This window comes from Balaenoptera acutorostrata, chromosome 3, assembly GCF_949987535.1.
Source record: "Balaenoptera acutorostrata chromosome 3, mBalAcu1.1, whole genome shotgun sequence".
Classification (NCBI taxonomy): domain Eukaryota; kingdom Metazoa; phylum Chordata; class Mammalia; order Artiodactyla; family Balaenopteridae; genus Balaenoptera; species Balaenoptera acutorostrata.
This window is the reverse complement of record NC_080066.1, coordinates 83,821,816-83,965,994: the sequence shown is the minus strand read 5'-3', so window position 1 is coordinate 83,965,994 and position 144,179 is coordinate 83,821,816. Positions and strand designations below refer to the sequence as shown.

Sequence of the window (144,179 nt, the reverse complement as noted above, 5' to 3'; positions counted from 1 at the left end):
TATGAGACAACATGGATGATCCTTGAGGACGTTATGCTAAGTTAAATAAGCCAGTCACAAAAAGATAAATACCATATGATTCCACTGAGAGTATTTACGAAATCATAAAGACGAAATCATAGAGTCAGAGAATATTAGTGGTGGTTGCCAAGTGCTCAGGGGAGGGGAGAAGGGTGTTATTGTTTAATGGGTATAGCGTTTCAGTTTTATAAGATGAAAGAGTTATGGAGACAGATGGTGGTGATGGTTGCACAACACTGTGAATGTATTTAATACTGCTGAACTATAACTTAAAAATGGTTAAGATGGTACATTTTATATTATGTATATTTTACCATAATTTTAAAAAAGAAGAAAACCCACTGAATCATATACTTCAAAGGGGTGAATTGTATCACTAAAGCTGTAAACAAACAAAGAGTGTCATAGAAGGGAAAGCTCTTTCTTACCACAAATGTCATTTAATAAATGTAGAGTCAGTGGTGGTATAACTGGGAAATTACTATTTTGCAACCATCATGGAAAAGAGTGGATGTTAAATCTAGGGGGAAAATTTGATGAGGAGCAGGTTATTTGTATGGTCTTACTGTCTCCAAAGATTATTGATTGGCTGCAAGGGTACAAGCAATGAATATATAGTGAAGAAATAAACAATGACTGGTTGGTTGAAATTAACATCACCCAATAGATGCTGACAGACATCATGGGTCTCCAGATGTGATAGTCTGGGGAGACCACAAAATCACCAAGTAATGATCTAGCTGGGGATACATAATTTGAATTTTAGTGAGGAAACACTAGATAAACCAATTGAAGAACATGTAACATAATTGGCCTACATTCTTCAAAAAGGTCAGTGTCATGAAAGACAAAGACAGACTGAAGAACTATTCCAGATTAAAGGAGACTACAGACATGGTATGATCTTATATGGTGAGGGAAATATTATTTGGATAACTGACAAAACTGGAATATAGACTATAGATTAGATTAAATTATTTTATCAATATTAACTTTCTGGAATTTGTTAATTATATTGTAGTTATGTAAAAGAATATCCTTGTTCTTAGGAAATATACACTGAAGGCCCATGATATTTGTCACTTGCTCTCCAATGGGTAAAAAAAAAATTGCAAGATAGTGGTGGGGCTTTGTGAGGGAGGGAGAGAAGAGAGAGAGAGAGAGAGAATGATAAAACAAATGTTGAAACACTGGTAACTTTGGGTACAGAGTACACAGAAGTTCTCTGTACTATTCTTACAATGTTTCAGTAAAAAAAAAAAAGTTTAATAAAAGTCTGTTTAATATTGTTAAATTCATTTGCCTTTCATATGTGAGCCCCTGAGAGCAGTTTTTTTTTAGATTCATTTTTATTGGAGTATAGTTGATTTACAATGCTGTGTTAGTTTCTTCTGTATAGCAAAGTGAATCAGTTATACATATACATATGTCCACTCTTTTTTAGATTCTATTCCCATGTAGGTCATTACAGAGTATTGAGTAGAGTTTCCTGTGCTATACAGTAGGTTCTTATTAGTTATCTATTTTAAATACAGTAGTGTGTATATGAGATTGGAATTGACATATACTCCTGAGAGCAGTTTTGCTTTGGATAGCCAGGAAAATCCTAGTCCCATCTCTACACTAGCTCTATGTCATAGACACCTTGTCAACAGAGGGTGGGACCACAGGAGGCCTAGGGATGTTTTCTGGGACTTCAAGAAAGGGGTCAGAAAGAGAAAGACAAATACCGTAGATAGCACGGATATGTGGAATCTAATATATGATACAAATGAACATAACTATGAAACTGAAACAGACTCACGGACATAGAGAACAGACTTGTGGTTGCCAAGGGGAAAGGGGTTGAGGGAGGGATAGAGTGGGAGGCTGGGGTCAGCAGATGTAAGCTATTACATATAGAATGGATAAACAACAAGGTCCTACTGTATAGCACAGAGAACTGTATTCAATATCCTATGATAAACCATAACGGAAAAGAATATTAAAAAAGAAAGCATATGTATATATATATCTGAATCACTTTGCTGTACAGCAGAAATTAACTCAACACTGTAAATCAACTATACTTCAAAAAAATTTTTTTAAAAAAAGGAGTGTAATTACCCTGGGGAAATTCTAGTGAATGTTAATTTAGGAGAAATGTTAAATAGGAGAAAGTGAAAAATGAACAAAATGAAGGAAAGGATAATGCCTCTCAGTCCTGTTCAGCAGTTTGGGGTACTATGACTCTTCAACCAGAGCAGCGTACCCCTTCTGGAAACTTCTCCTCTCACTTACATACCCTAACCGGCCTCTTCTCAACAGAAAAGGGAGGGAAGGGAGGAAGGGGACTTTCTTTCAGGTTCCAAAAAGTGAATCAAGTACATTTTCAGATAGACTTGAGAGTAAAGGCCGCTTCCTGATTCCTACTCCTCACCCAAAGTAAACTTCTCACCTGAGTCTTAACCCTTTAAATAGAGAACAAATCTTCTCTTTGAAATAAAGTGTTCAAATGCAAATAATTGGCCAGAGTAACACAAACGTGGAAATGCATTCATGTTACTGTATAATCAACGAATGAATCAGTACAATCCACAACTGTAAAGGACTAAGAAAAAACTAGGAATAGATTTTCTTGTTTTGGAAAAGAGAGGCATTGAGAAAAAGAAAAAGAAAGAAAGAAATTCCTGAGATGTAAAGAGAGGGAAGAAACAGGAGAGGAGAGATCTTTACTACCTTTGTAATTTGCTGGAAAGTTAATCCTGGGAGTCCCAGAACCAAAACACTTGACGGGGTCATTGCTATTAAACTGCAGGACACTAACTTTCCTGCTTGCATGATTTACGAAGCTTGCTTATCAGACTGACTTTATAACAGATCTCAGGTTTTGGAGGATTTTCTGAATCAAGATATGGGTATTAAATTAAGGCACTTAGCCTCCATTTTTTAATCTGTAAAGTGGCTATAGTTATATTTGTAAAATCTACCTCACAAAATAGTTGGGACTGAAGAGAGAGTTTCTGTTAAACTGCTTTAGGAAAGAAAGACTAGCACCAATTTAAAACTGTATAATTTTTTACTATTCCAATTGGTCTGAACAAATTCTCCTCAAGCCTCTTACCTTAAAATTAACCCTTAGGTCATTCACCCCCATATTATCCATTGTTCACAGATAGCTAATTGTTTCACTGACATATTACGGGAGACTTCTCCCTTCCTCCCTGGTAAAATGAATTTTCTTAGTTGACCAGTGTCACAACCTCAAATCCTCCAGGGCCCAACCAAGTACCACAATTCCTGAAGCTGGCTCATGTGAGGTGAGTGTTAGGGAGCGGTGAGGACTGGGCCAATGGAAACAGTGTGCCTGCCTGAACCCCTTCACATGCAAAACATGTTCAGGCAAAGTGGGTCAGTTTTGTTCCCTCTAGATTAAAGGATGTCTAAATTCCCTTTTAACCCCCAAATCTCACGATTGATTATTTTGAAATCTCACATTTGGCATGGTAACTGGCTTGGAACCCCTTTCCCAGTATGTATTAACCTGCATGGCTCTTGCTGGTCATCTATCATTGCAAAATCATTGGCCTTTGCACAGTAGCGTGGTTACTATCAAATAAAAAGTTCACATAAAATGTTTCACGAATTTGTGAAACTTTGCCCCAAAGCTCGAATTTGGCTGTCTCTCTTAAGGGACCAAGCTATTGGTTATAACACGACAAGTTACGGATTATTTTTCACATTGACCTTTTAACATAAAATGTATACAGGTCCCTTTCACCCTTCCAAAGGTTGTACCCAATTTCTACTTTATCCCCCTTGAATATTCCAGATAACTCTAACCTCATCTGATTACAAATCCCTTCACCTTGCCTAGCCTCTTCAACCACATTGCCGCAACCACAACCTCCCGTCTCTTATCTTTTTACACCCATTCCCCCCGTCCTGCTCCCCCCTTTCTCCAGACACATACCCACTAGGTCTTGTTCACAGAGGCCAGAGTGTTCCCTGCCACAGAAGATAAGATGAGGATCTGGGAGTCTGGAGACAGGAGCAGCCGCCTAGGTTGCTGCTTCAGCTGTGAATAGGCAGAGGGCGGAGCGTGTGGGAGGGGGAGACCCGTTCGTTGGAGAGGCTGGGAGCTCTGGCTTGAGGGAGAGGGGGCTCTTGGACTGTCACAGCCTGCTAACCCCAAGTAGTTTTGTTATTAATGCCTAGTTCCTGATATTTCAGCCTGATTCGTTCAACCTACAATAAATCAGCTCAGGATGCTTTTTATTGTTGTAATGATAATTACAATTATGCCCCCACAAGAACTCAGACCTCTAAATTTCTAGAGCTAGTGAGTTGTATTGCTGGCAGCTGATCCCAAAGAAAGGCAGCAGCGAGGTCAGGTGTCTTCAAGTTCAGAGGCCTGGTGTGAGAGGTTGCAGCCTCGGAGATTGCAGCTGTAACTAGTGAAGTTTCTGTTCCTGTTGTATGTGTATCTATGTGTTATTTTAGGTCCACGAGGGACAAGCCTGGGCCGACCAGCTCCTTTGACTCTTGTTAACAGCTTGCTGTTCTGCAGCCCCTGGAGCCAAACTCTATCAGGGCCTCCAAGGTCCTTCCTGCTCTGCCTCTGCCAACATCTCAACTTGATGCCCTACCATGTGAGCTTCTTCCACTGTGCTCTGGCTACACTGTGTTCCCAATGAACCATATCCCATAAATAAACCAAGTGAGTTCTGCCTCAGGACCTTTGCACTGGCTATTTCTGTCCCTGGAACATTCATCCCACTGCTACTGTTCATCCCTTTGCATAAACACCTGGCTCCCCCTCATTCATTAGTCAGCTCATTGAGTAACAGTCTTTCTAAGGGTTTCCCTTGACTTTCCTCTCAGCCACAGGACACTGTTTGATTTTCTTCATAGTTATTAGCGCTACCTGAAAGTATCAAATTTCTTTGTTTACTTGGGTATTTCTCCAGTCCCCTCCCCTCACTAGATGGTTAAGTGCCATGAGGGCAGAGCTGGGCCTGTATTGCTCATAATATTATCCCCACCTCCAAGCTTAATACCTGACACAGTAGGTGTTTAATGTATGTTCACTGGCTAAATGAATGGGACACTGTTCATTCATTGACTGAGTATTAGCGTGTACTTGGTGTGTGCCAGGTGCTGTGCTGAGCGCAGGAGATATAACAGCAAACAAGACCAGTAAAGGTTCCCCCAAAGAGGCTTCAGGTCTAGAAGGAAAGACAACTATTAAAATAATAATCAATTAATTGAAACTGTATCTTTTTTTAGATTTTATTGAAGTATAGTTGATTTACAATATTATGTTAATTTCTCTGTACAGCAAAGAGACTCAGTTATACATATATATATTCTTTTTCATAGTCTCATATGCTTTTCCATTATGGTTTGTCACAGGATATTGAATATAGTTCCCTGTGTGATACAGTAGGACCTTGTTGCTTATCCATCCTATATATAATAGTTTGCCTCTGCTAATCCCAAACTCCCATTCCTTCCCTCCCCTCCCTCTTTCCCCCTCGGCAACCACAAGTCTGTTCTCTATGTGTGTGAGTCTGTTTTTGTTTCAAAGATATGTTGATTTGTATCAAATTTTAGATTCCACATATAAGTGATATCATATGGTATTTGTCTTTCTGTTTCTGACTTACTTCATTTAGTATGATAATTTCTAGGTCCATCTGTGTTGCTGCAAAGGTATTATTTCATTCTTTTTGATAGCTGAGTAATATTCCATTGTATATATATATATACCATATTGTCCTTATTCATTTATCTGTCATGGACATTTAGGGTGTTTCCATGTCTTGACCATTGTAAGTAGTGCTGAAACTGTATCTTTTTTTTTTTTAACATCTTTATTGGAGTATAATTGCTTTACAGTGGTGTGTTAGTTTCTGCTTTATGACAAAGTGAATCAGCTACACATATACATATATCCCCGTATCTCCTCCCTCTTGTGTCTCCCTCCCTCCCACCCTCCCTAACCCACCCCTCTAGGTGGTCACAAAGCACCGAGCTGATCACCCTGTGCTATGCAGCTGCTTCCCACTAGCTATCTATTTTACATTTGGTAGTGTATAAACGTCCATACCACTCTCTCACTTCGTCCCAGCTTACCCTTCCCCCTCCCCGTGTCCTCAAGTCCATTCTCTACGTCTGCGTCTTTATACCTGTCCTGCCCCTAGGCTCTTCAGAACTTTTTTTTTTTTGATTCCATATATATGTTTTAGCATACAGTATTTGTTTTTCTCTTTCTGACTTATTTCACTCTGTATGACAGTCAGAATGGCCATCATCAAAAAATCTACAAACAATAAATGCTGGAGAGGGTGTGGAGAAAAGGGAACCCTCTTGCACTGTTGGTGGGAATGTAAATGGATACAGCCACTATGGAGAACAGTATGGAGGTTCCTTAAAAAACTAAAAATAGAACTACCATATGATCCAGCAATCCCACTACTGGGCATATACCCTGAGAAAACCATAATTCAAAAAGAGTCATGTACCACAATGTTCACTGCAGCTCTATTTACAATAGCCAGGGCATGGAAGCAACCTAAGTGTCCATCGACAGAGGAATGGATAAAGAAGATGTGGCACATATATACAATGGAATATTACTCAGCCATAAAAAGAAACAAAATTGAGTTATTTGTAGTGAGGTGGATGGACCTAGAGACTGTCATACAGAGTGAAGTAAGTCAGAAAGAGTGAAACTGTATCTTAAAACAATAAACAAGAAATTGCTTGTTTGTTCACAGATTGCTGTAAATGTACATACCAGACTTGTTGATAGAGGAGGTAAGCTGTCAGTCACAGAGCCCAGAATTCTCAGGAACCTGAGCCACATTTATGAATTGATAAAAGGATTTTATTCCTGGAAACTTGATGAAATTCCATGGAGCAAACAATCCATTTCTAGTTCTCAGACTAATATTCTGCTGAGGTGTCTGATCAAGACTGCCCTGTGGCAGCAGCATATTTATCAGTCTCAGGGAGTTTAATTTGACAATAACCTCTGAATCCATGTTTCAGCATCCAAAGAATTCAGATTCTGGGGATGACCCGGGGCTCTGAGTGTCCTTTGGAGATTGTAAAAGAGATCTGGCATAAGGCAGGCATTGCAATAGGTAAACTTTAAAGTTTTAGAAGGGAAGTTGGGAACAGGTCACTTTCCTCTAGGAGAAGTTACAACCAATAATATTGTTGGAACTCTCTAGTTTCCCCCAGTCTCCTGAATCTCTACTGGACTCATTTCTTTTAGCTGTCAGGCCCCTGAAGGCATTTGATTTTATGAGCCCTGCTTCTAGACATTGAATCGGACGCGCTACGAGTTTTAGTATTCTGAAATCCCTGGAAAATTTCTGTTAGACAAATAAACTATGATTTGGGGAAATTCAAATGCTAAAATGCTGGTGATTTGAGCACCAATCCAAAAATCTTCAATAAAAAGGGGTCTAAGATACTAGGATTATAAATCTCAAATCCTAAAGATTCATAAAGTAAAGCTTTTTTAGCACATTCTTTTGAATTTCCTTGGCAGGAACAAATTTTATCCTTTGGGAGTTGTTTAGTTACTGTTACTGTCAAACAAACCACCCTGAACCTCAGGGACCTAAAATATAGTTGTTCCTTGTTATCCAAGGGGGTATTGATCCCAGGACCCCCCAGGGTACCAGAATTCGTGGATGCTCAAGTCCCTTACATAAAATGGCATAGTATTTGGCATAATGGCATTACTTACACACATCCTCTGTATATTTTAAATTATCTCTATATTACTTACTATACCTAATACAATGTAAATGCTATGCTAATAGTTAACCAGCATGGGGCAAATTCAAGTTTTGCTTTTTGGAACTTTCTGGAAACTTTTTTTCCAAATATTTCGACCTGTGGTTGGTTGCATCTGCAGAAGCAGATTTTATTATGCTCGTGGATTCTGTGGGTTAGGGCTTCTGACAGGGCAGAGCGGGGACAACTTGTCTTTGTTCTGTGATTCTGGGTCCTCAGCTGGGAAGAAGGCCCAGGTGACTCAATGGCTGAAGGTTGGAATCAGATGGAGACATCATCACTCATATGTCTGGCAGCTGATGTGGGCCACTGGCTAGGCACACCTACACGTGGTCTCTCAGTGTGGTCTCTCTGCAGGGCTTGTTTGTCCCCAGAGAGCAAGGCAGAAGTGTATGACATTTTTATGATCTGGCTCAAGGTCTCATGGCAAGAAAAGCATGTGGGATGGGATTATTGCAGGCATCTTTGGAAAATACAATCTGCCACAGTGGTAGATTTGACTTCAAAAATAGCTAAGAGTCATAAGGGGTTAAGTTTGATGAAAAATGTCCATGAGTGAAGTTGTTTTTGGATTCAGAAAATGAGGAGTATGACCATCAAATAATAATAAATAAATAATTTCCTTCTGTGGCTCACATCCCGTCCAGATTTCATTTTCAAAAGACCACTCCTAGAACTTTTAAAACAACCAGCATCATTCTACCACTTACCATGGTGAATTTGATTGGATGTTGCATAAGGATATCATCTCCTAGGGGAGTACTTGAAGAACTGCTGTGTAGACAGGTAAAATCTTGCATTTAGGTTTATCAGAAAACAAATGGCCTGGTCATCTTCTATCACGTTTAGTACATACAGCCATCACCAAAAGCTACACTTTGCTTTGGGGGTAAATTCTGAGGTGCTGAAAACAATCAGTAGATCCCAAATGCTTTAGAAAGATGTTTTCCAAAACTGCATTCTGAGCACTAGTTCCTGGAGATGAGAAATCTTCCTGGATATTAATAGCTAATAACCTACGTAAGAATTAAAAGATTTCCACAAAAGAAACCTGTTTGACATTTTTTAACACAGTGACCAAAAAACTCCCTTTTCAAGGAGATCCTATTAATATCCCTTGGAACTAGTATACTGTGGTAATACTACGCTGTTGTCTTGTCCTTAAAAGTGTTTGGGAACAGCAACAAAAAAAGTACTGTTGGTTTGTCATTTTGTCCTCAATGTTCATTTTTAACTTGTGATTAAACTGGTGACAGCTGATCTGATTAATTTGGGGGGATGGAGGACAACTGGGGCCATTTGATAAAGATTCATTAATATAACACAACCATGTTGCCTGGGTTTCAGGGCCACTTTCACAAATGTGAAAAGCAATCTGGGGTATAGATTGTAAAAGAACCACAGAGCTGGAAGAAACCTTAGCGATTATCTACTTTAACTCCTTTATCTCAAAGATGGAAACTGAGGCCTACCTCTGTTGGACGACTTTCCCAAGAAACATTTGTCCGTGCCAAACCAGAACTGGAAGCCAAGTGTACTTTCCTAGAGTAGTTTCTCCAAATATAAAAAGTGCAACTGTATGTCTTAGAGCAAGTCTGGATCCTGTACCCCTTAGAAGCAAGAGTTTGGAATCAGGCCTTAGGAGACTCTGCCATTTATTAGCTGTATGATTTTAGGCAACTTACTAACTCACCTTCTCCAAGCCTGTTTTCTCATCCACAAATGGGACTGATATAGTACCCTAGCTGCGTTACGTGGGTTAAATGAGGTAAGGTACTGTACCTTTTCTGAGGCTTATGCAAATGTGGTTGGTTGATTGGTTTACTTGCCCTCTGCTCACATGTAGCTTTCTGGACTCCTTAGTAATTGGATTGGTTTGAGATGTTGATGGACTCAACGATGCAGTTAGTCATTTAAAGTAGCTGCTTTCTTTCTACCTCTTTGTAAATGACACAAAATGAATAATTGAGAGCAAAACCTCAAAGCACGTTTCCAAAGATTCTTAGAGGTAAAACCTAACACATCACTGATGCCTCACCATTGTGCTTAGGAGTTGGAAGATCTAATGTTTGTCTTGAAAAATTCTGGGTGTCATTGCAGCACTATTTACAACAGCTAAGACGTGGAAGCAACCTAAATGTGCATAGAAACATGAATGGATAAAGAAGACGTGGAACATGTATATAATGGAATATTACTCAGCCATCTAAAAGAATGAAATAATGCCATTTGCAGCAACATGGATGGACCTAGAGATTATCATACTAAGTGAAGTATGTCAGACAAAGACAAATATCATATGATATCACATATATGTGGAATCTAAAAAAGTGACGCAAATGAACTTACTTACAAAACAGAAACAGACTCACAGACATAGAAAACAAAATTACGGTTACCAAAGGGGAAAGGTGGGGGAGGTGGAGGGATAAATTAGGAGGTTGGGATTAACAGATACACAAGTATATATAAAATAGATAATCAACAAGGACCCACTATATAGCACAAGGAACTCTACTCAATACTCTGTAATAACGTGTGTGGGGAAAGAATCTGAAAAAGAATAGATATATGTATATATATTTATATAAATAAAATCACTTTGCTGTACACCTGAAACTTACACAACATTATAAATCAACTATACTGCAATATAAATAAAAATTTTAAATTCTAAAAAAAACCAAGACAAAAACAAAAACCAAAAAAAGAAAAAGAAGTCTGGGTGTAGGGAGACCAGTTAGGCCTGTTGCTAATACTGGTAGAACTGGGGCAAGAGTCCAGAGGCCCATACACCATATGTCAAAATATTTAAAAGTTGCAGATAAAACTGATCGATTGTTAAATAAATTATGTTTTATCTTCCGATCTTGACAAATACACATTCACAACCATCTGAAGAGCCAGGTTTGAATTTTAACTTCTCAGAAACTCATATCAAAATATGACATCGCAGAGAGAGCTGGCCCTGGCTCCCAGCCCTGCCCCAGCACCCATCCCCTTTTCTTCATCTGAGATGCTCCAGCTCTGCGACTGCCACTCTCACATCCAAACTGCACGTCCACACCCCCCTCAAACAGCTACCCCCAGGCCACCCTTTAGATCCAGGGCTGTGCATACTGGTTACAACATTCACGGCCGGGAGGATGGATGCCAGGAGAAAGCCTGCACAGGCTCCGGAAGTAGGCTTAGGACTATTTGGACAAGAAATTCTAGGACAATAGCATTCCAACAGTGGCCTGGAAGTGGGGGCTTGGACTTGAAGTGGTGTATCCCTCAGCTCTGCAGTATCCTCTTTGTGCAGGAGGGCACAGCCAGAGGAGGGCCAGGGCAAGGGCCCCTTTTGCCTGGGTCCAAGAAGGGCACTGCAGTTAGAAGGCTCTTGCAAAAGTCGCAGTGAAGGGTGACAAGGCTGTGACCAAAGGAACGAAAAAGAGACAGCAGTTGAGAAGATCACACAGGGAAGATTTCCAGCTTCTTAGAAACTACCAAGATGTGGGAGAACAAAAAAGAAAGAAGATAACAGAAGATGCCAGATTTTCAGTCCTGGGTTGTTGGTGGAGCTGGGGCGAACCCCCTGACCTAGGAAATCTCAGATTTTTGTGAGCATGTATGATTTTTTAAAAAATATTTGTTAAAATTAATTAATGTATTTATTTCTGGCTGCGTTGGGTCTTCGTTACTGCACGCAGGCTTTCTCTAGTTGCGACGAGCAGGGGCTACTCTTTGTTGCGGTGCACGGGCTTCTCATTGTGGTGGCTTCACTTGTTGCAGAGCACGGGCTCTAGGCGTGTGGGCTTCAGTAGTTGTGGCACGCAGACTCAGTATTTGTGGCTTGTGGGCTCAGTAGTTGTGGCTCGCAGGCTCTAGAGCGCAGGCTCAGTAGTTGTGGCGCATGGGTTTAGTTGCTCCGCGGCACGTGGGATCTTCCTGGACCAGGGCTTGAACCTGTGTCCCCTGCATTGGCAGGTGGATTCTTAACCACTGCGCCACCAGGGAAGTCCAGCATGTATGATTATTTGTGTGACTGAGCAAAACCCTTCCTCAAAGATTTTCAACCAGAATTTTCACCCATTCATATGTATTCATAATAGTGCAGACATTTAAGCATTTGCTCCAAGAATCAGATATAAGAATACTTTTGCTTAGAAATGTTTATTAACAGCAATATCTTAGAGCAATAGACTTTAGGAAAATGTGTGCTTTCTATTTAAATATTATGTTACCTCAAGTTATACAAATTGACTTCATTTGATAGTTTTTGTGGCTTAGAATTTGATCAGCTACAAAATAGGCCTATTAAAATTGCTTTATTATTAATTTTTAAAGTCCACTGCCAGAGTAGAATGGGGTGGTATTTTACTCAGCCTGAGTCCTCAGAAGTCTGAGACATGACTTTTCCTATTACAGGTCAATCCAAGCTGAATTATAGGTGGAAAATATGTAGATGGAATATAATTATTCTAATTGGAAAATGGTCATGACAGCTCACTAGCCAACCTTCCAGTCATAAAAACAATGGTTATTTTTTTTTCGTTTCATTGCTTTTTGTGAGCCATTGCAATAATAGTTCGTGTCAGACAACTCTGACAATGTAATTGAATTCTGGAATTATTGTTCTAAACCCACTTTGTAATATGAGAAACAAAAAGTGTCTTTCTTTAAAAGTAATCCATCAAATGTTTGCTTGAAAGATAAAAATATTTAGGGTTATGAAAGGTCCCATTGATAAATAATAATGGTATTCCCACAGTGGTTTTTCCTAAAGGATAGTAAGGATTTTTAAAATGGTCCACTCTTTCTCTTAATATTGATAACTATGCAAGGAAACCACATAGACTTAAGTGTATCTTGGGGTATGGGCTCTTAGATCATTTGAAATATCCTGGTGATCCACGGTGTGCCCCAAATCAAAGCCTGTAGGACACTGGAGGGGAGTGGAACAGGATATAACTTGTGAATGACTAGGTCCTCATCTCCAGCTGTAGGTGTTCTCTGGCCCACAGAATACATTTGACAAACCCCAGGTCCAAATGGGGACGGGGGAAGGTGAAGGTTAGGGGTGGAGGTGAGGGGGGCGGGCAAGATTGCTACGAAAATGTATCAGAATAGATGCTTGTTCTTCAGGGGGCACTGAGAAGCAAGGGGGTGGAATTCTTTGCCAAGCACGTCTCCTCAAGTTGTCATTGACATCTTAGGGATGCCAGTCAAACCCATGCTTCCTCCCTTCAGGCTCTGAATCAGTTGAGAGATAGGCACACAAATCTAGTGGGAATAACACCACACCTTTACTAATGCTGAAGCTGGATTAGAGAGAACAGCTTGAGCCTGTGGCCTAGGTAGGGCCTTCAGCTCTACCTGTGGGTAGAGGGAACTGCTCTGCAGGAAAGGGAGTTTCTGCCCTCACTCCCTATCAGACTCAGAGAGGAGGTCCGGGAGACATTGGCCTCCAGAAGACAGGCCCCTGCCCAGCTCTGCTTGCCTCATGGGAATAAAGGCAGAGAGGAGAATGTGCAGGCAGGTTTCAGCCAGAGAGAGCAAGTGGTGTGACCTTTATCCCCATCTGCCAGGTCATATCAGTCACTCCTCCCCAAAGGGCAGAGCTGGGAGCAGCTTTCTCGCTTCCCTGAGAGGACAAAGTGTGGGCAGAAGTCACTATTTTAGGGGTCAACAATGGAGCATGAGAAGAAGGAGAGAAGTGTTCCCTCGGTTGTCATGTGACTCAGTCTTAACCTCTCCGAAGAACATTCCAGAACAGTTGGGTCCTGAAAGTTATATTTTTAAATGAGCCCAAGTTTGAATCAGGAGCCGGGTGACATTCACTCGCTGTTGCTCATGGGTGAGTGAGTCGGGGGCGGCAGATGGAATTTGTAGTTGGAGCATTTGCAGCTGAAACTCTGAGATCAATCTTGAAAAGGTGCCAAGGAGTCCCTCCTGAGAACCCCACAGGACTTGTTTGAGGGAAGAAAGTCATTTATATTTCTTTTTATTGGAAGCTGCCTCTCCCTTCTGAGGCTGTCGGGGGAGAAAAGCCTGGAGTGGGTGTGAGGGGCTGGAAGGGGGAACCTGGATATATGTGCACCGGCAAGGCTGAGGTTTGAAAAATTTTGAAAATTACGTTCATCTTTGTTATTCTCAATCTGTTCTTCAGTCTGCTGCCCTGATTCCTTCATCTTCCAGACATCCTTTCCTTCCTTCTAAACTTGTCAAAACAAGCATTCCTTCATTCCTTCAAGTGCAGCTCATAGGTAGACGGTAGGAGAAAAATAAGTTAATTAAAATAATTAACAATGAAGTGTGAATCTTAGCCGTCCTTAGCCACCTTGGATGCATTTGAATTTTAAAGGAAAACACTGGTTTACAGGTATAGATGTCTCACTGGTTTAAATTTCAGGCAGAATTCTGAAGCTGTTTGCCTGGGAATCGGGGATGGAATTGTTCCCAGTGCCGAGCAGACAATGCAGTCTTCTGTGAACACGTGGCGTGAGTAAGGACCAGGCGCAGATTCGGCAGAGGTCAAGGATGAAGACAAAGAAATGACCCTTGGTTGGCATCGAATGAGGTCATTGGTAACTTAAAGGAGCCAGGCAGCAACAGTGGCAGTGATGATGAAAGATAATACAGGTGGCATGGGTTCAATTCAGCCAGTTAGATTCAGGATACTAATTATCTGCTAAGCCCTGGGCTGGATACAACTAAAGCCACAGGAAAAGGATACACTCACTTGGAAGAACAGGACAGTGCTTGGGAAGGGTAGTAGAATGAGCATTTTAATTCTCTGGACATCTGAACTGCTAAATATTCTTTGCTTTTTCTAAGCAAACCCCTAGTCTTGAACAATGGAAACGCTGACTTCTCCCCTTCTAGCTGTAGGACTCATGCTCTACCGTGATGGTAAGGCCTGCCCTGGGTCAGTCTCCTTATCCATCCAAATATGTGTTCTGTTCCTCTCCACGGCAATCCCTCTGTGCAGCCAAGTGGGCACCTGATTGATGCCTCACACCCTTCACATTCTCGCTTTGCCTCTGCTCTGGCTATTCTTTCAGCCACCCCGAGGTGTTCGTGCCCCTTCTGAATCCTGCACATCCTTCCAGGCTGGCTCAGGTTTCCAGACACTTCCTTCTCTGAGCAGGCTTCGCTGAGTACCAGGACCCCTCCTTTCTCTGAGCTCCAAGTATTGCAATCATAATCATAATGACAATGATCACAGCAATAATAATAAAGCCCTACATTAGAATAGTACTAAGAATTTTTCAAAGTGCTGACACATACTGTGTTATATTTGTGCATCCCAGGATCATTCAAAAGATGCTAAGGTATTAATATTATGTTTACCTAAAAACAAAACAAAACAAAAATCAACAAGGAAACTGAGGTCCAAAAAGAGTAAATGCTTCTCCCCAGACCATATACCCCAGGATGCATTATAGTTTCTGCCATTTTGGTCTCTCTGATTTAAGTTATGATTTCTGACTAAATGTTATCTCTCACTGTTTTCAAATAGTTTCCTGTTGCTAGTCTTGGCTCTCTAATAGGATTATACTTTTCTTCAGGGCAGGAAAAATCTCATGCATTATCGTATTTTCTCAACACCCAGAACACAATTTTGAGTACACAATTTTGGCTTAGAAAATGCTGCATTGATGATGCGGAGGGTCACATGTTTATATTCCTGCACATTGTGTGAGTGTGGACATGGCCCTGTGATTCCATTTGACCTTACTTTGGGTGTTGGAGATCATGGGGCACACATAGACCACACATAGGAGGAACTCTCTGAGATGGTAGCTACCATAAGTAATCTAAAAGGCCTTCAGTATTGGTATAAAGTTGGGAAGGAATGAAATATCTCTGTTTAATGTGTCACCTCCATAGTTCCTACATTATTAAGTTTAATTTGGAAACATGCATCCTGCCCTCATCTGATCTGAAATTCCTTGCCTCCCTCTCTCCCATCAATAGTGGTATCTGATGAAAACACTAATTCGAAAAGATACATGTACCCCAATGTTCATTGCACCACTCTTTACAAGAGCCAAGACATGAAAGCAGCCTAAATGTCCATCGACAGATGAATGGATAAAGAAGATGTGGTACATATATACAATGGAATACTATTCAGCCATAAAAAAGAATGAAATAATACCATTTGCAGCAACATGGATGGACTAGAGATTATCATACTAAGTGAAGTCAAAGAAAGACAAATATCATATGATATCACTTATATGTGGAATCTAAGAAAATGATACAAATGAACTTATTCAATATTTACAACACAGAAATAAACTCATAGGGCTTCCCTGGTGGCGCAGTGGTTGAGAATCTGCCTGCCAATGCAGGGGACATGGATTCGAGCCCTGGTCTGGGAAGATCCCACATGCCGCGGAGCGGCTGGGCCCGTGAGCCGCAACTACTGAGCCTGCGCATCTGGAGCCTGCGCTCCGCAACAAGAGAGGCCACGATAGTGAGAGGCCTGCGCACCGCGATGAAGAGTGGCCCCCGCTTGCCACAACTAGAGAAAGCCCTCGCACAGAAACGAAGACCCAACACAGCCATAATTAATTAATTAATTAATTAATTAATTAAAAAAAAAAGAAATAGACTCGTAGACATAGAAAACAAACTTATGGTTACCAAAGGGGATAGTGGGGGTGTTGGGAGGGATAACTTAGGAGTTTGGGATTAACAGATACACACTACTATATGTAAAATAGATAACAAGGACCTACTGTACACCACAGGGATACAAGGTATAGTCAATATCTTGTAGTAACCTATAATGAAAAAGAATCTTAAAAAGAATATATATATATATATATATATATATATATATAAAAATCACTTTGCTGTACACCTGAAACTAACACAACATTGTAAATCAACTATACTTCAGTAAAAAAAATAGTGGTATCTGACCTGTACCAGGTTCAGTGGGGAAGACGAAAATCTCTGACTTCATGACTGACAGTGATAATGCTGGTGAAGAGAATGAGCTGGGAAGGTTAGTGACTGTGCTGGCAGCTTTGGCTTTCTTAGAGGTAAACTGGGGAGGCACAGGCTGGCTCTCTCTCTCTCCCAGGAGGAAAGATGGTCTATGGGTTACTGCTCTGGCTCAGTGTTTGACCCCTGAGGGAGAGGAAAGAGAGGCGATCTGCACAAGCTCCAAACCAGATTTCTAGAAGTTGAAGCTACTGAAGATGGTTGCAGGGATACGGTCAGGGCAATTTGGGTTTCAGTTCAGGGATGGGCCAACCCCACGTCCCAGGAGTGATGGCTCCACTGGTTGATGTATCTACTGGCTTGTTGCCACATAGATTTATGTCCCACACTTAGGGTGTGCGATCTCAAAATATAATGATATCGGAAGATTTGCTTAAATTTACATCTGAAAAAAATATAGTGGGACATTGTAGTTTCAATACTTGGAGCAAATCCTACCAATTATTGATTACTGTATAAACTGTTAATTTAAAACAGCATTCAAATTCAAGTATGGAAGCATGCCAGTAAGATTTTTGAGGCAAAAAATATCAATGTACGACTTTTGGTTTCTGAGTCAATCTTGTGGATAACTTTTAATAAACACGTAATACCTACTTCATCTCTAAGTAATGACATCAAATGTTCCAGGGGATTTGACCTTCTCCAGAGGGAAATCAATCAAACTATGATAATATAACAAACATCCTGAAACAAACATAAGAGCAAAGGAAATAAAAAGAATATTTATTATAACAATTATTTCCTTTTCCAGAATTATGACCCTCTGATTTATCAGACTAAGAAGCCCTAGAATAGGCTGTAAAATAAAAACAAAGAATAGTTTTTAAATTCTGAGTGAGAAAATATTCATTTTATTCATATTAAAGTATAAAATCTTATTAGAGAACCAAGACTAGCAACAGGAAATAATTTGAAAATAGTGGAAGATAACATTTAGTCAGAGACTAAACTTAGAGAGACCAAAATGGCAGATATAATGCACAGATGCTGGTACATAGTTAGAGTTTAACTCATAACTGAAAGTAAAATAGCAAATACTCATGTAGCGTTAATTATATCCCAGGCACTGCTCTAAGTGATTTAAATATATTAATGAATTCAATTCTCGTAACAACCCAACGAGATAGGCTTTATTATACTCATTTTACAGATGAGGAAACTGTGGCACAGATCTGTTAAGTAATTTGCCCAAGGTCACACAGCCAGTCAGTGACAGTGCTGAGGATCTGACCTCAGGCAGCGTAGTCCCCAAGTCTGTGATCTTAAGCACATGGCTTCTCACACTTCTTCTGCTGTTAGTGGTAATAATCATAGTAATTTAAAATTGTTTTTTCTTATGTTAATACCTTCAGTAAAGCTTCGGGTGTTAAGTCAAATACATGCCTGCATGTCACTGGCCTTTGCTTTATAAGAAGCCACATCCAGAATATCCCATCCCCCAGACTGTAATGGACAGACTGTATGAGTCGCTGGCTCACTGCCCAGCTCACTTACACAAAACCTCAAGTTGTTTGTAGGCCCACAGCCCGAGGAGTTCCTTTGGTTGCTCCCCAGGAATCTTGATCGCATAGGTTGCTCTCATTTGTGCCTCGGAGACATGACCTACCACCCCAGGCGTGAATACCTGCTCCAAAGGCAACCATCGAAAGACTGGCCAGTGACCTACGGATCGGCCTCCCCTGAGACCTTCAGCCAACACTGTGGTGACTGGCCTAGTCAGACTCTCTCCCTTCAAGACATTCAATGTGAGGCAGAGAGGGGATGCTGAAGGAGTGAACTGGTGTTGGGTCAGAGAGAGACACAGAGAAACCAGCAGAAGGCAGGAGGCACAGAAACTGACTCTGCAGGAGCCATGAGGTGGGTAGGGAAAGTAGGGGAGTCGGTCGGCTGTGCGGGAGGAGTGAAGAAACAAGAGAGCAGCAGGCTTTGCTTGGAGGAACTGAGTCACAAACTTGGCCACTGATAAGGATTGCTGTTGAGCCCTGAATTGATACTGGATCACCAGGGCCACGTGGTGTCTTGAGATGACATGAGTGACATTTTCATGAAGCCAGAGATGCAGTTATGGAGATGGTTTCTTGTCCCCTTTAGGGTTCCACGTATCCTTATGATCCACCCCCGTTCGCAGGGGTGTTTCGATTATATTTTTTCATCTTGCAACCTGAAAGGACCTGACTAGCCCAGGGATTCCTGTCCTAGCTTCTCCTCCTTGTTCCCCCTCCTCCCAAATGCCATTACCAACTCCTGCCACATTTGTCCCCAGACCCCTCCTCTCCACACCTTCCTGCTGACGAGAGGGCTGTAATCTTCCTACCCACACAGCTGCAGTGACCTCCTGGCAGAGGTGGCTTTAAAAACTCAGAAATATAATTTTCTAATTTGCTTAAAATTTGTTCTGATAAAGATTTTCAATGGAGTTAAAAGGAAAAAGATTTTCATTTGTTAAAAGAAAAAATAAAAAGCAAAAACAAACCTGTAAATCAGCCCCTTCTGATTAGTATGCTATTACCACTGATTGAAATCAGAGAACATGGAAATTTTCTAGCTGAATTTCAACAAAAATGCTTGCATCGTGGGTATGTGGGATTGAAAAAAAAATAATTATCATGATTTATAGGCACCCTTCTTCCTTTGGGTCTGCTTTACTTTGGTGAGGTGTCTTTTATCAGCCATGACAACCACTAAAACCCAATGTCAGAATATACCCACCTTCTGTAAGTCATGATTTCCAAAATAATGAATCATAGCCCATCTTATTGCTCAACCTAAATTATTAATTTTGTTTTTAGGAAAAACAAATATTAAAACTGATTTTTAAAATGCTTATTTAACTAATCTCCTTCATTACAATTTTTTTGAGTGTATGTTTTATAATGTACATATTAGTAGAGAGTACAAATGTTATACATAGGGGTACAAGCTTAAAACATTTTATTGTGATTAAAAAAATACCCTGGCCTAAAGAATAAAGTGCTAGGTCTTCAAGGCTTTTCTCCAGCCACCCTCCCTCCAGCCAGCCTCACCTCTGCAGCTGTATCGTACCACAGTCCCTCCACTCCGGTCAAGACTGCCATATCTGGAAGCTTGCACTCCTCCAAGCTTCCCTCCAAGCTTTTCCATTAGGCAACCTCAGCTGACATAACTTTATCCGCCTTCCACCTGAGCTGACTGATAGAGGCCCCACAGCGCCTTCATTAGGATTTGCCCTTGGGGTAGCTGCAGTTTTCCTCCCGTGTGCTTATTATTCACCCCTCTGGTTTCAGCCAGCATTTTCAACTCTGCTCCAGGGAAATTTCCCTTACTTCCTAAAAGCTCACAGATGCAAAGGAGAGTATATTTCATTGCAGGTCTAGTTGTTTTGTTGGAGGATCTATTCAGAGCATCTAGTCTTCCATACTGCCAGCAGTGCCTCAAATTCTATTGTTTGCTTAAGTACCAACTTCCATGTTCTTTCTTCTACATCTTCTTGAGTCATCTCCCACAGTAATCGCTCCCCTCCTTAAACTCTTAGCGTGTATACATACTTTATTCTTTGCCATTTATGCTACCTTAGAATTAGTTGCCAACTACTTCCTTGAAATCAGAGGTCAAATCCTATAGCTTCTTCTCTCCCACAGCTCGTAAGGCAATCCCAGATACCACAGGCAATGATTTCATGTTTATGAAATGAGTGAACATAAAATGAGAAACAAAGGACCAAAAAGCTGTCAATACTACATTGAACAGACTATATGAGCCATAGAAATGATTATGGCTATTAAGTGGTCCAAATGTTTTAACAACAAAAAGATCACATTTGAGGCCTGATTCACAGAGTCTTTGAGGAGTTGATGAACAGACCTTCCATTATTCCTTAGAAACAACCCTGAAGGAAAGGAAAATGAAGTAAATCAGATCTGTAAACCTAAGCTGTTTTGCAAGTCTTGCTCTTCCTGAGAAACAATAAAAATAATAGAAACTAGATTTATCTTGCACTGCCTCACACCAGAAAGGAAAAATACAGTCACCTGTTGTAACTCATGCAGCCTATTTGGCAATGACTTCCAGATTCCTCTTCCAATTAAGAAGCAAGACAGAAGAACCAAGATTGTTAAGTCTGTGTGGCAATAGATATTAGACTGTCACCACATGAAGTGCCTTGCAATCTGGGGACTTAGACTATAAATGAATTCTGAGTTTTAAAGTTACTGAGATTTCAGGTTTCTTTCATCAATTCTGTCATTTCATATTGCTGAAGGAACAAAAAAGAGTTAGGGGGAATATAAAAATTTAATAGTTATATAGCCACATGGTCAACATTATTTTATGATCCTAGAGTTTGATTTTTAAAAAGCTAAGAGATAAGACCCAACATGAAGGAGAGGGATGAGCAGTTGGGAAGCAGGAATGGAGCTGAGAGATGGAGAGGGGCCGCAGCTGAGAACGGTTGGGTACCAATGCTACCTCTCTGAGGTGACTCAGAAGACTGGAAGTGACCTTCCTCCCTTCCAGCCCTGAGGACTCCTTGAGGGGTTCCAAAGAGGCATTTGGAATCTGGAACAAGACAGAGAGCTAGACAGTATATATTACCCTGCCCTGGCTCGTAACGGGGAGCATTGCATGTCAGTGACACGAGCACAGCCAGTGCTTAGTTTACCACGATCTGAAAGACTGCTAGAAACAAGCTTATCCTTAGACCAGTGTGAACCACAAAATCCTGCACTGAATTTGATTTAGATTCTTCAAGGGGTGCCATTGTCTGAAAGGCTGTGGAATTAAAGGATCACATAGCCTTGTAATCAGAATTTTGGTGGTCTCTATAGGTTTATAACTTCCTATTGTTTCTTTTTCGAAACAAACCCACTACCTGCTTAAGTTTACCTTCCTTTCTCCTGAGGCAAGGAGTGATTATCTACAAATGGGCCCAGACAAGAGCCTTTCTAGCCCAGCACCTGTGTCACTAGTGGCTTACAGGGATATATATTTACCTAAGTGATATGTCTGTATCCCTCTTTTGTTAATAAATCTGTAACTCAGTATCCCTTCGCACTCTCATTTGGTGAGAAAAAAATTCACGATCCTTCAATTCCCTAAGACTCTTTCTGTGTAACACACATACTTCAACTTTTGTCTTCATCTCATAGACACCACGATCAATTTCCTGTTGACTTGATATTTCTCATGCATGTGCCATTAGATCTTATGACTAATGCACACCACCTTCGGAAGAGGATCTAAGTAGCCTACTGTGATTCTAGTTCTTCTGTAACAGACCCACATCTGGTTTGTCTTCCTGGTGTAGCTAAGATGATATGGAGGTAATTTTTCCGTCCCTTTTCCCACAGGGGTGGGGGTCTGGTGAGCTGCCCATCCCTGCACTCTCTTTTGTCAGAAAAAAAAGAAAGACAATATCCAAAGTGTTTGAGGGGGAAGCATAATAAATAGTTTTTACTTATTACAGCTTTTACAGTCCAGTTCTCCAAGGAGCATAAAACCAGTGCACTGAGGTAGGGCAAACGAGTCTGAGTCGTATCTCAGCTTTCTTGTCTCACAGTACACCCTGAAGAATACCTGAACCTCTGTGTAAGCCAACACCAAGGTTAAAAATACCTCTCTCTGCTCTGGCTGGGGGAGAGCAGGGCTTTACCCTGCAGAGGGGCAGTAAAGGCCCAGCCACCCCTGGCTGACCAGGGCATCCTCCTGGAAAGCTGCCCAAATACAAGCATAGCTCTCTCAGAAGTGTGGTGAGGCCTGTCCTGAGCTGTCATCGTAATTTCAGAAGAGCTGGGACAGATTTTCTTCTGGGTAAAATACCTTCCCTTCCCTGATAACCAGCCACCTGAAACGCTATCGCTGACAGATGCCTTTAGTTGAAGACATGGGAAAAAGCAAATCCTCCTGAGAACGGTTACCCTATGGATCAATGCGTTAAACAAACAACCAACAAAACTGTGGTTGGTGAAAAAGTCATACGTGCACATGGTAAAAAATATCCAAATAGTGCAAAAGGTTATTCAGTAAAATTAGTCTTCTGCCCCATACCCTCAGTCTCCCTGAAGTTATACTCATCAGACCCTTACACATCCTTCCAGAAATAGCCCATATATATTCAGGCATACGTAACATAGGTGTCCCCTTACAGCACCCCACCACCAGTTTTTCACCTGCTTATGAGCACACAGGTGTGGCTCTTTGCTCCACACCCACCTTTGTTTCACAGACTGATTTACTCTGAGAGTAACTTAGCACTTGAAGATGGAGCGTATCCTTCCCAGCAGCCGCCCAGTGTTCCATGATCACCATCACAGAGGGCACAGCTGACCCGTCTTAAGGAAGGTCCAGAGGCTCGCATTTCCTAGAACAGAAGAAATGGCTGAGATCACTTTAAGGTGGCTTGTTTCCGGAAGACACAAGCTCGTAGAACAAATTATTTATTCCACAAAACATGGGAAATTATTTAGAATTGGGGGTAAATAAAGTTTTGAAAGGAGGAGCCCTTGTAAACTGTGAGAACAAGGTAGAATTTCAACCTGGATTTGTTGTCGCTGCTGTTGATCTGTCACCTGTGGGGTTAGGGCTGAGGCAGGGACTGGGCAGAGCAGGCGTGAAGTGGATGGGTGGGACAGGGGCCAGAACCAGAAGCAGGGTCAGGGTAGGGCTGTGGGTCAAAAACTGGAAACAGATCTATTTCCCAAGACAAAACAGGGGTGTTTCCTGATTTCTTTCATGTTGATATCTTCTAAGTCATATTTGCCCACATGTTTGTGACTTACAAGATTTTAAAGGTAGAATTATAAGTAGATTCCCATCCATACAATGGATAAGTAAGTAGGTTTTGTGTTTCATGAGATTAAGATAAAGGTGGCCTAACTGAGCGTTACCACTTCATACACGTGTGATACTTTACGTAATATATGATTATCATTTATGCCATTCAGCTTTTCTGTGGGACACTTTCTCCATTTTATAAAATACATTTAGATTCAGGTTTCACCTGAATCTCTAACTTTTAGATATAACTTCCAGGTTACAGGAAAGTCGAGGGATAGAGAAACAAGCAAACCACATCTAGAAGAAGTTATCAGACACACCCAGGAGGCAGGCATTCTGCAGGTCAGCTGACCGCAGTCTCCAAACGGTCAGTCAGTAGCATGAGAAAAAGGAATGTTGTAGATTAAGAGACAATAGGCACATAAGAGCAGGTGCAATGTAGGATCCTGTTATATTGGATCCTAGTTTAGACAAACGAGCTTTAAACGACATTTTTAAGGACAATTTGAGAAATTTGAATTTTAACTGGGAATTATATATTAAGGAATATAATTATATAATTTAATTTGGCTAAATGTGAAAATGTTCTTTTGACTATAAAAAAATATTATTTTAAAAAGATGTCAGGACTTCCCTGGTGGCACAGTGGTTAAGAATCTGCCTGCCAATGCAGGGGACACAGGTTCGAGCCCTGGTCCAGGAAGATACCACATGCCATGGAACAACTAAGCCTGTGCACCACAACTACTGAGCCTGCACTCTAGAGCTCACAAGCCACAACTACTGAGGCTGCGTGCCACAACTACTGAAGCCTGCGCGCCTAGAGCCTGTGCTCCGCAACAAGAGAAGCCACCGCAATGAGTAGCCCTCTCTTGCTGCAACTAGAGAAAGACCGCACGCAGCAACGAAGACCCAACGCAGCCAATAAATAAATAAATAAATAAATAAATAAATAAAATAATTAAAAAAATAAAAAGATGTGTACTGAAGTTAACAAACTGTTTTTGTTTGTTAGTTTGTGTTTTTTGCTTCCCTCAGACCTTGAAGCTCTTAAAATGAAGGTTACCAGAGCAGGGTAGGGTAATAGGGCTGGGCTACATTTTCACTTTTGTTCTGGTTAAAACAAGTGTCACCACTGGTAACGAGGTCACCGTGGGCTGTGTTTGCAGCCAAGCACGGCTGTCTTTCTTGAGCTGCCTCTTTGCGGGGTTGAGTTCTTGTATTAAGTTTTGCACATTCAGCAGAGCGGGCATGTGTTATGTAAAGCCAGGGACTGTTGCCTCACAGTCGTCAAGCCCTCTTACCCACATCCTGTCACATTCAGCTGCAGATGTGGCAAGAGGCTCCTCCGAGGCAGCACAAAAGCCTTGGGACTGCAACCTGTGTGCTGGGCCTCAGTCTGCTGTAGGTCAAAGTGAACTGCGGGGACTGAGTCGTGTGGGACTTCAGTGTCCCCCAAGCAGACAGGCCTCAGAATTGTCTGCGCCTTGACATTCTAAGTAAGGAGTCCTTTCTCAGGCGGAGCCAATGAGCAGGACTACCTGTGATCTGGGCCCTCCAGCTCTGTGACGGCTGGTTTGGACTAGACCTTGAGACTTCCGCAGAGACAGCTGCCCTCAGGGGCCTCCACCTGGACTGGACCAGAAACTCAAGAACAGCTCCTACGGGAACTGATTCCTGAAGCTCATCCTTGTCAGTCCTAATATCTCTCAAGCTGAGGTCCCAGCTGGTTCTGGCTGATTCTGAAGGCCATGTCCTTTCACACATCCTTCTAACCTGCTGCTTTGCTGAAGAGGCTGGGGGTGGGGGGGCAGTTGCAGGAGGCCAGGTGGTGAGTGCTCACCGAGCAGGCAGCACGATGTCCATCTGTCCATTAGCAGTAGGCTATGGATTAGGTGTGGTATAAAGGGTATCTTTAAATAGATTTCTCTTTTGTTTGTTTGGTTTCAGGCCTAGTGATTGAGGTCACTCTGGGTGAAACTTCAGAAGTAGCAGGAAGCCCTGGTCAGAATTTTTGGGTTTTATGTTTCACAACCATTATCCATCTTCCCACTTCATTGGGGAAAGAAAAGGTTAGTCAGGTTGGATAGTGGAATAAGGAAGAAAAGCTCTCAGTCTAGAAAAATCAGAATATAAAGTATTCTTTATAAAATATAAATATATTTATTTAAATATATAAAATATATTTTATATATAAAATATAAAATATGTATTTTAGGGACTTCCCTGGCGGTCCAGTGGTTAAGACTCCACGCTTCCACTGCAGGGCACGCGGGTTCGAACCCTGGTCGGGGAACTAAGATCCCGCGTGCCGTGCAGCCAAAAAAAACAAGACAAAACAACAACAACAAAATATATATATATTTATATGTTTTAACAATTACAGGTAGAGTTCATCTTAGCACAGCTCAGCTTCATCGGGGACTCCTTGGTGCCCAGTACCGGAAATCATCCCATCCCTGTCACCTGGGAGCCCACGCCTTCACACATGAAAGGCAGGGGCTTAGGATAGGTTTCCACCCCATGGAAGGAGGACTGGACTCATCAAAGTCTTGGCTTGAAGTCCTAGTTCTGGCACTTGCTGGCTGTGGTCTCTCCTGACCGCCTGGGGTTTGGAGACTACCAAAATATGGCTGAGACACTGAGGTCAGGTGTTAGACTCTGATGGGAGCAGTTCTGGGGTTTGGGAGAGAAGACAGCAGAGAGAAGAAAGAGAATGAGTGGAGTTCCTTCCAGGCCCACCATTCTCAGAAAAACCAAAAAGAAATTTGGTAAACAGTCTTATTTTTAAATTATTAAACTTTTATACTATTAATGACTTATAGTTTCTCTGTAATTCATTCTTTAAAAGTCTCACAAAGTCACCCGTTGTCATCCTTTTAATAGTGTGGCATTAGCACCTGGTGGAGGCAGCGTGGAGGGCTTCTTCCTGATGCTCCAGGCTGGGGTGGGGGTGGGGTGGGGTGGATGATTTTGCCTCCAAGCCTTACATCACTGTTTACAAGTTCTTTCCTCCATGCCTCATCACTTCAGTGCCCATAAAAATGGATCACCCTAGAGTGACTGTACATCAAATAACGACAATGTCACCTTTACCTCCTGTGTCCTGTGTCCTGTGTTTTACCTCCCTCTCTTCAATCTCATCGCTCGTTCTTCCTGGGTTTGGCCGATGAGAAACTGGTCAAGTGCTGCCACCTACTGGCCAAAGTGTATATAACTAAGGAGCTGTGGCCCGGAAAACGTTAAAACCTAGGGTTTCCAAGACAAGGTGCTTTGCTGTAAGTGACTGGACTGCTGCTATTCACGTTATTCTGTTAGCAACCTATAAAGCAAGGAAGGGGTCCACAACTGCACTTTCAGAGAAAAATGAATTTGGACAAAGTTGTTTAAAGCAAAGTTTTTAAACTTTTTATGTTGAAATAATTTTAGACTTACAGAAAAGTTGCACAAATAGTACAGGGAGTTCTGTTTACCCTTTATTCAGCTATGCCTAATAGTCACATTTTACATAACCATAGTGCAGTTATTGAAACCAGGAAACTATAACATCGACACAATACTTTTAGCTACTCTAAAGACCTAATTTGAATTTTGACTGTTTTCCTACTAATACCCTTTTTCTTGTCCAGAATCCAGTCCAGGAGCTCACATTGTCAAGTCTCCTGAGTCTTCTCCAATAGTGACAATTCCTCAGTCTTTCTTGACCTTAACACTTAAAAAAAAAAAAAAGTTTATTTATTTATTTATTTTTGGCTGCGTTGGGTCTTCGTTGCTGTGTGCGGGCTTCCTCTAGTTGCGGCGAGCGGGGGCTACTCTTCGTAGCGGAGCGCGGGCTTCTCATTGCAGTGGCTTCTCTTGGTGCAGAGCACGGGCTCTAGGCACACGGGCTTCAGTAGTTGTGGCTCACAGGCTCTAGAGCACAGGCTCAGCAGTTGTGGTGCACGAGCTTAGCTGCTCCACGGCCTGTGGGATCTTCCACGACCAGGGTTCGAACCTGGGGTCTTCGTTGCTGCGCGCGGGCTTTCTCTAAGTTGCAGAGAGCAGGGGCTACTCTTTGTTGCGGGGCGCGGGCTTCTCATTGCCGTGGCTTTTCTTGTTGCGGAGCATGGGCTCTAGGCACGCAGGCTTCAGTAGTTGTGGCACGCAGGCTCAGTAGTTGTGGCTCCCGGGCTCTAGAGCGCAGGCTCAGTAGTTGTGGCGCATGGACTTAGCTGCTCTGCGGCATGTGGGATCTTCCTGGACCAGGGCTTGAACCCGTGCCCCCTGCACTGGCAGGCAGATTCTTAACCACTGCGCCACCAGGGAAGTCCCGACCTTAACACTTTTGAAGAGTACTGGCCAGTTAATTTTGTATAATGTTCCTCCGTTTGTCTGATACTTTCTCAGGATTAGATTGAAGAAATATATTTTGGGTGGGGTACTGATGTTGATATGTCTTATTTATAAATAATGATGCTAACTTTGATGTCTTGGTTAAGGAGCTGTCTGTCAGGTTTCTCTGCTGTAAAGTTACTATTTTCCCCTTTGTAATTAGTAAGCATCTTCTGGGAAGATACTTCGAGATTTTGCACATATCCAATTTCTCATAATACTTTTACCTACTGATTTTAGCATTCATCAATGGTTGTTGCCTGCAGCACTTATTACGGTGGGGTGGTGTTTGCCTAGTGGTGATTATCTATTTCAGTCTCTCCTTCTACATTTTTTTAATTGGAATTCTACTGTAGAGAAAGGCTGTCCCTTCCTCCCTTTAATTTATTTATTCAGTTATGTATTTATATTAGTATAAACTCATGGATATTTACTTTATTGTATGGGTTATAATCCAATACTCTCATTATTTATTTTGTAGTTCAAATTGTTCAGACTGAAGCCTTTGGGAGCTCTTTTGAAGTCTGCTCCTGTGCCCTTCGACATGCCTCATTATTTTAGAAATAACAGAATTATTAAGATATAATTCACATAAAATTTACCCTTTTATAGTGTACAATTCAGTGGTTTTTCGTATATTCACAAGATTGTGCAACCATCACCACTGTCTAATTCTAGAACATTCTAATCACCCCCCAAAGAAACCCCACACCCATTAGCAGTCACTCCCCATTTCCCCTTTTTCTCAGGCCCTGGCAACCACTAATCCACTTTCTTTTTCTATGGACTTGCCTATTCTGGACATTTCATATAAATGGAATCATACAATATTTGGCCTTTTGTGTCTGACTTCTTTCACTTAGCATAACATTTTTGAAGTCCATCCATGTTGTAGCATGTATCAGTTCTTTTTATAGCTGAATAACAGTTCAATACATGGACATACCACATATTATTTATCCATCTATCCAGTTAATGAACATTTGGGTTGTTCCCACTTTTTAGCTGTTATGATTAATGCTGCTATGAGCATTTGTGTACAGGTTTTTGTGTGAACATATGTTTTCAGTTGTTCTGGTTATATACCTACTAGTAGAATTGCTAGATCAAATGGTAACTCTTAAGACTCACAGTTCGAGGAACTGACAATTTGTTTTCTGAAGTGGCTGTACCTTACATCCCCACTGGTAATGCAGGAGGGTTCCAATTTCTCTCATCTTTTGCCAACACTTATTATCTTTTTTAATATAGCCAGTCTAGTACGCATGAAGTAATATTTCCTTGTGGGTTGGATTTGCATTTTCCTTATGACTAATGATGCTGAGCATCTTTTCCTGTGCTCATCTTCCCTGCCATTTATCATATTTTAATTTACTTAGATCATATTTTTCTTTCAATGATGTGTTGCAGTTTTCAGTGTACAAGTCTTGTGCTTTCATCAAATTTATTGCTAAGTATTTTATTCTTTTTGTTGTTAATGTAAATAGAACTCTTTTCTTAACTTCATTTATAGATTGTTCATTGCCAGTGTATACAAATACAATTGATTTTTGTATAATGATCTTGTATCCTGCAAGCTTGCTGAATTTACTTATTAGTTCTATTAATTTTTTGTAGATCCCTTAGGATTTTCTAAATACAAGACCATGTCATCTGTGAACAGAGATAGTTTTACCTCTTCCTTTCCAGTCTAGCTGCCTTTTTCTTTTTCTTGCCTAATTGCCCTAGCTAGAAACTCCAGTACAATTTTGAATAGAAGTGATGATCCTATACATTCTTGTTTTGTTCCTGATCTTAGGAGGAAAGCATTCAGTCTTTTCCCATTAAGTACGATGTTAGCCGTGAGTTTTTCATAGATGTGTTTTACCAGGTTGAGGAAGTTCCCTTCTACTTCTACTTTGTTGAGAGTTTTCATCATGAGAAGGTGTTGAATTTTGTCAAATGCCTTTTCTGCATTCCATTAAGATGATCATGTGGATATTGTTCCTTACTGTATTAATATGGTATATTACATTAATTGATACGCAGATGTTAAATTAATCTTGCATTTTCAGGATAAATCCCCCTCAATCATGGTGTATCATCCTTTTTATAGGTTGCTGAATTTGGCTTGCTGGTGTTGCCGTGGAGAGCAAAATCATGCCTGGTTGAAAATCACTGCTGGAGAAAGGACTAAATTATCTTTCTATTCTTTTTATAGTGAACATCTATGTAAGGAGGAAATCTAAGAGTATGTAGCCAATGCCTTGGCCTGATGGAAGTAGACTTTATATGAAGAAAAAGACTTCCCAGACCATCCTTCTGGTGGGCACAGCTGTATATGGCAGCCATTGCTGCTATGGAACTGAGGACAGATGGGGCAATCCTTGAGTCAGGCATAGGCCAAGGAGGCAATCAAATGTGTGTATCACCCGGGAGCTGGAAATGTTAAATCTCAGATCCCACTTCAGAGGTTGAATCAGAATATGCATTTTAACAAGAACCCCAGGTGATGTGTGTGCACGTTAGTCTGAGAAGCACCAAGCTGAGAAACTTGTTGAAGATCGTAGAGACAAAAAAGCCAAAAGTGGGACCCATATCTCCTGACTCCTGCCTATTGTGTATTTATGTGTGTGTATTTGTGTGTGTGTGTTGTTTGTGAGTAGCCATCGTGGATTTAATTAAATCCACAAAAGTGTATTAACAGCCTCCCATGTACCAGTTAGTGTGCTGATGAAAACTCCATTTACAGGGCTTTTTTTTTTTTTTTTTAAAATTTCACCTGACTCAGAGCTCACTCAATTTCAATAACCTTTTCCCTGGGGCACTTGTCAAAAACAGTCAAATACAATTGTTTAACATTGCAGCTGCTTGAGGTAGTGACAGCAGGTGGGGCAAACAAGAAGCTGACCAAAAAAACTTAAAAGGAATAGCTGGGGAATGAGATATCCATAAAGGGTTCTGAAAAGCTCTGAAGGATTCCTGAGAATCTGGACATCTATGCACATCGGTGTGGGATAATCTCTTTTACTTAGAGTCAGATTATGAACTGTAATCGCATCCACAAAATACCTTCATAGCAATACCTAGATTAGTGTTTGATTGACTAACTGGAGACCAGAAACATAAAACTGACCGTTATAGAAGAGAATAGAGCTATAGAGAAGCAAAGTTTTACATACTATTGAACTAAAGTTGGAGGTTTCTTAGAAAATTCCCAACAGGTCAAATAATGATAATTCTTCGAGAAGGGTGTTTGAGGACAGCTCCAACCCCTTCTGCCCTCTCCAGTGACTGCTAGGCTGTTGGTTTTCACTGTTCTTACCGAGATTCAGCTGATTTTCTTAAGTAAACGTTCTTCAGATTGTTTCAATCTGTGAGTTAATTCTAGGGTTCTGAGAAAGCTGATTTTGACAGTTTTTGCCAGTGTTGTCATTGCTTTTATGAAAGAGTGGCTTTTTGGAGATCCTCACTCTAACATCCCCCTGTCCTAGGGACACAAGCACAGAGGTGTGTCCAGGTGCCCTCTTAGCAAAGAAACCAGCCAATGCAGGCCAGTGATAACAATCTTCAGAACTCATAGTGTTTTTGAAACCCATGTAACTTCTCCATGGTTGTTACTTTTGTCATGTCAAGTCTGTTTCTCCTCAGGGTAAAATGCTAAGGTCCTGAGGGCCTGGATTGGGCACAGTGATGTGTCATGTGAGGTTCCTGAGACAGTTAAGAGACATTTCAACGCTGAAATCGTCTTTTGGTCAGTTCACTGTAGAGGGGGCCATGAAATAAATGATTGCAAATGTAAAATCTAAGCAACAGGAAAGCATGGTGATGGTCAGATATTTTGTGAGGAATGATTTCACAGGGTATATGCCCAAGTGAGCAAGCCAGATGTGGTGTCCACCCACCTGGAGAGCGAGTGTGTGTGTGTGTGTGTGTGTGTGTGTGTGTGTGTGTGTGTGTGCTGGAAGAGGGAGCAGACAAAAGCAGGCAAATAGATACATGAATAAAAATTAAGAGTCATGGAGATAAGGGGCAAGAGGCTGTGCTAGAGAATGAGAGGGAGGGAACCAACTATTTCAGCTAGTTGGTCATGAGGAAAAGATGTTCAAGAGACTTAAAGGATGATGATCCAGCCTGTGAAGATCACTGAGCAATTCTGCATGATAAAGGGAGGGACAGCACTGCAGACAAAAGGAATTACCTTCAAAGTCTAAGCAGGCTGGGGCTGGGAGGGAAAGCCTGGGGAAGGTGGCATGATGTTTAGTAGGTCAGTAAGGGGCCAGCTCACACAGGATCTTAAGTGACTGTGTGTCCTGGTTTGCCTGGCATATGGTTTAGATGATAAATTTTATGGTTACCTTACTTATAGGCTATGGTAAACAACATGAATGTTAAGAATATGAATTTTATCCTAAGTACAATGGAGAGCCATGTATTTTGGGGAGAAGATAAACCTTGATTAGGACAATTGGTTGGGCCACAAAATAACAGAAGGTTATACATAACCAGCCAGACTGTTTCACAGAGTTTATCAAATTGTTGACAGTGAGGTACTGAAGTTCCCAGCAATTATTATATTGATCTCTAATTCTCCCTTCAGATGTGTTAGTATTGGATTAATATATTTAGGTGCTCTGATGTTGAGTGCATATATATTTATGTGTTATATCCTCTTAATGAGTTGACCCTTTATCATACAATGACCTCCTTTGTCTCTTGTTACAGCTTTTGAGTTAAAGTCTGTTTTCTCTGATATAAGTGTAGCTACCCCTGCTCTCTTTTGGTTTCCACTTGCATGGAATATCTTTTTCCATTTCTTCAATTTGAGCCTATGTGTTTCCTTAAAGCTGGAGTGAATCTTTTGTAGGCAGCATATAGTTAGGTCTTTTTTTTTTTTTTTAAACCATTCAGCCACTCTGTGCCTTATGATTTGAGAATTTAATCCATTTACATTCAGATTAATTATTGAAAGTAAGGACTTACAAATGGCATCTAATTTTTTCTGGCTATTTTGTAGTTCCCTGTTCCTTTCCTCCTCTTTTTCTACCTTCCTTTGTTTTTTTAAAATTTATTTATTTAACTTTTTTAAAAAATTTTTATTTTTGGCTGCGTTGGGTCTTCATTGCTGCGCACGGACTTTCTCTAGTTGTGGCGAGCAGGAGCTACTCTTCATTGCAGTGCGTGGGCTTCTCATTGCAGTGGCTTCTCTTGTTGCGGAACACGGGCTCTAGGCATGTGGGCTTCAGTAGTTGTGGCATGTGGGCTCAGTAGTTGTGGCTCGCGGGCTCTAGAGTGCAGCCTCAGTAGTTGTGGTGCATGGGCTTAGTTGCTCCGTAGCATGTGGGATCTTCCCAGACCAGGGCTTGAACCCGTGTCCCCTGCACTGGCAGGTGGATTCTTAACCACTGTGCCACCAGGGAAGTCCCTCCTTTCCTTTGTGAATTGATGATTTTCTATAGTGGTATGCTTTGATTCCCTTCTCTTTATCTTTTGTGTATCTACTGTTGGTTTTTGCTTTGTGGTTACCATGAGGCTTACATAAAACATTTTATCAACATAATGGTCTACTTTAAGCTGATAACAACTTAACTTTGAGTGCATACAAAAACTCTGTCTTTTTACTTCCCCTCTTTTATGTTTCTGATGTCACAATTTACCTCTTTTTATATTGTGTATTCATTAATAAATTATTATAGCTATAGTTATTTCTAATACTTTTGTCCTTTAACCTTTATACTAGAGGTAATTGGTTAACCCACTACCATATTATATATTATAGTATTCTGAATTTGAACATATACTTACCTTTATTGGTGTGTTGTATATTTTCATATGTTTTCACATTACTAATTAGCATCCTTTCATTTCTGCTTGAAGAATGCCTTTCAGCATTTCTTATAAGGCAGGTCTAGTGGTAATGAACTCCCTTAGTTTTTGTTTGTCTGGAAAAGTCTTTATCGCTGCTTCATTTATGAAGGATGACTTTGCTGGATAGTGTATTCTTGATTGATGTATTTTTTTCTTTCAGCACTTTGAATATATCATTCTATTCTCTCCTGACCTGTAAGGTTTCTGTGGAGAAATCCGCTGATAGCCTTCTGGTGGTTCCGTTGTAAGTTACAAGCTTTTCTCTTGATATTTTAAGATGCTCTATTTGTCTTTGATTTTTGACAGTTTTATTATAATGTGTCCTAGAGAAGATCTCTTTGAGTTTGTTTGGGGACTTATGAGCTCCATGAACTTGGGATGTCTAAATCTCTCCCCAGGTTTGGTAAGTTTTTAGCCATTTTTTCCTTAATAAGCTGGGGGTGCCCATGGCCAGTTGGAGGGGATCTGTAAGCAAGACGTCCCCAGTAGATCATGGGTGATCTTCTTGATGGAGTCTGTGATGTAGTTAGTAGCATCTGCATCATTTTAATGCCCACTGAGAATCTTATCTGCCACTCTTCCTGCCACTTCCTACTCCAGTTGTGAGCTCACAATTCTGTACTCTGGATGGAGTGAGAGAGAAATGGACCTCTTTGGCAGCATCCTGCACAGCTGGGGAAAATGGGTGCTCACTCACATACTCTCATTTTCCCCTGTGGGAGAAATCACAGGCCAAGAAGGTATCTCTTGGCCCTGAGCTTTGCTGCCTTGGGTGATGCACTAAAGTTAAACTGTTCCTCTTACCTTCCCCAGTGCATCCAATCTCATTTATTTTTGCTCTAATGTTGTGCTGGAACTTCTCTGCTGGACTCCTGGACTTCAACAGAAGCTCTCTTGTCCATGGGTAACTGTCTAAGACAGTGTTCTCCAGGGGCTCCTAGACCACAGCCAAGAGGCGGTGGAGTCAGCTCACACTCCATTGCAGGGTCAACGGCTACAATTGAAGTCTGTATGTCTATTACCCAATGCACAAGTGGGCGAGACTCCGCCCAGGTTCCTTGGTGTATGGTACTGGATCCCACAGCTCCCACAAAGGCACTTTTTTCCATGGATGGATGCCAAGTTGTTATTGTTGAAGAGGGGATATGAGTGAGGAACTTCTTATTTGGGCATCTTGCTGATGTCACTCCCCAGGTGTTGGTTTCAATAGCTGTTTTCTTAGGCTGCTGGTTAAAAAAAGATGCCATATCCTATGACCAAAATTCTTGTTGTCTTGGAAAGATGGCTTTCTTTTGCTTTTTTTTTGAGAGGTGGCTTTTGAGACTTAATCCCTTCCCCCGACTCCAAATCAAAAAACATTAAAGAAGACGCCAAAGGCAAAAAATACTCCTGCTTAACATTTTCTAAGGACTGGCTGATGTAATAACCACTGTGGTCCTGACCACAGCAACTTGACTAAAATTCAAGTGGGGAAAAGTGAATGACCTGGTAGTGGAAACTTCTTGTGGTTCTGTTGCTGAACCAAGTTTGGTTTGCCTGATGGGCTGAGATGCCAAAGTTTGCAGCAAAGAGAGGGTTTTATTCACAAGACAGCCAAGCTAGGAGACTGGAAAGCAAATTTCAGACCCACTTCCCTGAAAGCAGGGGGCTTGTGGTATTTATGGGATAAAGAATAAAGAAGCAGGGCGGTCTGAGGCTTGGGGAGCATGGGGAGAGGTGATTGGAAAAAGGTGTGGGAATTGTGGTTCTGCACATGCATTAACTAAACCACAGGGCTCCGCACCTTCATGAGTGGAGGTGCTTGGCATGATCTGAAGGTGGAGTTTTCGGCCCTCTGATGTCAAAAGGTCACTGAGTGGACGCCCTTGCATACCCAGTTGGAGGGTCAGTGGTCCTATCCAGTCTTCACCAGCTCAGCTTGAACTAGACACAGCTGGAAAACAACTCAGGAAAACATCTTACTGTTTAGGCTACTGTGCCTCTAGAGGACACGAAAGTCTTTTGTAGCAACAATTGAAATGACCTTGATTAGTGAAGGCAGGTGAAATGGATTTGACTAAAGATTACCCACGGTTTCAGTAACACATCAGAGGGCTGGAGATTGGGTAAAGTTTAAACACCTGAGAAAAGAACAAGGCGCGTTCTCTCCCATCACCTCCTTCATGCCCGTGAACACATATACTGAGTGCATCATACTCTTCACAAGTGTAATCACTGGAAGTGAGGACCCTGCCCAGGAGGGGAGAAATAGGAAAAACTGCTTTGGAAGGAATTGAAATCAATGAAAATTTATAAATATTTGTTTGCCATGTGCAAGCAGTATGTACACACACTATTTTCAGCACTTCAGTGAAATAGAAGAGAAATACTGACCCCATCTGGAGACTTCCATGTTTCTTCTGGCTTCCCTCCCCTGGGCTTTATTTATAACCCTTCCTCAGGGACTTTTAATCCCCCTAGGTCCTCCCTGTGGAGCTTTCTAAATCTACCCAAATTAACTCCACTCTCTTATGGACTCTATAGCTGAAGCCTTTAGGGGATGGTGTTTGGGATGCCTCCAGAAGTCTCCCCCTCCTTTGTAAGGCTCAAGGTCACCCGCCCTTCAAAAACTTCCAGCCAACAGATAATTCTTTTTTCCTTTCTAGTGTCCTGGTACATAGACATTAAGATGGAGACCTCTTCAGGGTCAACCCTCTGGACCACTTGAGAGGGCCACATTCACATTTTATTCTACAGCTTTCCCCACGTACCTTTGGAGAATATGATGTAATTACTGGGATTATGTCAATAAAGTAGCCCTGCTCTTATATTTAAAAAATGAAAAAACCTGACTTAGAAAGTAGTGTTTTTCTTAAATTGGAAAAAATCTGCATTTTAAGATATTTACCAATAATAATACAAATAGCTAAGATTTATTGAAGATTTGCCATATGCCCGACACTGTGCTAAGCTTAACTCACTTCAAATTTCTAATCCTCACAGCGACCCTGTAATATAGATATTTATCCCCATTTTACAGATGAGGAAACTGAGATGTAGGGATGTTAAATAATTAAATTATTTGCCCAAAGTCACATAACTAGTAATCAGTACAGCAGGAATTCCAAACCCAGTTTCTCTTTTCCCTGAACCAGGCCTCTTACTCAGTCAGTATACCCTATTAAAATACAAGAGGATCCTAATTTCTCAGCCCTCTCCTAGCTCCACACACACACAACACACACATACACACACACACATGCACGAGTTATTTTACTGGAGAGGATTTTAAAGGCCATCCTCTCTAATAATAATTTTCATTTCTTCTGAGGGTCAATCAGGTTAATATAAATGGCTAACATCTAAAAACAGAACGTCCCACTTCCATTTAAAAATGTCCTAGTGCTCCACTAGAGAACACTTCTTTCTTTTTTTCCCCCTTAATTAATCTTTCTTTAAATCATGGCACTGGCTTGAGTTCTCAAGCCTGTTGTCCTCTTAACTTCACCCTTCCTCCAAAGAAAACCCACAAGCCACTCACTGAGGATTGCAGAGAGAATAAAAACAAAAGAAGGCAAGAATTGTCTAAATTTAAAGTGCTGGAAAATCCAACATTTTATTTACTACATTTTGGTGACTACATAAATGCTGAAACATTTTAACACTGAAAAGCATGATGGCATCATCACTTGCTTTTTTTTCTTTTTTTCTTTTTTGCTTAGCAAACACAGCTGATGATATTGCACGGCATAAAGTGAGAACAGTAGCGAAGCTTAAAACAAATGAAAGAAACCTTAATGCAGTACAGGAGATACTCATAAACCAGAATAACGCCTAATGCATTACACTTTTTGTTGCTACACACAAAAATACAGAAGAAGCATTGGACAGAGAGAAAGAGAGACAAAATATCAGCGAACAACCATAACTGGGTACAATAATCATTTAGTCTGAAATGTAGATGCAACGTAGAAACTACCACTGCTTTCTAATTGACAAAGAAAATGACAGCAACATTTGTCTTTTATCAAAAATCTTCTAAGCCCCTCATGGTTAGGTTTTAAAATTATTATTTAATTATGTATTTACCTTTTTTTTTTTCTTTTTTTCATTGCTAAGGAAGAACTCCCTCTGCTCTTGGAAGATTTTCTACTCTACTGATCTTTTTTTTAATTTAATTTTTTTTTTTTTTTTTTTACCTGATGATTGTCTTAGGCACCCTCCTTACATAATAAACCATCAAGCTAACTTGAACAGGGAAACTGAGTCACACTCAAACAATAGCTAAGGTCAAAGGTACTGAAAATAGAAGAAGGGGAAAGGACAGGTCTAAGTGAGTGACAGATGGGCTGACTTCAGAAGGGACAGGAAACAGGGAGATATGAAGACAACTACCGAAGCAAGTGGAAGACAATGTTTTAAAGTTTATTTTGTTAAAAAATTCTTGTCACTTGGTTCAGACGGCAAATGTAAAATGAACCCACAATGATTATGTAATAAATGCAGAACATACCACACAAAAAAATCGAGACTCACACAGAGACAGAAAATACGACCTTGTGAATATAACTGTTCAGCGTTTCATTGCTGATGGTAAAAGTCTACTCCCTCAACCATTTTCCTGGGCTTTCTATAATTCACTGCACAGCATTTGTATTAAAAACAAGTAATTGATCAATGCTTACCAACAGAGCACTGAATGATCCTGCAACTCAGAGCAGATTTATTGCCCTATTAAAATACATAATGAGTATAAAAATGTTTCTAAGAAAATGTAACATTTGACCCAAAGTCTAAACCCTCCCTTTCCTTCCCCACCCCAAACACCCCTGCAAAAGAAAATAAGGTAAAATTCTTGTATTGGGAGAAAAAGTATTTACATCTATGGATTTATGCCATGTAGTTGAAGCAACTTATTTTAGCAAAATAAAACAAAACAGTGGGAACCGGGTGTTCTGAGGATGCCCTAGTCAGCTGAGAATTCTTCGTGTGTGCTGATCTGAAGCAGGGCCAAGTACCTGAACAGCCTCAATTAAGGGGGCCCGGGGCAGGGACCATCTTTAGTGTGGACAAAAAAACTAGTGGGAAGAGGAAGAGTGAGAAGACATAAACTGAAATAAGTCTGAAGTTCATTCACCCCCGGGGACTCTGACATTTGAGAATTCTTCTAGTTCTGGTTGGGGGGAGGTGGTTTGGGGGGAGAAGGGAGCAATTGTGGGTAGTAGATTCCAAGAAAAAAACGTGGGGAGGAATACATAGCTTTGAAACATCTTTCTTAAATTTGATTGCTAATTGGGGCTCAGCAATTGTGTTTTGCTTCTTCTGTGGGTTGGTTAGACCGGCAGGGGCCAGGTGAGCTGCCCCTCACCCTTGACTTTCTCTGTATGGTATGGAACTGTGATACTCTCTTAGCTCTGTGAAAGGAACTGTGTGTCCATGCCCTGTCCCCTGCCTTGAAGCAGTTCAGAAACTTGGTGAAACTTAAGAGGATTTCCAAATTCAAGTTAGCTTGTCTTTTTGGGTTTTTACACTTTTTACTTCTCACACCCGGGGGAATGGTTAAAAAAAAAAAAAAAAAAAGTAGCAAAGTTTCTCACAAATGCCGGTGCTTTGAAACATTAAACAAGTCTTAAATTCTTTGGAATTTCAGGTCTAACCTGCAAAGTAATCTTTTCTTAAAAAAAAAAAAACTTAATAAATTAAAGGAAGAACAAGAATAATGCCTTTCTTCTCTCTAAGTGACAAAAAAAAAGACTACCTCGAAACACCCATTTTGGCATGTACAGATCTTTTGAGGGGGGAGCCTGGAGGTGTTCACAACACACATTGAAGTGCCTGCTAAGAAAAGCTAAAGATACACCCTGCAGTTAAGAGAAGCTCTTGCCTTCAGCTTATCTTAGCATCGAGAACAAAAAGATTGTAACGTAAAGCTTTGGCCATTTCCATTCTACTATATACATTTTAAAAACAACACAGTCATAAATTAATGCAGTGATTAAATAAGCTCATATAAAGTGTAATTTAAATTAAAAAAAATCACAGCACATTATAGAGAAAAATAGGAACCAGTTTCACAAAAAAGAGATTATACATACTTTTTTTACCCTGTGGAAACAAATTTACTACGAAACACAAAAACTTCATAAGTAACCATCAAAATGAAAATCAATTTCTTGTTCCATTCTTGCATTTTTACACAACCCTTAACCCACCTGGGGAACATTTCCAGAAATTAAGTCTTCCTTGAGCAACAGAGCAGTTCTTCTGAGAAAATAAACCCCAAACCGAAGTGGGGGGGTGGGGGACATCCCCAACATACAAACTACAAAATAAATAAGAATTATAAAGTTTTTTAAAAAGTAACCTTAACAGTTATCAAACTAGTAAGTTCTGCCTTATCACATAGACTCTCTATACAACATAACCCTAAAACTTTCTTACTATGAGGTATTTGGAGGAATTGGTAAAAGTGACGCACGGCCTGCCTGGTGAAGGGACTCGGTATAGTGGGGGGAACTTTGAGAGGGAGCGAGGAGGAGGAGCTTTGGTTTATAAGCAAGAAATTGGGGGGAAAAAAAGTCATCCTTTGGTATCAAAGAAAGTTTCATTGCATGGTTGCACGGAAAAAGCACCACGGTGAATAATTATTCCTTTTTTTTTTTTTTTTTTCATTAGTGGCCTTTCTAAGAGGCTGAGGTATTCAAAGAGTATAAGGTGAGAGAGGTCAACAGCGGTTTAACACTTTGGTTCAAGCAAGGCACTCATCCTAGGAGTTTACAAAGGTTGCAACATGTTTGCCTAGAGATTTACAAGTAGAGCTACCAGTAATAAGAGTAGTATTTCCTAACGTTGTTATCATTATCGTATTATTATTATTAAGAATGAAGACAAGATTACACACTGAGTGAAGAGTGAGGTGGGGAGAAGAGGTGGGGGAAGGGAAGGGGCGGAGTTCCCTCTGCAGACCAAGGCCGTGCATGAAAATATCTTTGGTATTCTTTGGTATCATCAATGTGATTAAAATCACCAATGGAAATCGAGTGAGGTAGCGTCTTTGGTTCACACTATAAATAGTAGATCTTTACACTTTTTTTTTTTTTTTTTAAATACATGTGGAAGTAGCTATTTCTTACCTTCTGCTTCTTTGTCCTTACTATTTAGGAAATAGTTACCAAATGTACTGTAAAGCTAACCACACCACAAGAATAATCCAGAAGGCCAATCGCATCTCAAAACGGCCTCTGGTGTTTGAACGCACCCTAAACAACTAGATAGGAAAGGAAGAAGTGCTTTCTCTTTGTTTGCTAAATGCATAGTTTTCATCCTTTATGTACAAAGAAGGGAGGACCTTTTTTAGGGAAAATGCCTTTATAGCTCATGTGAAAATGTCCTAGGACTCTTTGGTATAGCAAAGTTTCCATTTAACCTGCAAAGACCGGTTGTTCACCTGGGGTAGCAATGGGAGTGGCATGAATCCAAAAACAGCACAGAGCTTTTACTTTTTTTCCTGGAAAATTATGCTTTCGAGGGGCAGAGTGAGTGACATGTTCAGTTAGAACTTCTAAATTTCCCCACACATTTTCTTTGGTTTTGGGGGCCTGTTCCAGCTGCACACAGGAACTGGAATACCCAGTGTCTGACATGCAGAATTCTTTTACCTGAACATTTACTGATGTCTGGGCTTTTGGGGTGTCCAGACATCACACCTCCCACTCTTTCTCTTGGCCCCCTTTCAGGGAAGCTTCCGGTCATGAGAGGACCTGAATGATTTATGGCCCAAACCAGTCTAACTTCCATTCTACCAAAAAAACCCAAAATGTGTTATTTGGAGTGCAGTTTTGGAATAAACAGGCATACAAAGAAAAGAGTGAGATATCTTTTTACGTGAATTTTGCTAAAGGATTGAGAAATGATGCGTGAACAAATGGCACGGGATCTGCTCTGTAGAGTGTGGTAGGTGAAGAAACCTGAGTCATAAATTAACGCTAGACTAAACAAGAATAGAAGCATTTTCTACGTGCCAAGTCAGAAGCAATAAAGAATCAGTCATACATGATGTAATACATGTATTGCTTGTGAGAAGCTGAGTTTGTCCACTAGGATTTCTAAAAAGCAAAGGTTGTGGGTATGCTTAAACAGTCAAGTAAAAAAAACTGCTTTTCAGGCTCTGATTTGTGCATCTGTTTATGAGAAAATATATCTCTAGGCCCTGAAATTGCATAATGGGTGCAAATTCGATGCTGGTATGAAAATTATCTTTGGTGTTAGCAAATAGGATCACTGGTTATTTTTCAAAAAGAAAAAAAAAAACCATTATGGGGACTTCCCTGGTGGTCCAGTGGTTAGGACTCCATGCTTCCACTGCAGGGGGCACGGGTTTGATCCCTGGTTGGGGAACTAAGATCCCGAATGCTGGGAGGTGCAGTCAAAAAAAAAAAAAAAAAAAATTATGGTGGGAATATTAAAAATGTAGCAATATTCTTTGAGACTGTGTCTACACAGTACCAAAATAATTGGTTGAAAATGTAAATCACAGTCAGATTAATCTGAGGGGTTATATAGGAAAATCAGAGCAAAAGACATGGTTGTCTGAATTCAACTTTTGTTTTTCCTGGGGTATTGAATTTGGTAAGATTGTGTGTAGACACAACTTGAATTTCCCTGCATTTAAAATGCTCATGTTTTAAATAAATAAGGCTTTCCTCCCTCCTAAATGATAAATACATTATACAGCTGTACCCTGGCCCCTTCCTTTCCTGGAGAGAGAGAAAAAGTTCATCAGTTTTTTTCTTTTTCGTTTATGTCACTGACAAGATTACATTTTTAGCAAATCTCGAAGGGTGGCCATTTAAATGATCTCTTTTAATAGCTGAACTATAATTGTGCCATATTTAGAAGGGAAAATTTAAAGATGGAATTTGGAGCGAGATTAAAAAAAATACTAAGACAAAATGTGTCAAGGCAAATGCACTATTTCATCAAAGGAGAAGTATGTCTTGGTTTCCTTTTCTCATCCCACAGCAGACATAAAGGAGACACAGATGGCTTGTGGGTTTAGCCTCATCTCTCCAGGTGCCTGCTGCTTTTAGACCTGGACAAGATGCTGAGATTTGATCCTAAGGAGTTAGGTTTTGTGTCAAAATAGTTTAATTTTTTCTTTAGCATTTTAACAAATCTCCATAAACAGCTTATTGTTGAGATAATATTTAATTTTATATTTCTAGTTAGGTGTGGTGATTAAGAGTATCCAATTCTTTACCTACTAGTACAAAAGGCATCTACTTAACATGAGTTACGGTTCAACTGAATCCAGAGAGAATTTTCCTGGGAATCAAGCAATTCACTTGGGTACTACCAGAACAACTGTACTACTACTACTATTATTATTATTATTATTTTGCCTTGATTTCTATAGCCCTGGTTAAGTGATTTGGAAAAATAGAAATTTAAAATTTCGTATTTGTAAGTTCAGGTCTAGTTTTTAATCTGTCGCTGTTAGACAGTGGAATCTATGTTATAAAATTTCCAGCTTAATGCAGTAGCAAGAAAGAATGTAGTATTCTTTAGAGGCTATGCTTAGTGAAATGAATAGCTTAATACCTGTGGAACCCAAGGTCTTGTCTTCCACTAGAACTCTTGCTTTTTCTATGCAGTTCCACCATTTCTCCGTTGCACTTGCTATTTTTATTGGTGTCCAAGTCACAAAGTGTCTGGGGTTGGCAATAAAATCAGTTGATTATATTTTCAGGATATAATGAACTGCATAGTTCATTTTAATAATAATGTTGGTCTGCCTATTTTGTGTGTTTGTAACGTATTTTAAATAGGTATTTGGTGTCAAATGCATAAAGCAAATTTAAGTCGAATTAACCTAAGTATGGGGTCCTTTATTCAGTGGCCTTTTACTAAAAAGCATTACTTTGAACCAATTTTCTAATTTAGTTACCTGTCCTGTTAAACTTAGTTTTCTAAGTTTACAAATCGGTCCTACTTCAGAAGAATCCCCAGGTTTTCTCAGCTATGAACAGATCATGGAATCATGTCTATATGTTTACTTAAGTGACATTTATAGATCCCGAAAGGGAGGGTACCATCTGGATGTCCGTGTATGCTGCATCGACCTCTCTGTTATGATATTGCTTCCCTGAAGCTACATTCTTTCTTGCCAGTTCTGAAAACTAATATTTCAAATGCTTCAAGAGTCATAAATAATAGTCATGATTCTACGTGGTATGTGTATTACAGCTAGATCAGTTCACACGTATAACTTTACATAGTATCTTGTGTAAAAATAGCTTTGGTTATTAAAATCATTGCAATAAAATACCTGCACTATAATATTGTGTTCTTTGGTACCTAGGTGATTTTCTTTTTTAATGGATGGACTCTTGTTTCATTTCTTAAAAAATATCTGAACAGTCCTTAACAAACAAAGAGAATGCACTGGTTTAGGTGTCATTCAAATTTCTTTGCTGGGTTTGAATCTGCATTTAGGTCGCGGGCCTGCAGGTTCAAACGCTAGGCTAGACGAGCAAAAATCACACTCCTAAGCCAATGAACTCAGACAACCCCACACTATGTCGGTTGCACTCCTACAGCACAACCCTTCCTGAAGACCAGCCCTGCCTAAGTCCCTAACCACTGGTGGTGGTGGAGGTGGTGGTGGTGATGGTGGTGGTGGTGGAGGTGGTGGTGTGTGTGTGTGTGTGTATGTGTGTATATTCATGCACATACCCACACACAGTACTGAGACACCATACACCTTCGTGGCGCAGTGGAGTGGATGAGAAAGTCTGATCTTAAAGATGTCCACTCAATGGCTCAAAATCACTACGCTCCAAACCACGAAACAGCCAAGCACAGCGAGGATGATCATGGACTGAAGCTGTAAGATCCAGTGGTGTCTTCCCGCTAGTAATTTTTCTTGCCAAGTCATCACCTGGCTGAAGTGTGTGTCTCCGAAGAAAGTCCGAAAGCAGGTGAGCTAAGTCTTTGGTTTCTTTGGACTATAAATAACACTTTTTTTTTTCCTTCAAATATTTCTAAGTATAAACCTGCTATCTTGAGGTCCTGGTCTTTAAAAAAATTTTTTTTTTTTTTTTTTTTCATTTAAAGCTTTTCCACCGAGGTTTGAGTTCGTGGTTATTCCTTCATGCTTTGGTACAAGTGCTTGATGAAGAAGATGAGTTGCCCGAATTGGAGCTGCCCTCGTCCTGCCACTTGTCCAGACTCCTCCTCCTCGCGTTCATGAAGAAGTTGCTGACGGTGCTGAGCTCCAACCCCAGCTGCTGGGAAATGGTGATTTGCAATTCTTTGGAAGGACGCTTATTTTCCTTGAATATCGCGTGTAGAGTTCGACGCTGGACATCTGTGAAGACCAACCTGGGCTTTTTGGGTGTGTTGCCTCTATCTTTCCCATGTTCTTGCTCTTTCCTTTTGCAGGCTGCAAAGAAGCACAGAGGGTGTTAGAAGAGACTGCCCGGGAGAATCGAGAGTAGAAAGGCACAGCCCATAAAATCTGTTAGGCATTCCTCATGGCCACGTTCTGCCTGCTGACCTCTGATTTTAGCACCATCGTGGGCTGCGAGGGAAGTGTAACAAAAGCATGGAGAATGAGGAGGAGGTGGAGTTCTGTGAGTCCTGGGCATGGGACCTGGCTTTGATGAGTATCTGTATTTTGTTGGTGGTAAATCAATTAACCGACACCTGGGCCTCGATTTCTCATCTGCAGAATGTTGGGTTTTAGACAAATGAACTTACTGTTCGAGTTTTTATATCACTATCTGTAACGTGGATATAAGAACATCTACCTTGCTGGGTGTGGTAAGCATATATGAAATAATACGTAAAAGATAATGTTAACTAAAGTGCTTTACAAATGCAAAGTTTTATCACCTAGATGTGGTTGTAGCCCTCAAAGGATTTACGGTCTGCTGCTAGTGGAATACTAAGAGCCTCTGTGAGGGTCTAAAAACCAAATAAAAAGGAATTGCATTTGCTTCTGATCTTTTTTGTTTCCTAGGAAACTGTATGTAAGAAAACTCTGTATAGAGTGTCCTACCATGCCCATCAAACAGTTTTCCACTGATTCTTCAGTGGAACCAGGACTTGGGGAGCTGTGGTGAAACCCACTTCCTCAACACTGGGGCTAAACCTGTGACATTAGCCATGTTCACCTTTGGGGTCTCCCTGTGCCTCTCTTTTGTTCTTCACGAGAGTCTTACTCTTGGAGTCCCCTCTCTTCCCTTACCTCATCTCCACTGAGAAGGCCCATTCCCTGCGCATGCCTTTTGGTCCTGTATCATGAAGCTGCCTCTAGGCTGCTACAGCTATTCTGGTACATCATCCCAATGTGGTCCTCAGGTCCGCAGGGTTTGGTGCTGGATCAGGGTCTCCTCACCTCAGATGCTGTACTCCTCCTTCTCGCCTAATGTAGCTCACTAGCTTCCACCTGCCAAAGGGGCACTGAATTGCTAATGACTGCCTCCCCCTCCCCGCCCCCAACCTCCACCATCAATGAATCCCTGCAAGCCATCCCCAAATAACCACGCAACTCAAGTAAAAACAGTGCTCTGGTTAGCTCCTATGCCCTAACTCCTGTCCCTCAGCTCCCCTGTGTAGGGGTTCTGGAGCAGCCATGGCTATCTTCACACCTGGCTGGCTACGCTCTGATGTGCGCTCCAACCACAGCGAAAGGCAGACAGGGCAGGGCGTCTTCCTGGTGGAGGTAGGGACTGTCGCTCTTTCATGTCACCTCCAGCTGGTTGTCCTGCCTACTGCTCTCTCCTGCTCCCCCCCCACCCCACCGTCCTTTTGTATTCCAGGTTCTCAATTCCTTCTTAGATGGTTCACCAGCTCTGGCTAGATGCAGCCTCTGTACTCTCCCCAGGTAGCCCTGCTCTTCAGCCTGCCCCTACCTTTCATTCCCAGCTGCTCCACATCCTGGATTCCCCTAAGGCCTTAGGTGTCCATTAGCACAAATTAGCTAGGCAATCAGAGCAGCTAAAAAGCTAATGGGTAAAGGTTGAAGAAGCCTCCAGTCTTTGGAATCCAATCTAGGAGTCTCCAAGTTTTTTTTAATCATGTGCTATTTAGTAAAAAATGTTTTGAGTATTACATTCCCTTACATTATTTCTTTATAAATGATATGCATGTGTTACTATACTACTGTATTATTATACAGTAGTATAATTAAAACGCATACACAAAATATAGAAAATTTTAAAGGGGTAAAATAACATAAATAGACATAGAAATTCTCTTCTACAGGTGCATCAGCTTGCCCAGGCCCCAGAGTGCATTTGCCTCACTCCAGGGACCACAGGTCCAATATATTAGGAAATATAAGAATAAGAATTTCAGAATGGACATGAGGGGAGACCTCAGTCATAAAAGAGAGATTTTTAGGCTAGTCAGGTCTTCTGGTACCTTTTATAACACATTGCATAGATCACTGGCTATGCCCTTTGCCCACCGTGACGGAAAGCATCAACATAATGGGAAAGATTTATTAAACGCCCAGCTCCCTCAGAGCATTGAGCTATATATACTAAACTAGGTGAGAGTCCCCAAATACAGTGCCTCCCCCCAGGAACCCACAGCCTTCACTGGGCAACTAGATTAAGTCCCTGAAAAAAAAGCTGACTAGGCTGAAGTCAAGCCTAGTTAGTTAGAGTCAGCCCATGTAGACACAGCTTTATATAATACTGATACACATGGCTGGTTGATTCATTCACTTACATTCAAAGATGAATATAACACAAGCCTTTCTCTTAATGAGGTCAGTCTAGTGGTTATGTAAGCAAATAACTGCAAGAACATGAAAAGAGTCTACAGGATATTATCTCTGCTTGAGGATATTAAGGAAGGCATCACACAAGAGGGGCACTTACGCTAGGCCCTAAAGGATGAATAGGAGCTTGCTAGTGAGAAAAGTGGGAAAAACTCATTCTCAGCAGGGGGAACAGCATTTGTGAAGGACTGATGAGTAGTAGTAGATTGGTAGTGGGGCAAGAGTACATGCAAGTACATACATACTTCACAGGTAGACAGAGATCAAATTTGAACTATCTTGTAGGTAAGGTTTTGAGTAAGAGTGTCGTGTGATTAAATTTGGGTTTAGAAAAACCCCTCTGGTGGTGGTATGGGGGATGAATTGGAAAGCATCAAGATTCAGGACCAGTCCTTAAAAAACTACAAATAGAACTACCATACGACCCAGCAATCCCACTACTGGGCATATACCCTGAGAAAACCATAGGTCAAAAAGAGTCATGTACCAAAATGTTCATTGCAGCTCTATTTACAATAGCCAGGACATGGAAGCAACCTAAATGTCCATCGACAGATGAATGGATAAAGAAGATGTGGCACATATATACAATGGAATATTACTCAGCCATAAAAAGAAATGAAATGGAGGTATTTGTAATGAGGTGGATGGAGTTAGAGTCTGTCATACAGAGTGAAGTAAGTCAGAAAGAGAAAAACAAATACAGTATGCTAACACATATATATGGAATCTAAGGGAAAAAAAAGAAAAAAAAAAAAAGGCCATGAAGAACCTAGTGGCAAGACGGGAATAAAGACACAGACCTACTAGAGAATGGACTTGAGGATATGGGGAGGGGGTGGGGTGAGATGTGACAGGGTAAGAGAGTGTCATGGACATATATACACTACCAAATGTAAAATAGATAGCTAGTGGGAAGCAGCCGCATAGCACAGGGAGATCAGCTCGGTGCTTTGTGACCACCTAGAGGGGTGGGATGGGGAGGGTGGGAGGGAGGGAGATGCAAGAGGGAAGAGAAATGGGAACATATTGTATATGTATAACTGATTCACTTTGTTATAAAGCAGATGCTAACACACTATTGTAAGGCGATTATACTTCAATAAAGATGTTTGAAAAAAAAAAAAAAAGATTCAGGACCAGTACGCTGTGTATGCCACTCTGACCCCCTTCAGGATTAAGGCACTCACTCATTCTTGCACCTGCTGGAAGAGGCTGGTGGCTCTCAGCTGAGGTCCATACTGGGAATTGCCCTTGACCAAAGGTTATGCCACCCTGGGGTGCAGTTGGGGAACTAGCCACACCCAGTGGGGGACAGGGGGAGTAGGGGATGGGAGTATGGATGGTGGAGGTTGAAGAGAGTAGGAATGTATTGGTTTAAGGCTCCCCCACCCCAAACTCTTGCATCAAGTAGGGACAACTCTGAAGGGTTATCTAGTTCCAGAGCACCCTGTAGGACTGGTTGAGGCTATTTTTGCAGCTACATCAAAGTTCAACTCCATCTGCCTGGTCTTACTTCCTCCACTCCCCCGACAGGGGAGAATCTCCATAGCCCTCTTTGATAACCTTCCTGCATGCAAGTCTCAGAGTCTGTTTCTCAGAAAACCTGACCTAAGACAGAAGCCAATTAGAAAATCAGTGTAATGAGGACCCCAAGATAGACAATGGCAGTTGAAGATGGAAAATAGGAAGCAAATTTAAGAGCTTCTTGGAAGGTAGAATCAAGAGGAATTAGTAATAACAACCTGGCTGGGAGGCTGGAGTTCGGAACATCTCCCAGGTTTCTGATTGGATGGTAGTAATAAGGCCATTAGGGAATGCAGATGGAGAAATGAGTTTTATGAGAGCAGTAAGCACTTCTATGTGGGACAAATCCATTTGAAATGCGTGTTGGACATCCTGTTAAAGATCTCCAATAGGTGGTTGTCCAGCAGACGGCAGGATATATGGGGCCTGGAGCTCAGGGAAGAGATCTGGGTTAGGAATACAGACTGGGAAGTCATTAGGGACCTAGTTGGTAAATTGCACAGAACACATACCTATGGAAAAATAAATAACTGAGCATCGGGTGCAGACTCAACTTATTTATCATTCAAAAGGCAGAACAGGGACTTCCCTGGTGGTCCAGTGGTTAAGACTTTGCTTTCCAATGCAAGGGGTGAGGGTTCGATCCCTGGTTGGGGGGCTAAGATCCCACATGCCTCGCAGCCAAAAAACCAAAACATAAAACAGAAGCAATATTGTAACAAATTCAACAAAGACTTTAAAAATGGTCCACATCAAAATAAATCTTAAAAAAAAGGCAGAACTAAGGGAAATCACAAAGAGATATCTATTTTCTACATAACTAGGGTATCTGAATGACTTCAGTGTGGTCCTTAGCATTTGGCAGGACTGAGTGGGCTGAAGTTACTCCAGAGCCACCCTTTCCCAAATGGCATCAGAGGCATGATATTGCCTCAAATAGGAGTTACTTGAAAAGATGGTTTGCAGGCCAAGTACATTTAGAAAAACCTACTATATAGCCTCTTCCTCAAAATGCATAACAAAATGCGTAATACGCGTTTAGCAAATATAATTATATTTCCCAAATTTATTTAATTCCAGAACCTTGTTTGGTAGAGACTGTCTATCAGTGTCTCATACAATACTAATGTTGGGGAAATGCAGTTTGGAAGTTCCTGACCCGAGCTCTCAATGTTAGAACCTGGGAAGTGGGATTCTCCTGGAGCAAGGAGCCTGGCAGACTCATTATGTCTCTCCAGGGCAGGCTGGCATAGTGCCTGGCTATAAGGGGAGGTCAGTGCCCATATGGGTACTGGATGGGGTGTCTGTGACTAAATGTGTGTGCTTTTACCTGGAAAGAACTTTGTGCAGAAGTTGGAGTGGCTGAATAAGAAAGCAGAGATATCTGTAGAATGGACAGTGGACTAAAGCTTGTTGACAGTCAGTGGGTAACCTCAACAAGGTGCCCAGGAGAAGCAACCCACAGAAATAAAATCATGCTTCTAGAAGCTTGTACAGAATTATAGTTGTGAGACCTGTTAAGAGAATATAAATGAGAGCAATGCTTTGGCATTCCCATGGAATTCATTTCAAGGTAGAGATTACCCATTATAAGGTAGGAAATCAGCAACTGGTCCACACAAGTGTGCAGTGGAGAGAGCGAGAGAGAGTGGGAGCAAAGTCTGACAACAGGAACTGCTGCTTAGGGAACAGCATTTCATGTGTTTTATGGGAAAGTTATACTTTTTTGTGTGGGTGTACAGTTTTCATTAAAGATAGAATAGTTATTATAGAACTGGATTAAAGGGAAGAAGATTCCTATTGCATGTGTAAGGTAGTACTGAAGAGGAAAAAGACCCATCATGAGTCACCTCCATGAAGGTGGGCAAGCAGATATGTTTGCAGGATGCAGTGGCAAAGTGTAGTGGGGCTGTCTCAGGTGACTTTGATCTTCTCTGGGAATGAGGTCACCTACAGTCAGTATTATATGGGAGACAGAAGCAGACGTGGAAGACGGTAAAAGGCAGAGAATGATTTTGTGCACCACAAGAATAAAAGATTATAAAGAATTTTTTTTTTAAAGAAAGCAATGCATGAGGCTGCGGGCAAAGGACAAGCTTTCATCTCAGGCATGACTGGGGCCTATGCTTTGCCCATAGTTGGCAGGACAGAGCCAAGGGTATTTCAAGAAATATGAATTCTGCAGGATGTTGAAAGGCATTCCATGAATATTGAGTTTCGAGGTCAGGCAGTTTGGGAAATGCTGAGTTAATTAATGATTAAGCAAGCTTCTTTAATGCAGGACTTCTCAGAGCCTTTAATATGCTAATGTGCACTGATACTTTCTAGCTTATGGGGTCTCCCAAACTTATTTGATTAAGCAACTCTTTATTCAGGGAATTTCTCTCAGGAATGGTGTTGCTTAGAACAGTGTCTCTCAAAATGTGGTTGCCAGACCTATGCTGGTCTGTAAACTGTTACTGACCTGCAGCAAGATCAGAAAATTGAGAATAAGCAATTAGAAAGTTTTGTGGCCGTTTGACATTGCTCCAACATTCTGTGATTATTGTTCTAGTAATACATTTTTTATCATATTATCAAAACTATTGGTCCAGAACAGATGGAAATTAGAAACAAACAGCTAGTCCTTCACTGTTTAAGAAGCCCTGTCTTAGAATACACTTTATAAAACATGATATACAGTAACATCCTAGAATCGGCTGTCAGCCAAGCATTTGTATATCAACTTATATCCATTTTCCTGATTTAACGTCACAAAGGACATTACAACATCTAAACTGCTGATTGAACTATGCAAAAGTCTGCCAAGAATTTGTCTGGGAATAAGCAGGCACATTGCTGTACTCCTGAAAATAACACAACGTTGTACATCAACTATAGTTCAATAACAATTACAAAAAAAAGATCTGTTGTACCAAATTAAAAAAAATAAGTAGGCACAGCCATGTGGGCCTGGGAGACATTTATAAAGCCAGATGGACTTACAATACAACTTCTTAGATGAACCTGGGCTCACAGGACACAAGCTCAAGGCCCAGCTCTGTGGCCACTGATAGATGTGTGCTCTTGGGCAAGTCCCTCGCGTTCTGGAGCCTTAGTTTACCCAGCTGCAAAATAGAGGACAATGGCCTTCTTTCCTCACAGGATTATAATAAGTATTAAATAAGATAAGCTATGCTGAAGTGATTGTTAAAACTATAAACGCTTAAGAAGTGTTCTAGATGTTTGCAAATTAATTTTCAGATCCTTCCTTTTTTCTTTGATCAAGATGCAAGTATAAACATTGAATTTACACAGCAGGCTCAGGTCTTTGCTCTGTCTCTAGCCTGTGGTATAAACTTGGACTCATGACTTGATCTCTTTTTCTGCATCCTTTCAATGAGCAGGCAGTATTCTAAGGCCCCTGCAGGCTTGAAAGCCCTGTGAGTCAAGGAATACACCCCTGCAGTGTCTTTCCTGGTTTCCAAAGTCTAATATTATCTCAGTTAAAAAATTTCCAAGGTAACCTTACTCTGTCTTTTAGAATATATAGCCACTATGTTGACTATTCCATTTCACCTTCTCCATCCTTATGGCTTCTCAAAAAGAGCAGGTAATGGCTCTGCAGGGACACCAGCCAGTACTGCAAATAATCCAGATCCACGTTCACCTGAATGAAGGCGATCAAACACAAACTCACATTCCTCACAGTTGCCTCGACCTCATAAGCTTTAGAGATTAAAGCAATAACAACAGCAACTACCACAGACCCTGCGAACAGTTATGCATTTGCCCTCCTAGGACTCTGAGCCATTAAACAATAGGTACTCTATATTTTTACTAGTTTCTACTTTTTCATTAAAAATGTAGGAAAATTTGCTTAACTTGCTTCCTGAGGTTCTTGGTATATTTGTCCCAGAGTTGGCTGCTTCACATAGGATGGAACTGTGGATTAGAAGAGGCTGTCTTCTTGGGGGCAGTAGTATATGTTTCAATGTGCCCTTATGGAAGGAATGCCAAGGGTCCAGGTAGAACGAGGGTGTACGTTATATTCACAGTCTATGAGGGAGGAAGGTTCTGTAAAAGCACTGCTCTAGTTGTCAAAAGTTTTGGGTTCTGGTTCTGGCTCTGTCATTAATTAGTTGAATGGCTGGGTTAAACCCCTTAACCAGGCTGGGTCCAGCTTCCTTAACTGCATAATGAAGGGACTTGACTAAATAACTTACAACCCCTTCTAGGTGCAGCTCTATGACTTGACGTGTGTAAAGTCAACATCACTCCAGAGGGAAGATGTACAGTTCAGATTTCTACGTCATAAATGGGCACTCGGAGAAGTGTGAGGGTTGAACAGTTCACTCTAGCTGGCCCCCTCCCCGGCCCCCTCCCCTCTTTTGTAAGGCTATCCCTGTGCCACCACCTCCTTCTGCCTCCTGGCAGGCAGTGGGGAGAGAAGACTTCTGGGGCAGAGCACTTGCAGATGAGGTAGGAAAGGGAACAGGACCTGTGTGCTTAGTAAACCATATTACCAGGTAAGACCAGAAAATTGAACTTCATAAAGTGTAATCGCAATTTGTAAAGGACCTTTAGAAAATTTTCACTGATCTTAGTTATACTGAAGAGGAATATGGAGAAACGTGTGTGTGTGGTGGACACACAGACAAGTGACCAGGGAGACACAGTATCTGCTAGAATAAGATGGGGATGCAGCCGGATGAATGGTAAGCCATGGGTCTGCCACTTTAGAGACGTTGTTTAATTTTAGCAACAGCTCTGTGAGGCATCGAATGTAATAGGAAATTTGGGACTTTAACCTGAGGAGGGGACAGTTTTGGCCTCAAGGTCTGGATGGTGAATCCTAGAGAGGCAGGATGAAAGGCTTGCGTGGGCGTGGCTGAGAAAGAGCCAGGCTTGCGTGATTCAAATCAGATTTATTTGGTGGTCTGACTCTAAGGGACTGAGGAAGGAGACTGTATGCCTGCAGCTTCCCCAATCACATGTGGCTTTTACCCTGAGAGTCCTTGCACTACGGCCGTGTACTTCCTCCATACAACTGCTCCAGGGTCTGCTGTCCTAATGTGATTGAGGCGAGGTGGGCCAGGGAACAGTAAGGGAAAGGGCTGGGATTTCAGGGCACGGTGAAACTGCCCTATCATCTCAAGGGGCCTGCTAGAGACGCAGTGTCTTCCCCCTGAAGGCCGGCGCCAGTGCTGAAAACGGCAACCTGCAGGGCCAAGGGCTCTTGAACAAGGTAAGCCTGCGATGTCCCAAGTCACTCAGGGGTGGTCCGGCCTGGATTTGGAGGAGGCGGGTCCGGGCAGCTGCTAGGGCCCTCAGCTCCTTTGCTGCTCCAGTGCCTCCGGGGAAGGTAGGGTGCACTGGGAAGGCAAAAAGCACACTCTGAAATTCTACCCAGATTCCTGACCGACTTGGTAGTAACATTCCTGCACACCCTGCTCAGGGGAGCTTGGGGCTTCGGGGACAGAGAAAAAGGATAAAAAAAGCAGCGGGGCCAGAATAGGCAAATCCATAGGGACAGAAAGAAGTTGGTGGTCGCCTGTGGCTGAGTGCGTAGTGGGGGGAAATGGGTGGGACTGCTAATGGGTATGGGGTTTCTTTTTGGGGAGGTGATAAAAATGTTCTAAAATTGATTGTGGTGACGGTTGCACAGCTCTGTGAGTATATTAAAAACCACTGACTTATACTCTTTAAATGGGTAAATTGTATGGTACGTAAATTACTTCTTAGTACAACTATTTAAGAAAGAAGTAGCTGGGCATGCATACAGGGTGAGCTCTCGGCTCTCACTCCCCACTTGCCACCGAGAGGAAACCTCTTCTGGACTGCGGCAGGGACAAGGGGGGTTGCTGTTCATGTGTACTGAGCCCCCAAACACTGTCTCTTGACAGCTGAAACTGCTTTTCAAAGTAAACTCTACAAGACGATACATGTTCGTGGAGGAACAAGCATGCAAATAAAACAGATTTCAGTAAAACAAGAAAGGAGGAACCATGGAAGTGAACGTGGCAGGTTCCCAAGCCCATTTTACAGGCCAGCACCCATCCTGTGGAGATCAAAGAGCCAGTGGGTGGGCTTCCCCAGCTTCAGGATTAGAGCTCAGACTCCAGGAGTGCTGGGTCATAGTGTTATCTGCTTTGCCTTGAGTTATTGTGCTGTCCTGTGCATATTTTCATAAGCCAGGCCCCCAGTTGTTTTGTCAGCTCTTAAGCAGCAAATTTGGAGAACACAGTATAAAGTACAATTTGAAAAGCTACTCCAGTGAGTTCTAACTGATATGGCCACGGGCAGCCTTTACACGGGAAGGGAACTCCTGCACAGACTATCTGGAAACAGTGATGCCCAGGGGAGGGAGGTGGGGCCGATACAACCTGCTGGACACAAGCTAGCTTTTCTGGTGTCTGTGACTTTGTGGGTAGCTCAAGCGCCTATGGAAACTCTTCTGGGCATGAGTGTGAAAGACCTAATAAAAACATGCAAAGAGCAGACGTTCTTAGTCAAGAATGATCACTATAACTCACCCCCGTACCTTGCTTTATGGTACTTAAATCACCTCCATTCAACCTTCCCATGTGATCCCCACAAAACTCAGGTGAGGAAGAAATGGGTATTATGTCTTTTTCTGTAGGTGAAGAAACAATGTCAAAGAGGTGAGGAGACTCGCCTATGGGCATGCAGCTGGTTCATTGGGCGACCTCCAACTCCACTGTGCCCTGGAGGCAGATGCCAGCATGGTGGACACATCATGAAAACTTTCCCCAGGATGGTTACACGGGCAGGAGCAGCTGGTGAGGGGAGCCTGGGAAGCCAGAGCCATGGTGTGTGGAGTAGGAGCAGCTAGCCGCCAGGCGGCAGGCCCGTTGTCAGCCAGACGGGTCTGGCTCTGGCTGAAAGGATTGCAGTTGGCCCATCTAGGAAATCGGGCTGCATGGAAGTTGAGATGAAGGGAGCTCAGGCAGTGAAGGGCACGGAAGACCCACGCTGGCCTGGGAGAGGGGCCAGAGTGAGTCTAGTTTCAGTAGCGGGACAGAGGAACACTAGACACTGTCTCCGTGTGGATATCGGCTCTGAGAGGAAGCAAAAGAAAACTGAGCTGACCCAAAGGAGAAGGAAAGATGGGGAGCAGCTAAAGCCAAGAGAGGCCTGCTGCATCAAACTCAGGTTGGAAAAGTCGCCCGAACCTCTCACAATCTCACCCTGTTTGCTTCTATAACTGAGCTGTCCAGGACAGAGACCTGCCTTCCCGCCCATCTGCTGCCTGGAGTCCTTCTGGAGACAGCGTATAACATATTTCCATCAATCTCTCTTCTCTAGGGACAGCTCCACAGCTGTAGCCCAAGACGTAGGGCTATTGGACTTTACGATCAAAGGAGGGCAGAGTCTGCCTGGGCCTGGGAGGGATGGAAGAGGATCAGCTGAAATGTACAGCTGCTTCCCCTGTGCTAAGCCGCACGCATGTATCACCTTATGATGTCACTCAACAACTGTGGGAAGCAGGTGCTATTACAGCTGTAGGTTGCTTCCCTGGGCAGCCCCACTGCTCACAGGTGCCCACGATCTGCACTTCTTCTGATCTCCACCACCTGTCTGCCTAACCTGGCTTTAGACTGAGCATTTATTTACGAATAAAATCGTGGTGGTGGTTAAAAAAAAAAAGTTTACGTTTGTTTACAAATGCACAGCCTGAGGCTCAGAGGTTAAGGGATTGGCCCAAGGTCACCCTGATAGTAAATGGTGGATCTGGGATCAGAGCCAGGGCAGGGTCCAGTGATGGTGTGGAGTTGATGGTGTGGAGGTGATGGTGTGGAGGAGGTGATGGTGTAGAGGAGCTGGGGCTCAGGTATTCCTCAGGCACAGACTGGGAGGACATCAGAGAATCACACCAGCTTTCACTTTCCATGGCTCCCGAAACAGCCCTTTTTGTGTTATTCTAGACTACCTTAGTTCTTCTCCTCGCAAGCTTTGTCTTCTCTCATTTTTTCTGTGTTCCCTCTGGTACAGGCTGAACGTGAGACAGAAAGGTGAACTGAGAATCCTGTTGAAGGAATGCATTTTCATACGCCTGTGATATTTGCATCCATCCTCTTGCTGGCCATTCACTGTCACATGCACACATTTTCCTGAGCACAGGCCCAAGCTTTCTGAGACTCACCAGAAGAGACACGACCACCTGACCCTTCCCTCCTCGAAGCTCTTTCCCTGCATTGCAGCTTCAAAAGAACCGGTGGGAAGAAAAGCTGCTGCCTCGCACCTGCTCCTTCAGTCAGTAACAAAAGGTAATGTGGCTCTTTAATGAAAGGTTGGCTCAGGAATTCTGATTTTTAAATTCCTAAACTTCTGCTAATGCCTGATCCATTGGGGTTTTATTACATCAGTCTCCCTCATCTTAAAGAGCCCCTCAATAGTTTGGGCTATAATAATAATAATTGGAAATATGTGATATCGATGCCCTAGTTATGATGTTGATTCTGCAAAACAGTCAAAACAAATGGTAGACCTGATGAATTACATGCTTATTATGCATTATTATCTCATGCAGGCCTATTGTGAATTGTAAGTCTTAGCTTATTGATCCCATTTCTTTAATTAATAGCCATATATAACGCTTTATAATATTCACAGCAATTGGAAGTTATAAAATGGAACTCCTTAAAAAATAACCTACAATTTTGACTTTTCGCCAAGTCTTCAGACGTTTTTCACAGTTAATTTCAAATTAGTGGTTTTCCTTGGTTGCATTTCTGGAAAGTCATCTGTAGAGTCAATTGTAAATGCTGTTCTCCCAATGACACATGTATTATACAATTGGCTTCACAAGGGTCTCCAGTAAGCTTGAGAGGAAAGCCCTTCTTGGCTGCTCCATCAAGATATTCAAGGACCTTGACCCTCTGACCCCAATCACCTTTTCCATTTCACTTCCTACAACTGCCCAGCCACCATCCACACTGAGCCACACTGCTCAGAAGTCAGTCCTAAACACATTATGAATGTTCACACCTCTATTCCTTTGCTCAAGCTGTTCCCTCACCCAGAATGTCCTTCCTTCTCTTTCTTGTCCCTATGTAATCAAGGCCCAGCTCAAGCATTTCATTTTCTATTAAGGCTTCTCCATCCCCTCTCTCATCTGGGGTGAATTGTGGTCTCCTGTGCCCATAGAGCTCCCCAGATAATTAGTTATTACCTACCCATCTCTCTCACTAGGAACCCATAGGCTAGGCTGAGAACCACTATTCTAAATTAGTGCTTCTCAAACTTTAGTGTACAAACTTGAGTCATTTGGACATTTTGTTAAGATGAAGATTCTGATCCAGCAGGTCTGGGCAGAGCCTGAGATTCTGCACATTTAACAAGCTCCCAGTTGCTCACTGCTCAGTTGCTGGTCCAGGATGGCACTCTGAGCAAACAGGGTCTAGAGTCCAGAGCAGAAATTGTAAGGCGTGGGTCAAATACATCAACATCACCTGGGAGCATGAAGGGGAGGTTTGTTCAAAATGTATATTCCGGAACCCTATCCTATCCCTACTGAGTTAGATTCTCTGAGAGAATGGGATTTAGAGACACACATTTGAAACAAGTTTCCCAGGTAATTTAGAATAAAGTTGGAGGAGATTCTGTCATTAACTGATAGAACTTCCTAATGCCAAGGGGCAGAGGGGCGGTTGCTGTGGAGCTGGAGAGCACCCCCTCTGGCAAATGAGGGTACTTCACACCCATGCCTCCCTCTTCCTCCTGATTATCCACCAGGCTGGCTACGGAACAGAAACAAATAACTGGGGGCTAATCTTCTTTTACATCACACCTCCACACGCATGCTGACAAAAGGCTGTGATTAGTCTGCACTGCACCTGTTTTATGGTTGTTACATTTAGGATCTTTTAAAGTATTATTTTACATAATAACATGTTGGCACAAAGGCACACACACACACACACACACACACACACAAACATATCACAAACCTGTTCTGCATATTTCGGGCTGTGCTTCTCAAACTTTAGTATGCTTTAGAATCATTTAGAGAGCCTGTAAGAAAGATTACTGGGCTCTTCCCCTGAGTTTATGAATCAGCAGTATTTCTAGCAAGTTCCCAAGTGATGTTGGGGCATATGTATGGAGGAAGAATTGAAAATGAATGTTACAGAAAAATTTTTTAGCAGGTTTGTTTATTTTACGGGTATGGGTGAAGCAATTTTGAAATTATTTTAGATGTATTTCAGGATTGAACAAATGAGTAAGTGTGCATGTGTGCTGGGGGGTGGATATGTTATTGAGTGCCAGGGTTTTCACTGTAGAGGAAGGGACACACAATTATGGAATGAAGGTAGGCAAGAAGAAATCCTACGGGGATATTTTGCAATTAGATGTGGAGGTACTTGTGCAAACTCATGATTTTAAAAATATGTATGTAAGCATGTTTATGTGCACGTGTATATTATATATGTATGAGTGCATATGTATATTTGTGGGGGGTGTGTATGTAAATATACATGCATATTTTTCCTGGGTTTTTCTGAGGGGGCTAAAAAACAAAGTCACGCTACTAGCCATGAGCACACCTAGTGACCAGGCCTTCTTGGTCTCTAATACCATTCCCCACCAGAATAAACCAGGGCTCATCAAGGAAAGGGCAGATTCTAGGGCTGGGACAGGGTAGGTAACAGGTGAGCTTGGAACATCTTATTATGATGCCAGGAAGTAAAAGAAAAAAAAAATGGAGGAGAAGGAGGAGGAGGAGGAGGGGGAAGAGGAGAAGAAGAAGGAGAAGGAAAAGAAAGATGGAAACAAGTCACAAGAACACAGGAGCCAGATTAAAGGGGCTCCCACTGTCAAATCTGAGACAGTTTGAGCACCAAAATAGGTAAGTACAGAATTGAATGAGAAACCATTGGGAAAAAAGGAATGTGTGAATCTTATCCAATAACAAACGGATAAGTAAACGAGAGAGAAGGGGCTCTTGCTCACAGAAGAAAGCTGAGAGCTGACTGTCAAACAAGGCAGGAGTGCCGGAGATGGAAAATCATTTTGAAGCCGTCGTGATAAACAGGTCAGGCAGGAATCAATAGATGCTAAATCTGTGGGGAATTTTGATGAGGAGTAGGATATTTGCATAATCTTAAAGTATCTCCCCACAGACTGCTTATTAGTTGTAAGAGAGAGAAAAAAAATGTGATTATACAGTGGAGAAATTAGGCAACACCTCGACCAAGTGATCAAAATTAACTCTCCAGTTAAGTGGGAGACAGACAGACTTCATGGGCCTCCAGATGTGATCCCCTGAGAAGGACACACCTCACCCGTGCAGCTTTCTGGGCAAGAAAGCACCACCTCAATCTAATCACGAGGAAACATCAGATAAACATAAAATGAGAAATATCTTTTTTTTTTTTTTTTTTAAAGTGGGGACTATATTCTTCAAACATTTCGATGTTATAAAAGGTTAAAAAAGGCTGTGGAAATATTTAGGACTAAAGAAAAGAAGAGATATGAAACTTAATCCCAGACTGGATCCTCTCCTGAAGAACAATGCTGTGAAGGACATTACTGGGTCAATGGACAAAAGTGAGCTGCGGCTACGGAAGGGAAGGTTCATACTCGTGGAAATACATTCTAAAGTATGTAGGGGTGAGGGGTCATGATGTATGTAACGTACTCTGAAACGGTTCAGGAAAAAAAATTCTGTGCGTTTGAGAGCGAGAGAGAAAGAGAGATTGAGAGAGAGAAAGAGAGAGAGCACGCGTGTGTGCACAAATGATAAAGCAAATGGGGCAAAATGTTAACAACTGGTCAACTGGTGGGTAAATGGTTTATGCTCTTATTTTATTTTTGCACCTTTTGAAAAATTTGAAAAAAACTTCCAAATAAAATTTTCTTAAATCATGCTTTTTAATAATATTTAATGACACTGAGACAAGTTTGACTGTAAATTCTTTATGAGCTCAATTTTGTGAAAAATAAAAATTAAAAATGTATCTTATTTACGTACTTTAAAAAAGCTAGGGCTTCCCTGGTGGCGCAGTGGTTAAGAATCTGCCTGCCAATGCAGGGGACACGGGTTCGAGCCCTGGTCTGGGAAGATCCCACATGCCACGGAGCAACTAAGCCCGTGAGCCACAATTACTGAGCCTGCGCGTCTGGAGCCTGTGCTCCGCAACGGGAGAGGCCGCGACAGTGAGAGGCCCGCGCACCGCGATGAAGAGTGGCCCCCACTTGCCGCAACTGGAGAAAGCCCTCGCACAGAAACGAAGACTCAACACAGCCATAAATAAATAAATAAATAAATAAATAAATTAAAAAAAAAAAAAAAAAAAGCTAGAAGGAAACAAACTGACACTTAAACAGGTATCATCTCTGGGTTATGGGATTATGGATGATTTGATCCTGTCATATTGTTTATAGTGTTTCATATTTTCCAAAGTTATGAGAGAAAAATTATTTTTGAAAGAGGAAAACAAATATTCAGAAAAGTTCTGCGTATGTTGCTGACTGCTGTGCCATTGACTGATAATAGCAAAAACAAAACAAAACAATAAACTTGAAATCATTGAAATGTCCAATGAAAGGTTGTTGGAGAGGTTATGTAAATTATGATGCTTCTAAAATATTATATAGTCATAAAATTTATGTTTGCCCAATCAATTTATGGACCAACCTAAGCATCCAAAAATAGGGGATTGGTTAAATTATAGCATAGCTGTAAAACATAAAATGTGCAGAAAGCTTTTTGATCCAGAGCGCTCCAGGAGCAGAGGGAGGGCTTTGACCTCTTTGCTGTCTTGCAAACTGTAAACACCCTGTCTATACATATCTGCTAAATGAATAAGTGCTACTCGTGAGGTATTTGGGAGGGGGCAGAAATGGTGGAATTACCAGGGGGTTTTATTGTCTCCATCTTTCTTTTATGTATTTTCAAATATTCTATCATAAATTTAATAACATGGGATTTTTAATTTAAAAAGTTATAATACAGTATGTATGGATCATCCCATTGAGAAGAGATTGGAAAGATATTCACAAAAGGGGGGTTATCTCTGTTTGGGGGTGTTATGGGTGATTCTTGTCACCTTTTTTCTTGATTAGTAGTAATAATTTTACAAAGAAGTTATTTTTAAAAGGCACTGGACCATCATTAAAAAGTCTACAAATAATAAATGCTGGAGAGAGTGTGGAGAAAAAGGAACCCTCTTGCACTGTTTGTGGGAATGTAAATTGGTGCAGCCACTATGGAGAACAGATGGAGGTTCCTTAAAAAACTAAAAATACAGTTATCTTTTAATCCTGCAATCCACTCCTAGGCATATATCTGGAGAAAACTCTAATTTGAAAAGATACATGCACCCCTATGTTAATTGCAGCACTATTTACAATAGCCAAGACATGGAAGCAACCTAAATGTCCACTGACAGATGAATGGATAAAGAAAATGTGGTGTAGATATACAATGGAATATTACTCAGCCATAAAGAAGAATGAAATAATGACATTTGCAGCGACATGGATGGACCTCGAAATTATCATATTAAGTGAAGTAAGTCAGACAGAGAAAGACAATATCATGTGATATCGCTTATATGTGGAATCTAAAAAATGATACAAATAAACCTATTTATAAAACAGAAATAGACTCATAGACACAGCAAACAAATTTGTGACTACCAAAGGGGATAATGGGGTGGGAGGGGGAGATAAATTAGGAATTTGGGATTAACATATACACACTACAAAATATAAAATAGATGAACAGCAAGGAACTGTTGTATGGCATGGGGATCTATATTCAGTGTCTTGTAGTAACCTATAATGGAAAAGAATCTGAAAAAGAATATATATTTTCTCCATCTCTGCTGACAATGGCATGCAACCCGACCCTCATCATCTATTGCCACCCTCCTAGCTAGTCCCCTGCTGCTGCTACGTCTCCTATTGGCTCACACTATGCTGCCTTTCAAAAGCACAAGCCTGACAACTTCACTCTACTAGAGGCCACAACTTCCTTCAGCTCCTGCTGTCACAGACCCAAGTCCCTTGGATGGCACAGGCATACAAGATCCTATGTACTCTCTTTTCAGTCTTCTTTCCAGTTCCCTCCCTGCTCCCACATAACTGTTTTCCTGCCTATCCCAGCACTCATCAAGGACATTGTAAGTATTTGTTTCCCCGCACACATCCTCCCGTGAGCTCCTCCAGGATACGGCACGTTGTGCCTCTTTTGAGCCCCAGTACTTAGCCCAGCGCCCTTCACATAGGAGGTACTCCATCAGCCTGAGGGCAAATGAAGGAAAATGGACCTTCTGAATGATGTAATATGACCCTCAGTGACTTGAATGTGCACATGAATCTCCTAGGGATCTTGTCAAGGTGCAGGTTCAGATTCAGTAGGTTTGGGGTGGAACCTGAGAGTCTGCATTTCTTACATGTTCTGCTGCTGGTCTGGGGACCACACTGAGTAGTAAGGACCCAGAGAACAGTAAGAGTTTTTCAGATGGAGGAAAGTATGGACACAATCATTCTTATAGGAATATTGAATTTTTTTTAACATCTTTATTGGAGTATAATTGCTTCACAATGGTGTGTTAGTTTCTGCTTTATAACAAAGTGAATCAGTTATACATATACATATATCCCCATATCTCTTCCCTCTTGCATCTCCCTCCCTCCCACCCTCCTTATCCCACCCCTCTAGGTGGTCACAAAGCACTGAGCTGCTCTCCCTGTGCTATGCGGCTGCTTCCCACTAGCTATCTATTTTAATTTGATAGTTTATATATGTCCGTGCCACTCTCTCACTTTGTCCCAGCTTACCCTTCCCTCTCCACGTGTCCTCAAGTCCATTCTCTACGTCTGTGTCTTTCTTCCTGTCCTGCCCCTAGGTTCTTCAGAACCATTTTTTATTTTTAGATTCCATATGTATGTGTTAGCATACGATATTTGTTTTTCTCTTTCTGACTTACTTCACTCTGTATGACAGTCTCTAGGTCCATCCACCTCACTACAAATAACTCAATTTCGTTTCTTTTTATGGCTGAGTAATTAGGAATATTGAATTTTTGAGTGAACTTTTAACCTCAAAAGAGATAAAAGAAGTAAAATATTATAAAATGATATAATATTTATATATATTGTATATCATTAAAAAATATACATAAAGCTAGGGAACTATAGGTTATTCCAGAAAAAGGGTAAAATAAATAACAAAGGGGCAAAAATATAAGTCATTTGCTCTTAAATTCTCAATATCAATATTCTTTTTTTAATAGAAGTATAAATGATTTACAATGTTGTGTTAGTTCCTGGTGTACAGCAAAGTGATTCAGTTATATATATATATATATATATATATATATATATATATATATTGTTTTTCAGATTCTTTTCCATTACAGGTTATTACAATCTATTGAATATAGTTCCCTGGGCTATACAGTAGGTCCTTGTTGTTTATCTATTTTATACATAGTAGTGCTCAATATCAATACTCTAATTATCAACTTGGAGTTATCGTAGAATCACCTGGGAGGCTTTTTAATCAGCATATATTTTCTTGCCACCTCTCTGCCACCAATCTGATTTGAGGAATATGAAACTCTCCGCCCACCCCTCCCCACTACAAAAAACTACAGCCTTGGAGAATGCTTTTGTTACTGATGGGAAGGCATCGTTTCACTCAGCTGTGCTGGGGAAGAAACAAGCTTCCAGCTATACAATAATTCGGATCCAAGAAATCTTCTGCAAAGGGGTTTTAGCCACGGCATCCACACATGCTATTGTTCCCTCTGCCTGAAAACCTCTTTCCCCAATTCTGACCAAGTCCTGTTTTTTTTTTTTTCCAGATCTTCAAAACTATTCCTTCATCACACCCTAAACTGTTCCTTCTTGGCACAAAAAAAGCAACCAAGCTATTTGTCTCTCTTCCCCACTAGACTATGAGCTCCAAAAGACTTGTCTGTGCTCAGTACATCCCCAGTACTGAGCACAGCACTGTCATAGCTGTACTCAAATGAATAAAGAAAAAAACCACTCTTTCCATATCTAATGAAATTTCCTCTTTCACATCTTATGCCCTGTCCACAGTTGGCCAGATATAATTCCTAAGAGAGCTGACATTTAGTACAGGGCTAACAACTGTGTAAATGACAACTCAAATGTCCTGGGGTTTATTTGGTCCAAGTTGTTCGGGTTGGGGAATCAGACAGAAACAATCTTTTTCCTCCCCAAAGTTAAAATTAAATAATATTTACCTCTTACAAAACATGTATATTTAAGATAGGAAGCACAGGAACAAAATGAACACTGGTGAAGGCAGCACCTGACAAAAGAACTAGAACATCTGCTGTCTGCGAAGCTACAAGGGTGTTCTCTCCTTTTATCTCTAGCCTTTCCCTACTGGAGGTACCACTCTTAGGAACTTGAGTTTATTATTAGTTTGTTTTTTCCACATACTTATGTATCTCTAAACAATAAGTTGTTTAGCATTTCTTGCTTTTAAGCCTTGTAAAAATGGTATTGTTCTGGTGTGATTTTCTATAGCTTGTTTTTTTTTTTTTTTTTTAAAAAAGAAATTCAACACTGTTCCTAAGACTCAACTATGCTGTTGTGTATAGCTGTGGCTCATTCATTTTCATCACTCCAATATACTCCTGCATTATATGAATACATCACAGTTTATTCCTGCATTCCTCGTCAGTGGACATTTGGGATGTTTCTGGTTGTTTGTTCTTAGGAGCAACGCTGTTACAGACCACCGTTGTACTCATCTTCAGGAGCACCTGTGAACTTATCTAGGGTATATACCAAGGGGTAGACTTCGTTCAGCTGTGGGTTCAGGTTTATAAGCCAAATTATCTTTTGAAGCAATGGTGGCAATTTACGTCCCCACCAGCAGTGCATGAATTCCTGATGACCCATATCCTCACCAACACAGGTATTGTAACCTCAAGCTGCAATATTTTTGTGCCAGAAGGCAGTGCTCCTGACTGGAAAGGCTGTTTCCTTCTGGCCATCTGATAGGAGAGCCTGATCTGAGACTCTGCCCAAGAGATGGGCCCCAGGGACTTACACCTTGTTGAATCCTGACTTTGGGACAGAGCATTAAATTGAGAAAAAAGACTGTCATGGATACACAGTCATCACAGAAGGCAATCATTCATAGAATGTGGGATCTCTAAGGCCAAATCCTTCATTCTACATTTAAGGAGACTGAGACCCAGGAAGGTTAAATGACAAGTTCACAGAGCTAATTAGTACAAGAACCTGTCTCTGGGGCTCTCATTTCTTAGTCTAGGGTTTTTTTTTAAAATGTGTTTATTTGGTTTAGTAATTTAAGATAACACAATCTAGTAAATTAAAAATGACTCCATAAATATTCAAATAACTGCCAATTTATCTTTAAGAGGTAGTTGTTTGACTTCCGTGATTGATGAATTTGATAACTTCAGCTTCTTGTGAATTAAACAGTAATACTGAATTCCAATGGGATAAACAGGGGAAAGATGCAATCTCCATAGTAATGGTTTTCAATAGGCAAATTTAACAGTATTAAAAGACACTGATCTCCTGGGGAAATTAATTCCCAATTTTTTGACGGATCATCCTCATCCTTGGATCACCCCTCCAGGCAAATGATAGGCGTGGGCTTAAGAAGCCATTTTATGAGGAAGGCAAACTTCAAATGCAGTGAAATTTCAATTCATCCTCCTCTTCTGAGTACTCAAAATTAACCTATCGTAGGAGGCTGGGAACTGTTTGTGGATATTATGGCAAAAGAGCCTCAGTAACCCGATGGTATATAATCTTAGATGCCTTTACTTGTGAATGTCGGAAAACTCTGAAAAGAGACCAGTTTGCAGCTGAGGTACTTAGTGTTCTTCAGAGTGTGCATAAGAGGCATGATGTGTACAAAGGAATCTGTCCCCATATACGAAGCAGTAAAAATGCAACTGGGGAGGGGAGGAAGACTGCCTAATAGGAAGGGTGTCTGTGTGAAGGAGAGTGGCTTCGAAAGCCTGCAGTGGAAATCTTCAACCTGGAGCTGTTTCCTACAGGGACCCCTCCCTCCACCTCCCTTGCCCAAATGCCTTGCTCCTCTCTACCCCAAGAATCCATTTACCATTTGAAAATATCTTTGGTTTAACAATGTCGGCAGGCTGGCAATAAAAGCTTTCCAAGAGGCATCCCTCTTTTAATGTCAGGATAAGACTCAGGAGCTGCTTATTGCTTTGGGGCGGCGGGCGGGCTTGGAGGGAAAGGACACCAAGTAATTTTGCTAGGAATGCTGACCAAACGGTACTGAGGTACTCCTGGTTCAGGTTTTCCTCCCAGCAGTCATTTTAATCAGCACTTCCCCTATTTAATGAGCTTGTAGTGCCATTACATAATCACCCAGCTCACTGGATTAATGATGAAAAGAGGAACTGATTTTTCCAGTTGCATCATTTGAAGTAAATGTTAACTTTCTGAGTCCTTAGTTAACCGCATTAGTGTGACAAATATGTCTTTGTCTAGCATAAGTAATTAGAATTTAATCACTTTAACTGCATCTTAATTACCCTAAATGAATTGAAAGGACATTTAATAGTAAAGATTAAATTGCCTTAATGAACGATTTTTGTGACTCCATCAATACTTGAATCGCGTTAGCCACTCCTCTCACGCACTTCACCTGCAGTGAGCACACGGGTCACTAGGTGGCGCGCTTCGCTCGTTTATTTATTTAATTTCCCCCATTGATCTGTTTTAGAAGACATCAGGAAAGAAAGAGAAAAGCATAGAGTTTATTATGTTCCTTTGATAACCTCTCTTTGGGACTACGAGGTCATCACCAGATGCAAAATGAAAGCAGCGATTTCAGAAACTGTCGATTCTGCGTACCCTATGGCATATGCAAAGGGAGATGAGAAACGCATGGGTAACTGGAAACTCGCGGTGCTTGAGGGAAATTGTAAGTTGCCCTCTGGATGATTGCCAACATATATACAGAGTTTAAGTCAATTTATTATTTTTTAGTGCAGAGTCCTAAAACATGAGTAACAGGCAAGCTTGGAATAGCAAGACAGGCACTGATGTGAAGCCAAGAAATATAATTGCTGTGCGAGTGCAGATCAGAACACCAATGCCTGAAAGAATGGGAGGTTTGGGCCTTTGGGTCCTCCTCCAGGCTGGCTCCCAATGGATCAGTCCTACCCACAGAACACATCTAATGAGATGGGTCTTGCCTGTGAATAATTGTTTAAGCGAGCAAATGGATAGAGTATCTTGGGTTTCATGTCTAGCTCTGTTACTGCCTCACATTCCCTCTGGCTGTTTCCTCAAAAGAGAGCAATAAAAAGTCTCTAAGTCTTGAGTAAAAAAGAAATAAGTTTCCACAAGTAACTCTCTTTGAGAGTCCCAGAGGGAAGACACACATTCTCTAATTTCGAGACCTTATTATGCAGAGACTTTTCCAGATTGGTGTTTATGACAGTGGATCAGACATTTCCACATTCTGGGTCCACTGACCTAGTGGACTTGCACCCATAATCGAGGCACAGGATGGAGGGTAAGGGTGTTCTGGGCTTTGAGCTGGGAAAGCTGAGTTCAGGGTCTCAGTGATTTCCAGCTGTGTTACCACAGGTAAGTTATTCAACCTCACTGAACAGAGAAACAGGAAAAATAATGGTAATTGCCCTGTAAACTAGCAGCTCCCAAACTTTGCTGCACATTAAAATCACCTCAGAGCTCTTAAATATCCTAGTGCCCAGGTCATGCCCTATACTACTAATGCCAGAATATTTGAGGTTTTAGCCAGGAATCATTTTTTTTTAAAGATCCTTAAATGATTCCAATGCATAGCAAGATTTGGGAGCCACTGGCACAGATAGTGAGTATTAAATGAGAACATCTGTGTGCCTAGCACAGTACCTGACTAATAAAATGTACACAATGGACACAAACTCCTTCCTTATCAATTGACTTCCTTATCACTTGCCAAGACAAATGTGAGGGTTGTACTTCAAGGTCTGGTTCTGTTCAGCTGTTATCTTATCAAATTGTCTCACCTAAAGGAGAAGAAAATTTCTAGAAGCTAATTTGTTCCAACTTTATGATAATGTAACATCTATTGGGAAGAACATAATGTGGATGATTCTATAGCAAGACCCTGTGATAAGACATACATTTATATGTTTGTATCAAAATAATAAGATTGACCTGTGATTGGTCTGGTCATCTAAGCCAATTTCAGAAGAAAATTAAGCTTCATTAGTATTAACATACTTGTATTAAAATAAAAGTCTGTGCAAATCTGTTGATAGAAGACAGGAATTTATGATTATGCACTAAATTCATTCACATTAGAAATCAGTTTTTTCCTTTTTACTAAACTCTGTGAGGCTGACACTTTTCACATAAAAATAATGTGGCTTTCTTCTCCCAAACGTGCTTACCTGTCTTATTTAAGTACACACAAAATGAAAATAGTATTTAATGAATACTTGTTGAATCCTTTATCCAAGATTATAGGAAGTCTATCCTCTAACTACCATGACTTCAATAAGACCCTCCTTCTGTTGCTACCCTAGGTTGGGGACCATTCAATCTTGCCAAGAGTGTGGAAACTGCTGTTTTCAAGGGGACTGAAATGAGACTAGTCACTTCTCATCCAATCCGTCAAGGCTCCTTGGTTGACTTAAAATATTAAATTGGTGTTTAACTATTCCAATATATGGAATTTACAAAGAGCACTGAGCACTCTTACTTGAAGGGCAAGGCTTCTAACTATGGATTTTGAGGAACAAGACACCTGAGAACCTCCTTTTTAATTACTCACCTCCATTAGACTTGAGGATTTTCTTTCTTACAAGGAAATCAAGAATAAATTTTACCGATATACTCTGTAAGAACTATTTCTTCTGAGAATTTTGGGTAGCAGCGTCTGTTTGATTAGCTGAATTTGCCACGAATGTGGAAATGATGACATCAAAACAGCTCATGTAACAACCTCCTTAAAGACCTTGTAGATTAGAGATGACTATAGATTTTCCCCAGCACGGATCAAAGGGACTGAATTGAACGTTTTAGCTTAATGATCCAACCCCTGTCACACCCATAGGGACTCGAATTCCGATTGTATAAGCAGGTGTGCCCGTGGACTCAGACGCACACAGAAAGCTGCTGGGAAGGGAGGAAAAAGATCAACCACCTGATCGACGAGGATAGGTTTGATCTTTTCCATTACTTGACTGTGCCCGTGTATACTACTGGTGGGGCCTCACGATTTCTCATAAACTTCGAAATATTAGCTGTTAGTTTTTGTTTCCTCATCACAACTGTTCAAAGCCATCCTAGCCACCCTCCAGGGGCAAGAGAAACCTAGGCAACAGGCCTGGCTCGGCCCTGTCCAGGGTCCTGACGCCGCACCAGGGCTCCAGGCCGCTAGGCCTCCCAGAGCCCTTTCACCCACCCCACCAGACAGCAAACAAAGACCTTCAAGCTCAGAGCCTCAGGGCAGCCTTCTAACTCCCATCAGTTAGCTGGAAGGGGAAACAACAAAGGGAACGCTAATCCACCCTGCCTTCCCTACACCCCGAGCCCCAACCTCCCATTTCAGACTGCCAGGGTCACCTTCTCTACTGTGACCCTGATAGTCTCAAACAAAAACATGCCAGCAAAAGGATAATTTGGATATAATTTCCAAACATGCATCTTGAGAGGTTAGAGTTGGGGTATAATTTGGGGGGATGGCAATTTTGTCTCATCAGTGGGGTAATACCCAGGAATTGTTTAGGAGCAAGACAGATCCTCTAGGTATTCTTTTCTCCCTCCACTACACTCTCTACCTGTCAAAGTAGTTTTCATTTTGAAAATCACTAAGACATCAATGTTCTAAAAACAAAGCCTCTCCTCTCCGCAGCGGGTTGAACCGCGGAGGCTTGCTGGGTGCCTGGCCTTGCGGCCTGCAGGGGGCATGCACAGCTACAGGGGAAGATGAGTCCACAAGGAGGGCATCAGTGAGGGCAAGAGTTTAGCTTCCCGTGGTGCTCTGAGCGCTTGAAGATAAAGAAAGATGCAGCCTGGGCTTTGAGTCGCTTTGCTGCTACAACACAACCGTGCTATTGTTGGCACAGACCGTCCCAAGTGCCAGCTGCAAAACAGCGCCGGCAGGACTGGGTCTCTACTGACCCCGATCGCCCTCTGGGTGCTTCCAAAGGGCCTGGGGCTGCACCCGCTGGCGGGAGAGCCAACCACCCTGGGGACAGGCCGCAGGGTTTATTGTCTCAGGCAGCCGTGCTCGATGTTCTGACACCAGGTCACCACAAAATAACCATCAGGCCTCCTCAAGCCACAGCAGCAGGTCTCCTCCACTCTAGTCAAACTCTCCGCTCCAACCTTCACCACATGCACACTTCTTAACTCCATGTGCCCCTTCCTCTCCTCCCTGGGGTTTGTGCTCCCCAGTGGGGACCGCAAGAGAGAACTATTGCTCCACACCCTCCAGGGGTCAGACATGGGCTGTGAGAAAGGCCCACGCAGAGCTTTCTGGCGCTCGTCCCCAAGAGCCAGACCTATTCGGCTGGCGTGTGTGTGTGTCTGTGTGTGTGTGTGTGTGTGTGGGCGGGGGTCCCTAGCCAACTCTCCGGGAGCACGGGCGACCCTTAGCCCTGAGTTGGTGAGGGGACTCTGGAACTCCTCGGCCTCCGCCTGACGACTGGCTGGCCCCCAGGCCACGCTGGGAGGACTCTACCATAAAGCTTCGGAGGTGGCTCTCCTCCGGGGCAGCCAGCCCCCATCGCCCCCAGGCTGCTAGGCGGACGCTGTCGGCAGCGCCCCGCGGGCCCATTGTTCGGGCCGCAGCCGGCTGAGAGCAGCTGCACTGCCCGAGAACCGCCCCGCAGAGACGCCGGGCGTGGCGGGGAACCAGTCCACTTGGCACCTTCTCCTCCGACTCTTGGGCCCAGGAACCCTTCCAGTTCCTGCATCCCACACGCCCAGTTGTGGCTTTTCTCCCGGCCCAGAGTCTTCGAGGATTGGAGAAGCGGAGTTCCCAGGGCCCAGCATCGAACTCCTTCTGCTTGGCTCCCATGGCCCAGAGAAGTGAGGGGACAGTTGAAATGTCACCCGTTGGTATAAATATTAACAAAAAGCAAATGGACTTGCGCGGGAGCCAGTTAGTTATCAATCAACCAGGCAGCAAGGCCACTTATAGCAAACATGGCCCATGTTGGTCCGGGCGAGACTTTCTCATGGCCACCTCCTGGTCAGACTGCCCCTCCTCCCCACGCTCCCCGGTCCCCGGGTGGTCCTGGGGCAAATCCCGTGCAGGAAACAGGCGCAGTCCCGGGTGCTGGAGACCCGTCTGGCTCCCTGGCGCCGCCGTTGGGAGGTTTCTTCGCCTCCAGGTACCGCAGGGTCGAAGCGGCGCAGCGCCCACCCCTGCCCGACCCCGGGCCTCGCCTGCGGGGTCTTTGCAGCACCCGCTGGTGGGTGTGCAGTGGCAGCCTCTTCCTGCGCTGGCAACTCCCCTACTGAGGCCGGAGCCTTCTGGAATCTTTAATTGGAAGCTAATCTCCCCGCGTCTTAATAGGCGCCCACGTCAGAGGCGGGGCACCCACCCACCCGCCCAGCTCACCCTCCCCACCTGGGATGAGACGCAGCGTGAGCCTGGTTGCGCTGCACTTTAATGGGGAAGCAGCAAGTGTTACATTGAGGGAACATATATTGATTTTTTAAAGGTAGTTAATTTGGTGAGAATTTCCGCCTGTTTCCCGTCGTCCGCCAGCCGATGTAATTTCGTGGAGAGAAAGCGCCTCTCCAAACAGGCTGCCGCGGGCGGGCGGAGGGTTTTGACCCTCCACACCAGGCTGTACAGAACCTGGGGTACCAGGAGGGGCATGAAGAAGCCACCCTCCCGCTACCCAGCGAAGGAGCCGACCGCGATGGGCCTTGCCTCGCATGGGGTAGAAACGAGTTTGAGGGGTCTTTGAGTGCAACGGCGAGCAAGAGCTGCAAGTGGCACCTGCCTCCGTGCACGGGAGCTGGCAGTGGAGAGGAGGGAGCAATGTCTCACAGCTGCGTCCAACATGCCCTGCAATCCGTTTTTAGTCACCTGCAGTCAGGGCCTACCAGAGGTCATTTGAATGGTTCAGGAAACGGCCTCGCTTCCCCCCCCCCCCCAAATTAAAATGTTAACGGGACGTCTCGTTGTTCTTCGGCGACTTAATAACAAGTCTTGGCTCTTGCTGTGTAATGGGGTTGATCTCGTCTGGCTCCGCACGCGCGCTCATCCCAGCCCGCCCCACCCCTTTAATGAAGTTAAAGAAAGGAAAATGGGAGAGACGACTCCGCATCTGGGTCTTAGGATAAAGAGTTCGCTGGGGGTTTGGCGCCAAACTCACGTCCCGCCAGAGTAACCGATTTTCCTTTTTTTTTTTCCGAGGAAAAGGCCACGCGCCTCTGTCCAAAGGCTGGGCATGACTCTCTACGCGCTGCTGGGTGCCAGGCAGCGGCCCCTTCGATAACCTCCTGGGTCCCGTGAGCCCGGGCGGGTACGCCCACCGCACTTCCCGTGTGCAGGTAGCAGTACTAGGGCTGCCCATGCGAGGAGGTGAGAGGGCGCTCGTACAGGGCAGGGCGCTAAGGCGGGTTTCCAGGGCTCCGGGGTCGTCCCTGAACCTAATTTATCAGTGTCTTTCGAGGGAACGATAGGAGGCAGTGGGGGAGGAGAGTCATTTAAGTCCTGAGCAAGCGCCTTCAGGAGGTGGGGGGTTTGGAATGAGCTTCCCTGGGGACGGGGGGTGGGGAACGGCTCTCCATTTGCATCCCCTCCCTCCATTCCCCCCAGCCCCACTAACCTGCTTGTGTGTGCACTGCCTCGGTAAAAAGTCCTGAAGCCGGGCTCGAGGCTGGCGTGTGCGTGTGAAAAGGCACTGACTACCTTGGACGCCGGCATAGGCGTATCAGTCAGGGAGAGGAATAGCCTTTTCGGCCGTCCCTTCCAGAACTTCGGCTGCCCTCGGGTCTCGGTCTACCCACGGGATGGGGGCGATCTGGTGGCTGCACACAAGCTAGAGAGTGGAATTGCGGGGGCCCCAGAGGGTACCCGGTCAACCTCCCCCCTCCCGTCCCCTTACCCCAGCCTCTCCTGGCTTCTGGGCTCAGGCTGCAAGAGTCCTCGTGGGGACTTTGGAGCCAACGAGCGCGGGGTTGGACTGAAAAACCTGGCGGGGCAGAGGCTCAGACGGTGCGGAGCTCCAGCAGGGAGGCCACAAGAACCCAGACCCCAGGACTGCTTTTTGGGTCGCATCCGGCTGGAGTCGCAGGCTCGCGGGGACGCCGGCACCCGCTTCCCTCTAGCTTCTCATTGGCCCGCACGATGTGGGGGAGGGGGCCCTGGCCTCTTGCTTTGATTTTAGACTGTGAAACGGCTCAGTGCCCCCGGCTCTGCGCGGATTGACTGTCTCTCGTTCTCCAGGGACGAATTAATGGAGAACGATCAGTTAATTAACAAACCCTCATTCCGGCTTTTACCTTTTTCTTCGCCAGGGCTCAGGCTAGGGCGCCGGGCTGAGACTGGGTGGGGGAGTGGCAGCATGTACCCCAGGAGTCAATCAACTCAGCCCGGGTCTCATCAAACCGAGTCCAACCTCGGCTGCCCTTAGCTCTACCTCTCCGCTTGTCCTCCGCCCTAGGGGGTCGCTGAATCTGCTTGAAATCCCCCGTGTGATTCAGGCTGGGGTCAGTTGTCCCCTCCGCCGGTCGGCCGGCCAGAGCCTTCCCCTTACCTTGGCTTGGAGAGGCTGGGGGAACTGGGAGCTGTGTCTATGCAGCGCCGCCAAGACCTTCCCGCTCAACTCGCAAACACCAGGCCCTCGGGGTTTTGGGCCCGGAGACCTCTGCTCGAAGACTTGGTTTTTTCCCTCACACTCCCACCCACTGCATGGGGATTCAGACGAAAATTCATGCAGAGGAATAAAACAAAATGCGAAGTCCTAAGCGAGTCGGCAGCGAAATCGGTCTCTGGGCTAAGCTAGAAGCTCCCTTGTTGCTCGGCCGCCCTCACCTGGACCTTGGTACGATCTGCCTCCCTCTCTACAGCCGGTCACAAGCGCAGAGTGCGCGCTAAACCTTACGGAGCGTCTGCGCCACACACCCACCGCCGCGCGGCTTCGGAACCTTTGCTGGAACTCCCAGAGTGCGTTCCCCACCCTCCAGCCCCCCACCCCGCCCCGCGCCACTGAAGTGAGCGCGGGAGGGGGGTCACCGCAGCGAGTTCAGCCAAACATTGGCGGGCAGCTCCCGCACGCTCCAGCACAGCGCCCGGGTATGTGCCAGGGATACTGGTTGGCAGCACCTGCGCGCAGTTCCACGCACGCGTAGCCTCTCTCGCCCCCCAAACCTGGAGTGCCAAACCCAGAAGCGACGCACAGACCGTATCCAGCCAGGTGCTGGGATTTCTTTCCTCCTACGGTCGTGCGAGCTTCCTGCGCTGTCTCCCAGCACAAATGCTCCTCTGCAATCACCCAGGCCGCGCTGCTCAGTTCCCGGAGCCTTCCACATGGCCCAATGCACTGAGTCCTGCAAGAGGCTGTCTGCTCCCGGGAGCCACGCTCTGGCTCTTCCAGGCCTAGGGACCCCCCTCTCGGTGAAAGGAGGACGGGATGGAGCGTGCACAGATCTCTCTCCTTCCCTGCCTCCTTGGGTCCCTTCAGCTTCCCCAATACCTTATCTCCCCGCGCGCCCAGCTCCTTGGCCCGCTCACCTGCTAAGCGGAGCGCAGACATGCGCTGGAACTCCGGCTCCTGCAGCCACTTCCACATCCTCCGGAAGGTCTCCCGGCCGGATTTGAGTTTGCTCCAGGGTTTGGGGTTGCGCAGCAGGTCCGAGAGGGTCCCTTGGGAGCGACAGAGCACCCTCTGCGCGAAGATGGCCTGTGGTATGCTGTAGCGCTTAAGCTCGGTGGTGATACGCTGCGCCACCTCTTTGGTATTGATCTCTTCCATCTGCCCTGAATTACTTCCATTGCTGACCTGCGCACCGGTTACCGAAGGGTTGGGCTCCCGGGCCGTGCCCAGGAGTTGCCCGTGGCCCTGGGCGTTCAGGTGGGCGTGTGGGTGGTGTGGAGGAAGGCCGTTGATGGGAACCATGCCGGCCGAGGTGGGGGTGAGGTGCTGCTCCCCGTGACGGCCGAGCATGGCCGGGTGGTGGGCTTCGAAGCCATTGGGGGTGAGCATCTTGTCGGTGGGCATGGCGGCGCCCGGGTGGGCATAGTGGGGGAGCCCTTGCTGGGAGTTGTGGATGCCGCCCAGACCGGAGCCGGAGAGGGGAGAGAGGCTCTGACCCATGCCGGCCACGTCCTTGTGATAGGGGGTATAGAGGTTATTCATGGAGGCCAGCCCGCGCTCGTCCCGCATGAGCGTGAAGCTACCGCTCACGTTGCCTGCCAGGCGCTGGTGGTGGTGCGGGTGGTGGTGGTGGTGGTGGTGGTGGTGATGGTGGGGGAACTTGTCCGAGACGGTGGAGATGGGCGGCAGTGGCTGCAGAGGGGTTAAGGTGGTGTAGGTGGTGGGCATGCTCATACCTGGGGGAGTCTCGCAGGCCATGGTCATGGTGGGGTGCAGGGGGCCGGCCAGGCTGTGCTCGGGGGCCCGGTGGTGGTGGTGGTAATCGCCGCTGCCGCTGCCGCCGTCCAGCAAGGACGCCATGCCCATCGAGCGCGGGTGCGCGGGGGGCAGGTGGCTGCCGCGGTGCGCCACGGAGCTTCGCGCGTGGGGGCTACCGCCCAGCAAATCGGCAGGGGCAGGCACCGGCTCATGGCTCACCCCGTGCAGCTCCCCGATCGCCTCCATGGTCAGCTGCGCGTTCATGGTGATCTGGGCGAGCGGGCGGCGGACACAACATCGATGAGGCCGGGCAGAGGCGGCGAAGGGCACATGCAGTCCGGTCTTCACATCGGCTGCTGGCGACTGCTGCTTTCCTTCCTTCCTTCCTCTCACTGTGGGGCTCTGTCTCCCTCTCAGTGTGTCTCGCCTTCCCTCTTGCCCCCACCTTCCCCTCTGCGTCCTCTGCTTTTTTTTTTTTTAAATATTAATTTCCAAAAAGGATCCGCGCCGTTGGGCGAGCGCGGTGCCCCCAGCCCGCCCGCCCCCGGCCCCCTCACGTCCCTCTCCTTCTTAGAATTGTGAGGCCCCCGGCTCCCCTGACGCACCCCTTGCGCCTTCCGCGGCTGCTGCCTGCCCGCGCCGCTGGCCAGCTCCAGCCATGGCTCGGTTACTGTTGCAGACTCTGTGGCCGCTGTTCCGCCGCCGCCGCCGCGGCCCGCCCTCACGCCCGCCGGGCGCAGCGCGCAGGCGCGCGGATCAGCCCCGCCCCCTCAGTCCCCGCGCGCGCGACCCGTGACGTCCCCGTACAAATGAAGGTGGGGGTCCCAGCGCCGCTCGTAAGGCGCTGGGCGGCGGGGGAGTGGTACGCACGTGCGAGTGTCTAACGTAGAGTGCGATCTGGGGCTGCTACCGCAACCCTGGGAAACGTGGGCCCCTTTCGGCTCCCTGGCTCGGGTGGGCTCTCTTCCCAGCCCCCGGCCGCACTTGCTGGGCTCGCCTCCCGGGTGGCGCAGTATGCCTAGAGAGCCATCGCCCCTCTCTCCAGTTGCTGCCTCCCGGTGCAGGTTTCCCGGGGAGCCTCAGCTGGTGTCATCACTCCTTCCACCCGGGCTTGTTTCCCGGGAGGGCCTCTGGGAGTCCACGCTCTCCCCATCTTCAGGTGCTTGGCCTTTTGAGGGGGAGGGGAGCAAATATTTTAAAGGCCTTGGTCAACCTGGAGGCTGTTGACCCGACAACCACTGTCCTCCCTGATAATTCTCTGCCCACCCTGACTCTTCCATGCTCTGCGAAGAGGTGAGCGTAGTGCCAAGAGTCCCAGCCCCGGCCATACCTCGCTGTCCTCCTCCGCCTGGGTCCTTCTCCGGCTCAGCTGATAATTAAGGCGGCGCGCCGCTTCGTGAATGACTCGGCGTGTGTGTGTGTGTGTGTTTTGTGAGTGCCCTGGTGGGTTCCTATGTTAACTCGTGGGTTCTGGTGGGGCCGCCGAGGCTCGGGCTGTTCCTGCGGTTTCTTCATGGCCCTCCTGGTAAAACACCAAGAGGCCGCTGCTTGCGGGAAGGACTGACGCCGGCAGGGTGGACCAGGCGCGCCGGTCTCTTCTTAGCCCGTAGGGACGCCCTCTTCCCGGCGTCCCTGAGAGAAGCCTCCAGATTTGAAAATCAATTCAGCTTCGGGCGTAATTGTTCGCTTCCCACAATCACGGTCCAATCCGGAATCGAACCTGGTCCTTGGGCCTGGCGGGGACGCGTGGGGAGGCCCCCAGTGTGGGACGTATACCCGGCCGCCACATGCCGCGGCTTTCTTTCATTTACAAAAGAAAGGGGGAAAAAAAACCGTAACAAAAGGCAGAGCGTGTCCGCTTAGGTGCTTTCATCCCTCAGAGAAAGGACAGATGTGCCCATTGTCCAGCCCTTGGCAGTTATGACCCGGTCAGCGCCGAGCCTCAGCCCCGGGCGAGTGGTGGTCACAATGGGGGACAGCTTCTCAGAACCTGGGTATATGGGTTCGGATATGGAACAAAGTGTGTGTGGCCAAACTCAGACTGTATGTTCCTTTCCTGGGGCACCAGGTCGCAGCCCACCGCCTGTGTCTCTGCTGGGAATGTTCCCAGACCCTAGGAGAGGTCAGGGTGGTGGAATGGTAGTAGTAGTGGTGGCTGAGTCCCTTAGGCAATAGCTTGGACCAGTCTATCCTTGGGGGAAACTTCTCACCAGCTAAGGCATGAGCAGGCCAATCTCTGCCCAGGTCCCTACCACCGCCTGGGTAACATCAAGATCAAGGTAGGTCAAGGCCAGTGGGTTACTCTACCTGCCTTCCTTGAAAGTGGTCATGTCCTGAGATCGGTTAACCTGGTTGGTTTCATCACCACGGACACTCCTGTTTTGTCCAAACAATGCCTATGGAGGTCCTGGAGATGGGGGTCGACTTAGCATCAGCTTGCACAATGAATATTTAGGAATTTAAAACCTCCAGAGAGTAAAAGGTCTTTGGGAAAAATACAGTGACAAAAAGGAACTCAGAAAACAAAATTACTCTATTTAAAGTTACTCTTGTATCTACATCTCTCTAGTCATACATACATATATGCAAGCTTAAAACATATTTTCTGCCTAGTGGATCACAATATGTTGGTGGGAAGCTGAATTCTTGGCTCCTTATTGTTTCTGTTCTCATTTCTTACAGCATAGAGCATGTAGCTCTTATATGAGACCAAACAATGGGTTAATGTAGAAGGCAGACTTTGAGCTAAACCGTTTGCCCCCCCCCCCCATATTTTAATCCCCCTGAAGTGATCGATTTGCCCTTATGACAACTCTCTTTCCCAAAGGCAGTTTGTTAAAAGAAAGAAGTAAATACCACCAAATGCACAAATTGTTCATGGTTTTCTCTTTGTGTAACTAATTAGGGACTTGATCCTGGAAACGCTCCTTCATGTGAGGCTCTCGGCTGAGCCCCTGGAGTCTACCTGAAGAGGGCTGGGATCAGGTGAGCTTAACTCCCTCTGCCCCCCCGGCCCCACCCCCCATGAAAAGGGGGCCTAGTTCAGTGCTGGTCCCTAAAGGAGGAGCCAAAGTAAAAATCTGGATAAGTATTGTATATGGTGGACTAATGTGAGTGCAGAACTTGCTTGGGGAGTTTGCAAATCTCCCTAATCTTTCTTGGCTGTTCATTCCTTTTATTTAACCTTTGTTTTCTTGTAGTTGACTGAATTGCAGTAATTTCTCAGAAACATTTTATTCTTACTCAATGTCTTGGAAAACTTTCCTATTACTAAGAATGTATGATGGGTGGGATGGATGCTCTTAGGCCTAGTTAGGGTGAATGCACATGTATGCATGTGTGTGTGGGGGGTGGGGGAAGGACAGGAGGGCTGGGATAGCTTTTTGTCATTTTGTCCCTCTCTTCCCTTCCCCCTTCCACTGCCCAGCATAACGTCAGGTGCACTATGGAGGATTAAAGAGGCCAAGGAGGGGTCTCTTGAAATTACTCAGTGGGTCTAGTGTATGTGATTACAGGATACTGTACAGTTCTTTATCACAGCCAAGAAGCTTGAGGGGAGGGCTCATTGTCAGCTGGTTATATTTTGAGTAGCTGCAGGGAGCTTAAAGAAAAAAATAATGTCAGTCACCACCCCATTTCATACATGTATATATTTAAGAAAAAGGGAAATAAGACTATGGACTGGATGCTTGTGGTTGGCAATGTTTTCAGTGTGGAAACAAAGATTTTAGACTGCTTATTTTGTAGATGTTGGGGTGCTGCTGGTGGTGGTCAGGCAGGTGCAATCCTTCCTATGCTGGGTGGGCTAGAGCTTGCCAGGTGACCCCACTAGGCTTAGAAAAGAGAATGAGAATAAGGTCTTTCCTCCAAATGCTGGCCACACAAGGTTCTTTGAGAACCTTCCGTCAGTTTCAGAGTTACTGCTTTAGTGCTCTTTGTGAGTAACAGAGATGTAACATATGGCCCAGTCCCAGTTTTCAGGACCGTTCCAAAATACTGTTTCTAGCCTCTCTGAGCCATTAAATGTTAACTTCCCATTTGTTGACCGCACAAACAGCAAATCTGGGTGTCAGGGAAGATTCCCTCACCCAGGGCTCCACGGAGAGTCTGACTCCTTGGCCAGGGCCTCAGAATGTAACTCACCAGCATTTCTGAATCCTGTAGCAAGTCTAGAATTAAACTCTTGGTGAGGAACCATTTCTTTGGTGTCTGGCACAGTAGGGCACTTGATAACTGTGGGTGAAGGATTCGGTCCTGGGTGCTTCTGGCCAGGTTCTCCTGTCTTCTTCCTACCTCTGCAGACTTTTTTTTTTCCCCCAGAAAATTGCTATTGGCTTACAATGGAACGCCAAAAAATTCACAGGAGGGTGGCCTGATGATTCATTATTGACAACCGTTAAAAAAAATCAGTCAATGGCTTCTCTCCACTTTATGGGGGCCAAGGAAGCGGTAATCAATTATTCTAGCCCTCTTCATCAAACTTTGACCTTCATAGACTTTTTATTCATCTGTTCGGTTTCCTTTTTCCCTTTTTAATGTAAATTACGGTGTTTGCTCATAACAATATATTTTTTTATTCTGTGTTTTGCACTCTCCTTTGTTCCATCTCCTAACCACACCCTCCACACCCCAGAGAAGACGCTCTGGTGAAGAGCTTTTTGACAGCTGGTGCCAACCCCAGCGGACTCCAGGTTCTAGGAGGTGCACAGAGCGGTCGGGGCAGCGCTTCTAGGACCTCAGACCCCTCTGGGAGCATCTCCGGTTACTTCCATTCCTGGGGCATCCGATATGCTAGAGGCGGCTTCTCTTGCGCTTAGATTCATTCCAACGGTCGCCCACTTCGGCGAGGGCTTTTCAAGGTCTCCAGCTGAGAGCGCTTGAAGGGATAAGGGGTGTCCTGATGCCGTGGGGCTTCGGGTGGGGTCCAAGGCTCCCAGGTGGGACACGCTGGCTTCAGGACCCCGCTGCGGACGCAGCCAGCTAGATGCCGGGGCAGGTGACCTTCTCTGGCCAACCCTTCAGTGGATTTTCTTTCTTGGTCTTATCTTTGTACTGTTGAAGTATATTACAAAGGAGACCTATCCGGGCTGCGGGGTGGGGTAGGGGCAAAGAATTTACCAGATTTGGGGCGGTGGTTAATGCTCTTGCAGTGCCTCCCTTCTGGGGCTCTACTCTGGGTTAGCCGCGCGCCGCCGAGGTAGAGAATGCCAGGGCTGGAGGCTGGGGAGGCCAGAGGCAAGGGAGAGGGGGGTCCTTTCTCTGGAGCAGATCAAAGCGACCCAAAGTGTGGACAACTCAGAGCAAAAGGGGCGGGCAGAAGGCACAGTCGGCTCACGAAGGTCCCCAGGTGCAGCAAGCTCCGGACCCGGAGGACAGGAAGGGCGGAGGTAGTGGGGTGCTGGCCAGTCGGGAGCCTGAGGCGGAAGGGGCGTGGACCCGCGCCGATAGCCCCGGGCAGATTGCGGCCTCTGCGGCCTGGCGCGCAGCGCGTTGGCCGATCTTTTCCGCAGCCTCGCAGGATAACGCCGACCCGGGCCCGAGAGCAGCTGCCCTTGGGAAGGAAAACTCTTTAAACAAATCATTTTGGTGTCTAATCAATTAGTGTTTGCGAAGTCAAGTACCATAGATTTAACAGAATAATCGTTACGGCCCTTGTCTTTATTTGACCCGCAGACACCTAGAAGATTTAAAAATGAAACGCCGGTGTTCTGGGCTCCCCATCCCTTGCTCGTGCCTCCCTCCCGGGCTGCGCCGGGCCTTGTGTTTTCTCCAGGCCGAGCCTCCTTTTTCCCTCCCAACCTTCGTCTCTCCTTTCCCCTTCACACTTTCCACACGTTTCCTTCTTTTCTTGCCCATCCGGCCCTGTCCGCCTTGCATGTCTCGGCCTCCTCATCCCTTCACCCTCGTGGCTGGCACGAGATGCAGCCTCTGGCTGTGGGACCCTCCGGCTCTGGGCGAGCGCCTGCCCGAGCGCCATTCCGGCGAAGGATTATGGAGTTGTCAGGCGCCCAGAAGTCTCTCCCCCACCCCCATCCCCGCCCTTTAACCCTGAAGTTCACCCTCTTGCCCCCTTCTGAACCGTCCAAAGCCCAAGGGATTCTGTGCAAGCCCTTCAGCGTCGGTGGAGCTCGGAAAAGACCTTCACCTTCATGCGGCGGGACCTTCGTGCGTGAAGGTATCTTGCCCCATAAATGCGGTGACCCAGGGCGCGGGAGGGGGGTTGGGAAGAAAAGCAGAGTGTGTGACCTTAGAACCCCTCTCCCCTAATGGCAGGGTGAGGCGACAAGGCCTGCGGGGGTGGGGGGCGGGGGCTGGGATTGGGTGAGGGGAAGACGACCCTGGGGACCGATATGGGGGGGGGGGAGGGGCGTTGTCTCTGAGGCACGCTTCTCAGGGCCGGGCCAGCATCCAAGGTCCTGAGTCGGGGCCGGGAGGGTCTCCAGGCGTCTCCCTCCCCACCTCGTATCTTTTTTTCAGGCCTAACGGTGTAGATGCATGTTATGCATGAACTTGTGTAGGCGCAGGGGCTGTGCTCCCCTCCAGGCCTCAGGCCACCGACTGGCAAGTGCGAGTCCCCAGCCTTGGGGACTCTTGGTCGAGACCCAAGAGGGTAGATGGGATGGTCACCAGGGCCAATAGACCTGGAGGCGGGGCTAGGAGGCTGTGGGGAAGTTGCGTGGGGGGGCAGTGAGGAATTTTGGGTGTCAAGAATGCCTCCACCTCTCAAGTTCTCTAATCATCATTTAACCCAGCAACAGATTGAGCCAGACATACCGGGGTAGTGGGTTGGTTAAATAAGCCTGGAATTCTAAAAGGAGGGGGGAGGGAGAGCGAGCTGGAGTTGAGGTTGTCTTCTCCCTACACTGCCAGACCCTGGGGGATCTCCGATGCCCTTACCTGGGCCTGGATGGTCTTGAGCCCCTGGAAGTGCCTCATAGTCCTGAGCCTCCAGCACTCACCTGAGAAAGGTCGGTCTCAACAATAGATGATTATAATGTACTTGACTAATGCCTGCATTTCCCTGTTTAACATACATTAATCCAAGTAACAAAAAAAAAATCAATATTGCTAACAATATGGCAAACAAATCCGAGTCTCTCTCACACAAAACCTCGTCCATCTTCAGTCACTCTGACCCACTTGAATTTTGTTATCTCTTCTGGCCCACTGGCAGCTCCTGCATAGCGTGGAATCCAGACCTGGCTTTCAATAGCTTTTCTCTAAAAATTCTAGGTTTTTCCCCCCATGGGGAGTAGGGGGAAGGACTTGGGACCCTCCCAATCATAGCCTCCTCCCTCTTGGAGTCCCCTTGAGGACTCTGAGTTTACCTAAAACTTTGTTTCTTCCGCAACCATCGAATGCCCAAAGTCACTGCCCAATGATTTTGGATTGTGTTGTTTTCTCTTCCTAACAACCCCCCGCCCCCGCCCACCACCACGGGGCGGCTCTCAGCCCCTCGGAGGGCTGAAGACCCCATACTCCTCTCTTCCAGCCAATCAGCCCCCACCCTTGCCACCCTTAGCTAATTGCAGACAGTGGTTCCTGGGAGTTTATTATGATTCTTATTAGGATTATTTTTTAAAATTAGTGTTTTCCACCTGGAAGGAACAAACCGGAGGGGCTGGCTAATGAAGGAACTTAGGTTTGCAAAAACACTGTAAATAATTTAGTGTTGTATTTCAAGGGAAAAAAATAGCTTTCTTAAATCATCCCTGCAATATAAATTGCAGGCTTACAGTATGGTCCTGGTAAGTCTAAATTTTTAAAGGAGCAATATTCAAAGAGACATAGATGTCTGTATTAATTATTTATTCGCCGGTGCCTTCCTTCGTTTCTAACTTATTATTAATTAGGCGCCTCTAGTCTTTCGCAGAGCGCTCCACCGAGCCGGTTGCAGCTTTAAATATGAATTAAAAGCAAATCCAAGCTACTGTAATGCGAAAATTATTCCGTGTCTTGCATGGCAGAGATGAATAGCCGCGTGGATCAATACCGTGAAACTCGGCTCCGAACGACAGGGTTATTGATAGCTTATATTAAAGATGTTAATGATGGAAAAAGGAAAACAACGGCCCACCCGACTTAGAAACTTTTTAGCCGCTGAAACCCCGCAATAAAAACGGGAAGGGGGCAGGAATCGGGCTTAAGTGTAATAAGAAAATTATTTATGAAACCGGATGAATGACTTCAGAGCCTTGATGCATTTGAACCTAACGCTCTCGGCTCCTGGCGGCCCCGGCTCCAGCTGGGGAGACCGCGAAAACCCCAAGCCGCGGGGAGCTGGGGGCGGGGGGTGCTCCGCCAGCCTCTGCAGCCTCCGGTTTGCCGCCCACCTTCCCCCGGTCCCCGCCGGGAGAGCCCTCTGGGGCGCCGGTCGCAGGCGCTTTCGGAAGTTAGTGGAACGGGGCAGGCGCTAGGCTGGTTCCTGCTGTCCCGGCAGGGATAGTGAGGCAATCAGCTGGGCCCGGCAGCACGGACTTTGGTTCGATTTCTTCACTGGTTCTCTTGGCACCTATTCCCACAGAGGAGTTAAATGCTTCGGGCTTGAGGGGGGCACAAGTCTGACTCTGCACTGCCTCCCACCTGACCAAAGCTCTTCAGATCCCCAAAATGCAAACGGGTGGCTGGTGTCTGAGGGGTGGGTGACACTTTGAAAGAAAAGAAACTGCTCTTAACAGGGCAGGAAAAATGGGAAAGAAGTCCACTCTCTTCCTACGTGCCTCAGCGTGTTCTTTACCAGGTACGGGGTTTAACTGGGCCTTGGCATCCAGCGCCGGGCAAGCGAGGGATCCTTGAGGCTGGGTTTTCTGGGCGTGGGGAGCAGAATGAGCGCGGTGGTTTGGGCCCCATCCTCTTGCAATTCGGCCTGGGCGCCGCCCCCTCCTATGCTGGTCCCAGATATTGACCCACTCTCCCTAGCCGAGGGCCACTGAGTGGCGGGGGCGGGGAGCGAAAGGTTAACTACTGACCCTGGAGGACGGCGGAAAAGGTCAGAGCCCTAGGGTCACTCGAAGGCCCGAGGTTCCATCCCCCTCTGCCGGGCATAGAACTGCCAGGTCCCCTCCCCCCCCCAGCCAGGGTCCTAGGCCCTTGGAAGCAGCGGGGGGGGGGGGGCGGGGGGGGTAGGGGGGAGAGGGTGACCTTTGCCATTCACCGCCGGGGGTGTGGGGGGCGTCGGCGGACGCTGGGTTAGTAGGTGGGTCTCAGCGGTCCGTGTGCCCTGAGTCCAGCCTTTTGGATTGGAGTAGGAGTTGAGGGTCTTTGAATTTATGCTCGGGACTGTCATTTGTTCTGTGTTCCAGGAGGGAGGAGAAACCACCTGGAGCTGCGGGAAAAGTCCCAGGTAGTCCACAGAGCAGTTTCCCTCTTAAGGATGGGGTAATTTTATTTTTTATTAGTCTTTTAAAATCTATTTTTCCTTTTTCTTTTCCTTTCTTCCTCTCCTTCACCGTCCTTTTCACTTCTCCTTTTCCCTTTTATTTCTATCTTCCCCCTCTTCCTTCCGTTTTTCTTTCCTCTCCACCTCCTCTTCCTTTTCTTGATTTCATCTTTCTTCTTTCCTTCCTCTCTCCACCTCACTCTTTTCTTCTCTGCAGCTTTCCCCCCTCATTCCCTCCCTCCTTCTCTTCCTTCTACAGCTAGGTGGAGGCCTGGCCCATCTCTCTGCACCTCGAGACTTTCACAAGAGAGGTGCCAACTCTATTTGGCATCAACATCAAATATAGTCTTGTTTTTGAAAAAAGAAAGAGAGCACCATAATTCGGAGAAATCATCCATGCCTCTGAACCCTTTGGCAGTAACTGGCATCCCCTGACACTTCTCCGCTGGGCCTTTGCAGCAGTCCAAGATTGGCCAGCTCAGGGTCATGCCCCTTCCTGAACTTGGGGCTGCTGGGAGAGCGCACTCCCCTTGCTAATGCTCCTCATGGTGTTGTCTAAGCCCCTGACATCATCAAGATTTTTGGGGTTGTTGTTTTTATTTTTGTTTATTTGATTTTGATTTTGAAAAAAATTAAAGTGAATTTCTGAGGCCATAACTCCTAAAAGTGCCAGTTGAGCCTTAAATCTGTCCTAGGGCACCAGGCGAGGCCAAGTTGAAACCATTACTAGATAATTAGACAAAAACCAAACTTCCTGCCACCCAGGAAGAGCCCCCTCTCAGCTACCTGGCTTCAAAGTCCACAATCAGCTACATGTAGTGAAGTCTTAGAGCCACACAATCTACCAGCAAATGGCCCTTCCTCAGAAAGGAAATACAACAGACAGTGCACAAAATCACTTGATTCTGGAAAAAATCAATATCGAAATTAGGTTTATTGTCTGCTTATATGATTAAAAATGACAAAGTGTTGCCTTTTATTTTCATAAAAAGACAGAAGTCTGAATAAAATAATTTACTATCGAGTTCTTCTTGTTTCATTTGCCTGCTAAAACCTGAAGGAGGCTGAAAAAGCAGTTGGGAGGTGCAGTGGCCGAGCCAGAGGCTCCCTGGGCAGGGGTGAGCTTGCCATCGGAGGAGATGTGTGCTGCTGTGTGTGCGAGGAGAATATATTTCCTAATGTCCAGATTGCGGCAACACCGGGCCAGCTGGGTAGTTCTCAGTTCTCCCTCATTCTAAAGAAATGTTCAGTCATCTGTCACTTGCCCCTACCCTCTTTAGCTCAAACCTAGGTCCCAGGTCTTTTTTCCCAAAATAATTATCAGGATTGCGCTGCTTTAGTGGTTGCACAACTCCGGCAGTGCCAGGGCCTCCCTCAGCCGTAGCCTCCCAGATCCCCATAGCCACCCTGGATCTTCGATCCTACGAAGCACTGCCTCCGTCTGTGTGTGTGTGTGTGTGTGTGTGTGTGTCTGACCCACTACTTGGCCCGGATGGGGCTCCCTTCCCTGGAAGCCTCGCGGGGTTCCAGAGCCTGGGCTGCAATCAGGAAAATGGGGTTTCCGAAACCACTGTGGGCTGGATTCTCCAAGTGTGGCCGGTGGGGCGCGCATTCAAGGAACACGACTGCATTGGGCGTGCGCGCTGGTTACACCAACGCCGGGGTTATCTATCTACGTTAAAAACAAAAAGAAAAACAACAGCAACTAAAAATCCACTGTGTGAATCTCAGCGTAAATACCCCTCCCCTATCCCCCCATCCCCAAAAGCCAAGTTAGAATCTACTCTCGTCTCTAGGCCGCTGCTCTTGGGTGAGAGTCCAGCGTGCACAGAGCATGCTGCCACCCCGTTACCACCTTGTTCTAGAACAAAGTAGCTCCCAAACGCGTGAGGGTTCATGGAGCGCGGCCCTCGAGAGAGTGCGAACAGTTTCACGCACACTTAGCACCGTTAGGAAAATAACTGCCAAGGCGGATCCCTTAGAGCCCCAACTGTGCCTTCACCTTTGGAGTTGGAGCTGTTTGGCGGGCTGCACGCGCCGACTCATTTGTTAAAGTCGTTAATTGGTTCTCCTTTTGTTCTGGAACCGAGGGCACTTATCTCCTGGTGGTTGTGGAAATGAAACCCAACCAAACCATCTCCTCCACTGAGTCCCCACGGGCATGGCTTCTCCAAGGTCGTCCTTGCCTTCTCTTGGGGGCGAGGGCTTATGGGGTAGCAGCCGTGGATTACGTATTATTGGGAAATGTGACAGGCCCGGCTGGGCGCCGACGGCGGGCTAGCAGTGGTTGAGCCCCACCTGCTGCCAGGCTCTATGTCTCCCTCTTCGCCCCAGTAGTGTCAGGTCAGCGCACCCTCAAGTCGGGGCACTTTTCATGGAGACGCCCAAAGGGAGGCCGCGAGGGCGCATGGGTCCAGACACGCAGGTCCGAGGAAGCCACCCTGGGGAGGCGGAAGGCAGCCCGAGGGTTGAGACGTCGGGTGGCCCCTGCTGTAGGGCAGCTTCGGTTCCTTTCGGCGTGAAGCCAGATTCAGCCACTAGCTTCTTGGGGAACAAACCTGGCCTCTCCTTTCCTCTCCCAGACCATTTCTCCAGCCTCTTTTTCCTACCTTCGTCCCTCTTCAGCCTTGAGTGCCCTGGAGCTGCTAGCCCTAGGGTCAAAGGTCAGGCCTTCACCGGGCCGGGGTGGGAGGGGGGACCTCCTCGTTCAGGCACTGGCCAAGTACGGGAGTCGCCCGGGCTATCATTCGGGGCTGGACGCCCATTGCCAACTAAAGAGAGAACAGACGCTGAACTCAGAGCTCCCTCCTCCCGTACTTAGCCCTCTTTGATGACACGGGGTCTTGAAGGGGATGGCAGTTTAATTTAGAAAATTATATCGAGACCATAAAGTCACTCATCTGGATATTTTAGGAGTTTTTTTTTGGGGCGGGGGTAATAATTTCCATAGGTGTCCACATTGGGGTGGTTTTGAGCACAGGACTGATCACAACAGCAGGCTTTCATTGTGTCATTTCCCTTGCCTTAACCCTGGCCAGAGCTAGAAAGAAGTTGCCAGAAGGGATCCAGGAGAGGGAAACTGAATGCCCAGCCTTCTAAGAAGGCAGATCTGTTCCAAAGGGCCGACCTTTTGCATGAGTGGGGGCAAGGCAGGCAGAGTAAAAAGCAGATCTCTATGCATGTTCATGCGGCTCAATGTAATGAACACATCTCCATCAATTCCTGGAGGCGGAGGGCTCAATTTACTTGGGTTTTAGCCGAGGAATGTCCTCAGCCTCAGCTCTGACTACAGAGAAGCCGAGTAGTTAGAATTCTCTCTCCAAGGAAAGCGATGGTCAATAGAATTCTCGGTATCAAATGAGCAATAATTTTCTGTGTCTACATGCTGGATAATGAAAGATGTTAGTGGGATCAATAAAAAATGAAAACACTTTTACTTACATCTTGAGTTACTGTTTTAAGAGAGTGAGAGGGATGCAACAAACCCAAAGCTAGGCTCAGAGCCTCTCCAGACCCCCTCAGACCCACAAAGCTCTGTCACCACCAGACAGAGTCTTTTTGCCACCAGGACCTCTAACTTCCAGATTCTGTGCTCACAGGTAAGTAGGTTATTTACATCAAATTAACCCCTTAGAATCTGGTAATAGTTTAACTGTCAGGATTTAAAAATTTTTCTTTTTTTCTACAACCAGAAGTAAATTTTAAATTGTTTTCCATCAGAATTAAACTGGTTGTAGTTTATGGAAAAAGTAGGAAAGCACCCCAAAGCTGACTTGTCCTTTGAAATGCCTCAGAATGTGCACTTGACCGACAAACCCAGGAGGGCCTGTGTTCTTTGGTTGTGAATAAAAAAAAACATAGGTAAAAGAATAGATTTAATTCCTTTCAATTTGTTATGTGTGGCCATTAAATCTGAAAAATTCAGACCTTAAAATTGCTCTTTCCAGGCCAGTTAATTCCCTCATCTTCTTTCATAATCATTTCCTCTGTTCAATTTGTTTTCAGTTTGCATTGGGTTTATTTGTACATTCCAGTCTACTTTTCTCACCATCCAATCCCAAAGCTTCCCTACATATCTGGTTCTTAAGAAACCTATTGCAAGACGATCGGGAAAGCATCTCTCTCTCTATATATATTTTTAAGATACAAGACTAAAAACATCCCGAGTGCTCTGCATGAAACAGGCGCAACGAAAAAGCTCATGGTCAGACAGCTTCCAGCACCCGAACCGATATAAACAAAGAACATTGGAAATCTGTGCTTCTTTTCGCCATTAAAGGAAAAAAAAAAAAAAAAAGGACACGAATTTAGTTGCTGCTTTAAGCTGTCTGACCAGAGGAGCTGGTTCTGCCATCGGGATAACGGTCAGTGCTGCAAGGACAGTGGCCTGTGATCATCCTTAGCAGGTTTGGTCTGGATTTGGAGAGACAGCCAAACAACCTGGGAGATTTAGAGAGCGGCAACCAGCCTAGGGAAGTGTAGACAAGTTCTAATTTGGGGATTTCCTCGGGTCAGTTAATCTGGCTAGCTGCACTTCTACGACGCGCACGACAGCAGGTGCGGTTCTGCCGCCTCACGCGGCTTCGCGGGAGAACCGCGCACAAACCGCAGACGCGCGCTCGCATACCCGCCACCACGCTGGGCACGCCCGGATTATTTACACCCTGTTTGGGAGGCCTCCTCCCCGCCCTCATTTGCTACTTTAAATTTGCCAGGAGGACCTGTTAGCGGCCGAGGCCGTGAGGGCAGGCTGGGAGGGGGGGGCCTCGTTCGGCTCGCTGGCCGTGACGCGGCTTCTGCCCTCCTCCCTCGGCTCCCACCCTGTTTGCGTGGCTACAGGCTCAGCAGGACCAGCGACGCCGGGCCCCTGGAGCCCCTGCCCCGGCCTACCCCCCATCCCCACCCCCGCACGCGCCTGTGAGACTGGCTTACCCTTGTGGGCGAGTCGCGGCGCATTAGCGGATTTCATGGCAAGTTGCTTCTGTGACAAGTGATCAGGTTCGAGTTTAAGGATTTGACCCCTAGGAGGGAGGGAAGCGAGAGTCAATCTGCGTAATTTCAAATGAGAAAGAAACCGGAAACGAAGCGGGGGGAGCCCAATTTCTAGTCCCCTAATTTCCTCCTCCCACGGATCCTATAAGCCACCCCCCTCCCCGCCCCCCTCAGCCAACGCACAGTAAGAAAAAGTGATCCGCACACGTCGCCGGTGATACCTTTTATTGCGATCATTTTAAAGACAGGGACGGGATGGCTCCCTCCATGAAGCCTTTCTCGGCAGCTCGGCCCCGGGCAGGTGGGTCAACCAGGCAGCTCCAGGGCCCGCAGATTGCTGCAAGGTCGCAAGGTGAGGGGTGCGGAAAAGAGAGACCTCGGGCTTCGTGCCAAACGGCCCCCTTCGGCGCCCGGGGTCTGAGCTAGGCGCACAAACCCAAATTCCCTCCAGCGTCTTCGGCTCCATCTTTAAGTCCAGGCAAAGATCAATTCTCCCTTTCTCTCGCACGCACACATTTGCAGCCATAAATAAACAGCTCCCAGCTAAATGAAGAACCCGAGAAGAGAAAGAGAGAAGAAAGAAGAAGAGAGAAGGATGAGATCCAGAGCAAGGGTCTCGCTTCTCTCGGGCGCCGGATGGCTCTTTTTGGTCGGGCCGGTCTTGCATTTGGGGTTGCAACTTGCATTTGAATAGCTGCCTGGGCTTGTTATGGACCCGGGAAAGCACTGAAAGGGAATCACTATGCAAATTGTCCCAGTTACAATCGAAAGGTTCGATCTCCAGGAGCTGCCTGACGGAAGTTGATGTCAGCTATCTATGCATTAGGATTGCATTACCGCCTTCGCCAGCCTCCTCAACACCCCCGCTCGCGCCTGCCGGGGAGGCATTTTTTTTTTTGCGTGTATATTTCCCTCAGTAATTTAAAAAAAAGAAAGAAAGAAAGGAGAGAGAAAGAGAGAGGAAAGAAAGAAAGGAAGAAAGGAAGAAAAAAGAAAGAAAGAAAGAAAGAAAGAAAGAGAAAGAAAGAAAGAAGGAAGGAAGCAAAGAAAGGGAAAAAAGGGCTTAAGGTGGCTGTGTAGCTGGCTCGGGCCCGGGAGGCCCACGGGCGGAGGGGAGGAGGTGCGGGCAAGAGAGGAGGAGGGGGGTGGTCGTTCTTTTGCAGCAGGTGTTGATGGTGCGTTTGAAATCAAACATTTGGAAACGGTTTTCTAGCGCTTTGCAGGACTAGGCGGCGGCGAGGGGTGGGGGCGGCGACGTCTGCCTCCGCCCGCCTGCTTGATCCTACAATGCCGGCTGCGGATCAATACCCGCTCACTGTAATCCCAGTAATTGTAGGGCTCGCAGCTTTTATTTTAAAGAAATAGGACACTAGGGCGCGGGCGGGCGGCTGAGATAGCGCTGCTGGACCTTGGTGCCTCCGGGCGCCCATCTTTTACCCTAGAGCCCTGAAAGCTCCTCGCAATGGGGTGGTTTCGGGACCCCAGCGTGCGGACATCAGTGTGGCTCGCGTGGCCTCCGGCAGGGAATGGCGCTCGCCCGAAGGCGCTCGTGGTGGCTCAGGGCAGGACGCGTATGGCAGGGCGCACGGCGTGGAATCCGGCCTTTTCCGGGCCTGATCGCCGGCCCAGGCGGGTGGGCAAGCCTGTGGGTGGTTATCTTGGGCTTGGACGCTGGCCTGTTGGCCTCAGGCCGCACGGATCCCAGACCTCGACGCTCGGGGCCCCCGGTTGCTGGAATATGGGCTTTCCGGAACAGACGGCGAGAAGTTTTGTCCCTTTTCGGCCGCCTTCCAGGGCCCGAGGCCTAGCTTGGGCCTGCCCTGTGTCGGCCGCTTTGCCTGGGAGGGCGGGAAGGGGCCTATAGGATCCAGCGATTTTTCGCCTGCGCGGCCACTTAGGCACTTGTTTACTAGGGGGCGCGGGGCCGCGGGGCCGCGCGTTTGGCCTAAGCCCACCGTCCCCGCCGCGCTGGCGGGCCGCCTGCTGCCTCTGCCGGCCCGCCCCTTGCTGGCAGGGCCGGGGCAGGACCGCTGGGGCCTGGGGCCGCAGCCCCCGCGCGGCTGGCAGCCCGCAGCTTCTGGCGCCCCAGAAGATGACCATCTGTCATTCAATTAAGGTTTCAGGGCAGCTGATGGGGGAGCCAGGGTCAGCGACCTCAGGACAAAACGGCCTGCTGCCTCGGATAGGAGAAGTTCAAATGTTAAATGCAGAACATTGTGCCCTCTCCCAGTCCCGGCCCCCACCCGGCCTCAGGTTCGGCCGGTGGACAGCAGCGGGGTGAAGGGCAGCGGTCATTAGCACTTAGATTTCAGCTCTGGGCCGGGCTCCTTCTGTTGGGTCATTTTGACCAGAGAACGTTTAACCCTTTCACGCCAGCCCGCCCTCTAGGGAAGGCCAGCTTGTCTGATGGAGGAAAGAAAGAGGGCACTTAGATGCACCCATATAAAGAGGGGTCAAATTGTATTTCGGGTCACTTCTTCATTGGAGAAGAAAACCTACAAGGTAGAAGGAAAACAGTTCATTATAGCCAAAACAAACTATAAGATCTTAACAGTTTTATTTTTTAATTTTTAGCTTTGGGGGAGAAGTACATTCATTAAATATGATCAGGGAACTACTGGGCCAGTGTGGGGAGAATGGATTTGTAAAAAATTCCGAACTCCACCCATAATTAAGTGTATTTACCCAAACGTGTGTGAGTGGTGATGAGCCACTACAGACAACCTGTAGTGTTAAGCCAGCTACAGACAACTTCCTTTAAAGTATTGGTGACGAAGTCTCCACTGCAGCCAGCCTCATCTACAGTTGAAAATACATTGGACGGTTGGGACTTTCTGATAATAAAATGAGGTTAAAAATAATTTTAACGAAAGGAATTCGTAAAATGCATTCATTAAGCATTCACAGGCTGTGGGCATTTAGGTGTTAATATTCCTGGCTTCCCTACACTAGACAGAAGGAGAAGCAGCCACATACTTAGCAGTTTTCAGCAGAAGATCCAACTATTCCTCTCAATTATTAACCATGAAGCCTGAAAACAACTCTATTAGCAAGATATCATTTCAAGGCTTGGAAAACTAGGTCCTTCAGCAGGCTAGTTAGTAATAGAGGAAGCAACTGGGGCTTCTGGCTTCCAGCCCCACTTCTCAATATTAAACCTAGTCTTTACTTTTTGGAAGTAACTATCAAGAAATCAATTAATCAATCAGACATTCAGCATTGAAGCACCTTAGCAAATTTTTCATTGGATAACAATGAATAATACATGGCCCTCCAGTATATTGACTGTGGTAAATGGTCTTTAAGGTAAGGTGCTGCAACAAGTACCTTTAAATAAAATCAAAATAAAAAGTTTACCACAATCATAATAAATTGTTCAGTCATCTTCCTATTGACTCACATAGCATCTTTCTTCAGGGGCATTTGGAGTTATTTTTTTCCCCCTTACAAACAGACCAGAACAAATTGATGAATTGAGCTTTCACTATGCTAATTTAGACATTATAAATATTTAATTAACATCCCTAATAGCCAGTCATAGAGGGCCCCGCTCTACTTTACACTGTTCTTAATCTAAAGTAAATGCTTTTCCCATTAATAGCCTGATGCCATATTAGCAGCTTCCTCGGTAAAAGAGCCCCACTTAGTCTAAAAGGAGGCAGCATTGAGTAGTCTGCATTAGATAGGGGTTTATTCTTGTTTGTAAAGGATCCAGGGAATGGTATCAACTCCCTACAAATTCCACCTTTCCCAGTTCTTGCTTAGACTATTCTAAGAATAGGGACAACCTCTCAGTTTCACTTTTCTAGACAAGGTTACCTTTTGAGGTTGTACTAGAATAAAAATGAATTTATTTTAGTAAAGCTTACATTAAAAAGCGAATCATAGGCAAAGGATGACAAATTGCCAACTGTGAAATGTACTAGTCTTTTCAACAGAGTGGTGCAGTGAAAATAATTCTGTACCAGGAGTCAAAGGACCTAAGTTCAAATCCTGTGACACTCACTAGCAGTGGGACCCTTGGGCAATGCATTTAACCCCTCTGCGCTTCAGTTTTCTCTTTTAATGAGACAACTAATGCCTATGCCACAGGGTTACTTTAATGATTAAATGGGAGAATATATGTGAAATTACTTGGCACATAGTAGATACTCAATATTGGGTTAATTTCTAAATGACTGCCAAATATTCATTAACCTTTCTCTCCTCTTATGTCTATTCTTGTCTTCTCTAAACTATTCCCTTATCATAATCTAACATTATCTTTGCAAATGTGGTTTGTCTCATCAATTCTTGGATCTAGTTTCTATAATGTGAAGTGGGGAAAAACTGGGAGGCCTAAACCCTGACCAGGAGACAGTGTAAGAACAGATACTAGAATTTAGACTTTCAAAAGCTCTGAGTCATAAACTCTGATCACTGATATGTCGTTATACAACAGTCCTTGTGTGGTTTAGAAAGATTCCAGAAGCAGCATTATATTTCCCAGGGGGCAGGAATCAGGCCAGAACTGAGAGATCAAGAAATTAGAAACTCTCCAGGCTGATCTAACTCTGGGACTAAAATCCGCAGATGCCAAACATTAGAGTAAACAGCTGAAGAAAGGAAAAGCAGCTTCAGACAATCTACATTTAAAACATTAGAAAGATAAGCCATCTTATTGTGAGAATATTTCTCAAAGAATCTGAGGAAAAACCAGACTGACTTGTTGGATGTTGCTGGTTACAGAGACAAGAGAAACCCTGCATTATTCTTATTTGCCAGAACAAAATAAATACTACTTAATGTAATATAGGCACTTATATTGATAAGATAGATATTTATCTAGATAGAGTAAATATCCTAGTAAAATCACATAATTTGGATTTTTGGTACAACACAAATTTTCCTTTTTATTTTTGGTCAGCAGTGGAAAATCCCAGATAGAAAGATCAATGGGAAAGGGGCAAGGCATTGGCTGGGATGATTTCTCAAGGAAAAGACAGTAGTAGGAGGTATAGGCAGACACACAGCAGAGTCTGACATTGAACAGCTCATTCTTTCTTCCTTGCACTGCTCTTCCTCTCTCCTGCTCTTTTTTCTCTCACTTTCTCGTTATGTTCTGTGATGATGCATTAAATCAGCAGTCCCCAACTTTTTGGCACCAGGGACCAGTTTCGTGGAAGACAATTCTTCCATGGAAGGGGGGTGGGATGGTTCAGGCGGTAATTCAAGCAGTAATGGGAGTGATGGGGAGCGGTAGATGAAGCTTCACTTGCTCACCCACCACTCAACGCCTGCTGTGTGGCCTGGTTCCTAACAGGTCACGGATCACTGCATTAAGTAGAAAGGGAAATATTTTTTATTGTCCCCTCCCCCCCAACATTTTGTTTTGAGATACCCATGAGGAATGTTTTTGACAAGTGGCTCCCAGGAGTGTCCCAGAGTATACTTTCTGAGGACACCATTCATTCTATAGAAATTCCTATAGGAATTCTATAGGAATGGGCTTACAGAACTCTCATTACCTACTTCTTGGGCCTCCTGAGGGCGATGGGCCTCTTGTAGTTAAAATACGGGAAGTTGCCCTGATGCTCTTAGGAACAGAGTGGAAAGTGATTTGCAGTATGGAAAACTTCATGTTTGCTTAGCCATCCAATGCCTGTTGCACAGGGGTTAAGAGAAAGCCAGAAGTGGTCCTTGTTCCTGATCCGAGGGAACCGACACATATTTAGGTGCTACTTCAGAGATCTGAAGAAAGCTGTAAGAGTAGAGAGGATGGGTAGCTGTCTGGGTAGGGAGTTTATCACTGATGGCTTTCTCAAGGAAGCAACCCCTCAAACTCAGGAGAAGAGATGGAGTTGGGCAAGTGAAGATGAGGATGGGGGAAGGACATAGAGATAAAGAGAATGAATAATATGTGTAAGGGCACTAAGGTCTGAGTGTTCAACCTAGCCATTGTGAGAGTGTACAACTCAAGAAGAAAGTCAGCTAGGACATGTGAAGGGCCCTGTTGCCAAGTTCGGTTTGGGTTTTATCATTTAATCAACAGGGAACCAACAGAAGTTCTTTAATTTATTTAAAAAAATTTTTTTAATTTTATTTTTTTTATACAGAAGGTTCTTATTAGTTATCTATTTTATACATATTAGTGTATACATGTTATGTATACATGTCAATCCCAATCTACCAATTCATCCCACCTCCCCTTTGCCCCCTTGGTGTCCATACGTTTGTTCTCTACATCTGTGTCTCTATTTCTGCCTTGCAAACCGGTTCATCTGTACCTTCTGCCCATTTTTTGATTGGGTTGTTTGTTTTTTTTAATATTGAGTTGCATGAGCTGTTTATATATTTGGAGATTAATCCTTTGTCTGTTGATTCATTTTCAAATATTTTCTCCCATTCTGAGGGTTGTCTTTTCGTCTTGTTTATAGTTTCCTTTGCTGTGCAAAAGCTTTTAAGTTTCATTAGGTCCCATTTGTTTATTTTTGTTTTTATTTCCATTATTCTAGGAGGTGGGTCAAAAAAGATCTTGCTGTGATTTATGTCAGAGTGTTCTTCCTATGTTTTCCTCTAAGAGTTTTATAGTGTCCAGTCTTACATTTAGGTTTTTGATCCATTTTGAGTTTATTTTTGTGTATGGTGTTAGGGAGTGTTCTAATTTCATCCTTTTACATGTAGCTGTCCAGTTTTCCCAGCACCACTTATTGAAGAGGCTGTCTTTTCTCCACTGTATATCCTTGCCTCCTTCGTCATAGATTAGTTGACCATAGGTGCATGGGGTTATCTCTGGGCTTTCTATCCTGTTCCATTGATCTTTATTTCTGTTTTAGTGCCAGTGTAACATATTGTCTTGGTTACTGTAGCTTTGTAGTATAGTCTGAATTTAGGGAGTCTGATTCCTCCAGCTCCATTTTTTTCCCTCAAGATTGCTTTGGCTATTGTCTTTTGTGTCTCCATACAAATTTTAAGATTTTTTGTTCTACTTCTGTAAAAAATGCCATTGGTAATTTGATAGGGATTGCATTGAGTCTGTAGATTGCTTTGGGTAGTATAGTCATTTCCACAATATTGATTGTTCCTATCCAAGAACATGGTATTTCTCTCCATCTGTGTCATCTTTGATTTCTTTCATCAGTGTCTTATCGTTTTCTGAGTACAGGTCTTTTACTTCTTTAGGTAGTTTTATTCCTAGGTATTTTATTCTTTTTGTTGCAATGGTGAATGGGATTGTTTCCTTAATTTCTCCTTCTGATCTTTCATTGTTAGTGTATAGGAATGCAAGAGATTTCTGTGCATTAATTTTGTATCCTGCAACTTTACCAAATTCATTGATTAGCTCTAGTAGTTTTCTGGTGGCATTTTAAGGATTCTTTATGTATAGTATCATGTCATCTGCAAACACTGACAGTTTTACTTCTTCTTTTCCAATTTGTATTCCTTTTTTCTTTTTTTTCTCTGATTGCCATGGCTAGGACTTCCAAAACTATGTTGAATAATAGTGGCGGGAGTGGACATCCTTGTCTTGTTCCTGATGTTAGAGGAAATGCTTTCAGTTTTTCACCATTGAGAATGATGTTTGCTGTGGGTTTGTCCTATATGGCCTTTATTATGTTGAGGTAGGTTCCCTTTATGCCCACTTTCTGGAGAGTTTTTATCATAAATTGGTGTTGAAGTTTTTCAAAAGCTTTTTCTGCATCTATTGAGATGATCACATGGTTTTTATTTTTTAATTTGTGAATATGGTGTATCACATTGATTGATTTGCATATATTGAAGAATCTTTGCATCTGTGGGATAAATCCCACTTGATCATGGTGTATGACCCTATTAATGTGTTGTTGGATTCTGTTTGCTAGTATTTTGTTGAGGATTTTTGCATCTATATTCATCAGTGATATCGGTCTGTAATTTTCTTATTTTGTAGTATCTTTGTTTGGTTTTGGTATCAGGGTGATGGGGGCCTCATAGAATGAGTTTGGGAGTGTTCCTTCCTCTGCAATTTTTTGGAAGAGTTTGAGAAGGATGGGTGTTAGCCCTTCTCTAAATGTTTGATAAAATTCACCTGTGAAGCCATCTGGTCCTGGGCTTTTGTTTGTTGGAAGATTTTAAAATCACAGTTTCAATTTCATTACTTGTGATTGGTCTGTTCATATTTTCTATTTCTTCCTGGTTCAGTCTTAGAAGGTTATACCTTTCTAAGAATTTGTCCATTTCTTCCAGGTTGTCCATTGGCATAGAGTTGCTTGTAGTAGTCTCTTATGATGCTTCGTATTTTTGCAGTGTCTGCTGTAACTTCTCCTTTTTCATTTCTAATTTTATTGATTTGAGTCCTCTCCCTCTTTTTCTTGATGAGTCTGGCTAAAGGTTTATCAATATTGAGCTAAAGCTCAAAGAACCAGCTTTTGGTTTTATTGATCTTTGCTATTGTTTTCTTTGTTTCTATTTCATTTATTTCTGCTCTGATCTTTATGATTTCTTTCCTTCTACTAACTTTGGGTTTTGTCTGTTCTTCTTTCTCTAGTTCCTTTAGGTGTAAGGTTAGATTGTTTATTTGAGAATTTTCTTGTTTCTTGAGGTAGGCTTGTATTGCTATAAACTTCCCTCTTAGAACTGCTTTTGTTGCGTCCCATATGTTTTGGATTGTCGTGTTTTCATTGTCATTTGTCTTTAGGTATTTTTTGATTTCCTCTTTGAATTCTTCAGTGATCTCTTGGTTATTTAGTTACATATTATTTAGCCTCCATGTGTTTGTGCTTTTCACGTTTTTTCCCCTGTGATTGATTTCTAATCTCATAGCATTGTGGTCGGAAAAGATGCTTGATATGATTTCAATTTTCTTAAATTTACTGGGACTTGATTTGTGACCCAAGATGTGATCTATCCTGGAGAATGTTCCAGGTACACTTGAGAAAAAAGTGTAATCTGCTGTTTTCGGATGGAATGTCCTATATCAATTAAATCTATCTGGTCTATTTTGTCATTTAAATCTTGTGTTTCCTTATTAATTTTCTGTCTGGATGACCTGTCCATTGGTGTAAGTGAGGTGTTAAAGTCCCCACTATTATTGTGTTACTGTTGATTTCCTCTTTTATAGCTGTTTAACATTTGCCTTATATATTGAGGTGCTCCTCAATACATATATATTGAGGAGCACCTCAGTATAAATATATATATATATTTATAATTGTTATATCTTCTTTTGGATTGATCCCTTGATCATTATATTGTGTCCTTCCTTGTCTCTTGTAACATTCTTTATTTTAAAGTCTATTTTATCTGATATGAGTATTGCTACTCCAGCTTTCTTTTGATTTCCATTTGCATAGAATATCTTTTTCCATCCCCTCACTTTCAGTCTGCATGTGTCTCTAGGTCTGAAGTGGGTCTCTTGTAGACAGCATATAGATGGGTCTTGTTTTTGTATCCATTCAGCAAGCCTAGGTCTTTTGGTTGGAGCATTTAATCCATTCACATTGAAGGTAATTATCAATATGTATGTTCCTATTACCATTTTCTTAATTGTTTTGGGTTAGTTTTTGTAGGTCCTTCTCTTCTCTTGTTTTTCCCACTTAAAGCAGTTCTTTTAGCATTCGTTGTAGAGCTGGTTTGGTGGTGCTGAATTCTCTTAGCTTTTGCTTGTGTGTAAAGCTTTTGATTTCTCCATCGAATATGAATGAGATCTTTGCTGTGTAGAGTAATCTTGGTTGTAGGTTCTTCCCTTTCATCACTTTAAGTATATCATGCCACTGCCTTCTGGCTTGTAGAGTTTCTGCTGAGAAATCAGCTGTTAACCTTGTGAGAGTTCTCTTGTATGTTATTTGCCTTTTTTCCCTTGTTACTTTTAATAATTTTTCTTTGTCTTTAATTTTTGTCAGTTTGATTACTATGTGTCTCGGTGTATTTCTCCTTGGGTTTTTCCTGCCTGGGACTCTGTGCTTCGTGGTCTTGGGTGGCTATTTCCTTTCCCATGTTAGGGAATTCTTGTACTATAATCTCTTCAAACATTTTCTTGGGTCCTTTCTCTCTCTCTTCTCCTTCTGGGACCCCTATAATGCAAATGTTGGTGTGTTCAATGTTGTCCCAGAGGCCTCTTAGGCAGTCTTCATTTCTTTTCATTCCTTTTTCTTTATTCTGTCTGTGGCAGTGAATTCTACCATTCTGTCTTCTAGGTCACTTATCTGTTCTTCTGCCTGAGTTATTCTGCTATTGATTCCTTCTAGTGTGTTTTTCATTTCAGTTATTGTATTGTTCATCTCTGTTTGTTTGTTCTTTAATTCTTCTAGCTGTTTGTTCTTTAATTCTTCTAGGTCTTTGTTAAACATTTCTTGCATCTTCTCAATCTTTGCCTTCATTCTTTTTCTGAGGTCCTGGATCATCTTCACTATCATTATTCTGAATTCTTTTTCTGGAAGCTTGCCTATCCCCACTTCATTTAGTTGTTTTTTTGGGTTTTATCCTGTTCCTTCATCTGGAACATAGTCCTCTGCCTTTTCATTTTGTCTATCTTTCTGTGAATGTGGTTTTCGTCCCACAGGCTGCAGGATTGTAGTTCTTTTTGCTTCTGCTGTCTGCTCTCTGGGGATGAGGCTATCTAAGAGGCTTGTGCAAGCTTCCTGATGGGAGGGACTGGTGGTAGGTAGAGCTGGCTGTTGCTCTGGTGGGCAGAGCTCAGTAAAACTTTAATCTACTTGTCTGCTGATGGGTGGGGCTGAGTTCCCTCCCTGTTGGTTGGTTGGCCTGAGGTGACCCAGCATTGGAGCCTACAGTTCTTTGGTGGAGCTAATGGTGGACTTTGACAGGGCTCACACCAAGGAGTACTTCCCAGAACTTCTGCTGCCAGTGTCCTTGTCCCCGTGGTGAGCCACAGCTGCCCCCTGCCTCTGCATGAGACCCTCCAACATTAGCCAGTAGTTCTGGTTCAGTCTCTTATGGGGTCACTGCTCCTTCCCGCTGGGTCCTGATGCACACACTACTTTGTGTGTACCCTCAAGAGTGGAGTCTCTGTTTCCCCCACTCCTGTTGAAGTCCTGCAATCAAACCTCGCTAAACTTCAAAGCCTGATTCTCTGGGAATTCCTCCTCCCGTTGCTGGACCCCCAGGTTGGGAAGCCTGACATGGGACTCAGAACCTTTGCTCCAGTGGGTGGAGTTCTGTGATGTAATTTTTCTCCAGTTTGTGAGTCACCAACCCAGTGGGATGGGATTATGGGATTTGATTTTATTGTGATTGCACCCCTCCTGCCATCTCATTGAGACTTCTCCATTGTCTTTGGATGTGGGGTATCTTTTTTGGTGAGTTCCAGTGTCTTCCTGTCCATGATTGTTCAGCAGTTAGTTGTGGTTCCAGTGCTCTCGCAAGAGGGAGTGAACACACGTCCTTCTACTCCACCATGTTCGATGTGGCTCCCAACAGAAGTTTTTAATCATGCAAGTAAGATGACCAGATTTATTGTTTAGGAAACTAACTTGTGGCAGAATGAGGAGACTGGGGATAGGAAGGCCAGTATGAAAATGACAAAACGGAAAACTAAACCAAAACGGGTACCCATACTCTTGGTGTATATAAAACCCTAATTCATTAAATAATTTTCCGAATCTCCATTTTTTCTGATTTAACCACAGAGAAATCACAGTATCAAATTTATCTGAGGAGAAATTTTTTTCTATTTACTATTACTTTTGGTTAATTTTCCCTTCTTTTACAATAAGTACCCCATAGCTTTTTTGCCTTTGAATCTTACTGTTCTCGATTGAATTTGATTTGTATGTTTTGGGTGGACAACCATTTCCCCTGGACAGGAAGCTTGTCTTCAGTGGAAGTGTGAGGTGGTCATATTAAAACGAAACATAAAGCAACTCAGAAAGCCTTGAAAAATAAAGTGGGTCTTCACTATCTGTCTTCTTGTAAGTGTCTTAAAATCTGCATTTCCCTTTCGTATGTAGCTCTCCACACACAAAACTTCCTAAAGTTCATCTTTAGATATGTCTTTATTCTTCCCCCCAGATTTTTCCCCTTTTTCCTAGTAATGAAATTCCTATATTGTTGGGTGTAGCAATGTGCCCATATGTGCAACTGTATCTCCCATTCTCTCTTGCAGTAAAGGACAGTGGTCCATGAGAGGTAAGCAGCTGTCTTATGGTGAAACTTCCAGGAAAGTACTTTAAAGGAGGCTGAATCAGCCAGGATGTGTGACCTTTGGTCCTTGCCCTTTTCATTTTCCTGATGCCTGGATCATAGACTTGATGGTTGGCTCTGCAGTGATCATCTTGTAACTGTGAGGCAATTTTGAGCATAAAAGCTATGTGTTAAAGGTGGCGTGGCAGAAATATAGAAGCCTGGTTTCTGATGATCATTCCAGCCCTGGATTTTTCTTACAAGAGAGAAATAGACCTTTATCATATTTAAGTCAAGGTTATTTCAGATGTGTTACTAGCAGCTGAATGTATTTCTAAGTGATACCACCTTCACAGACTTTGAAAGTAGATTCTAAAATCTGGCAGTCCTGGCAGGGGTATATTGACATTATTAATCAATCAAAAGAATATCATATTTCCTAATTTACTTTGACAGTCTGTAACTTATCACGGAATATTGGTTATTTCCTTTCTCTTGTTGCATACCAGTATTGTACATTTTGGTTTCTTGTTAATTCTCCTAACACTAGATTTTATTCTATGTCCTTTCTTTCGTATGCCCCCTTTTATTTATCTCTGTTTCTCATATAAAATCACTTGGGTTTAAGATTTTTATAATATTTTCTTATATTTCTTAAACCAGATTTACTCATTATTGATAGCTGTAAGCTTCCAATTACTTTATTTGTTCTTCAGTGATGTCTGAACATTTACATTTTGAAATATTTACTCTTAAATGATAAGTTGCTTTATTTCTTCTTTACATCATTATTGGAGCCTTATGAAATATGTGCATTAGTAGGTTATATTATTGATTAATTTTGCTTTAGGATAGTAAAGGAGACATACCAAAATATTTCTTAATAAAGGGGGTATTGGGTCTGATTGGATTGAGCAACAGGGAGACCCAGACCCAGGCTACACAAAATGCCTGTTTACCCTGGTTGACATGGGCTATCCCTGAGGCAGGCCTGCATCCACATGGTGCTTAAAGTGATGGAGACTATTATGCATCTACTGAAAAGAATGAAACACTGGTTAGTGAGGGGCTTCCCTAAATGACTTTGTCCACAAGGCATGCAATTAAGGGTTTCTCTTGTGTTTGAGTTTGATTTACCTATTCCTACCTCCTTTGCAACTTATAGCATTATTATTATTATTTTTTCTCTTCGGGTATACCCTGTTCTATTTGTATTTATTGATGCAAATAGCAAATTCCCCCAATCTATAGAGATCTGTGTTCACATGTATTTTTCTGTTATTGTTTTTATTTCAGCGCTGGAGTATTTGGCTTCAAACTACTGATTTTTGTTGTTATTTCTGAGCATGGTGCCCAGTTGCACATTACAATGGCCAGTGTCTTATGGCTCACTGGATCTAAAGCTTCTAAAACAAAATATTAATACATGAAAATGTTGAATCTATTCCTTAAAATGTATGTTTCTTCCTCTTGGTGTTTTAGAAATTCAAAGCTTATAGTCACTGAAAATGTAGTATCTGGAAACAGAATAAAAATAGAGTGAATCATATAAGAAAAAAGAGAGCAATAGGCAATTTGAAATAGGATTAGAAAAGAAATAATACTTTAAGTAAAAAAAGGAAACTAAGTTATGATGCTTCTTAAATTTGTGTTGTAGAATCCATCATTTTCGTTTGTACCAAAAGTAAAATTTCAGCAACTTCTGTGGATTATAAAGCAGGAATCTAACAAACCCTAGGTTCTTCTTAGGGAAACCGGGGTGTGGGGGTGTCTCTATTGGTGGAGCTCTGGGTTTTTATCCCCACTCAAACTAGAGTAGCTCCATTTTATAAAATATTTTGGGTATGAATTAGTTTGGGTAAAGAATTTATCTCCAAAAGCAATGAGAAATCATTGTTTAGTAGTTTTTGTTAACCTCAAGTAGGCATACATAATCAGTATTTTTAGCACCTCTGGGTAATTTAGTTCTCATTCTTAGTAGTTAGTAACAAATGAACAAATACAATAAAAAATTCTCTTCTAAAATTAATTTTAGCACTCAAATAAGAATAGATCTTAACCTATATTGATAAAAATATCCCACTTGTTTTTCTGAGTTTTTACTGTGTTTTGAAATGTCAAAGATCCTTAACTAGATTTTTGACTTTAGAAAATTAATGATAGTCCCTTATTAACATGGGTGGTTTATATGTTTTGAGACTTTCTTTTCCTATAATGACAATACAAATGCAATTTTGCTCTGTGGAGATAATCCAAATTGTAATAATAACACAATTTTCAGAGAGAGAATGATGCAGATGTTTAAAACATGGTTCTTTAAAAATGAATGTAAGCGATATAACATTACAGTTCTTAAGACTTTTTGCAATATAGGGCAAATATTTGATGCCGACTTAATGTTACTCTGAAGGCTGAATTGTAGTCTGAAGTTCCATTAAGATTTAATTTACATTTAAGTTGAGGTAGATATGGCTATTTCATGTATCATGACTTCTTCTGCATGGTTCAGTTTTCCTATTGTCAAAGGAGAGCAATGGTGTCTGCCTACTTGTTCTGAATTTTATTCAAGAAGCACAAATAAAGCTATGCAAATGTTAGATTTTAAAAAAAGGATAATCATTTATTTTGGTTGGTGATATAGGTGGTATGCCACCTTCCTTCTGCTGACTCCAACAAAGTTGACATATATTTTCTCAAATCAATAAATGTGTCTGTTAAGATAGACTAATTTGATAAAGAATAGCAGTTGAGTGCTACAGTGGCATACGGTTGGAGACTTGGGTAGGGACTGGACCACACAGGGCCTTGTGGGCCATGATAAAGACATCTGCATTGTATTCCAAAGGCAGTGGGAAGCCACTGAAGGATTTTTAACAGAGTGACATGATCTAATCTGTGTTTTAAAAGATTCCTCTGGCTGCTCTAAGAGGAATGAATAGTAGAGGCTCAAGAGTGGATGTGGTGATTAGGGGGCTATTGCAGTTTCAGGTGAGAAATGATGGTTTGGACTAAGGTGGCTGCTGTGGAGAGACAGAAAAATGGAACTTTTGAAACCCAGTCCTTCTCAAACTCTTCCAAAAAACTGGGGCAAGATCAGGGCAAAGATTTTGTCTAGCTACACAGAGACAGACCCGGGTGCCTGGGGTGTGATCTGGGCAGAACTGCTGAGACCACTGTCAGCACATGCACGGGGTTGGCAGGTTGAGTGGGACAGACACGGTCAGCATGCACAGTGGGCGATGCCACATGAATGCACGGCGACTAAGTGCTGAATCTCAGTACACAGTGAGAGTGCACCGGTCCCTCCCATTCTATACTGCAGCTTAGTGCCAGATCTGGGGCAGACAGGTCCTGGGAGAGGTCTGCCACAGAAGCAGCCCAGATTCCATGTGGTAGCACAGCCACCTCAATTCCTGCAGCCACAATGCTCTGATCTCCAGCCACAGCCTAATCCACACGACAGCCTTGCACTAGATCTGGGACAAACAGAACAGAGAAAGGGATGCAACCTTGGGCTGCTTCTGAGATGAACTGTGGATGCCTATGCAGGTAGTGCATAGGATGTCTGTGACTGCATGGGTCTCGCTTGTTTCAGCAATTACCTCCTTTGAGGCAGGGCACACACTCAAGGGCAATGGAGCCTAATTTAACCCACCCCTCAGGGCTTCTACTCCAACGACTGGGGAGCTAACCCCACCCCAAAAGGGCAGTGATAGCCATAGAGAAAAGGGGGAGCACAGCCTCACATTCAGCGCAGGCTCTATACACTCCAATCACACCCCCTAACAAGGGGATAACAGCCAGCACACTTTGAGGAAAGACGTGGCTGACATCCATACCAAAACCAGCCCTCACACCAAAAATACTGGACACACACAGTCTACACAGGAACTCTCCCATATAAAAACATACTTTCAAGATCACAATAGATAACTTTCTCCTAAATTCATAGAGACAGAGAACGTTAAGTAAAATGGAAAAGCAGAGGAACTACTCCCAATGAAAAGAACAAGAGAGGGGGACTTCCCTATTGGTCCAGTGGTTAAGACTCCATGCTCCCAACGCAGGGGGCCTGGAGCCTGCATGTCGCAACGAAGACCTGGTGCAGCCAAGTAAATAAATAAATATATAAATAAATATTTAAAAAAATAAAACAAAAGAACAAGAGAAATCCCCTGAAAGAACAAATAATGAAAGAGACCTCACCAGTCTACTAGAACTTGTGTTCACAATGGAAGTAATAAAAATGCTAACTGAATTACGGTAGATTATTGATAGAAATGCAGATCACTGTAACAAGGAACTAGAAACTATAAAGATGAACCAATCAACAATTAGACAATTCATTTGCCAAGATAAAAACAACCTAGAAGCAATGAATAGCAGACTAAATGACACAGAAAAATGAATAAGTGACCTGGAAGATAGAATAATGGAAATCACCTAATCAGAGCAGTGGACAGAAAGACAAATAAAAATAATGAAAGCAGCGTACGAGATCTATGGAATGATATAAAGTGTGCCAACCTACACATAACAGGGGTTCCAGAGGAGGGAGAGAGAGGGAAAGGGATAGAAAATGTATTTGAAGAAATTATGGCTGAAAACTTCCCCAACCTAAAGAAAGAAACATATCCAGTTACAGGAAGCACAGAGGGTCCTGAACAAGATGAACCCAAACAGATCCACACCAAAGCATATCATAGTTAAAATGGCAAAAGTGAAAGATAGAGAGGATTCTAAAGGCAGCAAAAGTCAGTTACAAGGGAACCCCCATAAGGCTATCAGCTGATTTCTCTGCATAAACTTTGCAGGCCAAGAAGGAGTGGCATGATATATTCAAAGTCCTGAAAGGGAAAAACCTGCAACCTAGGATACTCTACCCAGCAAGATTGTTGTTTAGAATAGAAAAAGAGATAAAGAATTTCTCAGACAAGCAAAAACTAAAAGAAGTCAGGTATACTAAACCCTAAAAGAAATATTGAAGCATCTTCTCTAAATAGAAAATAAGCAAGAACCTACTGAAAAGGGAAAGTCACATTAGGAAAGGCAAATAGGTAAAAGGTTTGAAGATCACTTAAATAAGCCAGTACATAGGTTAAAAAACAATAAAAAATTTCATAAAAGCTATTACAACTACAATTAACAGTAAAAGGATGAAGATGTTCATGGATAGAAAGACTCCATATTGTCAAGATGTCAGTTCTTCTCAACTTAGTCTATAGATTCAATTCAATCCCACTCAAAATTCCAGCAAGTTATTTTGTGGTTAATGACAAAATGATTCTAAAGTTTATATGAAGAGGTAAAAGACTGAGAATAGCCAACACAATATTGAAGGAGAAGAAGAGAGTTGGAAGACTGACACTACCTGACTTCAAGACTTTTATAAAGACAGTGTGGTATTGGTGAAAAAATAACACATATATCAATGGAACAGAATAGAGAGTCCAGAAATATACCCCCATAAAACAGTCAGTGGTGTTTGGTAAAGGAACAAAATAATACAATGGAGCAAAGATAGTCTTTTCACCAAATGGTACTGGAATAACTGGACGTCCGCATGAAAAAAATGAATCTAGACACAGACCTTACATCGAGCACAAAAAATTAACTTGAAATGGATCACAGACCTAAATATAAACTACAAAACTGTAGAACTCCTAGAAGACAACATAGGAGAAAACCTAAGTGCCTTTAGGTATGGTGATGTGTTTTTAGATACAGCACCAGAGGCACAAGCCATGAAAGAGAGAATTGGTAAGCTGGACTTGATTAAAATTAAAAACTACTTTGCAAAAAACCATGTCAAGAGAATGAAAAGATAAGATGCACGCTGGGAGAATATATTTGCAAAAGGCACATCTGATAAAGGGCTGTTATCCAAAATATACAGAGAGTAAGGAAAAAAAAAACCCAACTTGATTAAAAAATGGGCCAAAGATCTTAACAGGCACCTCGCCAAAGAAGATATATAGATGGCAAATAAGCATACGAAAATATATTCTACATCATATGTCATCAGGGAAATGCAAATTAAAACAAAGAGATACCATTACACACTTATTAGAATGGTTATAGTCTGGAACACTGACAAAACCAAATGCTGGTGACGGTGTGGAGCAACAGCTCTCATTCCTTGCTAAAGGGAACGCAAGGGACTTCCCTGGTTGTCTAGTGGTTAAGAATCCATCTTGCAACGCAGGGGATGCTGGTTTGATCCCTGGTCGGGGAACTAGGATCCCACACACCACGGGGCTACTGGGCCCGTGCACCACAAAAAGAGAGCCTGTGTGCCTCAACAAGAGAGCCCTTGCGCCTCAGCTATAGAGCTCACGTGCTCTGGAGCCCATGCATCACAGCTAGAGAGAAGCCTGCGCACTGCAACGAAGAGCCCACTGCAATGAAAGATCTGGTGTGCGGCACTAAGACCCAATGCAGCCAATAAATAAATAAATAAATAAATATTAAAGGGAATGTAAAATGGTACAGTTACTTTGGAAGACAGTTTAGCAGTTTCTTACAAAATTAAACATACTCTTATCGTATGATTCAGCAATTGCGTTCCTTGGTATTTACCCAAAAAAGTTGAAAACTTGGGTCCGCACAAAATCTTGCACACGGACGTTTATAAGCAGCTTTACTCATAATTGCCAAAACTTGGAAGCAACCAAGATGTCCTTCAGTAGGTGAATGGATAAATAAAATGTGGTACATCCAGACTATGAAATATTATTCAGCACTAAAAACAAATGAGCTATCAAGCCATGAAAATACATGGAGGAACCTTAAATGCATGTAACCAAATGAATGAAGCCGATCTGAAAAGGCTGCATTCTGTATGATTCCAGCTATACGACATTCTGGAAAAGGCAAACTACATAGAGAGTAAAAAGTCCAGAGGTTAAAGGGGAGGGAGAGGTGAATAGTTGAAGCACAGAGGGTTTTTAGGGCAGTGAAACTACTCTGTATGGTACTATAATGGTAGATAACTGTCACTATACCTTTATCCAAACCTGTAGAATATTCACCATCTAGAGTGAAACCTAATGTAAACTATAAACTTTGGATGATAATGATGCATCAAGGTAGGTTCTTTAATTGTAACAAATGTACCACCCTGGTTGGGGGTGTTGATAACGGGGTAGGCTGTGCAGGTGTGCGGGCAGGGGGTATATGGGAAAGCTCTGTACTTTCTTCTCAGTTTTCCTGTGAACCTAAAACTGCTCTAAACAAAAAGTCTTAAAAATAATAGGAGTCACAGCAATAATCTTAATTTTTTTGTAATGCTGCAAACATATTTCAGAGACCTGTATGTAAGGGTCCTTATATTCATTATCTATCTATCTATCTATCTATCTATCTATCTATCTATCTATCAGTCTATCTATCTGTCTTTATGTTTGTCTATCTATCTCTGTGCTAGGGTAATCAATTTTTTCCCCAGTTTGCTTAGGACTATCTTGGCTTCAGTACTGAAAGTCCTGCATTCCAGGAACCTGTTAGTCTTAGGCAAATTGGGACCATTGGTCACTGCACTTTGTGTACAATATATGTGTGTGCATAAGCATGTGATCCTTATTCCAAGAGATCTTTAAAAATACAGCAAACAGGCATCTATTTTTTTTTCTACTTTTAACTAAGATTGCTTTTTACTGATATACCCAGGGTATAGGTTTATGTTCTTATGATGTTTAATTTTGCCTCACATGTTTTCAGAATCTTTTTTAAAAAATATTTATTTATTTATTTATTCGGCTGCGCTGGGTCTTAGTTGTGGCTCATGGGATCTTCGTTGCCGCGTTCAGGAGCTTTTAGTTGCAGCGTTCGGGATCTAGTTCCCTGACCAGGGATCGAACCTGGGCCCCCTGCATTGGAAGCGTGGAGTCTTAACCACTGGACACCAGGGAGATCCCTTCAGAATTTTATATCATCAAATAATTGCTATTATTTTTAACACTCTAGGAAATTTCTTAGAGTTTTTACAGCTTTATGATTTTACCTTTCCAAGTCTAGTCTATTCAAACTCTGTCATATCTTAATGTCCTTCCTGCCAAGTTCCAGTTACAAAGAAACACCCCTTCCTTGTAATCACATTTACTGCTCACAGCTATCCCCAGCAAACACAGAAATGTTTTCTTGTCTTGTCTAGCTTTTTTTTTTCAGTTTTTCACTTTCTTCCCCAAATAGTCTCTCTTCTTCTTACAACTGCCTTCCCACTTAGTCATCAATTGTTGTTTTGAATACTCATATTCTTCAAGAAGCCTCCATAATAATAGGCATTTTGTGGGATCACAAAGGAAACATTCTAAGATGTGATCAATTTAGACTATTTATTTGAAATTTACAGTAGTTGGATTGGGCTTTATATTATCCACTAGAAATATTTTGCCATTCTAATTAAAAGCACAAACAAAATGTATGGAGGTAGAGGAAGGGAAGTGAAAAAAGTGTTTAAGAAACAGAATTATATTTTCAAGTGTTTAAAGTCAGTATCATTTAATCCACAATAATGCTGTGTAATATTTGTATGCCTCTATTAGTGCAGATCCAGTGATGCTTCTTTTGTCTGTTTCATATATATATATATATACATATATACACACACACACATAGGTATGTACATATGTACATATAAATATTTATCTATACAGGTATTTGAAAAAACACAATAATAGCTACTTATTTCTAAACAATCAAAAACTTATTTAAAATACAAACAATATAGCTGAAATTAATATATACATATGTTAAAAGTACAGTAGGATATGAAAAGAAAAAGAAAGCTCTTTCTCCATCTATTCCTCTCCTCCAGGAATCACTCTCAACAGTTTCTCATGTAGTCTTTTATACATTAAAAATATATAAAATCCCCCCATGTGTATGCAGGCACATGCTTTTAAAACAGTTACACAAATGGAGCATATTATACCTATTATTGTTAGTCTTTTAAAAATTTGTTTCATTTGGTAATATGTTTTAAACATATTTCCATTCTTCTATTTTATTTTTTATAGTTTTCTTTTTTATAATTTTAGTTTTTAATTGTGGTATAGTTGATTTACAGTGCTGTTAGTTTCAGGTGTACAGCAAAGCGATTCAGTTATACGCATATATATATTTTTAGATTCTTTTCCCTTATAGTTTATTATAAAATATTGAGTTTACTTCCCTGTGCTATACGGTAGGTCCTTGTTGGTTATCTATTTTATATGCAGTAGTGTGTATATGTTAATCCCAAACTCCTAATTTATCCCTTCCTGCCCTTCCCCTTTGGTAACCATAAATTTGTTTTCTATGTCTGTGGGTCTATTTCTGTTTCGTATATAATTTCATTTGTATCATTTTTTTTTGTTTTTAGATTCCACATATAAGCCATATCATATGGAATTTGTCTTTCTCTGTCTGACTTACTTCACTTAGTATGATTATCTCTAGGTCCATCCATGTTGCTGCAAATGACATTATTTCATTCTTTTTTATGGCTGAGTAATATTACATTGTATACATACACCACATCTTCTTTATCCATTCGCCTGTCAATGGACATTTAGGTTGCTTCCATGCCTTGCTATTGTAAAAAGTGCTGCAATGAACATTGGGGTGCCCACCACCAGTGTCTCCATGTCCCTAGGGTGAGCCACAGCCACACACCCTGCCTCCCCAGGAGACCCTCCAAGACCAGCAGATAGGTCTGGCTGAGGCTCCTATGAAATTACTGCTTTTGCCCTTGGTCCTGGAGTGTGTCAGATTTTGTGTGTGCTCTTTAAGAGTGAAGTCTCTATTTCCCCCAATCCTGTGAAGCTCCTGTAATCAAGCCCCGCTGACCCTCAAAGCCAAATGCTCTGGGGGCTGATGTTCCCAGTGCTGCACCCCTGGGCTGGGGGGCCTGATGTGGGGCTCATAACTCTCACTCCTGTTGGAGAACCTCTGTTATATAATTATTCTCCAGTTTGTGGGTCTCCCACCTGGGGTATGGGATTTGATTATATCACGAACCTGCCCCTACTACCAGTCTCGTTGTGGTTCCTTCTTTATGTCTTTAGTGGTAGAAGATCTTTTCTAGTAGGTTTCAGACTTTTTCAATGACGGTCGTTCTACAGATTGTTGTGATTTTGGTGTGTGCTTGAGAGAAGGTGAGCTTAGGGTCCTTCTACTCCACCATCTTGGCTGTTCTCTGGAAATTTACAAATGCTGCTCTTTAAACCCTGCTAAGTCAATTGAATGGAGTAAAAAAAGGAAGATTCCAAGTCAAACATAGTCTATGTTTGAAGGATTGTCCTCAGCCTGCGGCGCACCCATGGCCTACCAGTGAGTCGCATGCGCTGGCTGGGGCTATCCTTTCTAACAGTGTATAAGAATGCCCATTTCTCCAACCACCATAAAAACGTTTATCTGTTCAGTAAAAAAAACTTTTGCTATTCTGGCAAAAATTCAAAGAGATATTTTTATGTTATTTTGACTTTAAATCTTGAAAGCTTTTTTCATTAAACTCTTCCAGCAAGCATCCCTTCCTCTTCTGGGGTTGACTAGAGACCTCTGAACTGAGGACTGGTCTCCCTTCCCACCTTCCCCCCAGAATAAAGCACTTGGACAAATGGAGGTGGTTGGTGGGGTGTAGGGCCTGGGTCCTGTGAGGGTGAATAAGTAGTTTTAGGTCACGTAAAGCTCATGACCTTTGGTTACTCCATAGGAAATGGAGACAGGTCATATTATTAGGTTCAGGTTAGAAAACTCTGGGCTCTAAGAAGCAGCGAGACCCCAGTATAAACAAGGAACATGGAGACATTTCTCTTTGCCTATTGATAGAATATGGGTTTGTATTCCTATTCCCCATAAGCTTGTGTGCATGGGATGGCAGTCCAGCACTGAGGAGTGGCCTGGATTCTGAAGCCTAGATGCTTAGGTTTGACTCCTGGTTTCACTACCTGGCAGCTATGTGATCTTGTGCCTCAGCTTCCTCATCCATAACATGGGATATTAATCGTACCTACCTCATAAGATTGTTATGAGGACTAAACATATTAGTACCTGTAAAGCACTAAGAATTGTACCTGGCACATGGTAAGCACCATATAAATGTTCAATGAGATAAATTAAATGAGCTAGTTGGTGAATGTTTTTTTTCCTTTAAGCACATTTGGAAGTACACTTTTTAAATTTTTTCCTTCTGTTCTTCAAAGGCGCTTTGGCTGTTTTCAGAGTTCTCTCTTTGTAAGCTTTTAAGTGACAAGAAACAGTTGAGTAGAATTGATGAAATCTAAACATGAATGCCGAGGAAGATGAACAGCTGGTGCTTCTGGGTTTTATATTTGTTCTGCAAAAGAGCCCAGAGTAGAGTGATATGAGGTGGAGCTCTTTCTGCATCTTTACATGCACTACATCACAAGGTAGAGTCAAGTGTGTCTTGATTCGCTAGGTTCCATCTCAGGACAGGTTAGTTTTGGAAGGCACCTGGGACAGATTGGCAGTGGCCAGAACTGGGCCTTGAGTCTAGGGTGGGTAGGCACAGGGAAGAGATCAAACAAGGTTTCTCTACTGTGCCAGGTACATTGTAGGCCTTCTGTATATGTTTGACCAACTGAAGTGTACTCACAGGAGGTGCAGTAAGTGGCTCTGGTGTTCTATGCCCAGTCAATCCGAGTTGGCTGAGCACAGGAATTACTCAGAGAAAAGGGACTCACCAGTGGGGATCCAGAAAGGATGCCTTTTCATCAACACTTCGGTCACACTCCTCTATATGCCAATTGTCTCTATAATTCCTGGCTCTGACTGCTGCCTCTTTATTTGTAAATAAATTTTATATTTTCCAGATCATAATTGCTTAGCAAATAGTGAAGAGTGGAAAGAAGAAGAATCTCATATCTATCCCACCATAGAGAGGTAGTCATTGTATTGTTTGGTTGTAGTTAATTCCCTTCTCTTTTGTATCATGTATTTATTTATCACATATTTTAGAATTGTCATGGACAATTTAAGATATACCAAAAGATATAAAGAATAGTAAAGCCAACACCAAGGTACCCACCATCCTGCTTAATAAATTAAATATTCATCCATTCTATTGAAGCTCCCTTTGTGCCCTTTTCCTGTTATGTCCTTTTCCCTGTCTCTAAGAGATAATTGTTACACCACAGCTTTTTATAGTCTTATATTTATATACATTTATCATTAAGTAATGTAAAATATTGCTTTATATGTTTTTAAGATTTACTTTATTTTTTCTGCAATCTGCATTTGATACTTAATATTATGTTTGTGAAAGTTAGCTATATTGATGTAGCTCTAGTTCCTTCATTTTCATTGTTGTATAGTATTCCTTTGTGTGACTTGCTTACCACTTATTCATCCATTCTCTTATTAATGATTAATTGATAAGTTGTTTTTATGGTTCACTATTTTTTTTTTTAAAGATTGATTGATTGATTGATTGATTGCTATGTTGGGTCTTCGTTTCTGTGCGAGGGCTTTCTCCAGTTGTGGCGAGTGGGGGCCACTCTTCATCGCAGTGCGCGGGCCTCTCACTATCGTGGCCTCTCTTGTTGCGGAGCACAGGCTCCAGGCGCGCAGGCTCAGCAGTTGTGGCTCACGGGCCCAGCTGCTCCGCGGCATGTGGGATCCTCCCAGACCAGGGCGCGAACCCGTGTCCCCTGCATTGGCAGGCAGATTCTCAACCACTGCGCCACCAGGGAAGCCCCTATGGTTCACTATTATAAATAGTAAACTTTTCCATGGTTGTCTCTTTATGTCCATGTAGAAAGTTTCTCTTGGTTATATACCCAGGAGAGGAAAGTCTTCACTTTTACTAGATATTGCCAACTTATGGTACCAGTTCCCATTATTCCACAGCCTCACCAACACTTACTATTGTTAAACTTTAAATTCTGCTGATCTGATGTTGTGAAATAGTATCTCATTGTAATATTTATTTGCATTTCCTTTAGTGAAATTGAGCCCCTTATTTTTATGCATACATTTTAATATAGTTAAGATCATCCTATATACACATATTTTCCCACTTATAATCAAAACATAAGGATTCCTCTTTGTTACATGCTTTTCGTAAATAATCTTTAATGGCCGTATAGCGTTCCAACATGTGAATGGAATAAAACATTCTGCCATTGTTAGAAATTCAGGTTAAATCCAGATTTTCACTGTTGCAGATGAAGCTCTGAATAAATTTAACTAGAAAGCCTTTTATGTATTTGGGATGACTTCCTTAGGTTAGCTTTCCAGAAGGTAACTTACTGGACCAAATGGGATGCACAATTCTAGAGCTCTTACTAGTACATTGCCAAATTGCTCTTCAAAATGCTTGTACCAATATTCTTGCCAACCAGCAGTATACAATTGGAACCTGGAACTTGAAGGGCATTGCTTATGTGCTTTCTAGATTCTGGGGAAGTGGTTCCAAATACTTTCCATAAGCAATTCAGAGTCTGTCATAGACCAGAGGACACAGAGAAGAGATGGGCACTAAAAAGAAGGGTCAGAAACTTAAATATGAAAAGTTTTTTTTTTTTTAATCTAAAGGAGAGGATTGCTCTTCATGCTTTTGCAGGGAGGACTGACTTCAGGAAGGAGGGACAGGGTGACTTGCCACTAACCTTGTACAGCTGCTCAGAGGCCCCCTTCTTCTCCTTAGTCCTTCTTCTAGTGTAACCCATCTCTGACTTTTTACTGTCTTCTTTTTTTCTGATTTTCAAGTAAATGATGATATCTACAGATAAAAACATATGGGAGTCCGAAATCACTTTTCGAGAAATTGCATCTTTTTTCTTGGAAATAAGATAGTATATTATCTATCCTATTGTATGTAATACTCAATTAGATTCAACAAATATTAGGCACCTGCCACATCCCAGGCTAGTCCCTGGGGGTACAGTGGTGAACAAAGTATAGTATGATAGTTTATTATCGTTAGCATGAATGCTATGGTAGTATATTCAGTATGTATACACTATAATAAACATATTGGTTGTCGAGAGTAATAACAGTCATGTCTATTATTATCAATAATACTTAAGATTAGTATAGTGACTAGCAGTGCCTGAGAATTTGTTGTTATGAAAAGTGTTTTTCAGGCACTGCTGGAAATGAGGTGTTATGGTATTTTTTTCCTGAGTTTCCAGATCTTTCATAGCTAAGCAGACGTGGCAGATTGGTTGCTTATTTAAACTGGCACAGTGCCCTGTGGGGCTAATATGTTAATAACAAGCAGTGCCCTGCCCCTCATTAGCACCCCCCAGGATCTGCCGCTGCTGCTGCGTGGGTCTCCATTCTGCCCCCGACATTCCACTGAGAGTCTCCAGGAGTGGGGTTTCAGTGCTGCTCATACATCATAGGTGATTCTTTAAAAAGGGATCTTAGAGACGGCAGGATAATTTAACAGCCACGTGTAACATCTGTAGCTCCAGAGGCTAAGAAAATGATGAAAGCAATGAAAGCTTGGGGTCCAGAGCAGGGTCTTTTCACCAGATAGGGTTAAGAAGGCAGCCCATGCATGTTGTGGTAGGGTTTCTTTTAATTTTTTTGATCTTCCTTTGAATGTTCTTGTATTTGCTAATAGACCATGAGGAAGGAAAGATATAGAAGTAGCTAAAGAGGGAGCCATGGTATTTTGAGTTGGTATAATAGAGTGCGTGCTTCCCTTGTATGGTGGAAATTGGAAGAAGGATGACTTTTTCCCACAGACTTGTGCAAACCTGGCCACACAGCCCAGTCTGGGAACCTCTTAGCTGTAAATACCATGTTCCAGTTCTTCATGGATAGGCGTTTCTCAGGCTATATCATACCTTGAACAAGACAGTTTTTATTCCCTCTATGCACACGTTTCCAGCAAGTACTTACTGATATAATTTATGCAATTGTAAGATTTAATGATATATTTATTGCAATGTTTCAGCTTTTGCTATTTGTCAATACTTTTGAATAATAATCCTGGGTAAAAAAAATGATTGCTGAGAGCTCACATTGTTATTGAACTGATTTTCCAAGCTGATAGAATTTAAGCACTGTTGGATAAAATTTCTCAATATGAAAAATTGTATCTGATCTATTAATTTTATAAGCATATTCGTTATTATTACTATTATTAAAAGTAATGAATTCAACTTGGCATTGGATTGCCATATAATTAGAGGAATAAAATTCTCTTTCTGAATGCTGAACTCATTGGGAATGGGTAATTTGACTACTCCAGCTAGTTCTATTATTAATTTCAGGGTTGTTCAGTTCACTTTCAATTAAAATCAAACATTTATTACTTTCAATTGAATTGAATTGAATTGTTATCTTTGAATAGGGAATGTGGGTAATTTATGCACAAGGTACTACATGCAATGGTAATAAAATTCAAACAGTATAAAATGGTACACAGAGAAAGTAAAGCTCTGTCCCACCACTAACTCTGTGTATCTGCCCCCTCTTCAATGGCAACCACTGTTATCAGAGACTTTTTGTTTTTCGTTTTTGCTTGTTGTTTGGTCTGTGTGTGTACGTGTATCTTTTGAGAGATATATCAGAGATCAATCTATTATTATCTCTATATATCTCTATCCATATCTGATTTTATTTTACATAAATGGCAGCATAGTATAAACACTTTTCTGCCTTTGCTTTTTACTTAATGTTATACTTGTTCATAGTTTCATATATTTTTTGAATGGCTGCCTAACATTTCATTGTAACCCCAAAATATTTGGAACATCTACCATGTGCCAGGTAGGTGTTGCCTGGGAAGCAAAGATGAACATGACAGGTCTCTGTCTCCCAGGGCTCACAGTCTCGTGGAGAAGAAAGCATGTACCTGAATAATTGTAAAAAATATAGGCTATTGGTGTGCTGTAAGAATGGTGTAAGTAGAGTTAAATGAATGAACCTAGGAGGAAGAGATTAACTATTTGGAAGACATGAAAAGTCCTCCTAGAAGTGGAAGATGTGAACAAAGTTTTGAATAATTGGTAAATCTGACAGGTGCAGATGTGGGCTAGGGACATTCAGGCAGGAAATAGTGGCAAGGCATACTAAATCTGTTCAGGGCATGGTAACTGTGGGGTGTGTTTGGGACATCAATTTGGTGGTGGTAGTGGGGTGCTAGTGGGAAGATGGGAGTAGGGATAATGCCAGAAAGATGGTTTGGTGCTTTAAATGTCAGTGAAGAGCAAAGCTGTGTGTGTGTGTGTGTGTGTGTGTGTGTGTGTGTGTGTGTGTGTGTGTGTACAGAGGCCCAGAGAAGTGGGTGGAGATGGAGGATGGAGGAGGGAAGGCTTTTGTGTGTGTCAGATGTAGGGAGGGCCTGAATTCGAGTAAGTTGTGTGGGAGAAGAAAGGAAGAGATGAATTCCTGACATCACAGAGCTAATTTTTCTTATGAATAAGGGTTGGGAGTTTTGTAACATCACTAACCATTCTAAATCTATTCCCTGATGAACTTGGAGTTTTGAATGCCTAATGAGGACAATCTGACTGAAAGCCCATTTAGGATAATACACCTTAAGAGAAAAGTCAAACACACTTGTTTTAATAGAGGCATACAACACCATTAATTTGCAGAAGAAAAATAACTGTGGGGTGGCACCCCTTGCCATGCAGCTATCATGGACATGGCTGATTGGAAAAGTCACTGAATAATTGTGTGTGTGTGATTCTGAATTGAAACAGGGAGCACACTTCTATGTTCAACTGTGCCACTACTTGCAAAGGTGATTTTTACAAGCCAAAGTGCTAGGAAAGCTTTAAAGGGCAAAAAATGAAGGAAAATAAAATGCTCCAGATAACCTTAAGAGCAAAGTATAAATGATGCTTTGCAAGCCAACTTCATTAGCCTGTCTCTAGCATGAGCTGTGACAAATGGACATGTCTTGTTTTTCTTCATTATTTGGGATCTCTCACAATTCCAACTGGTTCTCTATTAGGAAATGGGGAAGCTAGACAATCAGCATATGAATTTGTCAAATTCAAATTGAACATATTCTTAAAACATCATAGTTAAAAATTTATGGATTCCTCAGCCCACAATAGCTTTTTCTTTTTCTTTTTCTTTTTTTAAAAAAACTAGATCTCTCCTTGCCCTCCAGGGACAAATACATGTAGCACAGTAAGTGAAATTAATATCCTTTTCTATGTGCCCCTAATAAATAGTTTCTTGTCCTGAGCAAGTGACTATTTGCAAGGCCTGTCAAATTTTTCAAATAACCAGCTGGAGAGACGTTCAGATGAGTGATCCACTGCCTTTGGCACAAGCCACTTTAAAAGTTCGAAGCGGGTAGTTAAGTCTCACTAAAGATTCTATGGGCCCTCACCATACTCAGGGCTGGGAATTAGAGATTCTGTAACATGGGAGCTGTAACTATGTTGAGTGAGGACAAATGGCTGGAACTTCATGTTCCTTGGAGATCAGGTGGCCAGGAATGGTGAAGGAAAGGCTCTGGAATGCACAAGTTGTTGGCTACATGGGTCATTGCCCAGCGCCCCAAAACAATGCAAAAAGGGCCTCTGCAGCTTCCCTTATCCTTGACCTTCCCCTAAACACTTCCAGAGTCAGGTATATCTAATTGTTAGAAGGCTTCGGAAATAGTGAGTTGATTTCTGCTTCTTTATGACCCATTTGTCCTAGCTCTACTTGGAGAGCAGAACTTTAGAATGCATAAACATCACCCAGGGGTGCTTTTTCCTTTTCTCTTTTCTTAAATATTTTTATTATGGAAAAATTTAAATATAATAAACAGTAGAGAAAATTATATCTAAAACTATGTCCTTATCATCCACTTTCAACAGTTATCAATATTTTGCAAACATTATTTCATCTATCTCTCCTGTTTTTTAATGGAGTAATTTAAGGAAAATCTCAGTCAATGTATAATTTCATCTGCATGTACTTCAATATGCATCTCTGCCAGATGACACTTTTTTTTTCCTCCACATTTCACAATACCATTATCACACGTAATAAAATTAATAATAATTCCCTCACATTAGCTAGTACCCAATCCATATTCATATTGTCCCAATTGATTCATATTTGTCTCTAAAATATCTTTTAAAGGTGGTTTCTACACATTATACATTGCACTAAATTTTATATTTCTTAAGTGTCTTTTAATCTATGACAGTCCCCCATCCATTTAAAAAAATACAACTTATTTGTTGAAGAAACCAAATCATTCATCCTATAGAATATGCAACATTTTGGATTTGGCTGACTGTATCCCAGTAGTGAATTTTAATTAGTTTGCCATTATTTCCTGTTAACTGATAGTCACTTAGATCTGAGACTTGTCTAGATTTAGTTCCATTTCGGGGCAAGAATACATGACAGGTGGTGCAGTGAGTTTCCTACTGTGTCACAGCAGGAGGAGTCCCATTTTAGTGGTGCTGTGATTGATCCATGGGTTCAGGTATTATGTCCTGAAAATGCTGGTTCACGGGTCTAACCTAGACCTCTGAATCAGAATCTTTAGAGAGCAACTCAGGTCATTTGAGACTGGTGATCCATGGAATACCACTGTCTGAGAAACACTGTTCTAGAGAGGCATTCTGAGGTCAGATAAGTTTTGGGAAACACTGTGTGAGGTGGTTAAATTTATGTGTCAACCTGACTGGGACATGAGGTTCCCAGACCTTTGGTCAAATATTATTTCTGTGTGCATCTGTGAGGATATATCTGGATGAGATTAACATTTGAATTGGTAGATTGAGTAAAGCATATTGCCCTCATTAATGTGGGTGGGCCTCATCCAATCAATTAAAAAATCTGAATAGAATGAAAAGGCTGAATAAGAGGGAACTCCTTCTGTCTGACTGTTTGAGCTAGAACATCAGTCTTTTCCTACCTTTGGACTCAAACTGAAAACCAGGCTCCTTGAGCCTACTGGCTTTTGGACTAGAACTTACACCATAATTCCAAGTTTTCCTTATGTGCTTTTTTCCAGCATCTTCTGTTTCCTTTTCTCTTCTTGGGGAGTTCCCTGGTTAGTCAGGGGGCCTTTTAAATAGTTATGATTCACCTCTCATATGATGTGAGAACTATGAGAAAGGCCTTGGACAAGACTTCCAGAAACAGCTGGTGTTCATCTGGTCCAGACATTCCATGTCTCAGGACACAAAATGAGACAAACAAGAAGGCAATAGTTGTCCCAGAGAGAGAAAGGATCGATAACCAGCATTTTTCCTGCCAATCTGAGTTTGGAAAGGAAGGAACAAGGTGAAATTTTACCTTCTTCTCTTGATTAGTCACCACAGACAGAGATCTGGGAGAGCTGACTTCACTAAGAGTCCTCACCCTTTGACAGCTTCTGCCAGTTTCCCCACGTCTGGAGCGAGTGAGGCATCCCAGTGGGTCTCATCCTGGTCACCGGAAACTGTAGATGACGAAAAATAATTTTCCCTCTACCCATTATGCTGAGTGCTTGGCCAAGACCCTTTTTTCTCTAGGGCACCTCGTAAATGGATAAGCTTATGGAGGATGGTTGGAAGTTCTCCACTGTGGCTACTGTAATTTAAGATTATCTTCGGTAAGTTTAACCTACTTGTTCAGCCTTAAAACAGAATTTTATTTACTCGAGGCCTTACAATGGACCCGGTCTAATTTAAGTTGGACTTAATTAAGCAAGCAAGCAAGCTCAAGGGACTCACGGGTACCTATGCCTGGTTGCTCGTTGCTCCTGGGAATTACTGGGGGTCCCCTCAGTTCCTTCTCTGACACCAGAGCTGTTAAAAAATGAACTGAGGCATATTAAACATTTTAAGAGCTTATTTGCACAAAAATCGATTTGAGTTGGCAGCACCAATCCAGAAGTGGTTAGGTTTGCTCCTTACTTCATATTTATTTGGTGTGCACTGGGTTAGATCCTTTGGGGAAAGTAGGTGACACATGGTCTCTGTTCTTCACCAACTTTGAGGTTAAAAGGCACCACTTTACCAATGGAAGTATGGATGTTCTTGAAAAAGATTTGCTTCTTCAGTGACATCTGGTTTTCTGTTTGATGATTTTGGTCTCCTCTAGGGCACTGCATCAGTGGGGAAATGGTGAGGTTAGTCTTTTGGCTTGACCTCTGGCTTCCTTTGCCCCTGCTGTTTTTAGCTTTTTCATAGATTTGGTTTGCTGGATTTTCTCCCTTTCTTTCCCTTCCTGTTTCTCTCTTTTCTTTCTCTCTCTTTTTTTCCTCTGACCCTCTCTTCTTTTATCTCCCATTCTTTCCTCACTCCCTCCTTTCCTTCCAATACAATTTTATTCAATGCCAATACAATTTTTGTTTTGTATTCTAATACAATTTCACCTACTATGTGAAAAAGGATAAATAAACCATAGACAGTCATATAAATAAATAGTTAAAATACAAAGCAATACATGCTATTGTTAATTTATATGCAAACTGATTTAGTTGTGTAACATAAGAGAAACTGAATTTGATCCAGGATTAGGGGAAATGTTTCACAAAAGAAGTGAAATTTAGTGTGGGTTTTGAGGGATATGTATGAGTTTACCCAGTGCATAGTGGAGGGAGGAGGTACCAGTATGTGTAATGGAGCCAGCAAGTCTGGAGAAGAAAGAAGTCTGGAGTGACAGAGAGCATCAGGAATGTGAAGGCATGACTAAGGTAGGAAAGACAGGTCAAACCCTGGCTCTGAAGAGTTTGTAAGTGATGTGAAGGTGTTTAGACTCTTATTCTGGCTAAAAGCTTCCAATGACATTGCAAACTTTCTAAACAGGGAATATACGTTATGAGCTCTGAATTTTATTTAAAGCTCAAAATTGTATTATCAAAAGAGTCAGGGGACTTCCCTGGTGGCGCAGTGGTTAAGAATCTGCCTGCCAATGCAGGGGACATGGGTTCGAGCCCTGGTCCGGGAAGATCCCACATGCCGCGGAGCAATTAGGCCCGTGCACCACAACTGCTGAGCCTGCGCGTCTGGAGCCTGTGCTCCGCAACAAGAGAGGCCGCGATAGTGAGAGGCCCGCGCACCGCGATGAAGAGAGGCCCCTGCTTGCCGCAACTAGAGAAAGCCTTTGCACAGAAACGAAGACCCAACACAGCCATAAATAAATGAATAAAATTTAGAAACCAAAACCCCTTTAAAAAAAAAAAAAGGTGGTAGATGGTTGAGTTTGAGGGACCCATGCTTAAGGCGAACTGTGTTTCCCAGACACTCTTTTCATCAGAAACATGGTGCCTAACTGCTCTCTTTAACCTGTCTTATATTAGTAATGTCACAAAGAAATTCTATAGCTTCTCTCTAGATCAAGGGTGAGAATCTGGAGGTATTTTTTAAAACTCAGGAAATAGTCCATATTAAGATGAGCAAGAAAGGTCTATGAGGCTGCCTTCCTTGCTGTAAATTGTGTACTTTATGGTAAAAATGATTACTGCTTTCATTCACGTGGCAGCTGCTAATGAGCACCACCAGCCCATCGGACCATCCAGCTGTCAGGCTGGCTTTGCAGAGTGCACAGTTTTGGTTTTCCAGGGTATAATTCAGTGTCAGAAGAGTTTATGTGTGCTTAAGCCCCTGCAGCCTATAGATAGGAAACACACACTAAATGCAGTAATTATATTTTTAGAGTGCTGGGTTTGTGCTAATAAATCAGAGAGGTAAGGATGGCAGGATTGGGGACTAGTGCCAAAGACAATAATGCCAAGAATCTGGCCTCCCACCCACGTGCTCAGCCCACCCAGATCCTAGCAAGGAGGGCTAGGGGCCCATACCTAGCAGGGGGAGCCTAGCATTCAGCATCTGGTTACACAGTCACTTGTGAATTTCATGTCTACTTGTCCCTTTTCATGAAGACAAGGAAATTTACAAAAGCCTTTTACTGACTGTGTTGGGGGATCATTGGAAATAAGACAGAGATTTATGAATGAATATTCCGTTTTAGTTCCCTTTTCTCTTCCTCCACATCCTTTCAGTTCATTCCATTTCTCTTATGAAAACGAATGATAAATAGATGGAAAGAAAAGACTATATATACTATTAGTAAAAAATACACATGTGTACTTAGGAGACCTTGGTTTTAGTTCTGACATTGCCACTTATTGGCTGTGTGACCTTGGGGAAGTCATTTTCCCTCTCTGAGCCTCCATTGCTGACTCTACAAAATGAAGGAGTTAGACTATGTAATTCTGATATTTGATGATACCAAAGGTTGAAGGATATCAACTGGCATGCATTATTGGTGATGGGGTCAGACCTGAGAGAGTTGGGGATGTGCTACTTTGTTTTGACTGTCTCCTTTCTCCCACCTCGTTTCTCCATTTACCCCATTTTCTTTGTTTCTCACTAGTGGTAAGGACCTTACACCTGGGTGTCCCATGGACCATGCTTCAGGCATTTTCCAGTCCTAACCTTGTCTATCAAACTTTGTCAGTTCTGGGTCCAATTCCACTGGAGCACCTTCAGGTAAAAGAAACAAATGGATATATGGTTTCATAGTTAGGCGATGATTCATAGTATAGCCTCTACAATCCAATAACCACTTAGTAAGCACCCACTATGTGCAAAGTACTCTGTTATTGACAATAGGGATTTAGATAAATAAGATGTGGTCCCTGCCCTCCAGAGTGTTCACTTTAGGGAGGGACACACACCACTGACTGTGACATAAGCTGGTTTGGGATGACAGGAAGGAGGAAAGCCTGAGCTGGGTCTTGCTGACTGATCAGCTGGATTCTGAAAGGCAGCAGTGGGTGGAGGGGAGGGAGGTCAACTGCAGGAAACCTAGGATAAAGGCACGTGACAGGAAGCATTCAAAGTGTGTTTAGTGAAAGGCATGTAGTCTGGGAGGTGGGTAATGATTTGGATGTAAGGATAGCTTTAGGAGAAGATGAGCTTCAGTGGAAGCAGTGACTGGGGCTTTGAATGCCAGGCTGAAGAATCTGGGCTGCGTTGTATATGTGGTTTAGAGCCATTGAAAATTGGCTGGGTCCTGCCGTGAGCTGAAGCTCTGTTCTCCCTAGCATGTGGTGTGTTTGGAGAACTGGGGTGAGGAGCGTAGACCCAGCCATGGTCCGTTTGCACAAGGGATCCAGAATTCTAGACTTCAGGAGGTGCTACTTTCGGTGCTAGCTCTGATGGGAGACACTTCCTATAACCCTGTAAATGTTGTAGGGATAGGGGACATTGGTAGCCCATAATTTTGGTTTTGGAGCACCTAGGAAATACCCCTGGGGATTCTTGTGATGACTTGGGAGGATCTGGAGGGGTCTGCAGGTCCTGCAGTGTGGGTGGGGGTAGAGCCAGAGAAATGCTTTTGCGTGCATGTCACTGTCTCCCTGGGAAGCTGCGGTTAGGAGAAGAGGAGGGGGGTTCAGAGGGCAGTGAACTAGGGAGAAAAGAAGGGGAATGATGACCAACGCTTTGTGGAGCCATGGTGGTGGAGATGTGGCCCTTTGACACATCCCATTGTGGGGGTTGGTGAACTTGTTTGGTCTCAGCACAAGGTTGATGCTAACCCTTTAGCATCAACTTTGGAGGTTGACGCCTCCAAAGGTCACCTCCAAAAGGTATGGGGGCAAATACAGAGAGCTCTTTTTTACCTTTGACTTGAGCAGCAAACACCCTAGGAGACACCATTGGTCTAGTAGCTTTTAAAAATTTGTTGGTATCTTTAAAAGACTGGGGATTAGCCAATGAGCTTCCTCCTGTCACAGAAAGGACTAAGGAAGATTTGAAGGAAGAGCTGGCCTCTCCCCTTTCCTCCTGGGTCTGCTAGACAAACAGGTGCTGGCAGCTTACATACCCACTTTTGGCCTGGAAACGTGAAGAGTTAGCACAGGGGGAGTGGGAGGACCCTTTAATTCTGTATGGTAACCTGAGAGCGCTGTGGAGAATGGGTATGAAAAGGCTGAGGGCTTATTTCAGTTGAGGCTTTTCACATTTTAACGCCCTGATCTTGCATTCTCACAGCAGCACCCTCTCAGATAACGCTCAACACATCCACTTAAGTAACTCGATTACTCTCGCAGGCGCTTTTACATAATGCACCTCCCATCAGGTTGGGTGCTCAATCATTCAGCACAGGACCCAGTGTCTCTCCTCTAATATCACTTTACACACAGCTAACGAACACGGGTTCCCAACAAGTGACTGCACCAGTCAATAAAGGACGGCACAATCCTACCTGCCCACGCTGCTGCCACTGCCTCTGGAGCCAATTAGCCTGCTCCTTCCCGGGTGCTGCGGGAATACATTTCCCAGAGTGGTTCTCCTGCTCACCCTGGGGTTATCGTTCTCTCGTTCTCCTTCTTTGCAGAGGGCATGCAAAACAGAGAGGCTGTGGCAGTTCCTCTAACAGGCTAGACAGGTTAGCGCTGGGAGCTGGGGACATGATTTAAATTCACCATCCAACTCCAGCACCTTAATCCAAGCAAAGGAGTGTGTGGTAGATGTGAGGAACCCCCACGATTCCTGATGCTCTGAAAAGCAAGGAAGCTGCTGAGAGAACAGACTGGTGTGTATATCACCCCCTTTCCTCTTCTAGTCTCATGGTTTGAATTGTTACGTGACAGGTACAAGACCCAGGAATAAATGAAAGTGCACGCTCCCTGTTTGCACGAGTCCTTTCTCCTGCTCACCCCTGCCATGAAATCATGCTGGGAGTCGTGATGCAGCAACAATCTCTGTTTGGATGGCTTTAGGCAGGAAAATTCACCAACATCCTAGTTTGCTCTCCTCCTGTGGAATTTCTGCCCTGCCTCTCACCCAGCACTGAGAGGACCAAATGATAAAACGTCTGTGAAAATACTTTGTGAAAGTAAAGCTCTGCACAGATGTATGTTTTGAGTGATAATGTGGGGAAGTGGAAACGATAGCTAGATATCAGCAGGTTAGAGCCCTAAATTATTTTCTGTTCAGCTCTGCCACTTGCTAGCTCAGGAGCCTTGGACACGTCACCTCACTGACATGGGACTGTTTTCTCATCCAGAAACTGGGGAAGATAAAGCCTATTTCATAAAATTGTTTGAAAATTAAGAGGTGATATGTGTGAAGAGTTAGAAAACTGTGGAGTATTGTACACATGGAAGGAATAATTTGTTATTGCCTATGCTGATTTAATTGTGGCCTTAATCCAGCTGTCCCTGGTCCTTGGGTATTTCATTTGCATTTTATTATTTTCCACTAGTTTTTATGCTGCTCTTTCTTTAGTTTGAAAAAAGCCTCCTCTCTGTTTTAAGTCTTCTCAATGAGATAATAAGCTTCTCAGGCAGAGCCTGCATGGTTAGGTCTGCAGTGGGTTCTTCAGCAGCAGCTATCATCCCATTGAAGGATTTGTATACAGCCAGTGCTTAATAAATGCTGCAGATCCACTGAAGTCACTTGAGCACTCAGATCCACGTTCTGAAATGTTACCTCATTTCTAAGAAAGATGCTAGTGGTCTGACTCAAGGAAAGAAATAAAAAAATGAGCCTAGAGAGTTATTCTTTGATGTTCTTTCTTTCCTTGATGTTCTTTTTCTTGATTCAATGAATGAGTCTGGTTCCCTAAGCCAATTATGAGAGTCAGTCACTCATCACAAGTTCTCTCCCAACGAGGGAATAAAGTCTTTAATGATGGGGCCTTGTTGTAACTAATGGAATGGGACTGGAAGAGATATCTCTTGAGTAAAACTTATAATCTCTGTTCCAGTCTAATATAGCATCTTAAACTCAAAGATGCAATAGGATTAAAATACCTTTATTTCTCCAGACTGGAAATATCAATGCTTTTGAAACTTTAAGGCTACAAATCCATTGTATTTATATATAGTTTTGAGCTGGATCAATTTCTATAGGCACTAGTTATGGTATGTATTGTGAATTTTGTGCCTGGGGTGAGATTGCTAACAGCAACTCTCCACTTCAATCTATTAATTGCTTATTGAGTTCCTAGGAGGTGGAAAACACTGTGCTGAACTTGTGGGAGACATAGAGAAGGGGGAGATATGGGCCCTGCACCCACATTAACTCCTACCCACCCAGGGTCTGCATCGCAGTAGGTAGGGGAGCTGGAGGTATGTTCCTTTGCAATTATCAATAAATGCTTTCTCTCAGCATGCGGAGGCTGAGAGAATCAAACCCCACGACTTCATACCTCCATGCTTTATTTCCTAGAGTCCAAGCCTTGGTACAGAGAGTCATGCCTCTTTTCCTGATTCCTCCACAATGACATTGGTCACAATAACCTTTGGCAAGTTTCTGACTTGTCAAAGGGATTTCTACGATGACTGACAGCATCGTTGATGTTGAAAAATCATGGATTAGAAAGATAACAGCAGTAAAAGGAGATGGGGAAGGTTAGGATTGGAAAGGGAGCAAATGTGGTAGGGTCAAGGAAAACTGTATCTGGTTGAAGGTAATTTATGTACTCCTGATCATTTTAAGACACTTCCCAAGGCTGAGTTGATGTTTTTTCCCCTCTGCCTTCCTCCATCTCTAATCTATTTCATCAAGTCACTGCGTGGAGGCCTGGAATGCCCTCAGATTCACTACTATTAGCTATTAGATCGAGATTCCAACCGTAAATAGACTCAAATCCAAAGTTATTTCAATGTTCCCACAAAGACATAGTTTCTTTAATTATGAAAGGTCAGTGTCATACCCTCCAGGAATAGTGGCCAGCTGTGCTGAAGTCTGCTGCTGCCGCTAGAGCTTCTCCTCTTGCGGCTTCACATCTGGAAACTTCCCTAACCAGATCCAGGCAGTCTTCCGGGAGCCCGGGACCTCGGCTGGTGGCTGATCCCAGGGCAACCACAGCCTCTCACAGAGGCGTCTCACGTTAACCAGCCGACCACTGCTGCGTAACACAGACCCTCCGCTGCATGTGGACACTGTCACTACCACCACAGAGGAGCTCACGGGGTGGCAGGTCTTAGGTGGCTGGCGGGTCTTAGGTGGCTGGCGATGGTCCGAACGTTCTGCGCAGGCGCGGCCCCGCCCTGTGAACTCCCGCGGAAGGTCTCGCGTGGTTACACGCTCTCTACTCCTGCAGAGATCCTGAGGAGACTGAAAAGGAGGCTGCTGCTGACAAGGCTGTGACGCCGGAGGCGTCTCAGAGACAACGGGCTGCGCCAACTCCCAAATTACTGCTTCTCAACCCTGGGTGGCGGGCTGGTCTGAAGGCGTGCGGGTAGGAGCTGCAGCCCGCCACTTGGGACTGGACCGCGGCTCCACCACTCGGGCCATACAAGGGGAAGGAACAACCACTGACTGGTCTTAAGCTGGCCTTCCACAGACTCGTAAACAGAAACTGGAAATAAGGCTGACAGAAAATAAACAGTCCTTTAAAAAAAAAAAGAAACAGAGCAAGGCCCAGACAGTGGGAGTTTGAGAAGGGAAAGCCTTGAGTGAGGAAGACCTCCCGAGGGGCTAGCCTGAACTGGAAGGGACTGCCAACGCCTGCTATCTCAGAGCCTCAGCGGCAGCGGAGTGAGCGCCTCTGTGGTGGGAGTGACAGTGTCCACACGCAAAGGAGGGTCTCTGTTACGCAGCAGTGGTTGGCGGGTTAACGTGAGACGCCTCTGTGAGAGGCTGTGGTTGCCCTGGGATCAGCCACCAGCCGAGGTCCCGGGCTCCCGGAAGACTGCCTGGATCTGGTTAGGGAAGGTTCCAGATGTGAAGCTGCAAGAGGAGAAGCTCTAGCGGCAGCAGCAGACTTCAGCACAGCTGGTGGGCCACTATTCCTGGAGGATATGACACTGACCTCAGCCGGGTTTTTAATGGCAACAGTGGCAGGAGCAGAAGCTTCTCCCAGATTCTCTTTAGATTTATGATGTAGATGTCATCACTTTTCCTGTTGTAGACGTACTGTTCCATTTGGAAGTCAACCACCTCAGTTGGTTTCTGCTGCAAGGAATTTGAGGACATCAAGGGCTCTGCACATTGTGAAAGTTTCGTTTTAAGTTACGGCAGGAACCTAGAACAATGCCGTATGGACCCCTCCATGGGAAGCGCAGAAAGGCCTTGCTCTATTTTTGGTGAAGATCTCTTAGCTTTCACATGATAACTCTCCAACTGACTGAGGACTTAGGCTCTACTTATTCTTGTCTTCTTTGGCCAAGGACCTTCAACCACGCCCTGTGGTGCTGTCGACTCCTTATCACCGCAGCTGCTCCACTGGTTAATACCCCTCATCAAGTGTGGCTTCTGCAGCTGGACACGATATTCCAGGTGGGTGACCAGTGTGGAGCAGGGACTCTCGCTGACCTTGTTCTGTACATTATGTCCAGGTATATAGCTTGATATCCCTTATAGGAGCTTTCTGAAACTTTTATAAAGATGTCTATGGAAGGGAGATAGTTTCAGAAAGCAGAGATCAGAAACATAGGACCCTTAGAATGTTAGTGTTAACATCCTTAAACTGGAGAAATTTTCACAGGAAAAGAAATCCCCATAAGAATACTATAATTGTGAATTTGTATCTCCAAAGAGTTTTAGATTGGAAAGTCATCCTGAGGAGGTTCTTTTTTTTTTTTTTTTTTTAATTTTTATTAGGGTATAATTGCTTTACAATGGTGTGTCAGTTTCTGCTTTATAACAAAGTGAATCAGCTATACCTATACATATACCCCCATATCTCCTCCCTCTTGCGTCTCCCTCCCACCCTCCCTATCCCACCCCTCTAGGTGGTCACAAAGCACCGAGCTGCTCTCCCTGTGCTATGCTGCTGCTTCCCACTAGCCATCTATTTTATATTCGGTAGTGTATATATGTCTATGCCACTCTCTCACTTCGTCCCAGCTTACCCCTCCCCCTCCCCGTGTCCTGAAGAGGTTCTCGTAAAATGTTTATAGTTATCCCAGACATGCCTTGTCTATACAGAATTTCTTGGACTGACCTATGTATTTCCCTCTTAGAAATTTACCCAACTCTTCTACCACGGAAAGTCTGGGTTACGCTACTGTGGTGGTTTCAGATTGGTCAGTTCCATGGCATTGGGTGAAATTCTCCTGGAATATGCAGCTTTCTTCTATAAAGGGGAAGAATGTGGGTGGAAGCTGGAATATTGAAAGAGCTCAGAATCAGAGGATGGCCTCTGGGAGTAGCTTCAGGAAGCCTCAGGAATGACTGGGGCTCCAATGAGATAATGGGAGTAAAAGCCACAGACCACAGGTATGAAGTTCTATGAACATATAAGGAGCGCAGTATTGTGAGCAGGCTCTTGTCCAGTGTGGTAGGGCGGGTGCTAAGAAGCTTTGCAGTCTGCTCTGGTTCTTATACTATAGAGCTCCTACCCGGTTTCCCCTTTGCTGTATTCTAATCCTAATTGCTACCTTGGACAAGTTGCTTAAACTTTAAGCCATGTTTTTCTTGTTGCTACAGAGATTATTTTACTACTAATGACTGTAACTCTTCCATGTTTCTTCCAACCCCTCCCCTGCTCTTATAGATAGTTCTGGAAGTGTGTATCCTAGGCACTGGTAATCATTATCACCTTCCTGTGGCCTCCATGGTGCGAAGTCCGGGACATCTATCTATGGCAGTGCTGTCCTGGGCAGAGTGGAGGAGGGGCTATTTATTATTAGGTTTTGAACAAATTCCTTGAGTCATAGGCAGTATGGAGTGGTCAGGGCCACCCTGACCTGCACCCCATGCCTTCTTTTTTTTTTTTTTATATATATATATATATATTTTAACAGATTATTTTTTACATTTATGTATTTATTTATTTTTGGCTGTGTTGGGTCTTCGTTTCTGTGTGAGGGCTTTCTCCAGTTGTGGCAAGCGGGGGCCACTCTTCGTCGTGGTGCGCGGGCCTCTCACTATCGCGGCCTCTCTTGTTGCGGAGCACAGGCTCCAGACGCGCAGGCTCAGTAATTGTGGCTCACGGGCCTAGTCGCTCTGCGGCATGTGGGATCTTCCCAGACCAGGGCTCGAACCCGTGTCTCCTGCATTGGCAGGCAGATTCTCAACCACTGCACCACCAGGGAAGCCCACCCCATGCCTTCTTACCCTGCAAGCAGTGGCATGAGATTGGGGGTGGGGTGTAGGGTACGGACACTGTTTCTCTTTTCTCTGGAGGAAGGGTAACCAAGGAAGTTTGAAGTGTCCTTGGATACACTGCCAAGGTCTGCCTCTCCCATAAGCATGGGGCCAGGAGAAGGAACTGGGCTCACTGGGTGACGCCCAGAGGTCAGAGCAACCCACCACATCCTCCTTCCTGAGTGAATGTGGTGGTTTCCCTGGGACCCATGTAGGGAGAGTACTTCCGTGATGCCAGTGCACTCAGTAGCTTCTAATTCAGCCAAGCCAAACCGTCAACATAAATCATCCTTGTCCCAGACATTTGCTTTTTACCCAACAAAGTCATCAGATCCTTACCTGGAGTTATGCAAGAAATGTTTTAAAGGAAACCTGTGAAATGAATTCCTTTTTCCCCTCTTTCCTTCCCTGGCCCCTCTGCAATCCCCATTGTTCAGCAAGGGATTACTGCACAAACCAGGCAACCTTTCTTTCACTCAACAAAGAAATTTAGCGATCTCTGAGGCTGTGTCACCTTGCCAGCAGAAACACTGAATGGCAATAGTGCTGAGAGTCGACACTAATAGCCGACACCAAATTAAACTGCCAGACTCAGTGTGATGTAGCTCTGTCACCTCTTGACACTTCTGATGTGAGTACAGGGGCTTCTGCAGGAAATTCATCAGCTGTAGTTCATGACGCATCATCTTTACATATCTGTCCATCTACATTTGTCAGCAACGGGCAATTCTCAGATGACTTCAGTGATTGTATACAGATTGCACTACCTCCAGACATAGTAACCACGGTTTTAACTCTTAGGGCTCCTTTAGCTCTACCTTCCCTGCTGACAAGGCCTGGTTACTGGTGTTGCCATTCTCCTTGTGTTTCAAGTGGTGATTGACAAAGGCTGATTAAGAAGGTCTCCTTTCTTTTTTCCTACTAACCAGTATCTCAAATTCGTTCTTTCTTTCCAACTTAGCTATACTGTGGATGCATGTTTTCTTTGATGTGTATTTCTAGAATGTCATCTAAAAACGTGTATTTGCTCATTAATGGCTTCATTTACCATTGCCCTGATGGGGAAAATTATGTTTAGTACAGGCTCATCTTGATAATCAAACTTGTTTGCTTCCCAGTGGAAAATGTCTTTGATTTTTCCATGCCTTCCTGGCAGATCATTTTAGTATAGTAATAGCTGCTAATGTGCCAAGATCAGCGGCTTGCTGATTTAAAAAATATTTTTAGACCCTTAAAATTCTCAGTGGTTATTACGACCTTAGGTATTTATTTCACACATTTGTTTACATGTTCAAGTTTCTACACACTCTGAGGAGTAAGTTAAGTTGCTTTTCAGGGGGTGCAAATGTGTTTTTTCCCTTGCGTGTCTTCCTAATATGATTCTAGAAAGAATAGTCTCAAATATATAAATAGTGGTGAGGACATGGGTGTCTCCAGCTTTTGGTATCATAGTACAAGCTGTATTTAAAAAACTTTTTATGGGGGGATTCATTGCAATGATACTACTCTCCATATGCATTTCTCCAGAATGAAGACTACACTTTTTCACAAACCACATGTGCGTGTTTATTTTTTGTTTTTGTTTTAAGGAGAATGAGCTTTTCAGTGGTAAGGACGATGCTTTCTTGTTTTTAATTCATTGATAATAGAGCATTTGCTGTCGTTGCCATAGTGACTGGGAAACGCTGTCCCATGCTGGCTCATGAGGGCCATTCTAGGGCCAAGAGTAGTGCTGTCCCTCAGGTTGTAGGATTCATCCGGTAGTTGCTCTTCTTGGGACGCCTAGTCACTTCCTTGGATTTTGGGCCACTGATGAGGTTCATAGTGTGTTTGAAGACACCCTTGCGAGGATACCTCTGGTGGCTGTGGTCAGTTGTGAGGCCATCTTGAGGGTGGTAAGGGTGTGAGAGTGTAGCAGGGGGTACGCCCAGTGCAGTAACTAGAGGTGGCGATCCATCCAGTATGGACTTTCTAAGGCAGGTGAAATTCCTGTTTAAATTTCTTGAAATAGTCTGAATTTAGCTTTAAAATAATCTGGGGATGGGCGAGTAGCGGTGGTGATGGCAAGTAGAGATGAAATAAGATTTACCAGGAATTTATAGTGTTGAAGCTGGGTGATGAATATATGGGGTTCATTAAACTATTCTCTCTGCTTTTGTATATGTTTTAAAATCCCTACAACACAAAGTTAAAAAATGATATTCATTTTCTTGAAGTGGTAGGTTATGACTCTGTAAAATGAAACTACATTGATTTGATTATTGTTAATGATCTTGCATTGTTTAATAGATGAATCCATATCAAGCATCTTTAATCCTAATTTTATGTTGATCTCAAAAAGGATTCAATGTGGACTCTATTTTCTGAGTTCCTTTTGGACTTCTCTATTTTCACAAAACCACTGGTTTTGGTGTCAGCCTTAAATGTAGGTCAGCTCCACACTGCCTAAGGGAAACCTGACATTTGATATGCTTACCTAGGGTATTGCCTGGTACTTCAAGAAAATAAGGATCCCCCTCCACACCCCTTCACCCTAGAGTTCTCCTGACAATTGTGGCTGTGGAGAAGGGGCATTCTGAGAGGGGAGGGGGGAGGCAGTGCTCACAAGACTGTATCCACATGAATCATGTTTTTATACCTATGTCACCCCATTTGAGTTTTATTCCTGTTCTTCAAAGTGCTGTCTTGATTCAGAATGCAAGACACCGTTACTTTTAATAAGGCTGGTCTTTACATTAAGGAGGATCATGTCATGCAAGGTTTATGGCGTAACAGTAAGATTAAATATCTCACACGATCCAAATTTCACATGGGTTTCATGAATGAATGAATTTTAAGGAGAGCATGCTTAGGATGAATTCACAGAACACAGTTCTTGACTAATACACAAGACCACAAGACTATACTGTAATACAGCCCAAAGCAGGAACATATTCCTGCTTACTCAGAACCATGGTGGTAAGGTCAAGTCCCAGTATATCGAGCCAGCCTGAGAGAAAACAGCAAATGAAGTGGTGGGAAAAAATGCTTTGAATCTAACTTATAACTCCTATCTTAAACATATTTGGATAGAAGGTACTTACGACATTTTTGTAAAATGATAGATATCTCAGCAATAAGACAGCTGTGAGAATCCAGTTTATATGATTTGAGATTGCTCTGCTTAAATATACATTTGAGTTGCTTATGAAACATGGAGTTATTGGAATAAGTCACGGGGTAAAAACAAATTGAGACTGGCTACTTAAGGCTATGTTTCAGAGGCTGTGACTTGAAGTGGCTGAGGTAAACAGCTCACTCAGCTGGGGATTATAATGGGAGTGCTGACAACCCTCACTAATTAGGATGCTCTCAGGCAGCTCTGTAATAGCTGCGGGGAGCAGCTATCAGTAAACAGTGTTACATTGGGGGGGGGTCACTGCATCGGGTGTCTCTCTGCACCGCAGAGACTTCACTTGCCTTGCTCCTAGCAGTCGTCTTGCTTCCAGCTCTTTCTTTAACACCCCAAGGATCTCAATGCCCTTCTCCAAGAGACACAAAGAATTCTGAGCTTACCAGAAGTCTCCTCCGCGCGGGCAGAGGGTGAAAGATGACACCTGCAAACACACAAACTAATTATAACCCTATTTAGTTCCTGTGGGTGAATCTCTCTGTCCATCCCCTTTGCCCTTTCCCACATTTAATTCCTGTTTGGTGCAGAGGGCAGGATTATTTCTGGAAACCAGCCTTTCCCCTCCAGTTCTCCCCCCAGCTGCCAAACACAGGCAGTCATCCTGTGGTAGTTAACAATCTCATCGTGAGGAGTACATTTTACGGTACTCTTGGTCAGGTAAATTCTAAATTAGCTCAGTTAAAACGGGTCATAAGACACAATGCTGCCATGTCTATTAGCTCCTGGACCTCTGCCAATACACCACACTATTTCGGGAGCTGGGCTTCTGGCAAAAGGAATCATTACCCAGAGATTATGGGCAGGAAGGGCGGTGTGGGGGACACCCAGCAATGGTGGCTTTCTCTCATTCTGGCTTCACTTTCAAGTTTTGGGGTGATAAATGAAGGGTTAGAGAGGACTGACTGCGGGCAGGGTAGGGTATGGGGATGCTGGGGGAGTGCTGAGGGACCTATCACTGAGGTCACTGTCCCTGCCATCACCCGGGATTGCTGGGGAAAGGCTGCTGCCAGGTTCACTCTTGGTTTCCCAATGGCCCTGAAGAGGATGGAAGGGCTTCTCAGACACTGCAAAGAGTGGTTTGACCTCCCCAGGCCATGGTCTCAGAATGAGATCGAGTGGAGAAAGATGGGGGGCTCCAGGCCCTTCTTGGGCAGAACATCTGGATGACTTTGAGCAAGTCACTTTCTCCTTTCTTGTCCTGTTTCTTCACCTACTGATTGAAGAGGTTGGGCAGTAGGACCCCTGAAGTCCTTCCTGTCTCAAACATCTTGTGACTCTGGCATTCTCTGCAAACCAGTGGAGTTGACCTGGGATGTTTTCCTGACTCTCTAGAGACAGCTGTGGGCTCTGTGGGCCCAGGCTGGTGCCCTCCTTTGGGTGGTGTTTAAGGCATGGCTGCCTCTGGTTCTGAAAATACATCTTTCTAAGATTTTTCTGGCTACTTTTGATGTTCTGAGCCGGCAGGGAGCAAGGAGTTCAGCACAAAATAACCCACTGTGTACTGAATGCCAAGAGAGGAACATTTAACTTCAAAAAGATATGCAAACAAGCATGTTTTTTAAAGGACCTACAGTGTGCCACAGCAGTTTTCCTGGAGTATGTGTGTGTGTACTGTGGGGAGGGGTACAGGATAGATTACTGCCATGAACAAAATACTCTCTCTGCCCTTAAGCAGTTTGCAATATAATGGAGATCAAAGCAGGCTCAAAGAATTCCAGGGAGTGAAAAGAAATAAAGATGGAGGGTTGAGTTTGAGCTGAAGTGTCCAGTAGAAAAATTTGAAATTGGAATGAGAGTGGAGGAGAAACTTTTAAAAGCATAATGGTATTAGAGTCCCACCTAGATCTGGGATGGGAAGCATTTGGTGGCTGTTGATCTTGAGGCACTGGTATTGCTAAGGATTCCACAGCTTTACAACTTCTGGGTGTAATTTATTAAGCAAGGGGGTCTGTGAAATGTAATTTTAAGCCTCTCAGACTCTGTGATACACAGCTGGCGGATGGGAGAATGACCGTAGGAGGTGATAAACAGCTTGGATTGGATCCACAGGGCAATGAGAAACCACTTTGGTACATTAAAGTGTGGGTTGGTGTGCTCATCACATCATCAGAAAAAAGAACTTTGGCAGCGGTCAGAAGGTATGATGGAAGAGACGGTCATAGGCGTAAGACTAATAAAATAACAACAGCTCAGATCACAGAAGATGAGATCTACAAAATTTGTGAAATTTTAAAGTCAAGAGATAAAAGAAAAATATCATCCATATTGAAATATATGCAATATTTGTTTGAAAATAGTCATGTACAGATGGATGGTTAAGAAAAAAAAAAAACAATAGCTACCATCTATTGAATTTTTATTATATGCCAGGTATGTTTTACTTACGTTAAATGTTATCTCATTATCCTCACAACAATCCTATGTGGTAGGTATTGTGAACCCAATTTACATATGAAGAAACTAAGTCTAAGAGACATTAAGTGACTTGCCCAAGATACACAGTTAACAACCATGGAGGATCAGGTTACAAATGGGGGAGGGTCCTTCCTCGGAGTCTAGACTTGTCTGATTCCAACTCTTATTCCCTATGAATATAACCTGATTTGTTCATGAAACGTTATGTTTGTTATATTTATAATATTTTCCAGTAATTTTTAAGAAAAATATGAATTTTGAAGCATTTTAAGGTCGATGAGTAAAACATTTAAGGTAAGATGTTAATGCAATACTACCAAGACCCAGTGCCCTTCAAATGATTTCTGAAAACCACTGACAGATATGTAATCATCATCATCATAGCTATTGCCATTAAGTGCAAACATCAGAGGACAGACATCCTTCAAGAACTGGAGGAAGATTAATTTATGACCCTGAAAGGAGACTGCCATTTTCACAAGGGAAGGAAGGAACTCAGGTGGACTTCCCTGTGTTGACTTTTGATCTAGAGATTCAAGGAAGTGTTCCTGACTTCCTGCTATGGCTTCAAAAGACCCAGAGTAGAAGGGGAACTGAAAGTAAGGTCTTTTTTGAAAACAAGTGCTTTTCATGCCAACGTGACATGGAAAGAGTTTTCTTTTGTATTAAAAATAATATTGACATCTTTGTCTCTGCTCAAGTTTTTGTCTGACTCACAGTAAACTGGAAAAAAATGAAGATGATGATTCCTTAATGTTTCGCAGTTGCCAGCGCCATGTATAATAAAATTAAAAACGACTAAAGGTAAATTCAGTGACAAAATGGGTGATTTAAGTGCATTTTTCCTTTAAATGACTACAAAAAATTCTTGTATCTCCTTGACTACTAACGTAGAACTTTCTGGTATTGGGTGTTGTAGGTTCCTGGAATGATACGATTCTTTAGGTTGTGCAGAATTTTCTCCCTGGAGACTTGAAAACAAGTTTCTCATCTGAGATAGTTTATAGGTAACCTTCTTTATGAGGAGGAGGGGAGACCAAGTGGTCCCGTTGGGTTTCTTTCTGCTTTTATAAAATGATAACACCATGTCATACTGTGTATTTTACCATTTATTTTTTCTACCTATATCAGTCTTGGGCTTAGGCATGAAGAGCAGAGTCCACTCTGACTAGTTAAAGCAAGAAAGGGATTGACATAAAGGATATTAAAGGTGGGGAAGAAACACACTTGGGGTCAAGCTTCTAGGATGATTACCCACACCCAGCTGCAGAAAGTGGCCTGATGGGAAAGCCTGGAAGCTGTTGAGTACCAGATGATGCTAGGAAGCCAAAGTTACTGCAAGTGCTAAAGCCACCAGCCCTGCTGCCAGTTTTGTGCTAGAAATTCTACCTTGAACTACCAGAAAACCTCCACAGGCATTGCTGCCTCCACCATCCCAAACTACATGTCTCTGCCACTCCTTTCTTCAGGAGCAAGGGACATCCCATCAGCCTGTCATCAGCATTGCATACTTCCCCCAAACAGTGTCATCTTTGTGTGCTTGATTGGCAGAGCCTAAACCTCAGGCCTGTGTCCTAGCTCCAAGGGAGGCTGGGCATTTGTGTTCTACTTTGGGGAGGTTGGGTTCACAATGTGGGGATTTCCCCAGACACAAGAAGTTGATTCAAAAGCTAATGGGGGGGCTTCCCTGGTGGCGCAGTGGTTGAGAATCTGCCTGCTAATGCAGGGGACACGGGTTCGAGCCCTGGTCTGGGAAGATCCCACATGCCACGGAGCAGCTGGGCCCGTGAGCCACAATTGCTGAGCCTGCGCGTCTGGAGCCTGTGCCCCGCGACGGGAGGGGCCGCGATAGAGAAAGGCCCGCGCACCGCGATGAAGAGCGGTCCCCGCACCGCGATGAAGAGTGGCCCCCGCTTGCCGCAACTGGAGAAAGCCCTCGCACAAACCGAAGACCCAACACAGCCAAAAATAAATAAATAAATAAATAAATAAATAAGAAAATCCTTTAAAAAAAAAAAAAAGCTATATAAAAAAAAAAAGCTAATGGGCCCTGTGAAAGTGGCAGATGTCACTACTCCATCCCAGCCAACTTCCTGCTTCCAAGTATATGAAGGAGTGACATGTGGGCAAGAAAAGACCAGAGGAAACTTTTATCGAGAAGCTCTGTAGCAGATGTGGTGGGTGTGCCACCCATATCCATTGGAATGTACCATATTATGGTGCTCTGTTGCTTCCAGCTGCCAGCATCTGCATCTCTTCGCCCAGGGTGGGAGTGCTGGGGGAATTAACACAGCCTCCACCAACTGTCAATCAATCACTGAGCTCAGCTCCCTTGCCCCTTGGGTGGGATAACCCAGTGGCTCTTGTTTTACACAGTGTCCCAGAGTTTCTCCCTTGGAATAAGCCCCAGTTGTTCACAGTGTAGGTGGCTTGCTATCTGACCCTTTATTGCTTCCTTCCCTGCCAGGTCTCACTTTGTCACTTGCCTACAGGTGTTTCCTATGCTTCACAAGTATACACCCTGTGCCTTATTTGGGGTTTGCCTCAAGGGGATCCCATGCTAAGGTGACCTTTTTTGCCCTAGGTGCTCTAACATTCTGAGTTAATTCTTTGCAGTTTTTTTTTTTTTTAATTATTCTTTTTTTTTTTAAAGATTATTATTTTTTTTAAATTTTATTTACTTATTTATTTATTTATGGCTGTGTTGAATCTTCATTTCTGTGCGAGGGCTTTCTCTAGTTGCGGCAAGTGGGGGCCACTCTTCATCGCGGTGCGCGGGCCTCTCACTATCGCGGCCTCTCGTTGCAGAGCACAGGCTCTAGAGCGCAGGCTCAGTAGTTGTGGCGCACGGGCTTAGTTGCTCTGGGATCTTCCCAGACCAGGGCTCGAACCCGTGTCCCCTGCATTGGCAGGCAGATTCTCAACCACTGCGCCACCAGGGAAGCCCTCTTTACAGTGTTTAATGAGGAAAGTGAGGCTCGGTTACCAGCCTGGCTTTCATAGACGACTTCCTCACTCACTGACCGTGAAGTCTGTCGTGGAGTAGGCTGCTCCAGGGCAGGGCTATACCTTCAGGTCTTCAGGCTTGGCCGCAAGAGCCCTCACAGCTTCTCCCTGCTGCCCCCGGCAATAGTTCAGCTGACAGAAAATCACTCCTAGGACCATCCTCTGTACAAATTGCTGCTAAAACACTTTAAAAGAGTTCATCTCACTTCTCTCAGAGCTCTTCTCTGTTCCTTTCCAGGTGGCAGAAGACAAAAGAGACAGGATAAAGCAGAACAATTTTGAGCCCTTACAATGCCAAAAAATATAGGCTCTCTGCCTCTTAAGACTAGATTCTCTTTCAACAGGGGAGGTAATTTCCACTTTGCTCTACAAGAATAAATAAAGCAATCACCATTCTGTCAGTTTCCTAGCTTGGCATTCTTTCAGCTGATTTTATATCCAGCAGTGCAGCTGTCGACAGAGTCTTAGCTAGGCTGAGCTACCTGCAAACCTTTCCAACGTACCTCCATAGGAACATTGGAAATTCTTTTCTTTTCTTTCTTTTTTTTTTAAGAGCTATTCTTTTTTTTTTTTTTTAATTAATTAATTAATTTTTTTGGTTGTGTTGGGTCTTCGTTTCTGTGCGAGGGCTTTCTCCAGTTGTGGCAAGCGGGGGCCACTCTTCATCGCGGTGCGCGGGCCTCTCACCATCGTGGCCTCTCTTGTTGCGGAGCACAGGCTCCAGACATGCAGGCTCAGTAATTGCGGCTCACAGGCCTAGTTGCTCCGCGGCATGTGGGATCCTCCCAGACCAGGGCTCGAACCCGTGTCCCCTGCATTAGCAGGCAGATTCTCAACCACTGCACCACCAGGGAAGCCCGGAAACTCTTTTCTGAGAGAGCCTGCGTACTATAAAAATCAGAAAATGTGTACATAGCTTTTGAACATGGAATGGAACAGAGTTTCAGGACCCCTTCAAAGCATGCTTTTATAAAATAGCTTGAACACATGGAGAAAAACCCCTTTTCTAAAGTTGCTTTCCACGGGCCCTCTCTCTCCTGGCTCAAGCTGCTGACCGGCCCTTCCACCCCTTTATGTGTGTATGGGCTTCCCGTGCTCCTGCCCCTTTGCTTTTTCCAGATATAAAAGTCAAACACTCCTACTGCTGTTCCTTTTCTCTGAAAACACTTGACCCGTGAGTTTCACAAACACTCTGTTTTCAAGTTGTGGGAAATGGAGGCACAGAAGAGAGAAGTGATGTCTTTAGAGTTATTCATGGTGCGGAGGGAAGGAGAGCTGCCTTAGAAAATGCTCCCTTAGGAACCAGGCAGAAAGGCTTTCATGCCACTTAGTGCTTGAAAAGAACCACTAGAAGGGGCCAGTGTGGAGGGCGCTTGAGGACGAATTTGACAAATACTGCAGAGTATAAGGTTTTGTTTTTTCCTTTCTGCAAATTATTTTTCGGAAAATAAGGAGTTTTCTTATAGCTATTTAGTCAATACCAGATTTCTGTTGATTGCCTACTATGCGCTAGACAATGTTCTAAACCAGGGGTCAGCAAACTTTTTCTGTAAAGGGCCAGATAGTAAATATTTTAGGCTGTGCAAGTTATACAGTCTCTGTCACAACTGTTCATTTCTGCTGTTACAGAGCAAAACCAGCCATAGACAATACACAAATTAATAGGCCTGACAGTGTTCCAATAAAACTGTTTATAAAACCTATGTTCACAGATTTGGCCCATAGGCCATACTTGCTGATCCCTGCTCTAGGCACTGGGGATACAATAGTTCAGAAAACAGTATCCTTGCCTTCAAAGAATCTACATTCTGATATAAATTCTACTTTAAAATCTAAATCTTTACCAACAGGCATTTGTGGTTTGGGCTAAGCATTCAGCTACAGTATTGTACACGGATTCAAAACAGGCCTAGATGGAAGTAAAGATGGCCTGCCCTAGAAATTTGTGTGAAGTGACCCCAAAAGTGGCTCTAAAAAGATGTCAAACATGCTTATGATTAGTTTTATTAAAATTACTTCATGTAACGTGAAATTGGCAAAGAAGAAATATTTGTAAATTGGTAATTCTAGATTGATTCTGTGGATGTAATTTAAATATGTATGTGAATGAAATTAAAATACTAGCTTTCTCTAAGTAGAAATTGGACTATTTAATTCACATTCTGGAAATCATATATTCAAGTTGGCTAAAATACTTTTTGGGGACCCTCTCTTTGTGGAAATGGGAGATGCCTTCTATTTCATCTCCTGAGCTATCATCCTCTTCTCATTCCTTTTTTTTCTGTTTAGTTTTTATTTCATAGTCATAAAGTTAATTTTGCAATCCAGCTAAACTTGGAGAGGGATAAGGAAAATATGGAACCCAAAGAACTGCAGTGGGAGCACAAAGATTATAGGGTATTTCGAGCAGATGGGGGTGAAGGGGTGCTCTCCTGAGCTACAGAAAGAATGGTCTGGTGGTTAAGATAAAACACAAGTCAAATTTATTAGATTTGTCCACAGTCAGCAG

The 144,179-nt window shown here is 43.5% G+C and overlaps 1 protein-coding gene and 1 pseudogene across 1 annotated transcript; both read right to left on the bottom strand.

Moving 5' to 3' along the window:
- Nucleotides 1-44,844: 44,844 nt before the first annotated feature.
- ONECUT1 (one cut homeobox 1) lies at nt 44,845-77,077 on the bottom strand. The gene is made up of 2 exons (XM_007194903.2): nt 75,810-77,077; nt 44,845-45,211 (listed from the first exon to the last, which is right to left on the bottom strand). The coding sequence occupies exons 1-2, from the start codon at nt 76,912-76,914 to the stop codon at nt 44,919-44,921; spliced, it is 1,398 nt and encodes a 465-aa protein (XP_007194965.2). The 5' UTR covers nt 76,915-77,077; the 3' UTR covers nt 44,845-44,918.
- Nucleotides 77,078-144,156: 67,079 nt separating this feature from the next.
- The window catches only part of LOC103003849 (peptidyl-prolyl cis-trans isomerase A-like), a 497-nt pseudogene continuing 474 nt past the window's right edge, over nt 144,157-144,179 (bottom strand).

Coding starts and splice junctions, on each gene's coding strand:
- ONECUT1 (XM_007194903.2), bottom strand. CDS start 76,914: ATGAACGCGCAGCTGACCATGGAGGCGATCGGGGAGCTGCACGGGGTG. Junction 45,212..75,809: donor GTCTGCGCTCCGCTTAGCAG/GTGAGCGGGCCA, acceptor GCTTCTTTGCAG/CCTGCAAAAGGAAAGAGCAA.